General features: G+C 38.4%; 2 protein-coding genes across 2 annotated transcripts; one reads left to right on the top strand and one right to left on the bottom strand.

Annotated features, from left to right (window-relative positions):
• Positions 1-31445: 31445 nt before the first annotated feature.
• On the top strand, positions 31446-72745 carry PALMD (palmdelphin). Its single transcript, XM_070941193.1, has 8 exons — positions 31446-31648; positions 41829-41909; positions 54822-54952; positions 60640-60754; positions 61479-61512; positions 61599-61712; positions 64405-65463; positions 72440-72745. The coding sequence occupies exons 1-8, from the start codon at positions 31604-31606 to the stop codon at positions 72481-72483; spliced, it is 1623 nt and encodes a 540-aa protein (XP_070797294.1). The 5' UTR covers positions 31446-31603; the 3' UTR covers positions 72484-72745.
• Positions 72746-74485: 1740 nt separating this feature from the next.
• FRRS1 (ferric chelate reductase 1) lies at positions 74486-104844 on the bottom strand. Its single transcript, XM_070941194.1, has 16 exons — positions 104766-104844; positions 97177-97372; positions 95839-95975; positions 94439-94533; positions 92804-92951; positions 86571-86750; positions 85387-85488; positions 84158-84305; positions 82152-82268; positions 81571-81686; positions 80789-80875; positions 79655-79752; positions 79070-79128; positions 78273-78413; positions 76535-76596; positions 74486-76135 (listed from the first exon to the last, which is right to left on the bottom strand). Exons 2-16 carry the CDS (start codon positions 97370-97372, stop codon positions 76043-76045), a joined length of 1779 nt encoding a protein of 592 aa, XP_070797295.1. The 5' UTR covers positions 104766-104844; the 3' UTR covers positions 74486-76042.
• Between the last annotated feature and the right edge of the window lie 16044 nt (positions 104845-120888).

Here is a 120888-nt window from a genome sequence, read left to right on the forward strand (position 1 = left end):
ACATACTCACCTTCCAGGCTCTTCCCAGATTCTGGGTGAACAAATGGATTCTGATTGAGAGTTTTATTCTGACTGGTCTGAGCAGGAATAACCCTGAAATCCTATGCATGTTCATCAAAAAAAAATACCCTGAGTATCAAACTGGATTAATCAACTCCTTAATTGAGGATTAGGAGAAAACTTTTAAATCCAGCTAAACATTTTATAGCTTTCAGAAAACAATAGAACAGAAGGGTTGACAATGGATTCAAGATAAAAATATCATAAAAGGGGCAAAATATTTGTTATTTCCTTTGCTTGACAAGTGTCACCTAAAAACTCATGTTTTTACATTACATCTGGCCCTGGCAAATTCCAATGTGAATTTAGTTGATGCACACCTCTTCTACTAAAATTAAGATCAGAATGTTATTAAGTTGCTTATTTGATTAGAACTCTGCCTTTCAGCATATAAAGTACTCAAGACATAACTAAAATAAAAATAAAGGGAAAGTTTAAAAAACAACCACCAGGAAAATAAAAACAAATCTTTTTTTTCCCTTGCTGCAATTGTGCCAATATTGATTCTTAACATAATACTTTCAGTCAATGTAAATAATCAGAAATAAAATATGTACGTATTAATAATAATAATAATAATAATAATAATAATAATAATAATAATAATAATAATAATAATAATAATTTTATTTCTATACCGCCCTTCTCCCGAAGGACTCAGGGCGGTGTACAGCCAATTTAAAAACACAAGACACAACAATAATTAAAAATTAAAATAATTAAATAGATTTGGCTGATTTAAAACCCCAAAAATTAAAATACCCCAATTTAAAATTATTATATTGACAGCCCTGCCTGGCGGAACGACAGGGTCTTCAGTGCGCAGCGGAACACCCGGAGGTCGGAGATCTTACGTATTTCCGGGGGCAGTTCATTCCACAGGGTTGGGGCTCCCACAGAGAAGGCCCTCCCCCTGGGTGTCGCCAGCCGACATAACTTGGCTGATGGCACCCTGAGGAGACCCTCTCTGTGGGAACGGACTGGTCGGTGGGAGGCTTTTGGTGGCAGAAGACGGTCTCGAAGGTACCCGGGTCCTGTGCCATGGAGCGCTTTAAAGGTGGTAACCAACACCTTGAATCGCACCCGGAAGACCACTGGGAGCCAGTGCAGCTCGCGCAGGAGAGGTGTCACGCGGGCACAACGAGGTGCGCCCATAACCACCCGCGCGGCCGCATTCTGGACCAGCTGGAGCCTCCGAGTGCTCTTCAAGGGGAGCCCCATGTAGAGAGCATTACAATAGTCCAGCCGGGAGGTGACAAGGGCATGAGTGACCATGCCCAAGGCGTCCCGGTCCAGAAAGGGCTGCAACTGGCGGATCAGGCGAACCTGATAAAAGGCCCCCCTGGCCACGGCCGTCATATGCTCTTCTAAAGACAGATGTTTTAATTTAAAACATCTGAAAACTGCTTTCCATTTTGAAAAAGCTCTACATAAATTATGATAAATAGTATATGTGCAATAAATAAACTAGGATTCTTCTCATGGATAATGCATTAAATATTTAAGTTTGAATTTTTCTGTAGCCTTTTTAGAAAAAAGACACAGATTAATACAAAAATGACAAGAACAGATTTACAACAGATAAGCGCATATAAAAATAACATGAACTGGAAATAAACAGATTTTCCCAGTTCAAGGGCAATCTCTCTGTAAATATTTCTCAAAACAACAATACCCACAAGTGTTTGCTGTTCTGTTCCCGTATAAATGGAATCCTGGCACTGTCAGTTCTAATTTTTTCATCAAGTTCTTTCAAAAATGTTGGGATTACAGCTCCATAAACTCCAGGCCAATGGCTATGTTGGCTGAGGAATTCTGGGAACTGTAGTCCTAACACATCTGAAGGGCACTAGAATGAGGTTGATCCTAAACAGCAGGGGCGGGTTTCAAAACTCATCGCTACCAGTTCGCTCGTGGGCGTGGGCATGCGCATGCACAGAAGTGTCCGGGCGGGTGGGCAGAGCCTCCCGCCACCACTGCTACCAGTTCGCCCGATCCAGGGTGAACTGGTAGCAACCCACCACTGCTAAACAGCAGATGTATCTGTGGTAATTTCATTGCACTATATTAACCGTAACTTCTTTTTATGTTAAAACAATGGACAGTATTACATCTTCAACTATACATCCCCCCAAAATAGAAATGGTTAGTCAAGTATAATAAATGCAGTAATGACCTCAAAAGTCTGTAGAAAAAATACTGATCTGCTGCTTTCATGACTCATGGCATTTGGAGTCAGAGGTGCTCAGGTTTTACAAGTTACATCTTTAAGCGTTTCCTCCAGATAAATTAATCTCATGGAAACCGAACCACTGGATAATGCTTTTCCAGAATAAAATGTCTCTCTTTCATTCCACTTGCATGTAAACCAGTGAAAAGATTACAACAATCACAAGGCATTTTCAATGTCTTGATTTTAAAAGTTCGCTATACTCATCACAAGCAGTTATGTTTATTTTTCTATAAAGATGTCTGCTGCCCACAGAACTGCCAACTGCACAAAAGTCTCCATTCAGTAGAAAGTTTTCCATTTAGGGCGTGAACTGATGAAGTCAGCAATGGAGTCAAGGAAACACAATATTACAACAATTATTATGCAAGACAAATATGTGGAAAAAAGTCATGAGTGTATTATTGCCATTGTCTCCAAGGTTAAGAATTCGCATATTAACTATGAGGTGAGAAGCCTGCTTGGTAGCTAGTTCTAGATTTGTCAATATTATTTGCACATTGTGTCAATAAAATGCCAAGCATTTCACTTGCATGAATGGCTTTTAGCTTTAAAAAAGCCTGCTCAGTTCACAAGGTGTGTGTGTGTGTGTGTGTGTGTGTGTGTGTGTGTGTACACCCCTTCCACACACACATACAGCAAAACCCCCATTCTTCTTCTAAGCAGTTGTAAAGCAGCATTTAGAAAAGCAGAATTATCAGAAAGCTTTCTGACTGTCTCACCATTTGGTGATATTTCAATGAGTCAGAGATCATAATCCAGAACGCATCTAAAGTACATTTCAACATGGTCAGATACACATGGAAAGCTTACATAACTGAGGGTTGTTCTTATATAGTCAGCATTCAGTATAAGTCAGGCCTAGCACACATTCATGTAAATAGTTACATTAATCAAATAAATTTTGATGAAGTCTCTCTAGGCATGAACTATAGCCTTGTGAAATATATGCAATTCTCTGAAATGGCTTAATCTACAGGGGAGGTTTGAGCCAGCAAACTCTGCCATTGCAATAATATCAGCTCAGCTTTCTATTCATTGTCAGAAACCTGTATGTGGATGTATTGCATGCACTGGAAGATAAATAAAAGCCCCATTCAGAAGCAGAAATTACATTTTAATTTTCAAGAGGTATTCTTCATTTTCTTCTATAGCCTAGATCACACATTCCAAATTTAAAAAGGATTGGCAATGCAATTACATATCCTTCTCAGTTAAGGATTGAACCCCTTTCAATAAGAGGCCAAAAGAATCTGAGAAAGAGGAAATGTTTAATATTAATGTAAAAGGATAAAAATAGAGAAAATAATATTTCATAAAATCAGATGTTCCTGACATGGACAGCGCCATCCTACTAAATATAAGAACATTTGTTCTTCTATTCTATGGAAACTATTATAACTTCAAAGCTGAAAGTTACTTATGATGATATAAGAATATTAGAAGTCATTGAAAGCATCTTGTAATTCAGTTAACCCCTTCAATGACTCATCCATACATTCTGTTTGCCTTTGTTGGAAGAAATATCCGGTCCAGTTCCAAGCCAGGAGAAAGGTGTTGAAAATAAAATGGAGACTGACTGCAAGGAAAGAAGGTTTATTTGGTTTCCAGAAACTTCAGTGACAGCAGCAATGTTTTCGGGTGGCTGACAAAATGGCTGAGTGAGAGGATGGATCTTTATATGGTTCTGCGGTTTGTGATTGAGATGCTCCAGGGAGTTGTGCAATGTAGTGAGCCTTGTGTCTTTTACTATTTCAATGGTGGTGGGTTAATCCTATTATGTCTTAAAGGTCATGTCCTGTCCTTAGAACTTGGCCCAGTCTTTCTTAATAGATACAAAATCTGCATTCCTAAAGGTCAGCCTCTTCAAGTTTCTTTGTTTGAAACTGTTTTCCTATGGCAGGAAGATTGGGTCTGCTTTCTGCCTTTGTTAAGATTTTTCTCCATTTCCCCCTTGGGAAAATATTCTACCCTGCCTCTTTTTAATATTAAAAATAAAGAATATTTTAATCGGGGGGGGGTTCATACATCTTGGCACAGGAAGACCTATTTACAGATATCGGAAGATAATAAACAAATTTCTTCATCCTCAGTCTGTCTCAGTCCCATCCCAAAGAGTCTGTCTCCTGTATTTCACATGGCCATAGGCCATGCTTTTGCTCCTGTTCTACGCTTTGTCCTGGTTTGCTGGACTGATGAAACATAAAACTATTTGTTTGTTAACCAACCCACCGTGAAATTGTATTCATTGGAATTTTGTTTAGTTCTGTGCTGTGCTGCTTGTAGAGATGTTTCGTTTTGTTTTTAAATCACTACTATGGAAATGATCTCAGCATCAATGCCAGTGGTTGAAATGTGAGCAGATATTTCTTAAGCCAGAATCATTTCTTGCCAATATTAATTAGCATGGGTAGCAAGCAGTTTAAGCCGGTCTTGAAGAACTGCTGTAAATCAACCAGAAGTTATTTGGGAGTTATTTGTTTGTTTGATCTTCTTTTACTCGGTTTGCATCTCTGGCATAGAATTCCTAATATGGACACTTGGGCCTTCCTGTATAAAATGAGTTTCCAACAAACCTGCCACCTTTTTAAATTAATTCATCACAAATTGTGTAGTACCAGTTGTCTGAATGATGCATGTTACAGCTCAACAGAGAATTGGTTGTTCCTCTACTTTTGGGATGGGAATGCAGGTCCTTATTATGCTACCTTGAAAACTTTTCAGCAAACATGGTAGGTTGGAAGTTTGCAAGTAAAAAATGCATGAAAACAAATCGTATCCACAAAAACAGAATCTTCCCTGCAATCATATGTGAGTTATGCATCCTGACAAGATTTCTTGTAGACATACCTAGAGTCATTTTGTTCCAGGATTCATATATTGTTTCAAAAACATGCTAGCTCAGAATCAAACTGGGCCAGTTGTAAAGTTTTGATATCATAAAAAACAGAACTACCATTTTTATATCAAAATTATTTGCAAGTAAATCTGTTGATCTCTATGTTGCTCATTCCAGGCCTGTAATTTCTGTAATCTGCATACATGCATTTTGATTGTGGCAATTAGGAGAGAGGCCCTGTGCCAAACCTGGCTCTTTAAGAAGGAGGAGCTGCATTCACCATTCAACCCAGATGACAGAAAACATTTGTAAGAACACTGTTCTCATGAGATTATTATTATGGCTGGTCTGGTCCTACCAGTTCTTGCTTGCAGGCGAATGGTATTTCTTGCAGATATTCTAAGTTGCTATTTTGTCATGTCATTGTTTGTAGTCAGTCTGTGTGAAACGTCTTGCAGCAGCAAACTAGATGGTCCACTGTTTCTTCAGCTTCTTTGTAGAGCCTATTTGCTGTCTGTTGCTGTCTTTTCAATTGTGTCTTTGTATGCATTTGTTCTTAAGGCTTGGTCTTGTGCAGCCAGTCTTCAATTTTCTTGCTCTTAGCCATTGCCAGGTTTTGCTGCTATCTGCTTTGCCTGTTAGGGCTTCTTTTTTAAATGTACTGGCCATGTGATACTTTGCCTTGCTATTTCTCTTTTCTATTCATTTGGCCTTTTTTGTAGACCAGTTTGGTCTCTATACCATAGAGGCCAATGCAGATAACATCAAGACCTGGCAATGGCCAAGAGCAAGAAAATTGAAGAAAGACACAAATAGGCTAATGGTGTACTAGCTTCAGTGTATCTTCTTGACTGTCTTTTAGATATTCTTCCAATGTCATTTTTAATACTTCGACTATTAAGGTTCGTTACACAGTCAGTCAGGTGTTCAAACTGAATTTGGCGTTTTTATCCACCTAACCAGTCCTTCCCAACGATCTGGGTTAGCCAAATTTGATGATGTTAGCGGTATCATCGCAGGATGTAAACTATTCCAAGTAAAGCTGCCTTTTGCAATTGACTGATGGTGAATTTGTCAATGTCAATGGAGTTCAAGTTGTGCTTCAGTTGTTTTGGGATTGCACCCAAGGTAAGTTTCTATTACTATTGGTATTATAATTACAGCAATAGCATTAGCAGTTAGACTTATATACTGCTTCACAATTCTTTATAGCCCTCTCTAAGAGGTTTATAGAGTAGCATATTTTCTACAGGTTCAAAATTTGGTGAATAGCATTTTCAGTAGAAGAACATATTTGTAGCTCAGGGTTGAACTCTGGAGTTCTTACTGCTCTCTGAGCTTGCAGATGATTCATTACCCAACTATGTAATATCAATGATACCAAACTAGATAACATCACTGACTTTCACTGATGATGTTATCCAACTGGGTAAATGAAACATCTGCAAACAGACAACCAAGCTCGGAGAGCACCAAGAAATCCACAGAATAGTATTTTAAATGAGAACAAGGAAGAGCCTAGGGTAACAGTCCAGAGCTTTTATGCTTAATTGCAACTAACTATCTTATTATTTCGATCACAATGAATGTAACACATTTTTAAATACAGTATATCTTAGCTTGAATTTTAACATTTTCCTAATGCAAACAGAGCCTTAGGTATGTGATCCAAATAATAAGGCCTGAATCTGATATCGTACATCAAAGAATTTCTTTCATCATATGAACACTGAAAGCCATGGGTGGCTTCAGGTTGTTAGTGTAACTAGGATCATGAGGCATTATTATAACAGAAGATCACTATCAAACAACTCATCTTATCCTATTGAGAAATGCTGTCATGGTTTGGGAAAAACGCTTATCACGAAGAATAGAACAAATTAAACTGGATGAGCAGAAACATGTCCTATACAACTCTATATGAAATATAAGACCTTATAGAACACATATACCTCAACCTCTAGAATAAAACTTAACAACATTCCAAATGAATATTGGCTAACTATTCTTGGGTTGACTAAACATATCTACCCTACCAAGATATGTGCTTCTGATCAATTTATTAGTTTTTTTCCCTCCAGATGCAAAGAAAAATACTTTGACCAAGATGTGCTAAGAATTTTTTTTCCTCATGCTTTCTCTAGTTCTTCACAGAATTATAGTTCCCAGGATGTCTGCGGAATAAGAGTCCCCTTCAAAAGTCTTCAAATTCTAGGCACCTGCCATATAAAAGTCCAGACAGTGTAACCCTTTTGGTCATAAGACACTGGCTTCCCAAAGGCATATCTGCATGACAGCAACTATGTCAGCTTCGGCGATAGAAAGGATTGTGGTAAACAAGGCACACAGAGACCAACATGAAGACGTTAATATCCATAAAGTGGCATGCATAAAGGTTTCCTGCCAACATTTGGCTTAGCACATAAGTGACTGCTGGAAGTCAACATCATATGAGCAATATTGGCAAGAAGCAGGATTTTTCTGGACTGTTCAAACACCAATTTAAAAATGTTTGAACAAGGCTATAAAATTACAATTTAACCAGAACAGCTATATAAGGCTGACTTTCCCATAGGCCCTAAAATTATAGTTGTGTATGCTCAGGATTAAAGATATGTGGCTGAATGGGAGTTCAAACTACGACAAATATTCTCAAACCTTCCCCTTTAGTAATTTCTCGGCAAATAATTCTCTACATATCAAATCCACAGTTATTATAATGATTGTTTTAAGAATATTTTCTTAAAATATTCACAGGATATTTACCTACCATAGTTTTAATAGAATAGAATAGAATAGAATAGAATAGAATAGAATAGAATAGAATAGAATAGAATAGAATAGAATAGAACAGAACAGGGGTGGACAACTGTGGCCCTTTTACAACCTGTGGACTTCAACTCCCAGAATTCCTGAGACAGCCAAGCTGTCTTTATGACCACAGGTCATAAAGGGGCCATATTTGCCCACCCCTGGAATAGAATAGAATAGAATAGAATAGAATAGAATAGAATAGAATAGAATAGAATAGAATAGAATAGAATAGAATAGAATAGAATAGAATAGAATTCTTTATTGGCCAAGTGTAATTGGATACACAAGGAATTTGTCTTGGTGCATACGCTCTCAGTGTACATAAAAGAAAAGATACATTCGTCAAGAATCATAAGGTACAACACTTAATGATAGTCCTAGGGAACAAATAAGCAATCAAACCATATTAGGAAACATTCAGTATAAATCTTAAGGATACCAGCAACAAGGTTACATTCATACAGTCATAAATCAGAGAAGATGGGTGATAGGAACGATGAGAAGATTAATAGTAATGCAGACTTAATAACTAGTTTGACAGTGTTGAGGGAATTATTTGTTTAGCAGAGTGATGGCGTTCGGGAAATAACTGTTTTTGTCTCTAGTTGTTCTGGTGTGCAGTGCTCTTTAGCATCGTTTTGAGGGTAGGAGTTGAAACAGTTTATGAAACAATATATGTCTTTGTGTAACATTCTGATTACAATGCAATGCATCCAAAATGCAACATTCTCAAATATATCCTGAGAATAATAGAAAACAGAAGACTCCATTAATTGTTACTTTCCACCTTACTATGGAGCCCACTTTGGTGAATGTTGGCACTTTGATAGAAGGGAAATCTGTATGGATTTCTTTTATATCCCAGTTCAGGGTTTCATTCATTCTGAACAAAAAAAAATATGTTTAATTAATGCTTACAAAAATAAAAGCTTTTATTGTAATTTTCTCTGCAAGGTCAATCAGTCCAGAGATATATGACTGCACTGCCGTATTCTTATCAAAAATAAATAGGCACATGGTTGTCGATAAAGCAGGATTGTGGAACGGAACAACAGATACAGTGATTGGAGGATAACGGGAACTATAATTCAATAATGTTTGGAGGATTTCAGTTTCTTCACTCACCTGCAATAAACCAGTTTGTGCTTTCCAAAAAGATGTGGATGATGTATATTTTTAAATGGAGCAACTTTGAAATTCACTTACTATGTGCATATTATTTTTTTATCTCTTTCAGTGATGTCGTAGGTATGCAGCATTTTAATTCTATTTTTTATTATTATTATTATTCCAGTATCTTTTCTTTTCATTGGGGTACACTGCAGGGGTGGGTTCTAAAATTTTTTACTACCGGTTCTGTGGGCGTGGCTTATTTTGTGGGTATGGCTTGATGGTCATGTGACAATTCTTTAGAATTTAGCAGAGGTACTGGTCTACCAGGCTTTTAACTGCTTGCAGAGCTGTACCGGTCTACCCATTTATTATTGCAGGCACCGGTCTACCAACAAACTGCCTTTTACCACTGATCAGCTGTAGGACAGCCCTTTGAACCCCCGGGGCAAGATTTTAAACAGTTTTTCCTTATAGCCCATCAGCTGGGACTCAGGAGGCAGCAATAGATTGGGGGTGGGGCCAAATAAAAGGTAAGAATAACACGGGGGGGTGGAGGGGTGGGCGGGGGGGTGGGGGGCAGAACCGGTTCGGTGACAGCATATCGTCACCGCTACCGGCTCGGCCGAACCGGGCCAAACCGGGAGGAACCCACCACTGGTACACTGACTTTTTTCTATATTCTGGTGAAACTCTAAGAAAAGATGAAGAAGCAAAACAAATATTAACTGTTCAGAAGGAAATCTGAGCAATACTAGTCTTGCTTTGTTTTAAATATTGTTACATGAAGTTACAGGTAGTCCTTGTTTAGTGACTGCCACTTGAACTGGCAACTTGGTCTTTAAGTGAAGCAGTTGCTAAGTGACAAATCATGTGACAACAACTGTGCTTACAATTTTACTTCAGTTTTCCTTTGCTTTTTATCATCAGAAGGCTGAACCCCAAATAGCGAAATGAGCCCATACAGCCAGAAGATTTTGGAATTCCACTCACAAAGAAATCGAGTAAAAGGGCAAATGTTATAATCCCTTTTATTCCTTCTCCTGTCCTTTGGAATGGGATAACAGGAAGAAGAGAATTGTTGTTTGCATTTTTATATGCTGAGAAAAAGGGATTACAAGAGAGTAAGCAGGCACACAATGAGCCACACACATGCAAAGGAATGTGCTCCAGCTGTCTGTTTGTCTAGCCAACCTCTTAGGAGACAAACAAAAGACTTTAATGTGAAACTGATTCACGTTTCGTCCATTTTAAGAAGCAGCTGCAGGCTGTCTAAATTAAGGTCACAAAGTTGAGCTTGTTAATTTGTGGCTAACATTTTTTTAGGGAAAACCTGGGCTGGGCAGAAAAGCAGCCCAGGTAGAAATAGAGAAGACAAAAAAGGGTCAGGCACAGGACAACATATACTATTAACTGTAATGGTGAGCATCTATTTGAGAGATGCTACAAAGGTTATAAATGTGGATATTGGTCACAAAGTTACTTTTCATCAGTTTTGGCATTGCAAACGGTCACTGTCCTGAGAAGTCGCAAAACAAGGACTACCATGCATGAATAGCTAGAATTTGTGATCTACAGATAGCATTCTGAAATGGAATCTCTGATCTAAACAACATAAGAGATCAGGAGAATATTCTGTCTGGACCAGCTGTTCTACATGAACCTTCCTAAATGGTTCAAAGATGACAAAACAAATTTCCTTCTGTGGGGTAAATCTAAATGGATAAGGGGAGAAATACATTTATTTTGTTCAATGTATTTATCAAGGCTTTGCTTGTGCCACCACAATGCAAAGAAGCCACACATAACAATTCAATAAATCAAATATGGGCTCAATTTCCATAATTACTGTTTCAATTGCATTCAGTATTCTACCCTTCTTAGTTCCATGATTAAGCCAAATCCAGTGGTGGGTTTCAAAAATTTTTACTACCGGTTCTGTAGGCGTGGCTTGGTGGGTATGGCATGGCTTGGTGGGCGTGGCAGGGGAAGGATACTATAAAATCTCCATTCCCACCCCACTCCAGGGGTAGGTTACTGCAAAATCCCCATTTCTTCCTACTCAGCTGGGACTCGGGAGGCAGAGAATAGATGGGGGCGGGGCCAGTCAGAGGTGGTATTTACTGGTTCTCCGAACTATTCAAAATTTCCGCTACCAGTTTTCCAGAAACCCACCTCTGGCAAAATCCCAACATTCCAAATAGTACTGGGGACACTAAGAGAGAAAACATGATTATAGCCACCGAACGATCAAATCTTGTTGATGAAAAATATGAATTGCAGAAAGAATTAGACAATTACAGAAATAAAAAAGCAATTCTCTTATTGGGTTTGCAGTTGACCTAATCAGATGAGTTTCTAATCAAGAGATGGCATATCATTCATTTTAAACATTTTTAAATAGTTGTATTACCACAACTCTAACTTTAAATTCTACACTTGGCTCACCGATTTTGCAAAGAGTTCCATTAGTCACTAACACTATATCAGCTATTTGTTCATCATCAAACAAAGCAGTTTTAAAAATTTAAGAGCAGTATTTTTAGAGGAACATTTTTGCTTAAAGTATCTGCTCCGATATAATGAATACCCATGCCAAATGTTATAACATCTTATTATATTTATCCTCTCCCTTTCATCATAGAAACTAAATAAGTAAGTCTAATATGTAATTTATATGAGGTTATTCATTTTAATCAGCCTACTAGCCTGGAATGATAGATTCCATATATACAAGTATATACAGAGAGAAAGAGTTTGTCAGGAATTCCCTGCCTACAAAAACAATGATCATGATGGGGACTGGAGGCTAAAACATATAAAAAACAGTTGCTGGAATTGGGTATGACTAGTTTAATTAAAAGAAGGACTAGGTGTGACATGATAGCAGTGTTCCGATATCTCAGGGGTTTCCACAAAGAAGAGGGAGTCAAGGTATTCTCCAAAGCACCTAACGGCAGGACAAGAAGCAATGGGTGGAAACTAATCAAAGAGAGAAGCAATCTAGAACTAAGAAGAAATTTCCTGACAGTGAGAACAATTAACCAGTGAAACAACTTGCCTCCAGAAGTTGTGAATGCTCCAACACTGGAGGTTCTTAAGAAGAGCTTGGACAACCATTTGTCTGAAATGGTATAGGGTTTCCTGTCTGAGCAGGGGTTGGACTTGAAGACCTCCAAGGTCCCTTCCAGCTCTGTTATTCTATTCTATGATGAAGATGATCATCATCATCATGACTATGATGATGATTATCATGAGGATGGGGAAGAGGAGAGCAAAGTAGGGTAGTAGAGAATGTTGTGGTCCACCAGCAGCCTGCGGAGCTGGCAGCAGAGTCGGACAGTGAGGAGATTGGGAAGGAACATGGGCCACTCCTGGAATCTGGGGAAGGCTTGGATAAGGGCTCTGCGTCTGAGGCAGAGAAAGGGCCATCTGGGAGGTATGTGCTGCCTCCGGAGCCTCCAGAGTCAGACCTCAGGGAGGCAGAAGAACAGGGGGATCTTGTTCCCAATGCGTGCATGCGCAGAGCTGCCAGAAGACAAGAACAGTTAAAACAAAAGGGACAACTCAGGAGTAGGACTTGGAGATGATTAGCCCCTCCCATAAGACTTAAAAGAGGAGCAAAGGCACGTGAGCCTTTGCAGGAAGCAACTGCAATTCTGTTCAGTTTAAAGTCTGAAGCTCTGTTTGATTCTGGACTCCGTGTGGCTTTGCCAATTAGGTCTTTGGCAGTGTGTCAAGGGAGATAAAGGTGGGTGATTATCAGCCTTATCCCGAAGAACTCTTTACAACTATTTGGATCTCATCTGTGAATGAACAGAATTCACAGCTGTTGCAATAAAAGAGGTTTTTGGGACTACTTGTGTGTTTTATTGACTCAGGGAGCATAGGTCAGAATAGAGAATCTCTACTAAAGGTGGAGTTGAAGAGATAACTAATTTGTTTTCTGATAAAATTATTAAAAAATTATTTATGACTAATCATAATCACTCATTACATCTATTTTGAAGGAATGCACACAACTTTCCCCTAACTTTGCATATGGGCCCGCCAGCCAAGAACAAAACCATCCTTGACTTACAACTGTTCATTTGGTGACCATTCAAAATTACAACAGCACTGAAAAAAGTGACTTATGACCATTTTTCACAATTACAACCATTGCAGCATCCTCAAGGTGACGTGATTTCAGATGCTTGGCAACTGACTCCTATTTATGACAGTTGCAGTGTCCCAGGGTCATGTGACTGCCTTTTGCGAACGTCTTACAAGCAAAGTCAATAGGAAAGCCAGATTCACTTAACAACCACGTTACTAACTTTATAACTGCAGTGATCCACTTAACAACTGTGGCAGGAAAGGTTGTAAAATGAGGCAAAACTTAACCACATAAATTTTGGGCTCAATTCTGGTTGTAAGTCAAGGAGTACCTATACCCGTAATGGCGAACCTATGGCACACGTGCCACAGGTGGCACGCATAGCCATATCAGTGGACACGCGAGCTCAGCTCTGGCGCACATGCTTGCATCGGCCAGATGATTTTCAGGCCTTCTGGGCCCACCAGAAGTTGGCAAATGAGCCGTTTCTGGCCTCCGGGGGGGGGGGGGAGGCCATTTTCATCCTCCCCAGACTCCTAGAGAGGCTCTGGAGCCAGGTGAGAGAGAAAAACGGGCCTACTGGGCCATCGTGTGCCAGGAGTGTGGGGAAGGGCGGAGGGGAGCGCAGACATGCGGGGTGGGGGGGCGCATAAAATTATGGGTGTGGGCACGTGCACGCATGACCCCCCCATGCGCCCCCCTCCTGGCACGCGATGGCAAAAAGGTTAGCCATCATTGACCTATACCTACTCCTAATGCAAGGAGACGGGATGAGAAGTTGAGAAGAGAAGATGATATCCTACTCTGACACAAAGTAAGAGATCGTGTAACAGTAGTAGGAAACTGATGCCCTTCTCATCAGATGCCACCAAAATGGAAAAGTCAACAGAGTCGACTGGAATAGCAACCCACACAACCACAACTGAAGTAAAAACCCAAGATGTAGTCAGCTCAGAAGGAGGCTATCATGGGAAACCACTGGGATGATTACTGATTTTATTCTTCTAGCACAGGATGCCTTAAATTATAAGTGGAAGTGGTTTAAATATAAGCCTGCCTTAACAGCCTCTGCCATCAATGTGAGGTGTGTATGTCCAAAAACACATACCTAAAGGAAACACATTACAAAAGCCAGACATAATCCTTGTCTCTATTAGCAATTTTTAATGAAATCTGAACACTTTCCCCTTAATTAATAACCCTATTCTAATAGCCTTTTCTTGAGTAATTAGGGAAAATAATGACATCCAAGGGGAGTGCACACACACTTCTGATGAGACCACTGCAGAAAAGGCTTGTCTTAATTAATTTTTTTCACAGCAGCAAACTGATTTTTCTTTTTCACAATAAGGTGCAGGGATTTCAAACACTAAGTAGCTGTTTTCATCAAAGTAGACAGCTAGCAAGGAAGCTGGGAAGGCCTGATTAAAAGTAAACAGCTGGGAGGGGATTTGGAAACGCGTCATTAAAAGCCAAAAAAATGACTTTTAAAACTCTGTAGAGTAACTAAGGTGCTGCCCCTTTTATTTTTCTAAAACAAACAAATGATAGCAAAACAGCACAGAAATCTTTATGAACCATTGAGAAACGTCAAGAATTTTATGCAAGAGTCAGAATACCAAAAAACCACGATTTACCTGCACAAATAATATATACTTTGCCAAAACAGACCATTTTTAGGGCCGTAGCAATTAAGTGATACCAGAGGTTCTAAAACCTACGGCAATCTACTGAGATTTTGTCCTTGCAGGCAGAAATGTAGATCACAAGGATTAAAGTTAAAGAGACAGGTAGTTCATTTTAACAATGTATAGACCAAGCATTTTGCTGTTGTTTTATATTCTCTGGCACCCGACATTTCCTATCTGCATGTTGACCAAAGCAAGTTAACAAAAAGAGCAAAGGCCAAGGAGAATGTTTCAAGATAACGTTCTTATTTGCCTGGGCTATAATTGAACAAGGCTGGCCATTTAATTGCTCTTTTTCCTTTTTATTATGTGCTTGTAGTATCCATTCTTGCTTTGTGCTGTTTAGTTTTTGTTCTGTTGCAGTGTTATAGCTTTTGGGTGTGCCATTTTGACTTGGAAAGGCATATTTTCGGAGTTTCCCTTAAATCAAAAAGCAGAAAAACTGCCCCCTTCCTTTAAAAAAAGGTGAAATAAAAAAGCATCAGTGCTTATTTCAGTCTGATCTTCAGGGATCTGAAGGCTGAAAAAAGAAGGGATCGCTTTATAAAAAGGAGGAAATACAGGATTTGGAAAGTGTATACAGGTAGTCCACGAGTTACGACGGTTCATTTAGTGGCCATTCAAAGTTACAACATTGAAAAAAGTGACGTATGATCGTTTTTCACACTTAGGACTGTTGCAGCATCCCCATGGTCACATGATCAAAATTCAGATGGGAAAAAATTTGGGTTCAGAATGTTAAATTTACACAGTCGCAGAACCTGAGGGAAAATTTCTATAAAATGTTTTATAGATGGCATTTAGATCCCAAAAAGTTGTCATGTATGTACCCTAATGTTCAGCCAAAATGTTGGAGATGTGAATGTTTGGATGCTACGTATTATCATGTTTGGTGGACCTGTAGGAAAGTTAAGGCTTTTTGGATAAAAATTTGGTGGGTCATGCAGAATGTTTTGAAGAAAAAAATTCAATTTTCTCCACAACTGTTTTTATTGGGTATAGTTCAGGGTTTTACATCGGGTGAAACAAAATTGATATTGTATATGATAACAGCAGCAAGATTGTTGATAGGTAAATATTGGAAGAATGAAGCTTTGCCCACAATTGAGGAATGGACTTTGAAGATGGCCAGTTTTGCAGAGATGGCGAAGATTTCAGCATATTTAAAAGACTGTTCACAAGAGACTTATGAGTGGGAATGGAAAAGGTGGATAGAATATGTTCAGAACAAATATCAAACTAGAAAGTATCAAATAGCATTTATTTGAAAATAATGTACTAGAAATTTTTTAATGTAATGAGATAAAGAGAAAAATTATACAGGGGAGGGAGGGGTTTAAGTTTATATATAAGTGTTATATTAGGGTTCTTTATGAGTATGAGTATATTATAGGGAAGTCTGGGGGGAGGGGAGGGTTAGGGAGGGTTAGGGAGGTTGGGAAGTTTGGGGGGGGAGGTGGGGGGGGGAAAAAAGGGGTGAAAATGTAATTGTAAAACTTTTGCAATAAAAAAAAAAAAATTCAGATGCTTGGCAACTGACTCATATTTATGATGATTGCAGTGTCCCAAGGTCATGTGATCACCTTTTGTGACTTTCTGACAAGCAAAGTCAATGGGAAAACCAGATTCATTTAACAACATTATAATTGCAGTGATTCACTTAACAACTGTGGCAAGGAAGGTCATGAAATGGGGCAAAAAACTCACTTAACAAATGCCTCACTTAGCAACAGAACTTTTGGGCTCAATTGTTTCTAGCAACTGTAACTGATGATAGATAAAGTAGATGGGCCAGATAGTGTACAAAGTATAAATCCAAATTCAAAACAAAAAAATAAATAAATGTTGGGCTTGAATCTGCACAGATTAATCTTGAAGCTAGCTGCTAACAGCTATGCAAATTTAGTCAAACTAAGAAAGAAAATCAGCTATAATCGCGGTTGTCAGTTTCTCTCCTGATTGTAACTGCTTACAGATAAAGGACTCCGGACATCACCAGTGTAGTCTGAAGTATGGGGTACCAAAATAGCATAGAAGTAGGATGCTGGGGAATCCAGATTCAAAGCCACACTCAGTCATGGATGCTAATTAGATGAGTTCTCTCTTTAACCTTTTTGTTGGGGAGGGGAGAGAATTGAAAAATGGGAGTGTGATATGCATTCCCCATTAGGGTCCTGCAAGAAAGATAAGGTATAAATCTCACAAATTTATCTGCCATTCTCTTCATTTGTGGGATGGGGTTTTATTTTTCCCCCTCCTGGAAACCAACATGATGGGGAAAATGGTAGGAAAAGAGAAGGGGTGATAAATGGAGATCAATGTCATTTGAACCTTACATCAGTGGTGGGATTCAGCCAGTTTGCACCACTTCGAGAGAACCGGTTGTTAACTTTCTGAGCAGTCTGGCAAACTGGTTGTTGGAAGAAATCATTAGGTCAGAAAATCAGTTGTTAAATTACTTGAATCCCACCACTGCCTTACATGCAATTCTGTGAATGTGGCAAGTGAAAAGGTTGGCTTGACTCGGATCGTCCAAATTTTTTTCTGGTTATAAACAATATGAAGATGAGATAAATGTGAAGTTAACAGAGTTCAGGGAAAACAACGAACTTGGAGTAACAGTGTGATGGATCGGATCAAAACCAAACAGTGCACCATGTTTGATTCTATGGCTGAGCAGCGTTGCAGTCTCTGTTCTGAAAAAGTGCTTCAGGATACATGGATACAATCATGTATCTTTCTGCAACTAATTTAAAACAACTGCTTGTCTTGGGATCCCATGGCAGCTGTTGAGGGCATCTGTGTAATCTGAGAAGATGCAGCTGCTTTAAAGAGTTGCAGGCAGGTGCTAAGATTTTGACCCCCACCTCCTTTGCAATACTTTTTCCAAATGATTTCAAAAATGCCATAATAGCTACTACGTACCCTACGCTTTCACATGCCCCCTGCAGTGGGAGGCATTGAACTGTAGAAAAATCAGACTTTGCTGTGCCATTACATGTATAATCATGTTTCCCAGTTAAAAATGTTTTATCAAATACTGTTTTAATCTTTTGTACATTGCAAAAGATGTAATGGTTTCCTTTGGGACAAACCAGATTGCTGAAAAGCACCATCGCTGAATAGCTATACGTATGAAATAAATCATTCGTTCTGTTTTTCTACCTAGAATGCCCAAAGCAAATATCAAGATTCTTAGCATTACACTATTTTTTTCCCTTTACATTAAAGAAAAAAATCAAACAATAGGAAAATCCATACTAAATGTAATAACAGATACTGGGAGAACTATTCATCTTCTTTTAAATCATTTCCTTTCCATTTTCCCTCTTTTAATAAACTCATCTATATTCCAGAGCCTGCACAACACTCCTTTCATAATAGCGATCGGTGGGCATATGGTCTAGCATACATATTTTTTTCTTTGTCATCCAACTCCCTAGTGATTCTCAGTTTATTGTCATTGTGTTTGGGTATTTTGGAAACAGGAGGCAGAAGCAGATAATCCATAAATTTCCAAGCTGTGCACTATTATCTATTGATGCAATACCATGAGGAATTCACAAGACAGCCAATCAAAGAATAAGCTGATATCGAAACGATCCTGTTGGCAATGTGTGTGCCCTGTACAGCTTGTCCTCAAAATAAGATTATCTCATGGGTCATATGACTATCCACTGAGTCAATAGTCCACTAAGAACAGAAGGGTAGTAGTAAAGGATGCTAGGTTCTATAGTAGAATCTGGGCCCACTCACTGCTCATGTCTCTTACATATAGCATGTGAACTAGTATAGATCAGACTGGAGATGTGCCGAGACGTATACAATCCAGTCCATGACATTGTAAAAACTGAATATTACTCCATATCTATTAATTTATATGCGGGGGGTGGGGGAGAGACATGAGGAAATAACAGAATTCATGGGCACGTCAAATGAACTGAAATATCACCTACAATCACTCTTTGTATATTTAGAAGTTTAAAATTCTAACCAAAGAATCACCAGGATTGTCGCATTGTATACAATGTTCACCTCATGCCTCCAGATCAGAAGTGGGTTTCAGCAGGTTCTGACCAGTTCTGGAGAACCAGTAGCGGAAATTTTGAGTAGTTCAGAGAACCGGTAGTAAAAATTCTGTCTGGCCCCGCCCCCATCTATTCTCTGCCTCCCGAGTCCCAGCTGATCAGGAGGAAATGAGGATTTTGCACTAACCTTCCCCTGGAGTGGGGTGGGAATGGAGATTTTACAATATCCTTCCTCTGCCATGCCCACCCAAGCCATGCCATGCCACGCCCCCAAGCCACACCCACAGAACCGGTAGTAAAAAAAATTGAAACCTACCACTGCTCCAGATGTATAAGAATACAATCCCCAGTAGTTCCAGAAAACCTAGCAGTAGCTGTGCAAGCTGGGAAATGAAGTTCAAAACGTCTGGAAGCCACTAAGTTGCTATCACAGTCCATGAGAAACAGAAGAAATGGAGTGGACTTCACCTGATCTGGAGAAGCTAATCAGGATGGGATTTCATTTACACTTGTCTGACATCCCATAGTTATAAAACTAGAAAGGAAATCCCAGAATTGTAAACTAAACTGTTTTTTAAACACTAGAAGGCAATGACAATTATGTCATCATGGCTAGTCACAAATAATCAAGCTTGAAAGAGATTTTACCTTTATTACTAGCAACATGGAAAGGCAACACAAATATTATCTGCGATGAAAATAAATTAATGGATACTCATATCTACAGAATTCCTGCAAAGATGCTTCACCATCTCTTAAGAAGAAGGGGAAAAAAACCCTTATAGAGAGTCTATAATTTTATTCCTTTGGTGGTCAGGCTAATGTCCCAAAGCAGGATGTGAAAATAGCCTCCCTTACTCATAATCTCTACCAATATACTGGATAGTTTTCTTTAAGACTATCATAATAACAAAGTGGGATATAAATTCAGTTTTTGAAGGCCTTGCTACAGAACGCATATTTGTCTCAATTAAATAATTAACAGACTTTATAATGTGCATAAGGGCAGAGCTGATTCTGGTGAAGAGTTCGTACAAAACACTTCGGCTTTTCATGAGTTGCTTTTTAAAGTTTTCAGATTCAGTTCATGGTCAGTTCAATGGAACTTACAGAAACACTGTTAAATTGAATCAGGTTTTTTTTAAAAAAAATACATATACTTTACATTGTCAAAATAGTTTCATGGTGCAATATTTACAGTGTATCAAATGATGGAGATGCAGAGGGAGACAGAAAATACTTTTTAAAGAAGATGATAAAAGTGGGAAACAAACCCAGCTCATGTTTTTTGTTTACATAAGAGTGTTACATGCCAGCCATTTTTTTAAAAAGTGTATTGCAGTTTACAGAGAAAACTAGAACTCTATTAACAAGTCTTTTTTTTCAGTCTTAAAAGATTTAACAGGGTTGTTAGTGATAGAAATAGGAAGGGAGTTCCATTTCAAGGAACAGAGCAATGGAAAATTTTCTTCCAATGGTACAGGATGTAGAATTTCTTGTCCAAGGAAAAAAGAAAAACATTTGTTACTTGCTTGGATAAGATTATCTAAACAAACACCTGGGACAATGTTAAGAGAGCAGTGTAAGGTTTCCAAGTTATTTTTTTCTGATATTAGGGAGAAGGAAAAAGAAAAAAAGGAAGAAGCAAAATGGCCTTATAACAGTGACCCATTCACTATAGAGAGGTTATAGAGAGGGAGTGTAGGCTTAACCAGCCTCTGTTAAAATTAAGCTACAGGATACATAAGAGAAAAATGATAATTAGTGGGGATAAGGAAGAGAAAAGACATGGGGCAATAGATCTTCCTCCTCTAGGAATAACATTTAGGCAAATAAGACTAGAGCTAACTGATAAAGGAAAAAAAGAGGGGAGAGCAGCTAATTTAAAGGATTTAGTCAAGTGCCATTTGCTGGGTTTTGAAAGCAAAATTTTGACTTGCCCAACTGGATCTGTGGAGTAATAGATGACAGAATTGGGATTAGAATACAGCATTTGAACTACTGATTTTCTAGTTCTACACTTATGTCATCTTTTGTTGTTGTATGTTTTCTTTGAAATGTGCCTCCCTTGAGTACCCCTGGGTGTACAAAACAATTTTGGCACTCCCACAGTTAATCTAACTCAGGAGTACATAATCCATACTTACATAACCCATACTACAAACTGAAATTTTGAAAGAGAATGTAGAAAATTAATGTATATAACAACTGGAAAATAATTGTATAGTATTGACATTTTATTAAGTTGATTTTTGAGCAAATCAATTCAAGATGTGAATTTAATTTAATGAAATTGTTTTTGCCTTGGCACTTTTGGGGTTGGGCAGGGCACTCAAGGACCAAGCAGGGAAAAATGCATTCCTAGTCTAAACCAATTTTTGAAAAATCTAGAAATCAGATATTAATTCATGAGATGGTTTCCTGAGCAAATCAAAGTGTATTTATTTATTTGATTTGATTTGATTTATATGTCGCCCTATCTCCGTAGGACTCAGGGCGGCTCACAACAATAAAATATCCGAATAAAAACGTGTTAAAATACATGTTAACCCCCCCTCTCCAGGCTGAACAACCATGTCTTTAACTCGCGGCGGAAGGTGTGGAGGTCAGGGGCCAACTGGAGCACCAGAGGAAGTTGGTTCCAGAGGGTGGGAGCACCCACAGAGAAAGCTCTACCTCTAGGGGTCGCCAGTCGACACTGTCTAGCCTGAGTAGGCCCTCCCTGTGAGAACGCACCGGGCGATGGGGAGCTGTTGCTGGTTGCAGATGGTCCGACAAATATCCTGGGCTTAATTGCTTTTCTAAGAGACATAGATTCTAATAATGTGCATGTGGTTGAGTATGTATGTAACCATGCTAGCTTGCTTGTGATTTAATGGCATTATAGTTTATTTTTAAGTGCCCAACCTGATGTGAAGCCTTTAGCAAAGGAACATTATTGTTTTCACCCCATTAAAAGCCTGATTGCCATTTCCTGCTATGAAAAGTGCACAAGCAAGCCAGTTTGTCCTGTATGTGTGTGCATGTGTCCATGTGTGCATTTGTCTGGTGGGTCTCTTTTCTTGGCATTGGCATTTCTGTTGGCAATTCTCCCAGAAAATAAGATTGCTCCTCATCCGGTAATTAACACAATGCAACATTTTGACCAGGCTGGCATGATGTATTTCCTTTCTTTCTACCACAATAAACCATCATGGGAATTCAAACAGCCTAATACATACCACAGAAATATGTAGAAAGACCGCTTATAATCTCTGCAAGCGTTCAGGGTCAAATTAATAAGGAATTAACACAAACTTGTAAATCTGGTGTCCTCCAGATGTTTTAGAGATGACTTCAAGAATCCCCAACTAGTATAGCCAGAAACATATTGGCTAGAGGCTTCTTGCAGCTGTTGCCTCAATACATTTAGAAGGCACCATCTTGAGACAAGCTAATTTAAAATGTCTTGGTGACCAGGGCATGCATGCAATTTCTGGACCCCAATGTTCCTACAAGCCTGATGATCCTGCAAGCATTAACCTTGGAGTATAAATGTCTGCAATAAGTTAATGAGCACATTCAGCTGATCCTCCATGTTTACATGCCCACCCTGTGATCTGAAACTAGGCCTTCCTTCCTTACCTTTTAATCGATTTTGATATTTTTGTATCTGCATAAGGAACGTCATATCATATAAATATAATACTCCCTAGAACTCAAAGGAAAAGCAATATTAAAAAGCTAGAATAACATAAAAGCAGTCCAAAATAACTAGCCTTACTTTATTTTTACTGGGCCATGCTAAATACACAGTGAGAAAGAGCTGGAATGCATGAGGCAATATCCATCATATCTCTCTGTATCAACATACCCTAGGATAAAGAATACCTTGACTTGTAATTAAGAAACATCTAAAAAGCCACATGTTGTCCAGCCATGATTTATATTTATTTTCCTCTGGTTTAACTTTTACTCATTGATTTTCATTCTCCAGCCTGAAGTCTCTGATAAAGCTCCACCAGTACACATAATAACCATGTCAGCTCTCAGCCTGAAGCAGGCCAACTAAGTGTCCAGAACTGGCCCATAAAGAATTCCTATTGGCCTTAGCTTCTCTCTGCTGAATTCTGGACACAGTAACAGCAGGATAATGTTGGTTAATTAAAGGATGCATCAGTGCAGGGATCCAATTCTTATTTCAATAAATTATAGCATTTCAAATAAGCTTAGTGGAACAGCTGTTGAACCTTCTCTATGTGAAGTTATTGTGTAAGGCTACAGAAAGCATTCATAAGAAAACTGCTCTGAGATGATGATGATGATGATGATGATGATGATGATGATGATGATTATGGGTGGTCCCACCAGTTCTTGGGTATTTCTTGCAGATATTCCAATGTGCCATTGTTGCTATTTTGTCATGCCTTTGTTTATAGTCAATCTAATGTGGTCATCTTGCAGCAGCTATCTAGGTGGTCCACTGTTTCTTCAGCTTCTTTGCAGAGACGGGATTTGCGGTCTGTTGCTGTCTTCTCAATTGTGTCTTTGTATGCATTTGTTTTTAAGGCTTAGTCTTGTGCAGCCAGAATTCGCCCTTCTCTTTTTTTCAAATTTCCTGCCCTTAGCCATTGCCAAGTCTTGCTGTTATCTGCTTTGCCTACTATTTTTTTGTGTAGTGGCCATGTAATACTTTTCTTTGTCATGACTGTCTTCTATTCTTCGTTTCTTGTAGGTCAGTCTGATCTCTTTGATATTCAGTAGATCTTCACACTGTAGTCTCTTTGGTGCATCTTCTTCACCGTCCTTTCAGATATTTCATTTCAGATATTTCTTGAGATAGTTCTCATGAGATTATGATTGGGCAACCCATCAGCCAGGTAGTTAGACTAGATTTGGCCTTATTGAGTCCTTCCCAAGGACCTGGGATAGGCAGATGTTACTTCAGATATTTTGGAATTGCACCCAAGGCACTTTTATTATTGGCTTTCTTTTGCCACAATTGTTTTACTTCTATTTTTCAGGTCTTTGTATTTTCTTTAGTTTTCTATTCTGTTTATTTCTACCACTTTACCTCCCACAATGCTTTGAATTAAGCCTAATTTAGGCTTCTATTCTGCATAGAACAGTTATGACCCTCTCCTAAACGTTTTGCTTTGTTTTGTTAATTACTTCCAAGGTGCTTGAGGCACTGCAGCAGCTCTCTCCCTCACTTTTATCCCTGTTAGCAGTTAATCATCACAACAGTAAAATAATCCAAGAAATGGTAACCTGTACGAAGTTACTAAATGAGATTTTGGATCCAGGTCTCTCCTTTCCTAATCTGAAACCAGTGGTTCAAGAATAGTAGTGCATATACAACATACTCCCAAAGTCTTAACTACAACTCCCATTAGCCCTTATTACCAAGCATACTTATGTGACTTGAGGAATTTCTACATCAAACCATCTGGAACACGGCAAATGATCTCCCTTTATACTAGAATATTGTCACCAGAATGACCTCCTTTGAGTGAATGTAAACAAGAATTTTGCCCTGGTGGTTTTCAGTGTTATTTTTAGCAAAGAACTTAGCCATTAAATTGCTTTTGGGAACCCACTTTCCTGTTGCTAAATTCAAACTGTAACTTCTTTAACAACTTGTGTGGGCAACCTTGCTCCTAAAAGGGATAGATAGATCTTCCAAGGAGATGTAGCAAAGCTGTTGAAAGCAGATGGATATTTAAAAAAGAGAGAGAGGGAGAGAATGCAATTTTAGAAAGCAATGCCACTCTGGAAAACATAATATCCAGAAAAGTATTTAATCTGAAATAGATTTATACATCGAGTTAAATAAAAGATTGATACATATTTATACCCCGGGTTAAGTGAAATGAAGTTAAACATAATGCATAATGCTAAACCCCACTGACAAGCTTCAGTGGTGTGGCCAAGGAATGTTATTCTTTCTGAGAACATAAGAATGACAACAATGACATTCAAGAACTATGTATCCTCTCTGCCGTTGAACAATGATATATTTTAGAAAAATAATTTCAGAAATGCGAGGCATCTGCAAAATGATATATTTATTTAGTGGTGTCTTACATAAAGTTCTAACCTCCAACCCTTGGCAGGAATGCCATTGCATGAAAATTGTCTGACCAACTTTGTAGGAGCCATAGTTCTAGTGTTTCTCCATCCGATCTTGCTGAAAATACAGAGAAAATGTAGTAGAGTGATAAGCCTTCAGAGGAGGCTGTCAATGTTTTTTTTTTAATGAGTCACTACTTTCAGTTTTCTTTTTGCCTCCCAAACAGAAACTAGGCAGAGAACTCTTGCCTTCTCTCACCATGTATTAATCCAGAGAATATAGCATAGTGAAATATGCCTCCAATTTAAAATCCAGATCAGGGTGTGTTCTACCCTCTACCCTCAGGTAGAGCTATTGCAATTTGGTGAAGCACCATTTTAGAACACGTCAAAAGCTACGGATGAAGCAACAGCAGCTGATGCAGTTCCTCAACTGTACATTTATTTAAGATTGCCTTTTTGGAACAAAATCCTGAGAACAAAAGCGTATCTATATTTGTTTCCAGTTGTTGTTTTCATCATGCAAGGCTCATATGATATTTTTTAAATGCAAAAAATAATCATTCAATCTTCACAATCCCCAGTCAGTTCTTAATATAGTTATTTCAATATCCTCCGTGCAGGCACTTCCCATCCGGTTTGGAAGTGCACGCGTGCACATCACATGCACGTGTGGACCCTCTGTGCATGCGCAGAGGGTAAAAAACAGGTTACTTCCTGGTTAAAACTAAGAAGTAAGAACGACCGGGCAGGTGGGCTGAGCCTCGTACCACCATCGCTACCAGTTCTCCAAACCACCGGCCGCCATCGCTACCGATTCAGCCAAACCGGTCCAAACTGGGAGCATTTCACCCCTGCCTCCGTGGTAAAGCACTGGCAAACTGCTACATACATACCTTTACAATCCGTGGAATGAAATAAAGAGATCAAAGGGGAGGGTCTCCAGAAGCAAATCTTCATTAGGCCAGATGTTATGTCTCCAAGCCTTGTATTGCTACATCTGCATCCATCACACCCAGAACCAATATTTGCCTACAACCAGTTATTGCAAAAGTGGGTTAAAATGTAAGAGCAGATTGCTTACTTTTAATGGCATCAGTCATCTAAAAAAATAACCATAAAGGAATCTACTTTAATAAGATCTTGTGAAGAAAAAAAAACACCTTAATGCAGTGATACTTAAAAGCCTCAAGCATTGTGTCATTACTGTGCCAAACAATATGGAAGAAGTAGAAACATGGGTAAGAAAAGATGATAACAATCTTACTAAATGTTTAAAACTCTAAACTATACATTTATAATTATCAGAAATAAAGCGAAGGATAGAAGGGGCATCATGGAGGTGAGCCAACACTGAATTGCTATATAATCAACAATGCAGTCTCATAAAGGGAAAGTTGACACAAATAAATAATCTTCTTGCTAAACTTTAACAGGTCAGTCCACATTCTTTTGTGGGTGGTTGTTGCAAAAATTGAACCTTTATCTTAAATGTATTCAGAGAAAGTTTAGGGAAGACAAAACCGGAAGGTCCAAATGCTTTTAAAAGATTTGAAAGATAAAATGTCAGCTGTTTGGTTGGCACATTGTTCAATAAGCCACAAGTTTAGGCATCAAGTTACAGAGCAGACAAATGTGGCCTGTTATTGAAAAGTTCTTTGTAAGATATTACAAAAAGAATTTTAACTTAGGACATTGCATGATCTTTCTTTGGAGAAAAAAAATCATTTTGGAGAAATAACATTCTGTTGATTCTCTAAACCTTATTTAGAGGAAAAACAAAAAGCTGCAAGTTGTAAATTGATTTCATGTTTCAGTCAACATTTTGCAATTAAATCAGTCAAATTTTAAATTTATTCTAGAAAAATACTGGGTTTTGTAGACAGTCATGTTCTTTTGCATTAGAGTATATATCAATGATTTGGCAAGCAATAGGATGATAAAAATTGGAATTGCATATTTTTATATTAGAAATGATACTATAAATTTGGAAGGATACTATTAACCCACTAACGGCCTGAAGAATTTCTGTTTTATTACGTTTCCCCAAAACTAAAACTAATTAATTAATTGGCTTGATTTATATGCTGCCCTTTTCTGGAGACTCAGGGTGGTTTACAATGCGTTAAGCAATAGCCTTCATACTTTTGTATATACCTGCTTAGTAGGGCTTTCGGCCCCCCCCAGCGGTGTTCTTTTTATACAAAGTCAGCTTATTGCCCCCACAAACCGGGTCCTCATTTTACCTACCTCGAAAGGATGGAAGGCTGAGTCAACCTTGAGCCTGGTGAGATTTGAACTTGTAGTAATTGCAGGCAGCTGGTGTTACTTAACAGTGTTTTAGTCTGCTGTGCCACCAAGGCTCTTAATTTTTAATTTTTGCTCCAAAAGATGCATTAGGGCTTATTTTCTGGTTAGGTCTTATTTTGGGGGAAATACAGTACTAAATGCACCCATCTGGCTGACAATTTTAACTGGGGCTTATTTTGGGGGTAGGGCTTATATTACAAGCATCCTGAAAAATCATGCTTGTTAAATTATTTTCCAGTTGGGTTTTATTTTGGGGAAAACAGGGTACATACTGTGAGTCCCAATTGGACAATTAGAGATTTTGATATGGATATAGTACTTTATACATTTTTTCTTTATTAATTGCAAACATATTTTTTAATGTTAAATAAACTTTGTTAATTATTAATATATTGTAAACATATGTACAGAAGATTAGTTTTGATAAGTATAAATAACAATAAGTCAATTGTTATTTATGTTCCATATAAATTAATAAGTAATGCACTTTTTCCAAAAGACAAGTCACAAAAATAAAATTAAATATTCACACACATTTATATAATCTATGCAAATCTTTCCTGTATTGCCAGAAGATATTTTCTTGCAGATGCTTCCCCTGTTAGATGCCAACTTTTTATATATATATTCCTGAATTCACTTCCTGAATGGATACATTTTGTTCCACTGTAACAGGATTTAGACAATCTTTAAAGGCCTATTTCTTTCCCATAAATTCTATTTATTAGATGGCTATCACATTTATTTTACCATTATTTAAAATAAGTTCTTTATTTTATATATTTTCTTTATAGATATATGTCTCTTTATATATGTGTTTCCTTTAATTTTGTTAGCTGCCTGGAATGCTCAGCAGAGCTGTAAAGCAGGGAATAAATTAAATAAAGTAACATCTATAATGGATTAAAACTGTCCTAGCATAAGAACCAAATTAAGCACAATTGTAGAAGACAGCAGTGCTAGGAGGAGCTTACCTTTGAAGCTGAACACCCAAAAGATTGAAATAATTATAAAGATCATATGACATGAACTTGATCTACTCAGAAATCTGGGAAAGAAATGCACAAGGATGACATGGCATATTTGCTCCATATGGTTATAGCTACAATATAATTAGGTCATCCTGATTTCCAAAGTACAACATTTTCAGGAGATTCCTTTAAACTAGGATTTGGAAGTTCCGCTTAACAACTATAGCTGACAAGTCAGGTAGACACAGTAATGAGAAAATGTTTCCCTCTTCATTTCTCCTTAGAATTAAAAATATTCAAATATAAGATCCATATGCTACATTCACTGCACACTTTAAAGAAGAAAAAGAAGATACTGACCAGTTCCCACACCTTTGCATACTTGAGCAATTCATAAGGTAATGTTACCTAATACTGAAGCTATGAAACAATGCCTGATATCATATAACATCTTAAATAATTCACATTCCACTTTTGTCAGAGATTTGTAATAAAAGGTTCACAAAACAACCCCCTGCTTCGCAAGCATTGTGTGTGTATTTTTAGAATGCTTGCCCTTTTAACAAGAAAAAGAAAGAACTTGCTCTGTTTCTCAAACATATGTACAGCCTTGGTAGCACAGTGGATTAAAGGACTGTTATTAACATCTGCTGCTTGCAATTACTGCAAGTTCAAATCTCACCAGGCTCAAGGTTGACTCAGCCTTCCATCCTTTCAAAGGTAGGTAAAATGAGGACCCAGATTGTGGGGGCAATAAGCTGACTTTGTATAAATATACAAAAGTATGAAGGCTATTGCTTAACGCATTGTAAGCCGCCCTGAGTCTCCGGAAAAGGGTGGCATATAAATTAAAGCAAAAAAAAAAAAAACAACACACAGTTTAAAGCCACTTTTGACATTGCCATAAAGTTCACTCTTGTTTTGAGAGATTCAACATCCAATTCTAACTTTGAAAAAAAAAAAAACATCTGTGTCAACTGTCCAATTAGAAAACCTAAAACAAGTAAACACTCTCGGGAGAATTGAATTCCCAAAAGTAAAATTTTATTGGATACACCATGTTGGTACTAAAGAAATAAAACCGGCTCTGGTTTCCCCGTGTAAATGCTTAATATCTTTGGCATTGTATATGGTACCATATCACAATACATTGCACCAACAATATTTTCTATTTTTTGTTCACTTTTTAAAACCTCCCTTTCAGGCAGAGTTACCCAGTAATTTACAGAAAATGAAAATCTCCTAAGTCATCAATATCACCCTGAAGATCATTGGTTGCTTATTCTTCATATATGCTGTGAAGTTCGTTAAGAGAAATAATGCTTTTATGGTGGGCTGGCTGGGTATACTAAGTACCAGAAGGGGCTGGCTTATAGATCTCAGAAGTCAGACGAGCGCACCAGTTTTCCAAACTTGAACTTGTAGCACCATAAAACTGGAATTCTAGGAAATGATCACCCTTGAAAGCTGCCAGGTTCAGGGAGAGGGTACATAAAGCAGTATTTGGCTGCCACTTATGAACAGTAGCCAAACGGGAAATGGCCTTTCTTACCAGAAGAAGATGGCTGTGGTGGCAACAGTCTTAGGGAGTTCTGTTTAGAGGCACACAAAAAAAGTGTCCCAATCAACAACAAGAATAGTGCCCAATCCATACTGGCCATGCTTGGAGTGCACCATTTGAATAGTAGATAGAGCAATTAATGGAATTCTTGTTGCCTTTCACCAACTACGGTAAGTGCTGCCCTGCCTTAGTGTTGTTAGATTGACGCAACCTATCCATGCAGGTTCCTACAACTTATAAACTTGTCTGACCTTGACTATGTACTGTATCTGCCGTGGCCACACTTGTTGCTGCTCTGGACTTTGATTTCAGCTTAACCTGCTCTTCCAGTCATGTGCGTGCATAACGAGACCACCGCTTCTACCTGTTGGAGTTTCCTCTTTGACTGAGAATCATTAGCCGGGAAGGGGGTTGGTGGCGCTAATAGTAGCCATTCTTCCAAATGTCACCAGCCTGTTTAGCTTTAAAAGAAATAGTTTGTCAAATGGCCCTTTGAAAAGACTCAAAATTGGCAGATAGTTTGAGCAAATCACTTTCGTTCTTTTGTATTCCCCTTGGACATTTAAACTTGGCTTCCCGGCAAGGAAGATGGCACTCTTTTGGGGGGGGCTATTCTTTTTCATTCTCAGGAACTGCCAATGAGATAGTTAGACCGAGCCCTTGTGGTGGTATATAAATTTAATTAAATTTAGACAGTCCTTCCTCCTATTTTGAGGACAGAAGAACTAACTCTTTCTGGGTATACAGGTAGTCCTCAGTTTACGACCACAGTTGAACCCAAAATTCATGCTGCTAAGTGAGAAACCTGTTAAGCGAGTTTTGCCCCATTTTACAACTTTTCTTACCACATTTGTTAAGTGAATCACCGCAGTTGTTAAACTAGTAACACGGTTGTTAAGTGAATCTGGTTTCCCCATTGACTTTGCTTGACGGAAGGGTGCAACGGGTGATCGCATGACCCCGGGACACTGCAATCGTCATAAATGTGGGTCAGCTGTCAAGCATCCGAATGTAAATCACATGACCACGGGGATGCTGCAAAGTGTGAAAAATGGTCATAAGTCACTTTTTTTCAGTGCCGTTGTAACTTCAAACAGTCACTAAACAAACTGTTGTAAGTCAAGGACTACCTGTGTGTCCTGAGACCGTTATAGATAGAATTAAACAAGAGTTCTACTCAAGTCCAAGTTTCTCATTGATTTTTAGCATACTTTTTTCTCAGCCTGATAAATTCATTTTGACAACATGGGAACACTTCCACCTTGCAGAGACCCTGCTAGGCATCATTAAGATTAAGGTTTTTAAAAAAAAATCTTGCCGTCTGCTACAGAAATGATTGCTCTTCTTTTTTTCTGACCTCTCAAGCAGCATGAAAGGATAAGAAGGGGTTAAAAAGGCCCAAAGTTTTCTATTTTGCCCATTAAAACAAAAACTGAAAAGGAATTCCACAGGCAAATATGATTGGTGTTCTGATTGGGGGATAGGAAGAAAAGAAAATATTTGGGCACTCCAGAGTTAATCTGTGGCATGCAAAGTGTGTGTATTATTACAACAAAGAATTGGCAGCTGCCGCAGAAGGAAAAGGCTTATGTTCTGCCGTTCAAACTTGTCAGTCAACTGATGCCAGGGTTCTGGACGTCTGCCTCTTCAGCACACCCTGTTGCATATGTCTATGTGAGCAGTTTTGCTCTCTCTTCGGAGACACTCCAGCTAAGGCTCCTTCCTTCCTTGGTGGAATTAGAGCTCTGTCTTTCAAAGCATCTAACTGGAAAACTTCTTACACACGGGAGCCTGGTATTCCTTTGTAGCTTTCACAACCTGTGTGTTTGTTTCACTTCCAGAATGGAAGAAGAGGAACTGCTGAAGGAAAGATTTCAGGCCATCACAGTAAGTAAGAACATACATGTCTAAGAAAATTATACTTTCTCATTCTCAGTGCAGCTTGCAATGTAGTCTTCTACTCTCAGAAGCTCTTTGTTTTCTATTCTTATTTGACGTGACTGTGTAACCCAGCAGTTTGAAGATCAGCATAATTCTTTAGCCCAACTGCCTTTACAGTGGGCATCATCTGAGCTGACAGCTCCACAGCACCGAATGCAACAGATGCTCGAGTCACACTATGTTTTACGTCAGGCTTCTGCAATGCTGCCATTAGGTTTGAGTGACTCTTTGAAGAAACTTTGCATTTGAAGGACACCAGGACAGAAAACTAGAAAAGAGAAGGCATTCGACAGTTCCATAGCTTGAACGTAAATAACCAGGGAGGGAAGATTTCTGCCTAGCGGAAGGGGTACTTGTGGATAATTCTGGAAAACACCAAAGTAGTTGAGGTTGTGATTGTTTAAAGAACAGCGGAGGTGAAATTCAGGTCAATTCATACTATAGTCAGGAGGCTTTGAATTTGTTCCTTATGCAGGTGGGAAAATGTCCTCAACAGTGTTGTGTTAATCAGAAGAAGATACAGAGGTGAAGACAATATAATGTCAAAATGTATTGTCTTCCGGTGTCTGTTGACCTAAAATGACCTTCACACTCCTGTGCTTTGACAAGTAGGGTCTACAGACTTTGCCTGCTCTTTAAAGACATCATTGGTTAGATCTAAGGGAACAATTTTCAAATGTAGCAAATAAGAAAAAATAAGCTAACTTTTACCCTGTGCATATCTTTATCAATTGCTAGCCAATCTTAGATCAGCCATTCTTTCTCCATCTATGAATAAAAAATCTCTCATTGATCAATAGATGTAACTATTACCTGTCTACTAGCCAGGTGTCCCAATACAGAGACGTTTTTGTAGTTAGTGCTGAATAAAAATGTTCCAAATAACATTTGGAAAGCTTTAAAAAGAAAAGGAACACACCCGACTTTTCCCCATCTCCTTCCTAACTACCATGCCTTAAAAGGCTCAGTTAAAAATGAGCAATCAGGCAAATTATTATGAAGTATGCAGCCTAATAACTTTTACAAACTTTTTTACAAGCCTGCCATAGCCTCTTTTGGGCCAAAAGATTTTCCATATCCATGATAATAAAATAGTGTAAAAAATCATCTTTATCATAAAGTACATTTTGCCCCTAGAGGAATTGCATAATTGTATATATTCTAATTGTTATTTGTATGCCACCATCCATATTCAGTTCAAGGAGTTGCCAAAAGAAATTAAATTGTGAGAATATGTATTTATTTTATATTATGACAAATAGAAAGTCCACAGTTGGGCAAACTTTTCAAAGGAAAAGGTGAAATGTTTTGAAATGGCATTTCTAAAAAGATAGATACAAAGTATATATATAATATATATATATATATAATTCAAGGTTGACTCAGCCTTCCATCCTTTCGAGGTAGGTAAAATGAGGACCCAGATTGTGGGGGCAATAAACTGACTTTGTATAAAAAAGAACACCGCTTTGGGGGCCGAAAGCCCTACTAAGCAGGTATATACAAAAGTATGAAGGCTATTGCTTAATGCATTGTAAGCCGCCCATGTGTCTCCGGAGAAGGGCGGCATATAAATCGAACTAATAATAAATAAATAAATAAATAAATAAATAAATAAATAAATAAATAAATAAATAAATAAATAATACAAAGAAACTCTTCAGCCACCCTGGAAACCAATAAAAGGCATATTATTTGAAAAGCAAAAGCAAAAACAAGCCAATATCACTCAAAACCATTAAAGGAAAATCCAAAATTCCCTGTTTGCAAATATAAATGAAACCTCAGTTTAGGGGATTTTGATACAAGAGGCTCTGCACCCAGCAAAGCAAATTTCTTCTGCAGTTTGTCATTCTTACAATGATATCATTGCCCTTATAAGTGAACTTATAAGTTCACTTATAAATACCAACTCATTCTGATAACCCATTCATAGTGGTGGGTTGCCCCCGGTTCGGACCGGTTCGCAAGAACCGGTAGTAAAACCGGTGGGAGGCTCCGCCCACTGACCCCGACATCATCAGGAAGCGCGCGGCCCAGTTGCAAACTGGTAGTAAAAGTAAGTAGAACCCACCCAGGGGTTCGGGTTAGGGTGCGAACCTCGCCCTGTTGCAAACCGGTAGTAAAGATAAGTAGAACCCACCCAGGGGTGGGTTCTACTTACCTTTACTACCGGTCCGCAACAGGGCCGTGCATGCGCAGAAGCTTCCTGATGACGTCGGGGTCATTGGGCAGAGCTTCCCACCAGTTTTCCTACCGGTTTTTACGAACTGGTCCGAACCGGGGGCAACCCACCCCTGCCCATTCAGTTAGGCATTGGATTTTCTCAGGCTGTTTATGTGGCATCATCAGGAAGAAAGGAAAGTATGTAATTCAAAGACTGGCAAGCAAGATGTTCTTGAAATCTGGATTAACTGTACTATCTCAAACTGCTTAGCAGAGGTGTATATAGTAAACAAACTTTAAAAACAGTTTCACACATAGGCTCTCATTCTATTCTACCTCTGCCACCAAGAAACATTCTTCAGAGATTTATCATTAATTTAGGAATAGAACTCACCCACCTTCCAGCCCTTTGTAATTAAAGCTATTCCATCAATTTAATGAATTTTCCCTCTGGCCAGATTCTATCATGAGATAGAGAGAAACAACCAGTTGAAGCAGCAGATACAGGGGCTGCCTTTCTGCATTTTTCTGTCTTGGAGGACACACTTATAATGCCCTCTAACCAACATCTGCGCTTCATGGGTGATAAAGGATGCTATCCTTTCAGAAGCATCCACAAAGAGGGTGTAAAAAAAATAATAATCAAGATGCAGCAGACTGATCAACACATTATTCCTGCTCTAAATGTGCCAATGTTGGCACACATATACATGAGATATTAAATTTATACACCGCCCATCTCTTAGAGGTGGCTCATGCTACCAAAATCATCTTCTTGATTTTATTTCCCCTGCTCTGCCTAGACACCACTGTACCCTATCAACAATTTTAAGGTTGTTTAAAGCAATTAAAAGATTAAACTCCTAATCTTCTTGACTTCGGTATATTAAATAGCAAGGGTAGAATCATTTTATCCTGTGGTTTAGGCAGCAAATGTTGTTAAGTGTGTTAAATGTTGTTAATATATTTGTAAAACTATATATTTGTAAAAAAACAGAGAAGCATCTTTAGACTTTAGGAGATTCTTTTTTTCCCCTGAAATCAGAGTAAATGCATGCTTGACATATTCTGCATGTGGCAAAAAATATATAGAGAAAAAATAAATGCATGACAGAACCAAACCATTAACAGCAATTTTACTAGGAAATTTTTCATTTATTGTAACTAGGTATTTAAGATCTATCAAAAATAAAATGGAAAGACTTGTCTTGTAATGGAATTCTGAAGTTTTCAAAAGTAGATTCTTTCCATGGACATACAGTGACTTCCTCAGTCTATGCAGAGAATTCTGGGTGAGGTCGTTCAGATGAAAGCAGATGTCACTAAATCAATATAGTATATTTTTTCCAAGGTTCTTTGGAAATCACGAAAGGCTAGTCCTCGACTTACCACAATTGAGCCCAAAATTTATGTTGCTAAGCGAGACATTTGTTAAGTGAGTTTTGCCCCATTTTACGATCTTTCTTGCCACAGTTGTTAGTGAATGCAGTTACTTTAGTTACTTTAGTAACATGGTTGTTAAATGAATCTCGTTTCCCCATTGGCTTTGCTTGTCAGAAAGTCACAAAAGCTGATCACATTATCCTGAGACACTGTGATCATCATAAATATGAACCAATTGCCATTTTAATTTTGATCACATGACCATGGAGGTGCTGCAACATTCGTAAGTGTGAAAAATGGCCATAAGTCTTTTTTTTTCAGTGCCATTGCAACTTTGAATGGTCACTAAATGAACTATTGTAAATCAAAGACTACCTGTATAAAATGCCTGCTCCTTTACTTCTGTTTAAGACAGTTATTTTTTCCACCAAAACTTTTTCCCTCCATAGCACAGTCCCAGAAAGAACAATTTTTCTGCGCAATGAATATATTAGATATTCTGTAATGCCCCATTTCTTATCATCTATTTTCTGTAAAACTTTCATGATATCTCAGTAATATAATTCTAAAGATTTGAAACTGTTAGGTTTAATTATTTCTTAATTTAGTTAATCACATGTTATTTTTCTATCCATATGCTCCTCGCAAGCCAATTTACAGTACTTTTCAGTACAACATTAAACAATAAAAATAGCCAGTTAGTAAAATATGATATAAAACCAGATAGGAAAACAATAATAAAACTGCATAAAATATCACTGAAAGAGCCAGCAAACATTAATGATCACGTTCCAGTCAGAAAGGGAAGACTAGATTATGAAAGTATTGTTTCAACATTTCTGTTACAAGCAGGCAGCATGTACGAAAATCCTTAATGTTGGTGCCACCACTAAGAAGGTCCTGCCTTCTCCTGTTTTATCCATGCACAGAAAACAGGTAAATAAATAGAGTTCCTGGTTCGTAATATAAATTACTATAAAGAAAAGGAAAAGAATACAAGATTTAAATCAGGGGTCTCTAAACTTGGCAACTTTAAGACTTGTGGACTTCAACTCCCAGAATTCCTCAGCCAGCTTTGCTTTGCTGGCTGAGGAATTCTGGCAGTTGAAGTCCACAAGTCTTAAAGTTGCCAAGTTTGGAAACCCCTGATTTAAAACAATCAAGAGATAACAGACAAGATCATTAACAGCTTTAGCAAATGACAACTTAGCTCAATTGAAGATAAATTGGACAGCATTTTAAAGCATTCTGAGACTCCACCTTAATTAACTAACTCCCTATAACTGAATGTGGAAAAATTTCTTACAGTTTCTGTTATGTCCTTATAAGGACATCCGCCCTGATTGGCTGCTAGCCATCGGGCGGGAGATTTGAACCCCTGTCAAGGGGCGGTGCGTCTGCCGGGAGCGAATATAAGGAGAGCTCCGGCAGCGCGCCAGCAGTCTTGTCTTGCTACTTTTGTAACTAATAAAGTTATTAAATGTATCGAGCTGGTCACGTCTTCTGTTCCTGCGCCTGATCTAACACTGGCGACGAAGGACTAGAGAAGAGAACCTGAGAAAGACTCAAGGCACGATCGCCCACAGAGCTGAAGTCACCACACCACAGCGACTTCCAGAATGGCTACCCCGCAAGCCCCGATGACAGCGCTGAACCCGTTCGACCCATCCCGGGAGAAGTGGAGGTCATACATGGTCCGATTCCGACAGTTCCTGCGAGGTAATGGCTACCAGAACCTCGACGATGAGCGGAAAAGAGCCCTCTTCCTGGCTCATTGCGGATCGGACGTCCTAGAGATGGCGATTGACCTCGTGGCACCCAGGGACATTGAGGAGATGTCCTGGAACGACCTGCAGGAAGTCCTACAGGAGCACTATGCACCTACAGGCACCCCCATCGCAAACAGGTTCACCTTCCAGCAAAGAAACCAGCGGGAAGGTGAATCCATCAAGGAATTCGTGGCAGCGCTTCGCCAAATCGCTGCCAACTGCGAGTTCGACAACGTGGATAATGCCATCCGAGACCGCGTTGTTTTTGGAATGAGAGATGTGGGGCTACAGAAGAAATTCCTCAGCCGAAAGAGGATACCGCTCAAAGACGTCCTCGACGAGGCGACAGCAGCCGAAACATCCGAGCAAGCAGCCGCCGCGATGATAAAGGCAAGAGGGATCCATAAGATCCACAAGTCGGGCCTGACCTCATCAGACGAGGCAACCACTCAATCCGAGTCAGATGAGGAAATGGCCGTCCACAAGGTCTCCCGCCCCCCCAGGCGGGAAAACCCACAGCATGGCGACCGGGGAGAACGATGCGGCAGCTGCAGAGGCGACCACCCCAGGGCGACCTGCAGATGGAGGGACGCGACCTGCCGCCGATGCCTGAAGAGGGGGCACATCGCAGAGGCCTGCAGAGCCACCGATCCAGCCCCGGAACCGCCCAGACCACGATTCCGGGAGAATCGCAAAGACAACCAGAGGACATCCAAACGGTCCTCAAACCAGTCCCGGCGCGGGGAGGAGGACTATCCCCGAAATAGAACGGTGCACCAGACCACCATCACTCACACAAGCGACGAGGGGACCACCAAATTCCATGTGACGCTGCTGGCAGAGGGGTCACCGTGCAAGATGGAGGTAGACTCCGGATCCGCCTACTCCATCATGGACTGGCAGCACCTAAAGCAGTTGAAGCCATCCTACAAAAAGGCCCAGCTGAAAACCCCAAAGCCGAGGCTTGTGGACTTCAACGGAAACCCCATTGGAATCCTGGGCAGAGCCACCATCCACATCAAGTACAACGAGTTCAACGGAGAGCTGCCCATCACCATCGTGGAGCACAGCCGACCGAACCTGTTAGGTGTGGAGTGGTTTAAGCCGCTGGGGCTTTCCATCGAGGGCATCCACGAAATCCACAGGGATGAACTCGACACCATCATCGAAGAGTTCAAGGAAGTCTTCGATGGTAAGCTGGGGAAATTTGTGGGGAGGCCAAACTCTTTTAATCTGGATAAGGGAATCACCCCAATTAGGCTCAAGCCCCGCCGAGTTCCGTTTGCCCTGCGGCCTAAAGTAGACGAACAGCTGGATAAGCTGATCGCCCAGGGCGTCCTGGAACCGATCGATCATGCCTCATGGGAGACTCCCATTGTGACCCCACTGAAGCATGATGGATCTGTGCGCATCTGCGCCGACTACCGTTGTACCATCAACAAGGCGTTGGCACAGAGCGCATACCCAGTCCCAGTGGTGCAACATCTGCTGCATTCCCTGGGAACTGGCTCAATTTTTGCGAAACTGGACCTGGCCCAGGCTTACCAGCAACTGCCAGTAGATGAAAAAACGGCGGAGGCACAAACAATTGTCACGCACAGGGGGGCATTCAAATGCAACCGCCTCCAATTTGGAGTCAGCGCTGCCCCCGGCATTTTCCAATCAATGATGGAACGCCTTCTCCAAGGCGTTCCAGGGGTGGTGCCATACTTCGATGATGTGCTCATCTCCGGTGGCTCAAGAGCTCAACTCCTTGAGCGGCTCAGGCTTGTCCTGCAGCGATTCAAGGCCAAGGGCTTGAGGGTCAGACGGGACAAGTGCATCATAGGAGTACAGGAAGTCGAGTTCCTGGGCTATCTCATTGATAGCACTGGCATCCACCCCACCAAATCAAAAGTGGAAGCAATCCATGAAGCTCCAAGCCCAAAAAACAAAACGGAGCTTCAGGCTTTCCTTGGGTTGCTCAACTTCTACGCCATTTTCTTAAAACAGAAAGCCACAGTTGCTGAGCCACTCCACCGCCTGCTGGGGAAATCGGCTTCCTGGAAGTGGGGCCAGGAAGAGGAAGCAGCGTTCCGGGCCATCAAGGGACTATTGACGTCCAAAAGCGTCCTCATTCAATACAGTGAGACGCTGCCCATCAAGCTGACCTGTGATGCGTCGCCGTATGGGGTGGGGGCAGTCCTCAGCCACGAACTGCCCAACGGCACGGAAGCCCCCATCGCCTACTTCTCAAAGACCATGTCCGGCGCAGAACGGAACTACAGTCAGCTGGACAAAGAAGCCCTGGCCATCGTGGCTGGAGTGAAGCGCTTCCACGAATACCTCTACGGAAGACGCTTCACCATAGTCACCGACCACAAGCCACTCCTGGGACTCCTCGCAGGCGACCAACCCACCCCGACCTTCATGTCTCCACGGATGATGAGATGGGCCATCTTCCTAGCCGGCTACTCCTACCGGCTCGTGCACCAGCCAGGCACAGCCATAGGAAACGCCGACGCGCTCAGCAGATGCCCGTCGAAAAATCCAGTCGAAGACCCAGCCCCCACGCTCCACCTATTCCATATTGATGACGACGCCAGCTGTCCGGTGTCATCCGCAGATGTGGCCGCTGCGCCTGATCTAACAGTTTCCAAGATTCTGTATTTACCCTAGACTAGTTTGAAAGATATCTTATTGAAATCATAGATCGTTCTTGCTCCCTTGATTTTCTCCACCTGAGTGGAGCTTGACACATATTGCGGAGATGTTCATTAGATAAGCAGTACTTAAGGCATCAAGGAATTATTTATAAATGAAAATTAGTCCTTTGAGTGTGACCTATAAACCAAGGAAGCTGATGCACTCCTTGGTAGACACACCCAACAGAAATCTGCTCATTACTGTTTCCTTCAAAAACATCTCCACATAATGACCATTACAGTAATCTATGACCGAGAATAACTGGTCCATGGATATCAATAGGCCAGTTCAGTCTTAGCAAAGTTGGTAAATTCAATCAGCATGTTAATAAATTAAGTTGAAAGCACCTTTTGCCATCACACTTAGCTGAACATGCAGACCTGAGCCTGCTGTTCTAGGCCCATAGAAGGTCAAATATCCTCCAGTCAAATATAATTATCAACAGTTAACAGCTCATCTTTATCTGGATTCAGCTTTACTTTCTTTTTATTCAAATCACAAGATGGTCAGAGCACGAGTCTACCATAGCTATTCTAATTTCACAGCTGTAACATCTAGCTGCGGAAATGAATATCATCATGCTCAAGGTTCTCACAAAATGTAGAGGGAGGGGGTCTGGTCTTGGTTCCCTCATTTATTGGTTTAAGCTTTTTGGAACTTATTTTTAATCACACAGATACAAATTGTACTTATGGTAACTATTTTGTTTTTTTCTGAGTAACAGGATCCTATCAATCAATATTTTTCAACTTGAAAACACTTGGACTTTAACTTCCAGGATTCCCCAGCCAGCTTGCTGGGGAATTCTGTGAGTTGCAATCAATACAGTTTATCAAATTTAAGTTTATCAAATTTATATATCTCACTAGGAGTTGCTAAGATTGAGAAATAAAGCTATAGTTCATCTGCACATTTTACACCTTAATCTCTGCTGAATGTAGTGTCTTTTAGCAAATGAGTTAGTTTGCCGTCGGCAAAGACCAAACTGAAGCTATAAATAGGTTTTTAAAATGTGGTAGTCCATAGCTGTGATGAGGGAGACATAGCTAAGTACAGTAAAAAGGCTTTGGCCTAGTCTGTTTCCAACATTTTCATGCATTGAATGAAAAGAGACTTTCCATCCAAATATTTGAAATTTGTAATAAGCTTTCTTCACCTCCTTTTAAACTAACAGTCTAACAGTAACAGAATTGGAAGGGACCTTGGAGGTCATCTAATCCAACCCCCTGCTCACACAGACCTGTACTAGGGATTTGAACCGCTGAACTGCTGACCTTTCTGATCGGCAAGTTCGGTGTCTTAGCCACTGAGCCACCTAGTCAGGCAAACTCATCCGATACGCCTTTCCTCTCTGCCCCTCTCTGTTCCAAAGCTGACTTTGCAGTTCATACTGAGCAATCATCTAGTTTAGAATATATGAGCCCAGCAATTGTGGTTTGTAAACTGCTTATATGTGCAAACCAGACCACTATAGCTTCTTCCAAAAAAAACACCCCAAAGCAAACCACCATCAATTGCATTTCTTTGGGTTATGTGTTCTTTTTCACAGTTACCTCTTTCAACATGCCCTCCTTTGCCCTTCCTTTCCCAGGACAGTCTGATTGTCCTCTACAGGGTAATAACAATGCAGCCAACAACAGTGTTGGAGGCTCATTGGAGCAAAAGATTTTAGTTAGTGGTTACGTGGTTCTTAGGTTACAAGAAAGTCAACAAGTAAGTGCCTGAGGGCCTTCTATCTGCCCTGTTCTCCTGTGATAATGAGGCAATAAAGACAGCACTTCCAGGAATTTAAGCAACTGCCTGCAAATCTTTAGCACACTAAATAATTCCTAAAGATGAATGTAATTACCTTTAATCCCATCTGTTAATGAGCACTGCAGTTGCAGCCTATGAATGCACAAATATCTAGCACCTGCATAAAAACCTAGCAGGCTAGGAATCTTAAGCAGACTAGGCCCTGTTATTTTTGATACATCTAAAATGGCTGATTAGGAATTGCTTTGGTGTTGTTATTGCCGTCATTAAGCAGATCTAAGGCAGCCATGTCAATATAATATATGGACTTTTTTTAAAAAAAAAATAACATCATTATGTATACCATCTCCCACTTTTGCTATTTTCAGGACAAGAGGAAACTGCAAGAAGAAATAACTCAGAGACGCCTTAAAGTAGAAGAAGAAAAGCTAAAGCACCAGCATTTAAAGGTAAATGTTCTTTTCTTTTTTCTTTTTTTTTTCTTTAGAAATGTATGGCGTCCAAACAAGATTTTGTGATGGAGGAATAGCAGACAGAATACTGAAACTCTGTGGCAGCCTGCTCCATAGTGTCACTCTATATTCATTCAAAGTCCCATGCATAGTACAACCACTTGCTGTTCTCTTTCATAGATAAATAGGTAGTAGACTAGGTGTTATCTATTCATTTTTTTACTCCTGGGAGCTACATAGAGTCAATTTAAAGTTGTGGTTAAGGTAGTGGCCTAGAAACCAGGTGAGTGTTAAGTTTTAGTTCTGTCTTAGTTATGAAAGCAAAATAGTAGCTAATGCCCTTATTTATAAGAATACCTCTAGGCCCCAAACACATTCCAGAAGATTGATGGTTGGCTGTAGACTAGTATTTGGATTTTAAACTTGTTTATCTGCCAATCTCACAAGTAGACACCAATTTGTTAACATTCTAAATGTGTCCACCAGGCCAAGAAGTTGGGAGATGTTACTAATTCAGCTTTCCATGTCTAGAGAGAAAATCTAATCTACTGTATGCTTAGAATTATGCTGTATGAATATGCCTTACACGTTAGTCTTTTATTTCAGCCTATCATTCCAACACTGTATGTATTGAACTAACCCAATTTAAATAAATTGTATAATCAATACAGCTCAAGCTATAAATATCTACCAATAATTCATATTTCTTTAATGGTTACAGCTTAAATTCTATTTATGCATTTTGAACTTCAATAGTTAAAAAAAGCCAACTCCATTAAAATAAGCTTAGAGGATTTTAGGAGACACACAAATGATTGGCTTGTGCTGCTTGGTCATGTTATTTCAGATGAGATCATTGTCAGAAATAATTCCTGTATAAAGTATGGCTCTGCCTATGTGTATGTGTTTCCAACAGGGTGTGTTCACTCTAAAACTGGCACTTTGTTTAATATACCATAACACTGAGATCCAAGAAAGCTTCAGACCATGCTAAAATTCTCACACAGTAACTGATTTTATCTGGCAAAACTTTAGTCAATTATAATAATGGGTCGAATGAAAAGATGTTTTAACCCCGCTTCCCACACCTTGGGGAGTCATCTGCAAATTTTACACTGATGTTAAACCTGCCAAGTTGCTTGGAATGGAATCTCAATTACAGATGAATCAAACGACAAGCCTGACATAAATGAAAGGGAAGAGGAAAAAATGACGACATGCTCTCAGCTCGGCTTATCAAGGACAGCTTGACATTTCATAGCATATTCAAAACGGAACCAACCTAAACTCCCCACAATGCTTATTTATTAAAAAGCAGTCAAAAAAAACCATGCCAGAATCATAAATAGAGCCTTTCCCAGGGGACAAGAGAACAAATGAGAGTATTTGATTGTCAGACTCGGCTACAAAAATGTGAGAATTGTTAAAGTTGCAGAAATAATCTTTCTCAGCTTTTCCAGTCTACCCACACTGGAAAAATCTACAGCAACAAAGGAATGTTGCTAATGGATTTTGCTCGGATTGCTCAGCCTGTCCCATCACACAAGTGTTTTGGGGATCAAATTGCTAATGTTCCAGGGCTCTTTTCAGTTGTTGACTGCCACTAGTCTTCACTACACTAAGAGGCACACATCAAAGCAGCAATCTCTCCTCCCAATCTATACATAGTTACTGAACTAGCTTATGGTAGGGTTCATCTGGTTTTGCTTGGCTGTATAAATTGTACTATTTTTTATTATTATTATTACGTTCATCTGTATCCCGCCTACTAGAACATCTCTAGGCAGCATAGCAGTAATTGTGGGTTGTTCTGTGAACCATGGATGAAGAAACTATGGCATAGCATGAAATATATGTACAGGCAGTCCTCATTTAATGACATTGAGAATAGAAACTCCATTGTTAAGCAATACACTCATAAGTTTTAAAAAAAAAAACCATGTGACTGTGCCACTTAGCTGTGACAGTTTCAGCAGTTGGTCATGGATAGCAATAGCACTTAGACTTATATACCGCCTCACAGTGCTTTACAGCCCTCTCTAAGCAGTTTACAGAGTCAGCATATTGCCCCCAACAATCTGGGTCCTCATTTTACCGATCTTGGAAGGATGGAAGGCTGAGTCAACCTTGAGCCTGGTGAGATTCGAACTGCCAAATTGCAGTCAGTCAGCCTGCAATTGAAGTAGCCTGCAGAACTGCATTCTAACCACTGTGCCACTGCGGCTCTTAATGCCATAGTTAAGCAAGGACCATGTGGTTAAGTGAGGACATCCTGCCAGCTTCCCCATTGACTTGTGGGAAGGTTACAAATCATTAACAGATTACATGACTTCAGGATGCTGCAAGAGCCATAAGTACAAGATCTTCTTATAATGACCTCTTATTCAGCACCATCTTAAGTTTGAACAGTAGCTGAATAAGTGGTTGTTAATCAAGGACCACATGTGAATGGATAGATGCATGCATGCATGCATGCATATTCTCCCAATGTGATCCAGAACCTTGACTGAACCTTCCAACTAATTAATTTAGAGCTGGAACTCAAGGGTCAGTTTCAGATATTCATAAGCATGGCTTGATCCAGAAAAGAAAGCCTACAGCCAGCGTCAGATTATGAAATCAGCTCCACAGGAAACTCCTTTTGAGATAGATATGATTAGCTGCAATTACAGAATCTTGCAATTCTGTCTCTGTGCTGTACCTCCTTATGTCAGGGTTCCAAGTAACACTCCCAACCACCCAAAGGAAAGTCGAAGTTCCTTACCCCGCACCCACATGTCTATCACATGGTCCAATCAATCCACTGTCCCAACTGGAGATGCCTCCCAGTCATACCACTCCAGGTGCAGGCTGAACATCCTTGACTCTCAGAGAAAAGAATGTTGTCATGGCTAAATAACTCTGTCAACTCCATACAACCCCCCTCCCACTTTCCCACAGCACTAAGTGTGGCAGCTCTGAAGATCCAAAAGAAAAGATGCCCTCCAGGGCTGTCACCTTATTGTTCAGTGAATTAGGGAGGCAACATCCATTTCTGAATGTTATCTTACTGTTCTGGGCTTAAAAATGCTTCAGTCCCTTCTGCTTAGGCAACAGTTTCTGCATATCCCCATTAAAATCTTCTTCTTTACTCTACAATTTCTCCCTTCCCAAACCAGGTCATGAAATACATAGAGACATAGCAGTACATCTAAAAGGGACTTCCATGTCATTTCATTAAGGTCCACTTAATGAAATTCTACAAGACAGGGAAGTCTTTTTTAGAGAAAAAGAACAATCAATTACCTACTCTCTGGGAAATCCTTTTACCCTATTGAAAACCACCCTCTGGATTTGTTTGAGTCTGTCCTTTTTGAACTGTAGTACTCAGGACTGAACATAGATCTCCAAATATAGATTCTATCATAAACTGATGTTAACCTTTATTAGATGTTTTTAATCCCTCCTTTCATAAGTAACTCAAGGTGGCGAAAATACCCAATACTCCTTTTTCCTCCTATTGTCTCAATAACAACTGGCCTAAAGTCACCTAGCCAGATTTCATGCCTAAGGTGGGACTAGAACTCACAGTCTCCTGGTTTCTAGCCTGGTGCATTAACTATAGTATTAGCCCAAATTGGCATCATTATCATAGTAATCAAGCTTAAGTATACTGGAGATTTCCTATATAATTTGTGGTTTACTATTAGGTCTGGATATGTTTCTTTATTTACTATACTCATTATAAATATTTCAAATTTCATCATTTCTGCCAGAAACCCTGATTATATTAATTCTAATGTTTAAACAAAGGTTACATCTTGTTCTTACTATCATAATTTAGTAACAGTATGCTCTATATTAAATAGAATTATGGCATTACTTTTAATATAAATCTTAACATTCTATATTATTATCACAGTCATAATTTCCAGTTTTATCCAATTCAACAGGATTTAAAATATTATTGATAATAACAATTATATGTTTATTGTGCAGAGTTTTAGATTCTATTATACCGTTTCAAGAAAATGTAATTAAAGAACAGTCAGACATTTCTTTGTAAAAGACATAATTAAAAAACCGATGAATCACTGAGAGAATCGGAGTTTAATTGAACAGCTGTTCTAATAAAGAAAGGTCAGATCTACTCTTGGTTACAAGCTGAAAAACCCGAAACAATGTCGCTTTGGCTCTCTCCTGCCAATATTGCCATCTTACAGCTAGGTTCCTGATTGCTGTTTTGAAGATATGTCTGAAGTACATGAAATTGTTGTCCACTTTTCAGATTAATCTCCCTAGTGCCATAGTGAATGCAGCATCAATTTGGGAGATGTCAGCTGTAGGTCAGCCTATATAAAAGCAATTTATTCTCCTTTAATCATGTCTGTCGATGTAAGCGAAGAGCAGGCAGAACTGGGGAACGGACTTACTGTAAACATCTCATCACTTTATAGTCATTGCATTCCCACAAGCAGGCCAAGTCCAACTCCTCCTGAATTCTGGTGCCCTTTTCTGGTGCCAGTTTACTGTTGAACTTTAGTTGACAAGATTCTTGTGTATAGGCTTGAATAAATCGTCTATGCTGCAACCTTATGAATGATCCTGATTCTTTATATCTGACGTGGTATACTTTGTAGATCAGTGGTGGGTTTCAAAAATTTTTACTACCGGTTCTGTGGGTGTGGCTTGGTGGGCGTGGCAAGGAAAGGATACTGTAAAATCTCCATTCTCACCCCACTCCAGGGAAAGGTTACTGCAAAATCCCCATTTCCTCCTGATCAGCTGGGATTTGGGAGGCAGAGAATAGATGGGGGCAGGGCCAGTCAGAATTTTTACTACCGGTTCTCCAAACTACTCAAAATGTCTACTATCGGGTCTCCAGAACTGGTCAGAACCTGCTGAAACCCACTTCCGTTGTAGATATGGGGAACTGGGAGGAATAACAAATTTTGACTTAGCAATAGCATTTAGGCTTCTATACTGTCCCATACTGCTTTACAGCTTTTTCTGGGTGGTTTACAATATAAGCATTATTTGCATATTGCCCCCAACAATCCGGGTCCTCATTTTACCAATGTCAGAAAGATGGAAGGCTCCTTCAGTCAATCTTGTAGCCCTCTCAGAATCAAACTCCAGGCTGTAGGCACAGTTTGCCTACAATACTACATTCTATCCACTGTGCCACTAGGGCTCCTTAAAATGTTCCTGTGGGGTGGGGGGAAGCATTTGGATACCGCTGAAGAAACAAATCAACTTTGGTGGTTTCCCTTACAAGATTATTTTCATGAAAGAGATTATCTTTTGTGAAAAGATTGTCTGACATCTTTCAATGTAAGCAGGAAGCAATATTTTCAGACTAGTTCTTGAGTTCTCCATCTCGGATTAGGCAATTGCGTAGGATGTTTTAGGATTCACCCTGGAAGGCTATCTTCTCCCAATCAGAAAATAGAAGAATAAATGGAATTGTAGTTGCTATACAACCACAGAATTCATTTCTTAACCCCTTCAGGACAGTTCAGATGCTTGGATGTTTAGTTGCCTAACAAACGTGTGTGTGTGTGTGTGTGTGTGTGTGTGTGTGTGTGTGTTTTTAAAAAAATAACAACAGGAAACTCCTCAAATCTAAAGCTTTGGCAGGAATGGAGGAGAACAAAACAAGACCACAAGGATGTTACAATAGTTATTGTAGTACTCTATTCAGAGGCACATGCTTTCAAGAAAATATGGGTGTGCATCAGATTCAGAAAAATCCATAACCTAAACATCTTGATTGAAGCAAATTCAAGAGCTATCCAAATTCAGTTCCTCTGAATTGGAGAAGAGCTTTATTGATCTAGAGTAGCCAAAATCAAGACTCTAATAGCACCTTTTAGTCCTAACAAAAGGCATAAGTTAAAAGGCTTCACTTCACTTCAGATGCATAATGTAACTAAACTGAACTAGGATTAAAATTGGGTTGAGGGAAAGACATGGTGATTATTCAGAGGCAGGTAACATGTGGAAATGATTACAAACAATTTATCAATTAACAATTGTAATATGTAATCTTTTAAAAACCCATTGTGTCTATTGAGACTTTCTAAGATACATTTCTATGTATGCAAGTTCCACAGTTTCTTGTTAATTGTGTTGTTAAAGTTCCTTTTTCCCCAAAAAACAGCTATGGAATGCCCTAGCAGGTTACAATAATTTGCTATTACTTTATCTTCTTTTGAGTTCTGTTGTCAAATTTTGTGAGCATTACTCTTGTTACACAAATTTGGCTTATTTATTTAATGTAGATCCAGAGAAGCATTACTAGCTTATAATGACATATATCCACATTAGACACACTTTCACCCACTCTTTCTCTAATCTCATATGAAAGTGGTTGAGACCTGTGATGGTGTTGTTGACTTAAAGAGGGTGATGTGTAAACATGAGTTTGTTAAAGGGCCTGATTTCCAAGTTGGTATCACTGTCCTGTTAATTCTTGATACTTATGAGAATCTGCTTCAGTGTTCTTAGGTTATGTGCAAATACTCCTGCCACCCAATACTTGAGAAAATACAGAGTCATTTGTCTAATATGGGATGTAGCTTTTAAATTATACATTTCAGTGATTTGAGCTGTGTGCTGTACAGTAGATGACAACCAAATGTGTTTTGTTTTGTTTTGTAATCTGTCTTTAACAAGTTCTCTTGAATATCAGCTGGACTATATTGATTTGCCCATTGATCTCATTTGGTGGATTGTTCATAGCTTGGGCTAATTCCATTTTTTTGGCCATCTCTTCAAGTGGGTCAGAACAAATGTACGGTAGTTATAATTTAGAGCCTGGCTACAAATAATAGATTGTGGTGTGTTCTGGATGGAAGCTAGAAGCATGTAAGATTCATATGATCTTTCCTGCATAATGTGGCCTTAAGATGTCCATTGTGAATTGTACCATGACATGAAGGAATGGATTTATTAGAGACTGAGCTTGCTGACAGATTTGATGATTCATTTTCATGGGTCCATATGAAATGTCAATAATAAATCTCAAGTAAAAGACTTGAGACTTGAAATTCTAGGTCACCCACAAAGATGCTGGCATATTGTGCCACGTGTACCACTGATCTGAAAATATGTTGCAAACAAGAACAAAGCAATTGTTTCCCATTGCTTTTATTAGTGTGATGTCAGAACTATGATGCTAATGTGATGAGAAAAAAGAAAGGATCAAAGGAGATTATGTGAAGAAGAGACCCACCCAATGAGGCTTGCATTTCCTGTATGGATGGGAATGACCAATCAGTTGTTACAGGAAAGGTTAGCTCCACTAGCTTTCCATAACCTCAGTTGCCCTTTGGTTAAAAGCAAAACTTTCTAAGCTAAAGGAGATTTCACAGGACTGAGGAAAAGACACTTGCAAAATAAAAACGTATCAATTATGTAACTTATTTTATTTATAACTACTTAAGTCCCTGTTTCATTAAAGAAATCCCTGAGCAGATACAATAAAACAAAGCAATAAAGAACACTAAATTTAGAAGTTAGAACTGTGCAAAATGATAAAAATTAAAGACCAAGAGGCTTCCGGTTTGGCTTCCATCGCCGCCACATGGTCCTTTGAGACCGCCAGCCCCGTCCCCCTTAAAGAGCCGCCTTTACATCTGAAAGGCGGCTCGAAAAACTCAATTTCCTCAAGGAAATGTGAGACAGAGCTGGCAAGGGCAGGTAGAGCCCTCTGCGAAGTCCCCAGAGTTTTTGTTTTACTCTTGGGGACGAAGCAAGATGAGGCTCCCTCTTTTCCTCGCCGCTGCTCCGGGCTTCGGGTGAACTCTGCTTTTTGCAGAGTCAGGCGACAGGACCAAGCCATTCAATGAAAATTAACAGATTGTTCAAACAAAGAGGATGAGATCTGGACTTTGGACCCTAAATCGCAAGTATTTCTAACAATTTTATAAGCGAAGGAAAAAAAGTTTAAAATGGCGACTGGCTGAGGCTTGAGAAGAAGAAAGCTGAAAGCGAAAGTCCTTCCGCCTGAATAGTTTAACAAGCTACAAAGTAGCAGAAAGAATAGCGCTGGCTAGAATTGAAAAGAAAAATTTCTACTTTATGTTTCTTTCTTCTTGGAGATTTGATATTGATATTGTTTGGAGAGAAGTCTTTTTCTTTAAAAAGAGTTTGTCTGTGTGACAGGATGGCGTTAAAACTAACAAAGCCAGACAAACAAGCAGCGGGGGGGGGGTTCCCCCATGTACAAACCACATGAACAAGTTTTGAATTTGCAGACTCAGAAGAATGGTTTTAACCTAAAAGAATTTGTTTTGGAGGAGATGGCAAGACATGATGAGATTGTGAACCAGAATCTTGAAAAATTCAGGCAGGAAATTAAAGAGTTGGTACAACAAAAATATGCCAATTTGAAACAACAGTTTGTTACAGCTTTGAAAACTTTTTCAGAAGTAGTTACAAAGATGGACAAAGATATTAACTTAGAACTAGAGAAAGTTGATCATAAGATTTATAATTTGGACAATAAAATACAAAGAATTGAAAATGATTTGATGAATATTCAAGGCATGAGCTCAGAAGTAAAGTTAAAAAAGGAAGCTGATCACGAGACTTACAATGCAGATAATATAGAACAAAGGATTGAAAAATGATGCAATACAGGTCCATGGAATTTGCAGTCAGAATGAGGGGATTACAGGAAAATAATAGAGATAATTTGAGAAAGATAGCTGCTGAAGTTCTGGCTGTAATTTTAAAGGTTCATCCTGAAGAGGTATCTTGTAAGATTGACAAGGCCTACAGAGTAAACTCTTGGATTGCAAAGCAAAGGCAGTTGCCTAGAGATGTGGTGATTTACTTTACAGATAAAGGAATAAGAAATGATATTGTGCAAAAACCTTTTAACTCTACTTTAAAACTGAATGGAAGAAAGATTTGGATATATAAAGAGCTGCCGCCCAAGATGTTAAAAGATAGAAAGCAATTTGGATTTTTGGTGACTGAGCTAAAGAAACAAAACATCCCATTTAGGTGGGATGCTCCAGTTGGTATAATATTGAGATATCAAGGAGAAAGATATCAATTAAATACTGTTGAAAAAGCGGAAGAATTTTACTACAAGGTTCTTAAAATGGATTTAACATCTCCATGTATGCCATCTTTGTTAGGAACACAGGAGGGGAATAAAGAAATGCAAAATGAACAAGAGACTGAAACCCAGGCTAAGCAGATGGAGATGGAGATAATGGAAAAACAACAAGTTACAGAGGCTCCTTTGGACGAGCCGATTTGGATTCTCCTTTAAAGGTTATAGCTGGATTATTTACAAATACAAGAGAGGCGGCTTTGGATTTTAATGCAATGTCTCATCAAGTTGCAGACCAGCATGGAAATCAATCAGTTGATATACAAGTTATAGAAAGGCATCCAGGATGGAGATCTAAACCACAAAAAGCTAAAAAAAGAAGAAGCAGGTCCTACAAAACTAAAAAATTTTAAACTAAATAACAGTCTAATGCCAGTTACTTAAGAGACGATTAAATTGAAAATATAGCTGAGGTAAATTATTGACTTGTACAATTTTGAGAAGAATGACAGATCTCTGCAGTGCTGTGCCTTAGGGATGTGGAAGAAGGCCTCTAACTGAGTGGACTGGAACTTTCTATATTGTATTCTTTGTAAAACGGATTACATATATGCTGAGCTATAAGCCACGAGAATTATGGTGGGGCATGCAGAAGATCTGGTTGTTACCCCAACTTGGTGGTTGGAATTAATAATCTAGATGAAAGACATTACAGAAGATATTATATGGATTACAAATTTAAAGTCATTTGAGGATTCTGTTTATATATGGAAATATTTTTTTAGTGGTGTGGTGTGGGCAGAAGAATGGAGATATTAAAATATCATGTATGGTAGACCTGTAGCAAATTGGGTGGAGATAGGTCAGGCTACTGATTGTTAAGCTTAGTAAAAGGGATGTTATGTTTAGATATAAATATATGTAAAAAATTTGAATTAAGAGATATATGTATGGGGGTGGAGGAAATGGGTAGCTTAGGAATTGAATAAATGCTAAACTAGGAATTATTATAAAATTTTATAGCTGAAGATTGTTTTGAAATGTATAACATAAGGGGGATATAATAACAATGTTAGAAAGAAATGGTCAGTATGTGGGGGTGGTGTAAAAGGATGGTAAAGTATTATTTAACTTGATATTAATGATTTTGTTTTGAAGAAGCCATGGGGGGAGGGGAGGGGGAAGGGAGGTTAGGGAGGAGGGGGAGGAGGGGCGGGAAAAGGGGGGAAAACTTGTATTTGAAAAAACTTTTTCAATTAAAAAAAAAAAAATTAAAGACCAAGACAATAACAGAAGCATACTAACTGACGTAGCAGCTTAACTTTATCCTAAGGTTTGGTAAAGAAGAAGATACCTTAATTTTGCAAGTTAACTGGATTTAATATCTATCATAAATGAAGTCAAAATCAATATTAAAAAGGCCCTCTTTGAATTGCTGCATAGCAAATGTTTGCTAAACACAAAACTTCAAGGAGATGTTGTATACTTCTTAATTGCCAGGTAGGTTTACAATATAATCTTTAGTTTTTAAAAAATCCCAGGTCACTGATCAAAAGGCAAAGTTATAGAAGATTGGTCTTATTTGGGGGATTTTCTTTGTTTATTGGTCCTTAATCTGTCACAGAATCTCATTAAGTTCTCGGGGAACCTTGGAGTTCCACAGAACACTTTGAGAAGCCTTAATCCGTTCCACCATACGAGTTATGAACCTATAAAAGTATAAGGCTCCATTTGTTGCACCTCTTCATCCTATCACTTTTTTCCAACCAAAAATAACATCTTCCCCACCAAAGCTAAAATAGCTGATCAGTCATAAAAGAATTCAGCAGGAGGTAGAATCTCAAAAGAGGCGTTCTAAGATATTTTTGCTTTAAACATTTCTTCAAAATATAATACAGAACACTAGAAACACGGCTATCCCCAGGCAAGATTTATTTCAATTTATGGAATGATGGGTTGCTGAAGAATTATTACAGGAATTCTTTGCTTCTGGCTACTTGAGGGACTGCACATATCCCATGCATGCGTGAAGTCTTAATGGCAGGAGTTCATGCTACTAGCAACAGCAATAACAGTGAAGTGGAATGTGATCTATACAAGGCAAGTGTAGCCTTCTGCCATTCATGTCATTCCGAAAGTCTTAGCTTATCACTTGGTATTAGTATCTTCTCTTTGGTGTAATATACCGCAAGATATTTAAGAAGGCACTGCATAACATACAGAGTTCACACTTACATGTTTCTCATCTGCTTCCATGTATACATGAGAATTCACCTACACATGAATGAAACAATATGTAGATTGTTTTTTATCTCTAACCCAAGCACAATACATTTCCCGTTGAGCCAGTTCAAGGGAATGATTGATGAAAGGAATGGGACATATATCATGTGTGTTTTGTCTATCTTTAGACACCTTGCTCTTTCCCATTGCTTTTCTGATTTGTATTTTCCCATCCTCCACTTCTTTCGGATTAATTTTGCTGCTGTTCTCATCACTCAGCTGTTGGCATAATTATTTTCAGATCATGCAGATGTAGTATTCCTGAAGTGCTCATGATTACAAGATAAGGAACATAAAACGGTCTCCCTCCCTCTGCTATTGTCTCCTCTTTGATCCTTACAAATGCACAGATCAGCATGATGCAAGAGGAGAGGGAACCTGTGATTCCCTATAGTTGATGACTTGTAGCTCCTAGCATCTCCCAGCATTAGCTGTGCTGGCTGAGTCCTCTGAAATCTATAGTTCAGCAAGATCTGAAAATCCAGAGTTTCCTACTCTGCAGGTTGCTTCATTGTACTTAGTGGAGTTGATTGAGCTATTTATATCAGAATTCATTTTTTAAAAATGTCTGGCATTCTTTGGCCACGCTCCATTCTCAAACTAAACAAAATAATCTGGTTTTTTTCCAGAAACTTCACATGGCAGTTTGCTTATAACCATCACACCAAAATGGTAGGAAATTACAGGTAGTCCTCGACTTACACAATGGAGCCCAAAATTTCTGTTGCTAAGAAAGACATTTTTTAAAGTAAGTTTTGCCCCATTTTCTTGCCCCAGTTGTGAATCACTGCAGTTGTTAAATTAGTAACATGGCTTTTAAGTGAATCTGGCTTCCTCATTGACTGTACTTGTCAGAAGGTTGCAAAAGGTGATCACATGACCCTGGAACACTGCAATGGTCATAAGTGTGAAAAACATTTCATAAGTCACTTTTTTCAGTGATGTTGTAACTTTGGTCACTAAATAAACTGTTGTAAATCGAGGACTACTGTGTACAAATGAAATAAGATTATGCCTGTCCAGCTGTTCCTGCCTCCCATAGAATAAGAAGGGGCAAGATGCTGAGCTTGTCAATCAAAAGGTCAGCAGTTCAGTGGTTTGAATCCCTAATGCCGTGTAACAGGGTGAGCTCCCGTTAGTTGTCCCAGCTTCTGCCAATCTAACAGTTCGAAAGCAGATAAAAAATGCAAGTAGAAAAAATAGGGACCACCTTTGGTGGGAAGGTAACAGCATTCCATGTGCCTTTGGTGTTTAGTCATGCTGGCCACATGACCACAGAAACGTCTTCGGATAGCGCTGGCTCTTTGGCTTTGAAACGGAGATGAGCACCGGCCCCTAGAGTCGGGAACGACTAGCACATATGTGCGAGGGGAATCTTTACCTTTGCCTTTAAGGAAAGAAGGCAACAAGTTAGTTCATGGAACCTTAGCAACTTCATTGATAATGATAACAAACAATAACATTCATTTGCTTATTCTTCAGGACAGAACTGACATCTAGCTATGACGGCAGAATGTCCTAGAAGTGTGATAGACAGATGAAATTCTTAATCAGTGTTTTTAAATATATATCTGTAGAAAAAAGCTTTGCGTGAGAAATGGCTCTGGGATGGATTAAGCACTCTTTCTCCAGAAGAACAGAAAGAAATGCAAAACCAACATCGGGAAGATCAACACCGAATTAAGAAACTGGAACAAAATATTTTCAGGTACAACATACATTTTCTTCCTTATTAATGTAGGAATATAAGCCCTTGGGATCAGAACAATGTTTTTTTTTTCTTAATAGGAGGATTAATATTTATGTATGGAGCCATAGTGTTAATAACAACACTAACTTTATAGTTAAGATATCTAACATGAAACAGAGCAGAATATAAAAAGTACTAACTTTATTACACCAGGCAATGCAGAAAAAAATAAAGAGTAAATGTTAAGCACTGGTCAATTATTGACAAAGTATTAAAACTTCTATCATTCCTAATAATTTATTCGCTTCATCATTAATGATTACATACTCAATATTGGAAGTAGTGACCCTTTGAGAGCTGTATGCAACGAAATTGCATTTTAATGTATGCCGATTAGTGTACATTCGAAGTGCCAATAAAGTTATTCTAAGTCTGAGTCTGATTTGATAGCTACCATAAAAAAAATCTGATAGTAACAAAACAGCAAAAACTTTATAAAATTAGATCTGCTAAGGCTAAGTCCAGATCAAAATGAGCTACCACATAAATATTACAAACCGATAGAATATGTTGCCTTGATACTACAGGGAGTCTTTGAGTTATGACCACAATGGAGCCCAAAATTTATGTAACTAAGTGGAACATTTAAGTGAGTTTGTCCCATTGATACGACTTTTCTTGCCACATTTGTTAAGTGAATCACTGCAGTTGTTAAATTAGTAACATTGTTGTTAAGTGAATCTGGTTTCCCCATTGACTTTGCTTGCCAGAAGGTCACAAAAGGTGATCACATGACCCCAGGATACTGCAACCGTCGTAAATGTAAATCAATTGTCAAGAATCCAAATGACCATGGGGATTTTTCATAAGTGTGAAAAATCACTTTTTTCAGTGCCATTGTAAGTTCGAACAGTCACTAAGTGAGCTGTTGTAAGTCAAGGACTACCTATATTGCAATGGCCAAATCTTTGTGTGACAAATATACTATCAGCCTAGGTGATGGTAAGCCATTTGATCTAATTTTGCTAAAAGTGATCCAGTATTTATTATAGCTAAGAAAAGTGATCCAGTATTTATTATAGCTAAAGGCCACCTGGAATTAAAACTGGTGTCACATTTCCATAACAAGTTCTCTATTGTCTTTTGAATAAAGATACCCTATAACCTTTGGTGTTTAATGTAAAAGGAAGGAAATTTATAACCCCTTTCGGGAAAAAATAGTCCACTTTCAAACCAACATGGGAAGTTCTCTTAATCATGTAATTCTAAAGCAGGTGAAACTATCATTCAAAAGTTCAAGCACTAACCTGCTTCTATTTTTTAAAACATATTATTTGGAGCCATATTTTACTGCAAGACATCCAGTCTTGAGTTTTAGAGAGAATTTCCAGTCTTGAGAGTAGTATTATTTGAAATCACTTAAGGAACCTGCAGGAATTTTTCCTGAAGATAAGTTTTAGCTTTAAAAGCTGCCTTGATTTAAATTGGAATTGGAATTGCCTAACATTAAAAAACCTGAATTATAGCTGAAACAAACTTCCCACCACCAAGGTAGAAAAAGCAAAACAGAACAGAGCAAATAGGTTCAATGTTCTGGAGTGCAAAGCTATGGTAGCAAAACCTAATCATGACTGTTAGAACAGTCTTCCCAATAATTATAAAATTTCTAATCTGTTCTGCTGGCTGGAATAGATATCCCATCTATAAACAGTTTTTTTCGCTCCAAAGCCAGGATCATGAATTTTCCTTAATTTTTTTTTTTTTCCTTTCAGAAATCAGAAAATGTAGCTACAAAGCTCCTCAGCCCTAACCTAGTTTATGGTAATAGCACATTATCTCTGTTTAGCAACACACAAATTTTTTTCTGCTACCCAAATTTGATGAGTCCTCTCCTGCTTGAAATAAAAAATCTTTTACTTTAAATTATAGTTTTTATAATCTACAGCCACTGGCCAATCTGGGTTACACTAATGGAATTAATGTCAAACAGATCTTGGATATCCCAGATAGTATGTTCCCTGCTTAAAGTTCTGGCTAATGTCTTTATAATAATATTAAAATGATATATTATTCTCTCCTTTTCCCAGGCTAGCTCCAGGAAGACCCATTGTTCTTAGGGAACTGATAGCTACCTTGTTTCCCCCAAAATAAGACATCCCCTGATAATAAGCCCAATTGGTTTTCTACGGTGCTTAGCATGCTAAAAGGAGACTGTCCAGAATATAAAATGGAAAAATTTCTTTCCATCACCTTGGTCCATTTCAGAAAAAATCCCTCAGTAATTCAGATCCTTAGAAGGTAATAATGGGACGTGGGCTGAGATTTTGTTTAGCAGATTTCTGCATTTTTAAGCTCACATTTTGAGATCATAGCCCTAACATAAGCTCCTTCCACACATCTTTTTTTTTTTACTAATTTTTTAAATTTTAAAAAATGTATAATGCCGCCCATCTTTCATAGTCTGGGCAGCTTCCAATCAAAAATTTAACAAATATTAAAAATTGTAAAATACAACCAGTTAAAACTTACAAAATTAAAACAAGAAAAATCTGAGGCAGATCCATGTTAACATGCCATCATCTCCTAAAGCTTGGGGGTGGGGGGAGGACATGTCTTTAGATCCTTACCCATCCTATCTGATCTGTGAGATGAGTTAGATGTCCTTCAGAAAAGGTGATCCAGCAAATAACCTGGCCCTACTTTAAAGGGTTAGAGTTAGACCAACACCTTGAATTGCACCCATAAAGAAACTGAGAACCTGTGCAACTTGCGCAACAGAAGTTTTGCGCAGGCAAACCTAGGGTCCCCATTACTGTGCGCACTGCTGCTGTCTGGATCACTTGAAGTTTCTGGGTGATTTTCCAGGGCAGCCCCATGTAGCGTGCATTGCAGTAATCTACCACCTTTGCCTTCTGAATTGCCACCGGTATTTTTCACCACGCTCTGGAGTTCTCATTATTGCCAATAATCTTCTGCCCTTTGCTTAAGCCTATATTATTTTAACCTGTAACTAAAATAATATTTCAAAAAGCTGACAGGTGCCCTGCCCTTTTCTTGGCTCTTGTGTTGACTTTATCCATGTTGGTGGGAGAGGGGAGTGGTGCAGAGAAGGACAAAGCCAACCCAGCCCTCTCCAGGGGCTCTGCAAAGCTGCTGCTTTTGTTGCAAGGAGACCTCAGCAAGCCTCCGCCTGCCTTTGCTTCAGAAAGTGAGGAGAATCCCAGCTGCCAAGAGTTCCTGAAAGTGGGAAACCGCCTATGTTGCAGCTAATGAGGGGACACAAAGCAGAATCACATTCTCTGTGTTTCCTTTGGGCCGGTGGCTATACCAATCTTGTTTAAATGATTCAACATGCAGCAATAACGGCAACCAAAGAAGCATTATTGGGGTCATAGCTATCAACAAAGCAGGGTTGGTCTGGCACAGCTTCTCCATATGGAACAGGTGCTGGATTTGGGCAATCCAAGTAATAAAGAGTTTCATCTGTTTCCCCAACTCTTTCTCGGTCAAAAGTTTTCTACCATTTGAGAATATGAAAATTGTATTGTTAAAAAATCGAAGCTCACCTGTCAAACTTTCTCCTCAATCAAAGGAAAAAATAGAAGATCTGTGTTTTGATCAAGTATATGATCAAGGCCCTGGTAGTACAGTGGTCTAAAGCACCCTGTTATTAAGACCAGCTGCCTGCAATTACTGCAGGTTCGAATCTCGCCAGGCTCAAGGTTGACTCAGCCTTCCATCCTTTCTAAGGTAGATAAATTGAGGACCCAGTTTGTGGGGGCAATAAGCTGACTTTGTATAAATATACAAAAGGATGAAGGCTATTGCTTAGCGCATTGTAAGCCGCCCTGAGTCTCCGGAGAAGGGCGGTATATAAATCAAATTAAAAAAAAAAAAAAGGCCAGTGGTGGCTAACCTCTTTCCCGTCGTGTGCCGAAAGCGTGTGCACAGACCAGTGGTGAAATCCAAATTTTTTTACTACCGGTTCTGTGGGCGTGACTTGGGTGTGGCGTGGCTTGGTGGGCGTGGCTTGGTGGGCGTGGCAGGGGAAGGATACTGCAAAATTTCTATTCCCACCCCACTCTGGGGCCAGCCAGAGGTGATATTTGCCAGTTCTCCGAACTGCTCAAAATTTCCACTACCAGTTCTCCAAACTGCTCAAAATTTCTGTTACCGGTTTTCCAGAACCTGTCAGAACCTGCTGGATTTCACCCCTGGCGTGCATGCACAATGGCACGCACATATGCTGGCACCCATAATGCAAAGCGCCCACCCACGCATGCACGTATGACCTGCCCACACTCCCCTGCCCCCACCCCATGCATGCACCCCCTGTTTTGGGCCTAGTAGGCCTCCCTGCAACCTCCTGGGCCCAAAAACGGGCCGTAGGGGGGTGCTGCACCCCCCGCACACTCCCTCCCATGCCATGCACATGCACTGGGAGCTGAGCTGGGCAACAACTTGTGTGCTCATAGAAAGGGTTCTGCGTGCCACCTGTGGCACGCATGCCATAGGTTCGCCATCACGGGCCTAGGCTATACTTCCCAAATCCATTGTGGTCTTCAGTTCCCCTAGAAATACAGATAATCCTCGACTTACAACAGTTCATTTAGTGACCATTTGAAGTTACAACAGTAACTGTTGTAATAGTGACTTATGAATATTTTTCACACTTATGACATTTGCAGCATCCCCCATGTGATTTACATTCAGATGTTTGACAACTGGTTCATTTTTATCACGGTTGCAGTGTCCTAGGGTCATGTGATCACCTTTTCAAATCTTCTGACAAGCAAAGTCAATGGGGAAGCCAGATTCACTTAATAACCATGTTGCTAACGTCACAACTGCAGTGATTCACTTAAGAAACATGGCAGGAAAAGTTGTAAAATGGGGCAAACTTGCTTAACAAGTGTTCCACTTAGCAACATAAATTTTGGGCTCAATTGTGGTCGTAACTCGAGGATTACCTGTATTCAGTGCAGGTTCTGCCACCAAAAGGTTTCCTGTTCCTGATCTAACCAAATAAGTTTTGAATCGACTTCACTGTTGCTCTATAGGACAGAGTCCACCTAGCCATTCTGCGGATATTTGCTGCTTCCTGTAGCAAATGTTGGCAGATGAGATGGAGGGATAGTGATAGTAGCCTACCACCACTTTTTCTCCAAGCTCTGTTTCCCATTAAGCATGGCATGATGATGTCCTGTTAAAATTTGAAGTGCTAGCTCAGCTAGATATAGCAATAGCACTTAGACTTATATACCGCTTCTTAGTGCTTTACAGCCCTCTCTAATCAGTTTATAGCATATTGCCCACAACAATCTGGGTCCTCATTTTACCAACCTCAGAAAGATAGAAGGCTGAGTTAACCTTGCGGGATTGAACTGCCTGCAGTTGGCAGAATTAACCTGCAATACTTCATTCTGACCATTGTACCAGCATGGCTCTTCATATTGTATATGGATATTGTACATGGATATTATACACGGAAGCAGGCAATGAATTATCTTGGGGCAATTCTAATTCTGGAACAGACTTTTTCAAACTGGTATCCTCGATCTGAGTTGGGAGTGCAGTTCCCACCATTTCCAAACCTTCAAATTCTAGGAGCTGAACTCCAACAAGTGCCAAATTGAGAAAAATGGTTCTCTGTCATGTACTCATTACTGTTAATCTGTGGTCTATCTAATATCACATCTCTGCAGGCTTGAGCAAGAAATTGAGGATCTCGAGAAAAAAGAATTGACAATCTCGGTAAAAGAAAAAGCCATTTTGAAGAAGCTTAAATCTGTTGAAAGGACCACAGAAGATATTATAAAGGTCAGCATCTAATTTTAAAATCCTGTTGCCACTGATACAGTCAACTGATCTGTCAGAAATAACAAATGGACCTTAAGGTAGGCACGGGGATGAAAGCAAGGAAATATTCAAGGCTACAATCTGATGCACAGCACTAGAAATTAATAATACCAAAAAACTTACAAAAGTGAAGCTCAGGATCAGATACTGTACACAAAGTAAATGTCAGGATCAATCCAGTTATATTATTACCAAGCCTGGATTTTTAGCACTGCCAAATTTGTTCCATGTTATAGAAAATTTTCCCTAAATTTCTATTTTAACCCTGTAGCAGCCTATAATTCTACTTTGTTTTATACGCTGAAGTATGAAATTATTTTATGTTAACTAATAACTGTATCTATATCAGGGGTGGGTTCTACTTAGCTTTACTACCAGTTCGCATAGTAAAAGTCTCGCTCATTTTTCAGCCTTCCTCCCCCTTCCTCAGTTCCTGTCAAAGCATGAGCCTTGGGCACCAAAATATTGCTCCTCCCTGTTTTATAGAAATTAATTTTCAACCCCAATTACTTTTAAAGCCAAGATATTATGCATATTTACTGAAAAATGTGCCATGGGATGTACTCCTGAATCACCACATGGAATTGGTTATATTGGCTAACCTAAAAGAAAGTAATAATCAATTGTATTGTATTCTTTAAATGATGGGAACCATCACTGAATTCTTTGTTACTTTTTTTTTTAGTCTGTGAAAGTGGAAAGAGTAGCGACTACAGAAGGTATGTTTCTCTCAAGTATAATTTTTCAAATTATTTTATGCAAAAGCAGACTGATCTATGTATTAATTAAAAATCCCTTTTTATAGAGCCAGCTGACTATATATATGCCAACATACCAGACCTTCCAAAACCTTTCAAACCTTCTGCACTTAAAAAAACAGGCCATCTACAAACAGATGATGAAGAAGAAAATCGAAAAGGTACAGATTAATAGTCAAATTCAAGGAAAAACTATATGTACGGTCTTACAGTTTGAAAACAACCTCAGTTCATAAAAATAGCACATATGGTTGTTGCTGGTTGTTATTTCCTAAATTTGTAAGAAATTGCATCTGACCAACGTTTTCTAACTCGGTGCCCTCTAGATGCATTCCATTCCATGTAATCACATTAACAGAATTTATGACTTGGGAGGGCTTAAATTGTTGAATTTCCACATGTGGATTCTGCTTCACTGTGAAACAAGTTCACATTTCCCAAAAATGTATTTAATGTTGGAGAGCTGAGACTTGTTCCCATCTCACATATGATAAAGCTGGTGGTAACTAGTTCTACTTTAGAAAAAGAACAGGGATGAAACTAAGACATTTTGCATCAATTTGTCTCTTCAGCACAAAGAGCTGTCATGAAAAGCATTAAGCTATGAAATTTCTCTTTATTTTTTTGTGAGTGAAGTGAGGAAGGGGATTTTTGTTGCTGTAGGAATGGCAGCAGATCAGGCCAAGGCAGATGTTCTCTTCTTGTTTTTTAGTTTTCATATTGGAAGAAATTAAAACGATTGCAGGCTGTTTTCCAACCACTTTTGGGGGTTGATATCTGAGTGTGATTCTCTAGTCCTCTGTTATCTCTATTATTGATTTTGCCAACCTGATATCTTCCAGATATAGCACTTAGCAATAGCCCTTAGACTTATATACCACTTCACAGTGCTTTATAGCCCTCTCTAAGCAATTTACAGAGTCAGCATATTGCCCCCAACAATCTGGGTCCTCATATGTTGGAGTACAACTTCCAGAAGACCAACCAGCATGAATTAAAATTCTGAGTGTTGTAATCCAGCACATCTGGAAGACATTCACTTGAGAAAATCAGGAATACATTAGTTAGTGATAGTTGCAGAAGCTTCAGATTGAATCCAAGTTTTAGCAAGAGATGGGCCCACTAAATTACTGGATCTTGCAACAACAACAAAAAAGTTTTCTATTTCCTGGCAATTAAATGGATCACAAATGATTTATAGTATTGTGGATAAACAGATGTACTGGTAATTTTTTGGGATGTTAACTTGCATAGATTTCTTTGCAAAGCTTACGTTCTCATTGAAATTGCTTCCAAACTCATCCCACTCACCCCCATCATTTTAAATTTGATCATCAATAACACAGAACCACAACAGGGAGGTGAGAACTACAACTCCTCAGGAGAGGCGACAAAAGCAAATAAGTCATATATGTCATCTCATTATTGGCAACATGATAGTGATTGGTCATTTGTGAAAATTATGCTGTTTGCATGTTTACATTATCATACAATGTCATCATGGCTTCTGTCAGATGCCCATACGTATAGGCTCAGTTTTATTACAATAAAATTGAGCATATACAAAGTCATACTGTATTATACAGGGATTTCTGCAGTGCAGCCAAAGCCATCTGCACCACCTTATTCTAATCTTTACTGGATAGTGGCCAGGTAAGAACAGCAGGGCAATTGTAGAAAAGATACTTTAAAAATAAGGAGGAAATTATATTTACTTCCTCAATGTCCTCTTAGTTGAAATCAAATTTTGAATTAAAGCTAAATCAGACTTAAATAAAGCGGAGTTGTGTGACATAAACTAGAAGAAGCAGGTAGATTGGTTGGAAGTACTCAATCTTTCCCTACTGTTGACACCTCTCCACTTCCTAGCAATTTTTTGTCCCAAAATACTGTAATTTAATTCTTGCTTCCTATGTGGAGAAAAAGAAGTGTAAGTGAAAAGCTAACTGGGGTAGGGGAAATTCCCCATGCACAAGGCTTTAAATTATTCAGCCTACTGGCTGGCACACAGATCTACTGCTATCTCATAGATTTTTATTATAGATTTTTAAGTTGTTTATTTGTAATGCAATATGCACCTGGAGGAGCAGTGAGGGACACTGTTGGCAACAGAGCTTTCCCAGAGAGAGGCCGGGATCAAGACACTTTGCAATCCTGAGCTGGATAGGGAATGGAGAAGACGTTCAGTTTAGCCACAGTCTAGAACCGTGATGGTGAACCTATGGCACGCATGCCACAGATGGCACGCAGAGCCATATCGTTGGGCACATGAGCATTGCCCTAGCTCAGCTCCAGTGCACATGGCTGTTTCCTGCATCTGAAGGGCCTGGGGTGGGGGGGTGGGGAAGGCCCGTTTTTCTTTCTCACCTGGCTCCAGATCCTCTCTATGCATCTGGGGAGGGCAAAAACAGCCTTCCAGAGGGCCTCTGACGGGGTGGGGAAGGCTGTTTTCGCCCTCCCCAGATGCATAGAGAGGATCTGGAGCCAGGTGAGAAAGAAAAACAGATCTACTGGGCCATCACGTGCCAGGAGTGGGGGGGGGAGGGGGTCGCATGCAGGGCACGGCGCATAGAATTATGGGTTGGGCACGCATGCGCACGAACCACCTCCGCCCTCCCTTCCTGGCACGCGATGGCAAAAAGGTTAGCCATCACTGGCCTAGAATCTCTCAGTATATGTCTATACCTTTTATTTGGAAAGTTATAGCTTTAGTTTTGCAAGATTCTGTCCATTAGGTATAAGCAAAAAAAGAATTAAAATGGATTGGATATCACTGTGTCCTCTCTGGGCTTATATCTGACAATATCATTAGCTAATTACCTTTTAAAAGGTTGCTTGCTTCTTTCCCTACAGCATTGTTTGCTATGGAAATTAAAGTAAAAAAAGACATGAAGACTGGGGAGAGTACAGTTTTGTCAACAATACCCCTTCCTTCCGAAGAATTTAAAGGAGCAGGAGTCAAAGTGTATGACGATGGCAGAAAGTCTGTCTATGCAGTGTGTGCCAATGGGAGTGTAAAGAATGATGATGTGGATGATCTTGCTCCGGTTGAAGTGGAGGATATGTTACGACAAGCTACTGAGAAACAATCCAAGTCTCCCACTGAATATCATGAGCCAGTATATGCCAACCAGTTTTGCAGACCCAGAACTCCTCAGAAGAATAAATTCATCCAAGAAGCAAATGATGGAAAAGATAACATCCAGAATAAGAACAGCCACCTTGACAATTTTTCTAATGAACTTGTTGATAAGGATAAATGGCATGATATTAAAAAAGACGGTCTAGATACTTCAAAGAGCTGCCAGCAGAACTCTCACTGTCCAGTTAGTCAACAATTAGGAAGGCCCTTACAGGTTAGTCCTCAAAATAAGCTAGTATCTTCTGCCCAAAGAGAAGCTACACAAGAAACTCCTCAGCCATATCAAAACATGAAGGAATACCAAGATAAGAATATCAGAAACTCTTCTCCGGCAACACTAGAGAGTGAAGATAATTATAGCGTGGTCCAAGCTATGCCATGTTATGTGGATGATACAGAAGAACCGGTTACAATGATTTTCATGGGATACCAACATGTGGACGATGAAGAACTAAATAAAAAAATCTGCGGATATGATGGGATTATCCATGCGGAACTTGTTGTCATCAGCGATGACAGTGAAGATGAAGGGAAAAAAATTGAGACACCTCTTTATCATCCAGTGGGTCCTTATAGTCAGGTCTATCAGCCATCCAATCAGGCATGTGCAGTTTCACAGACTAAAACTTCTGGAGACAACATAAACAAGCCACTTTACAAAAATTCCATGTCATTGAAAGAACAAGAAGAAAGTTTGAGCTGTTCTACCTTTAATGGTCAACTCGATGGCCACTTAGCAAATGATGGAACAGAAGAACCTTCCTTAACAGGTAAAAAAACAGGCAAGTCACAGCATTGTTGTGCTCTCATTTAGCAGATTCAATACTCAGATTACTCTCTTCCCCTTCTTGTTTTTCATTTTAATTCTAATTCATCTGCAACCTCTAACCAATTTCCTCCTGCTTTTCTAAATTCTAGTGCACCCTTCCACACATTCTTCTGATGTATTGAATTCCCAGTTTCCACAATCCCTTGCTGACATTTTCAAAGGTTGAGTTGAGTTGAACATACTATGTTGATTATACATCATAGAAAATGAAGTCCAATACATCTAGAGGGCTGCAGATTGAGGAAGCTTGTTTGAGTGCTTCATTTAGTTTTTAATAATGTGCAATCATAGCACTTTGAAAGATCTAAGTGGTCAGGACAGTAAGTTTGTTTAATATTACTAAAATCAGATCAGAATAATAATGCAAATCAGATATTTAACTTTCTAATTTAAGCATGTTTTGAAAATAGTATTAAGAATTCTCATTGCACCTATGCAATATATGGCAAATCAAATCAAATTGCATTTTGATGATTAAATAATACCCGTTCTTTCCATTTTTGGAATTTACTCATATGTCCTGCCTTAATCATTATTGGATAGTGCCCGTTTCACTTGATAGGACTTAATTCAACTTTTAATATATAATTTTACCCTGTTTTAACAGAGAATGTCTGTTTTAATAGTCAAAAATAACAGAAATCCATTTCTGTCTGTACATTAATCTCAGACTGTGTATCTACCTTTAATAAAAGCTTTTCTAATCTTTTGCATGAAATCATCTCACTATTAATCTTTTGCATTCAAAATGTTTTACAGATCTTAATAGCTTTAAAATCAAGTGGCTTCAGAGTTCATATTTTTATTCTGCATCCATGCAAGCACAACTAATAGTAGTTTTCTTAGGCAAGCACAAAACAGATAGCACAATCTACATACAATCAAGCCTTTTGTCCATGCAAGCCTATATTTTGTTTAAGATGAAATGTTTGCTTTTCATCTAAGAGGCTCTAAATTGGTCTTTTAATCCTATTTAGTGGACAAAACAAAGAAAGGATGCCGTATCTTCCCTTTATTCATTATTGCTTAAGTACTGAACAGGAAGTGATGTTGAGAAATAACAGCATCGCTAGAATGTCTAGGGGACAATGACTTCTTTGGCAGATGTCTAGAGATCCCAACTGCTGATACAGATCTCAGACTTATGATGTGGTTGGAATAGAAAAAGAAGCGCAAGTGAAAGCAACAGCTGAAGTTTCTTTCATCAGGCAGCAAAAAAATTACATTTGCTAGCAATAAATCACATGTGTCCTATTTATTCTTGAACTTTCAAGAAGAATTTTATAGAAGAAAAAATTATGTTGATGAACTAGTACAAGTTCTCGCCTCATTCAGTGCTTGGAGGTTGCAACCATCTCTTTGCAGACAAGATTCATATACGCAAACACACACACTTTACAAAAATATATTGAGAAATGAAGGCCAAATCTTTCCTGCTTTATAACAATCATATCCTGATTAGTGTGTCCTGGGATTTAGAATAGATATGAAGAATATAAAGCTTTCCACAAATCCAACTGATTCTTGTTTCTAGTTTGCCAGTCTCTCAAATATTGATATTAGTCTTAAAACCTCTTTACTCGCTCTTAGTAGAAGCACAGAATCCTGCTTTGTGGACTTGGACTTAGACCAATGGCTATAGAACCCTTAAGTCACTCTGTTTCCTGCAGAACAAGTAGAGGAAGTATTGTTGCAACATAGGCAGCACTGCAGATGGTAGATCATAAGCTTTCACAATACTGTACTATGATCCAGTTAGCATAGCATTTGGGCCAAGGTATACTTCAACCTGGACTGGCCTTGAAGGTGCTGCACTGTTGATTATAATTCTTTTACCTGGAAGCTGTCAGAGAAGTTTGGAAGCGGATATTCAGGACCAATTCCTAACTCTCATTATCTGAGCGTGAGTTATTCATGGCAGGCAGAGTTCCCCTACACATTGGTCCAATGTGGCATTCCTTCTCAGTGTGCCTGACTCACAGAGCTTGACAGTAGCCTGCAATTTATAGCTTGATGTCACATGTTAAAATGCCAGTTCAATAGCAGCGGGCTGATAGAAGAGAAAGCAATGTCTGCTTATTAAAGGAACAGCTGGTATATTCTTATACAAGCTTCACATTCTTGAGTGATGAGAGATTGCAAAATTAATGGCTGTCCAAGTCTGGTTTCCTTTGGGTAGGGAAAAAAAATCTTGGAGATTTAAACATTTGAAATGAACATACTGGTGCCCGAGATCACATTTCTTGCATATTTATCAATCAAATTTATACACCACCCACCTCACCTAAGTGATTCTGAGTGGTTTACAAAGAACATTGTAAAATAATAGTTAAGGATGAAATTAAAAACGAAGGTAAGATTTACAAGTTAAAGGTAAAAAATAAGAGTTAAGAAATTAAAACTAAAAGGGATATAGTTCAACAGTGTTTTCCATAAGTTAAACCTAAGATCCTTTAAATAGTGGGGGTACTGGATTAAACCATCTTGATGATGGAGCAGAGGGGAAAGTAAATTTATCTTCCTCAAAATCATTGAAAAAGATACTTTATTGCATGATTATCCTGAGTATTCTTGGAATTTCCCTGCAGGGCAATCTAGCAGCAGATTTGGTGATTGCTGAGAGATTCAAGAGATAAAAGAAGGAAATACCACTTCACACAGTGTAAAATTTAACTGAAACTGAATTGCCATCCATTTGCTTTTTAAAAAAAGATTAGAAGTGACTCTCCTGAGCTTAGTTTCAAGTGATTTCACAGCTAGATTCAGAAGTTCTCCTGGCAATATTATGGGAATAATTTGACATTGTCTTCTATTGGGATATTTGATTTTCCTTTCTGACCTACAAACCTGGGGATTCTTTGTAGTGATCTGACTGTGCTTACCTTTTTTTTTTTTTTTTAGAGAGGGGTATCAGGCAGTGGGTGTTAGTCATGATTGCTATGTAGTCCAGGATAAAATTCAGCATGCCTTGGGACACCCATTGTAGGAAATATCAACCAAGCTGAGAAACAAACATTCTTGGGTAAACCTGTAATGCATACTCATCTTCAAGCCGATTCAAACCAAAATATATTTGTGTCCAGACCTCAAGTCAAATCTCTCTCATCTTTCTAAGGCCTGTCTGAAGTAAAACAAATTCAGGATTATTTCAGGGCTATTTGTATGCATTTTGTGTATATATTTTTCTACCACTCAAGCATCGTTTTCACAGGTTTCTCTGTTTTTGTGCATACTTCTCTAATAATCTGGTCGGAACAGATGTTCTAATTCTGGGAAATTTCTGGAACAGTTAACTACAGTGCGCACACAAAACTATGAATGATACTTAGGAAATCTAGATTCTCTGTATGTTGTGGGAGCAATTTCAGCTTGCTGTCTGTTTTGATGGGCCAAATTTCCCATCTGTTCCTAGGAAAAGGATTGGACAGCGATGGTGAAACTTTTTGGCGTATGTGCCTAAAAGTTGCAAAATGCTCAATTCTGCTAGTCTCTCACTCTTTCTGTCCCCTCTCTCACACACACACAGACACACACCTGAACAAAAGAGAAACCATTGTCCCTGTCCTAGGCCACCTTGAACAGTGGCACTTGATGGCAATGGCAAGGCTTGGCCCTGAAGTAGAGGTCCAAGCTTACTTCAGCCCTAGCGCCACAACTGCCACTTGAATGGGTCCCCTTGCACCATTCCCCAAGGCACACAAACCTTGGGGAATGGTGCAATGGCCCCTGTGGCTCAATGTTCCTCAGGATCTGCCATCTTACCTTCAGGTGATGTTCTGTTTTTCTGTTAGGCCCCTGCAGCCTACCTGAAGCTGCTCCAGGTCACACAACTCCTTTGTTCTTGAAGCAACTTCAGAGAATGCTCTTCCACAGCCTCTGCACTTTCCAAAAGCGGCAAAAGCACACATGCACACACACACACACTCTAATGTGATTTTCAGAGGCCATATGAGAACACAACCCATTCTCATTCAGCCTCCACAGCCTTTGAAAATCACCCAATAACAAGGCATACTTTCAAGAATAGTTGTCAAGTGTTGAATGCTGGCATGTCACCCAAAATGTTGTAGTGTGTCCCCTTTAACACACAAGGTCATAGGTTGGCTATCACAAGGCTAGGACTTAAGTCTGTGAGGAATAGTATAAGAACTAATGACAGAGTACTTGCTCTGGAATCTTTGATTCCATGGTTATGGACTTCCCAAGTATTTATTTATTTATTTATTATATTTCTATACCGCCTTTCTCCCGTAGGACTCAAGGCAGCGTACAGCCAAGAAAAATATAGACACACAAACATCATAAAATTGCTAATTAAAATTATTACTTAGTTTGGCCAATTAAATAAAACCCAGAATTAGATAACATTTTAAAAAATCATTCACATGTTCATATGTTTAGCCCCGCCTGTTGGAACATCAGGGTCTTGAGGGCACGGCAGAAAGCACGGAGATCATGGATATTCCGTATCTCCGGGGGCAGTTCATTCCAAAGGGTTGGAGCCCTCACAGAGAAGGCCCTCCCCCTGGGAGTCGCCAGTCGGCATAATTTGACTGACGGTACCCTGAGTAGTCCTCTGTGAGAACGAACTGGTCGGTGGGAGGCTATTGGTGGCAAAAGACAGTCTTGTAGGTACCCAAGTCCTAAGCCATGGAGCGCTTTAAAGGTGATGACTAACACCTTGAATCGCACCCGGAAGACCACCGGGTATTGAAGGACAGAATCTATAAAACATTTCTAAGATGCAGTTGTTAGGTTTTTTTTGTTTTTCCTGCTTAACATATGGAATGTTGTAATGCTGTTAAAACAAGCCAACATTCAATGAGTATCCTAATTTTGTCCATGAGGAGTATACTTTGCTTTGCTAATTGATTTAGTCAGCGCTTTCTCTTTATCCACGATTTCCTTAATGTTACAGAGGCATTGCCGTACCAGTCTGAGCTTGTAGTATGGAACTGAAATAAGCCCATCAGCTGTAGACAAGACCCACATAGCATTTGCTATCTACTATTGAAGCAATTTGATTGCCCTTGCTTTGGTCCCCTCCTCCATAGCTTTTCCCACACATTGTCCCTCTGCCATAACACATACTGAATAATCAGAGAATGCAGGGAAATGAGTAATTTTCCAAAACAATCTCATAATTATACTGCTTGTTCTAAAAGGAAAACAAAGCCAGGAAGAGTAAGGTAGCAATGCACAAAGGGTTGTTTGTGAAGTAAGTAACGTTCTTTTCTTGGAATATTTTCAGGAAAGTTCCTTTGTCTAAAACCACTGAAATCAATTGCAGTCTTTTTATTGGAAAAGATAAAATAGTTTACATTGTAGAAAGCCAAAGCCTAAAAGGCACTAAGGAATAAAATAAAATATTCCGCACTAAAACTCAGTGTATAAGAAAGGACCTGTATTTTTGGTGTAAGAACAAAAGGAAAGCAACTCTAGACTGGAAGAAAGCCTCTTCACTTTATAATTGTTTCACATCTTGAAGTAGAAATGATAGGCTTAAAATCCTCAGCATTCATATTAAGAAAGTTGTATTTAAAATATAATTCAGATTTCAGACCAGGCATCTTTGTACCCTATGACTATCATTACGTGTTATACCTTACGATTCTTGATGAATGTATCTTTTCTTTTATGTACACTGAGAGCATATGCACCGAGACAAATTCCTTGTGTGTCCAATCACACTTGGCCAATACAAAATTCTAATTAATTCTAATTCTAATCTAGATGAAATGTGAATCACTAAATACTTTATGGTAGTATTTTGCAAACTTGGCAACTTTAAAATACGTGAACTTTAACTCCCAGAATTTGTTAGCCAACATACAGGTAGTCCTCAATTTACAAGAGTTCATTTAGTGAAGTTGCAATGCCATTGAAAAAAGTGACTTATCATTTTTCACCTTTAGACCATTGCAGCATCCCCATGGTCACGTGATCAAAATTCAGATGCTTGGTAATTGGCTTGGTTGCAGTGTTCCAGGGTCATGTGATCATTTTTTGCAACCTTCTGACAAAGTCAATGGGGAAGCCAGATGCACTTAACATCCATATTACTAACTTAACAACTGCAATGATTTCACTTAACAACTGAGTGGTCAATGCCTGGAATGCATTACCTGACTCTGGTTTCTTCCCCAAACCCCCAAAACTTTAACCTTAGACTGTCTACAGTTGACCTTACCCCATTCCTAAGAGGTCTGTAAGGGGCGTGCATAAGTGCACCAGCATGCCTACTGTCCCTGTTCTAATGTCCCCATTTATTCGTATCCACTCCATGTATTCATAGTCATGTTTATACTTATATCTGTTATCTTATACATGCCTGACAAAATAAATAAAAAATAAAAACTGTGGCAAGAAAGATCATAAAATGGAGCAACATTCACTTAACTATCTTGCTCAGGAATGGAAATTTGGGGCTCTATTGTAGTTATAAGTCGAGGACTAACTGTATTTCTAAACTTATAGTGGCACGCTTAAGCCTTGAAAAGTGGACTGATGTTTTAGAAAGGTAAATACTGTAAGAAAACTTAATTCTATTATAGATATTAGTGCAAGTGAACAAACTAATCCTTACATTGGTATTTTATATTCATTACGGACAGAAATCTAGACTTGTAATGAAAAGCCAAATTATTTAGGTAAATAGTAGACTGGAATGCAGATTCAGTTGTCACTATAATACCCTTGACAAAAGTTTGAAAATCATTCTTTATTTCTCATATGGCTATGCTGTAAACTGATAGTATATTTATTAATTTCTGGTCTTCTTTTACACTAACTTAACAGTACTTTCTTGGACTAATCCTGTGAGGTAAGTATGGTACTCTCTAACTAATTAATACAATAATTTTACAATATCATATCAATATATAATATTTTGCTTTTGCTTTTTTTTTTTTTTACAGCTCTGAGAATGAGAATGGCAAAACTGGGGAAAAAAGTGATTTAAACAGCTGCAGTGATATAATACTAAAAGTCTGGCAGTTTAACAAAAGCGAAAGAAGAATTTTCTGTGTTTTGGACCTGGGTAGCTTTTACTTACTCAACTATACATCCATAATAATGGCACTTTACAGGAAAATGAATGTTTGCCAGTCCTGATATATGGATACTCTGATCCATAAATGAATATTGTTAAAACAGTGTGTTCCTCAAGGAATTATTAGTGGCATTTGTTAGGAATTTGTCAGCCTTGTTATATAAGAGCTGAAGTATTCAGTGTCATAAATACGAATGCATCTAGGGTTTTGTTGAAGGAGTCTTGTCCATCATCTTCTCTGACTATACCTAAACATGAATATAAGATATGAACTGATTTTCCAATTCCTACTGAACTCTATTCCATTTCAGCAGTGTTTTTTCAAATTTGGCAAAAGCACTCTCCATGTGCATGTTTGATATTAGAAGCTGATGACCATGAGCATAGACAGCAGAAGCTGTCATTTACCAGCAATTCACTTGTAAAGAATAAAAACTTTATTATGGCTGGTGGATAAAGCCATTAAAGGACCCCTAATATTATCCATAGTAATGTATCCTGTAGAGGCAGCCATATCTCATTTTCCTTTGAACATTGGAAAATGCCCCATTGTTTGGGAAATGGGAGCCATTCTATCCTTCATGTCATTTGCTTTCTATATTCCTATCTGTATTTATTGCTCATCTTTGGAATTTAGCCAGTAAGGAATCCTTGTCCCAACAGTTTTTTGTTTCCTCTAGCCCTCTGATAAAAAGTTTGCTTTTGAGCTGGAGTGTACATACCTCTCCCAGTTTTTGTACCAAATCTTGCATTTATCATCACAGTATCTCAATACTGAGATACTTGCCATTACACAGAAACTGGGTTATAAAAAAATCACTCTGGTCGTTAGTAGCTACTTACTTGCTTCTGAATGCAGCTTGGCCCAGAAATCGGAATTTTCTATTATGGTATATGCAAGGCTTTCTTGTTTGGTTGAGTCTGTATGTTTGGAGACAGTATTTCATATTTGTGTTCTGAAAAATATTCAGTATGTAATTCAGATGTTTTGTTCATATTATGTATTTTTAAAACATATTTCTCTTGGAAAGATTAGACTACTATGGACAACTTCAACATGACTAGCTATAGCTATAAACCTAATCAATAGCACCACACAGTGTCTCAATTGTGGAAATGTTATTTCAGTGTATTTAAGAGTCTAATCTAAAAATATTTCAGAAAGCACTATGCACGTTCCCTAGAAATGAGAGAGACCAGTAAAAAGGCCAAAATGGAATTAAAATGCACCTATCCAATGGGAAATATATGAATACTACATTATACATGAGACTATTTTCTTTCCCAAAAGACAACTTGGTCAAAGGCTATTTAAAATACACAACTACAAATTATATTTTGAATATTTTCTATGTTATACCTATATATTTGTGATGAAAAATATGAGGAAGAGGAAAATAATTTTCTTTTTCCAGAATCTACCTATTCTGACTTAGTGGATTTTATTTCAGGTTGATCCTGTTCACCTTATAGCTAGATCTCTCTTTACCGTTTTGGATTTGGAAGTGGAAGACAGTTGCAGTTTTTAAAAACTGATCACAAACTCTTCTGCCCACCTGTTAAAAAGAGCTCAGAAAGACTAAGACAGAAAAGTAACAATATTACTGCCAAAAATGCTTGGAAATAACTCAGCCAGTGAGCTTCATTTTCTACTTTTTAAAAAAAAAAATTCTTGGCAGCTTCTCAAAAATTCTAGTTGTGTACACAGGAGTATATTGCGAATCATTCACAAGACTGCTTGTAATTTTCTAATGGAAGCTGTGACCACCTTACTAATAATTTCTAATCTAAAGGTTTGAACCAGCAATATTTCAAAATAACTACAAAGGTCTTAGACGGGACTTCATGTCTTAAAAGAATTAGCAAGGTTTTCTTCCCATTTCTAGACATCACAATTCTCACAGATTCAGTATTATTTTAATGTTATCTTTTTATTAAGTTTTCAGACATTGATTCATAGGTGAGGGATACAGATGTTGCCTAGAGAAAAATCTCTAGCAAAATTACATTAGATAAATACTAAGTCATAGAAATTTGAGAAGATTCAACACTCTTAACATAACAGGTGAAAAAACTCTTTAATGGAAAATACATTTGCAGCAAATAGTAATATGACTAGCAGCTATATATTTCGTTAAACATTGCTTAGAAGTTAGAAATTCCCTTCAAAAACTGGGACAAGAACTTTACAAAATTAAAAATATTAAATCTTTGGTGTGCAATATCTATAAAACTACAGTGTTGCTGGTCACGGACATCATTTTTATGGAGCATAAGTAATGGAAATAGTCTGACACCAAAGAGACTTGAGTTGAAAGATTTTTTTTTTACTGGACTCTCTTTAGGATCAGAGTCAAAAAGTCAATGTAAGTCAATGTAGTGACTTACATTGCCATTTAACAATGTGGATTGGAATTTTACACTAATATTTTTAGCCTATTTCCATATGCAGCTCCATCTAATTCCCGGCTTTTCCAAACCCAGCAGCATCACCTACATACATTGGACTTCTTCTCTAGAGGTTCTTCTAACCGTGTAGAACACACACACGGGTCTGTAACAAAAGGGTCACCAATAGATGAATACATCATCCATTAGAGATCATCCTAACTTTAGCAACAATATATTACTCATCATTCATTAAATACATGCTAAAGAGGACAATCTGTATAGTACCTAGTTACTTTCAAGAGAAAGAGGTAGTCTACAAACATATTCAAGTGTTTAGAAGTGACAAGAAACAACGTTCAAACAATTGTCATCACTCTTGGAATAATATGTGCACATCTCAATCTAAAAATCTGTAATAAATACTTCAAAAGAGTATTCTCATACAAATATCTTGAATTCACAAAAAGGAGCTTCTGGTAAAAATGTCTGTACTTGGAAATGGGCTTCATAATACTGAAATAGTGATTGTGTGTGGGAGGGAAGACAAAATGTATGAAACATGAGGCACATATGCAGCAGCATCTTTGGGGTAGGTGGGGATGATGAACTATATTTTGTATATATGCGCTCAACATTCAAAAGAGGTGGATCTTTCATCATTATACCCTATCTTCCGATTTTGACATGCTGTGGGCCACATGGTTGTCAAATATCACATTTTACCACAAGAAAACAATACTGTGTGTGAAATATCAGCCACATCTGACAGGTATGTCCTGGAACTTGAAGAGCAATGGTCCATTGGCTCAAAATAAGATCCTCCCCTAGTTTTCACGTAATAGATAAAGCTACAGAATATAAATATACAAAATATGAAGCAAGTAGTTAACTCAGGAAGAAGCCCAAGACAGATTCTTATCAAGACCAACAAAGTTTGCTCTTCAATGGCTGTGTGGTGAAGAGTTGTTCTCACAATCTTGAATTGAAGATAAATTTCGTTGACAGCTATGAAATCCAGTAAGAAGTTATTTTGAACTGTAATGACAAACTCTCTAGAATAGTCAAGGCTTTTATGGAATCATACTTGCACAACTGCTGTTATGAAGGTGACAAGAAATGCTATGTTGCCACAAATGTAGATAAACAGCACTGCTTTTTTAAATGTATGGCCCTGGGGAAAGAAAAAGGGGAAAAGAAAAATTGAAGCTGTTTACTAATTTATGAAATGATTAAACCACATCAGAAAAAGGCAGGTCTATAATTATTCTTGATGGTAGAGGTAGAAATGAAAGAGATAGTATTAGGAAGTTAATCTGTGGAAAAACAATACTAGCATTTCAAGGATGATAAAATTAACAGATTCGTCTGTTAATGAAAAATCATCTGAAAATGAAAAATACTAGCCTAGTCATGACCCCCCGAGGCTTCCCTTTCCTAAGGAGAAAAAAAATATTCATATGCTCTAACCCTATTGTCTTAAAATAGTATAGATCTTAGAAGGTGTTTCATGTTTAAAAAAAGCAGATTGTCTTTCCATTCTCTCCACCATCTGACAAAAGGCCACACTTACCTGGGCTTCTGCAGAAGATAAGGATTGCAATATTTGTACCCTGTCATCTTCCAACACCTCAACTGTAAAAGAGAAGTATAATTAAAGTTATTCTGCAGGAAAGCATTCTTCTTTTCTCTCACTTACATAGGTAAAGGTAAAGATTCCCCGTGCACATATGTGCTAGTCATTCCTGACTCTAGGGAGCAGTCCTCATCTCCGTTTCAAAGCCGAAGAGCCAGCGCTGTCCGAAGACGTCTCCATGGTCATGTGGCCAGCATGACTAAACGCCAAAGGCGCACAGAATGCCATTACCTTCCCACCAAAGGTGGTCCCTATTTTTCTACTTGCATTTTTTACGTGCTTTCAAACTGTTAGGTTGGCAGAAGCTGGGCCAAGTAACGGAAGCTCACCCCGTTACGCGGCACTAGGGATTCGAACCGCTAACTGCCGACCTTTCAATCGACAAGCTCAGCATCCCTGTATGTGAGCCATCGCGTCCCTCACATACATACTATCACCTTAAATCAGTGTTTCTCAATCTTGGGAACTTTAAGATGCATGGAATTCAACTCTCGGAATTCCCCAGCCAAAATAAAAAATATTTTATACAAAAAGATAATACTGTACATACAAACTACAACATACTAGGTTCAGTGTAATACGACCACCCATCCATTCACAGTACAATAAAGGTCTATTTAACAGGTTATGTTTGAAATTCATTATGTTTTTATAGAGGATATTGTTTTTTTCCCTTTGTGTCGCATTTTATGTTTCACATTGGATGGCACCCAGGAGGTCAAACATAGACCTTTAGAGACAAATATAATTATTACAATTCTGCCTCTTTTTTTCTATATAGCTCTTTTTCTTTATTCCAATTTGCAATAGCTGCCCTTCAAAATACACATAAGGCATTGGGGCGGAGGGGAATCCTTCCTGCCATTTGTTGCATTACAAAAATAAAATACCGGCCATAATGGCTGCGGATGCCTTCATCTGAAAAATGGCATAGTGCCTCATATATAAGTCTCTATATGCATATGTATACACACAGAGGTAAGAGTGGCTATAGGAGAAAGAATACTTGTGGGCTTAACTGCAACTTAAAACCTGTCCTTTCTTAGCACGTCAATCAAAGGCATTTTTATTGGCATTCTTTGAATGTCAGTACAGTGCTATTTTCTATAGTAGCTAGCTGTCCAAATGACCCAGCATTATAGTTTTCTAGCAGGAGGGGTGAATTGGGATTTCTCTTTCACCTCCTCACCTGAAAATACTATTTGGATTCCAAAATGCTATTTTTCTCTGTTAACAGAAGCCAAACAATGAAATTCTCTTGATCTATCTGAACAGCAACAGGACAAAGTGGTGGAATTTCCTCAAGTTTTATATCATGATTATGACGTTTCGTGGCATCGCAAGTTTCTAATTGAGAACAGATTTTTGTTCACATGCACAGAGTTTTGCACAGCAAAACCTCACCTTGCTAAAATTAACAATTAAGTACTTTTAAGAAATAGTAAATATAAGTCTTTGTGTTACAAGGCAACCAAACTCAATGATTAAAATATTGAGCTGCCTATTCTTTCTATGACTTGTATAGGAATGTGTCACAGGGAAAAGTATATGAAGTAATCATGAATAGCAAAAGCCAAGATCTTCCAGAAAGCCACCTCCGCCTTGCCAACCTCCCCCCCGTCCCAAAAACCACAAAAAAAAATTCTTTTGTAATTTGATTATTCTCTGTGCAAACCTTTGCGGATGAGGCAGTAGCCATGTAGTTCCAGAAGCACATCAATCCCAACATGCCAAGCTACAAATCCAATCATTGCATAAGTATCCCATGGAGGAAGGTTGAGAGCTGGCAAGTCCATTCCCAGGAACATTGTTACCACTAGTTAAGAACAAGACCAAATTTTAGACTCCCTTTTTGAGCCATTCAAAAAGTACTGTGGACCAAAACATTTTTTGAAATCTTTTGTAGAGAGGGAATTAGGGAGCACTGGGGGCATACTTGCTTGTTTCCCTGGGGGAACTTTACATCCTCTCCACTTCAATTGGCTGTGCCAGAGAACCCCAACATTTTTTACCACCTACCCCACATAAAATCTCAGGAGCTTTTGTGGGCATTCTCACAAACTGGCTCCCACCATCCCATTTAGCCTGCGAGGATGCTCGGCTTCTCTCTTTGTTTGAGGCACTTCAGGAGGTTTACTTATTTGAGTTGTACCCTAATTTCTGGTCAGACACCGAGTTCTAGTCCTCTGCAGTTTTTATTTTCTAAGAATATCTTTAAAGTATATGTGAGGCCCAGAAGCATTGTTGTAAATAAAGATTATGCCTGGCAGCTTTATTTAGCAGGCTGCTCCCTGAACTCCCTGAATTCTGAGATTATGCTGAATGGAGAGTAGTCAGAGAGTGGTCCAACACATCTGGAAAGCAACAAACTGCATTAGAGGAATTTCAAGCAGTCAGCAGAGAGCAGAAAAGTGGCTTTTCCTCTTAAGTGACATGCAGCTGTACATTTAAGAGGTAAAACAGGAAACTCACCAGCTAATATTCTAGCAGTTGTGCCAGCGCTCCAATGTAACCAGCCGAAAATCTGCCTTCTGTCCCCAGAAAGGAAAGAAGTAGTCATTTCTCATTTCAAGGAAAGGAAAGGAAAGGAAAGGAAAGGAAAGGAAAGGAAAGGAAAGGAAAGGGAAGGGAAGGGAAGGGAAGGGAAGGGAAGGGAAGGGAGGGGAGGGGAGGGGAGGGGAGGGGAGGGGAGGGGAGGGGAGGGGAGGGGAAAGGACAAATGTATTATACATTTTCATTTAAACATTTATAGAAACTGGAAAAATTAGAGTCTGCAGAAGATCTTTGGAGATTTGCTTGGAGATTTGCAGGGGCTAATTTCTTAAGATAAAAGACACAGAATAAGGTACTTCCACATGTGTTAAATAAAGTTCCTATAATTCCCAACCTGCAGGTCCAAACTGGCCAACATCAATACTTGGTTGATAATTTTAGAAGCTACAGTTTGGCATCTAAAGGATACTAAATTAAAGGATGATTTAAAAATTCCAATAACCTACTAACAATTTTGTTAAGAAACATTTGAGCAATTAAGAGTACAGTACAAAATCAGAATACCTTGGTGCTTGTGGAGGGGGTCTGAACGCTGCCATAAGAGGCTGAAAAAGTGCCAGAGCCATCACAGTGCAGCCAAAATAGGGGTGAAAACCTGCTTGCTATATTAAAAAGAATGTTAGTTATAATTAGGCTTCTAATGTATTTTGTTTATTTAAAAGATTTACTGCATATAGCTGTCCTATATGTTACAGAGCATAATTCTGGAAAGCTTACAAATAATAATAAAACTAAAAAACATAAAACCAGCATAAACACCCCACAAAACAACCCTTGGTCTTCAAAGATTTAGGGAGGATCAAGAAAGTAGGGACCAGCTAGATCCCAAGGATGCTCCAAACTTGGCAAGCAGCACAATCATTTTCTTTTTTTTTTTTTTTTTTTTTGCAATATATCACAACAGTAAACTTTGGATATGATAATTTATAAAGGACAATTTCCCGTGTATAGAATCCGAGGGATAAGGTTATAATAAAATCTCTTTTGAAATTGGGAGTTAGCTTTTCTGTATTATAAAAAAATAAAGCACAAATATAACATTACAAACAAATCCTTGATAGTGAACGCTGGAGAAATATGGAAACTTTTCAAAAGTCTACAGTCCTTGAAACACCACAAGGCTGGTGTTTTGAATCTTCTAGGGTAGATCATGTATCAGCTTGATTTGACACTAATTCTACTTGGTTTATACATAACTGCTTCCCTATACAAAACACAATTGTAAAAGATAGTTTTGTTTTGCCAGAATATGAGCTATAAAATTCAGATATTTTTCTGTTTCATTCTCTAACCTTAACTACATTAGTACTATTCTGACCTAATTCTCAGAGTACTTATCATAACTGCATTCTAGTCAAAATTATATTTTTCTTGCTTTTGTGAAAGATGATGGTCCTTTGAAGCAAATTGCAAGTGAACATTAAAGCCTACAAAGTACTTATATTGCCATATACCTTCATTGTAGCCGAATCCTTTGGCACATGATTTAATTTTGCTCACTCATATATTGTATACACCCAGAGAGAGAAAAAGATGATGTCATTATAGAATACAGGGGATAACAAGCCCTTGAAATAAGATTTAAATGATTCTTGTTAGATTTTAAGCAGTTAAATCCATATTAATCTCATCACTTACTTTATTCCAACCTCCTCGATATATAAAAGGAAGAGCAAAAGATATGCTTGTGAGCAATATTGTTATTATCATCAAGGAACGATGGATCTAGAAAAAGTTATATTCAAAAACATAACATTAAGAGATGCTAAAGAGCAGCCTATTACACATATTACCAAGAACGTTTGGCAGAAAATTAATCGATTAAGAATAGAACGAACAAGTAAACTCTTGTATAAAGCCTTTTGTAAGGCTGTAAAAATTTGGCTATGTACTCAGACCTGGGCCTTGGAATGTGTTGAGGGCCCCATTTCCTAGATTTACTTTTAGTTGGTTACAGTGGTGAAATCCAATTTTTTTACTACTGGTTCTGTGGACGTGGCTTGGTGGGCGTGGTGTGGCTTGGTGGGCATGGCTTGGTGGGCATGGCAGGGGAAGGATACTGCAAAATTTCCATTCCCACCCCACTCTGGGGCCAGCCAGAGGTGGTATTAGTTGGTTCTCCGAACTACTCAAAATTTCCGCTACCGGTTCTGCAGAACCTGTCAGAACCTGCTGGATTTCACCCCTGGTTGGTTATTTATCTCAGCAGCTGAATGCATTTATTTTTGGCTGTTTTTATTGTTTTTAGTTGTTTTAACTGTTTTATAGTTTTAGAATTGTAAGTCACCAGAATCATTTGGCTGAGATAGGCAGCTTAGAAATTGCATGGATAAATGAATAAAAATAAATAATAGTAAAACATTGCTAAACGTATTTTGTATACACCAAAAAGACACTCCACAATTCATTTTTTTCCCCACCTGAAACCAAATCTCTTCTCCAAATAGTAGAGTATTAGACCAGACAGATTTGAAAAACCGGGCAACGATCACCCCTATGCTAACTGTAGTTATCCATCCAACAAACATTAGTGCACCTGAAAGAAAAAAATACAAGACACTTGCTAATGACTTGAGTTGCAGTGCTAAGAAGCCCTAGCTCTTAAAAATAAGTTTCCATTTTATTTCAGAGACAGAGAAGAGCAAAAGACTGTACTCAAGCCATTTTAGCTGCCTTCTTCCCTTATTAATTCTATTGCAAGCTAATCTTTGCACTGTATTTTGTTGGCAGAGTTTGAATACCCACAAGATGTCCAAATGGCCAAAAAGGTATTGCCATAGTATTTTGCCAAGTTTCTCTGCAATGTTTTCTGGAGCAAAACACCTTTCTTTGGAACTGAAGACAAAATAAAATAATCAAATCTTGTGAGCTATCCGACTTGTTAGGCAATAACAATTGGACCTCTTCATACAATCCAACCCCGAGCCATCGCACCACAAGAGCCCTATTTAGTACATATGCATTTTATAATGTTTCACAAAATTGTAAAAATTAAACTTGCCATGGATTTTGATCAGGAATGGAGAGCGGGATCCTCCAATGTCTTTTAATGGACCTAGAATGTTGTATTTTCCATTTGTAATCAGAGGTTGTTGTTGGTGTTTGTAGATTTCACCTTCTGTATGGGGGAGGAGGGGGAGAATAATAGATAATGCACTACCAGCAAAGGAAGAGTAAATAACATTATCTCCACGGGTGAAGACTTCAGAACAGAGATTCTGTTTGCTTCAGAGACTGGTTTCTCAGTCTATGCAGTTCCAGTTTGCTACCCAAGATTAACCCCTCAAATGCTTCTTGGTGAGAATTAGCATTTCAGTGCATTCCATATGTTGATATTATATTGATCCTTTGCCGTAGAAAAATTAACAACAGTATGCAATCATCAGTATGCTGTTTATTTCTGCTGCGAGCCATTTAGATGGTGCTATGAACTAGGTGGTCCTGTCTCAATGTCTGAAGGGTGTAGACCAACCTAGTGGCTTTGGGTTTTGGGGACCCCTGATTCTGGGAAGTTTCCATCTCTTGTTCTGGATGGGGTTACACAAGCACAAGCAGAACCTGTGCACAATTTGGGGGTCCTTCTGGCTCCTACTGTATTCAAGGGATAAGTGGCAGTTGTGGCCAGGAACAGCTTTGTATAACTGTGTGTTGCATGCCAGTAGCCAGTAGCAGGTAAACTGTGTGTTGCATGCCAGTAGCCAGTAGCAGGTAAAACCTGGGAGGCCCTGCTCACAATTCCTCACACAATCACACATCCCATGTGGACAACTCAATGCAGTCTACAGGAGGCTGCCCTTGAAAAGTATTGGAAACTTCAGCTAGTGCAGAATGCAGCTTTGTAGATGGTTATTGTGCACTCCTCATTCAGCACAAGTTATACCTCTACTCTGCAAGTTGCATTGGTTACTGATTTGCTTCTGGATTCAATTCAAGGTGCTGGTGATGACCCTTTATAGTGCAGGTTACTTGAAGGACCACCTCTCTCCGACTACATCTGTCTACATCTAATAAAATTTATTATTTTATTAATAAAATAATAAACGCTCTACGTTGCACCTTCTAGGGATGCCACCTGGTGGGGCCCAAGAAAAGATATTTTCTGTTGTGTTCCCTCCTTTGGAACATTATCCCCCTAGATTAGCGCCGATCCTACTGGCATTGCATAGGGCCTTAGAGACTTAATTTTGCTATCAGTGTGGGGAACTGGGTGTGGATAGTGCCTGTACAGTGGCTATGTTGATTATTGTTGATGGGTTTTGCTGTCACTTGACTATGCACTGTGTTATTACATGGTGTTTATATTGCTCTTACCACTTAAGGGTTTTTTTGTATTGTTTGGGGTTTTTTATATTGCTTTTAATTACTCTGAGCCATCCAGAGTACTCTATTTGAAATGAATGGCTATACGAATTGAAATAATAAATAAATATAATTGTGACATCAGAATCTCCTTTGTGGCTAAGATTTACATTCCAAATGTGTTAATTTATAACTCTCAGCTTAATCTGACAGTATAATAAAAATGCTGTTTGGGAATGATGAGAGTCATAGACCACCTCTGGAAAGCAGCAATCCAGATTAAACTGCTTGGGCATTTCTTAAAAAATTAGTATGAAGTCTTGTATGAAATTTCCATTGCTATTCATATTGTGAATCTGCAATAGAAAGATCACATTCAACCTCAGGTACCAATAGAAATAAGGAGGAGAAAAAATTTATTTAGTTTCATATTGACAGCAGCTGCAAGCACGGTACAACTCTACAAAGTACAAATCCAATATGTTAAAGACTCAAGGAAGAGAAAGGTTGCCATATCTGTACCTATTATTAATTCCACAACCCCATTAAGATTAATCAAGAATCAAGAATTATTTTTCCTTCTCCAACCCAAACATTAGCTGGCAACAGGCGAAGACCAAGTAATGCTTGGAATTCAGCATGAAAAATATGCCTGGTGTGAAACTTAATGTTCAGGCAGATTTTTTTTCCTACAGTCAAACTTTTTACCTGTGCTGATTTCACCATCAGCCAGAAATATGTAATAGTTTGCATCCAGATTATATCTTCCTGTAGAAGCTGGAAGGCGAATTCTTCTTCTGAAAGAACACTGGATAAGGCCATCAGCCAGTCTCCAAGATATATTCTGCAAAGCACTCTAAGAAACAGGCAATGCAGATTTAACTTTTGTATCTCAAAAGATAAAACATCACATATATTGTGACTACTTCTGTCAAAAGCTTATCAGGTACTTATCATTATCAAAGAAGGAACATACCAAACCCGAACAGGTTTAATTAGCTGAATTTTACAAAGCAGATAAGAAATATTTAGCTAGACAAGTCATGGCTACTTCCCATTTTAAGTTTAGTGACCTTCTCAAATGTCTTCAGAACCATCCTGCTGGCTTATAAAAACTTCAATGCTTGTGAAAACTAAAAGGCCAACATATAACTAGACTGATCATTTTTTGGCAGCCAATTTGGGGCTTGCTAACCCTATCGATCACGTAATTAAACAAAAACTGGATCCTTCAAATGAACCTCAATATTGAATCATTCAAAGGACACTTGAAACCTTAAAGTACAGTTCTCTTAACTCCATTATCATGTAGCATCTTTACTGGTTTTCGACAATACCAGTAAAAACAGATATATGCTGAACTTGTCAGGAAGGAGGCAATGGTTTCTCTAATATTTATTGTTGCAAAATGAAGCCAGTTAAATGCAAACACCTTGATCCAACTTGGGACCTAAAATGTTGATAGTGCATGTAATTTTCCTCTGAGACATACTAATCCGTGCGTAGAGTAACAACCACCATATCTACATTCTGTAGAAACAGTTGAAGAAAGGCCATATATATTGCTTTGTTCAGCAACATAATAATTACATAGAACAACTGTATACAGACATATTAAGTTTAGAATTCTCCATTACATAGTACTGTTCAAAATGCATAAAAATAACTCTGCAGAGGAGAGCCAGAGACAAGATAAAGTTTTCTAAAGTGCAACCCCTTTAAACAGCTTCTTTTAACTTTTGCAGTTGTTTTCCATGACGTAAGTCGATTTTATACAGAAGTCTGGATTCCGTATGACAAAATGGGACAAAATCACAGGTCTCCATGGATTTTGTTAGCAAGACAACTTATCTTAACCTATTTGTTTGTACTATGCAAGGTATTTTGTAACAAGAGCATTCAGAGTTCAACCCTGTAATGACATGAAATTACAGTACCTTCGAGTCAAATTCTGGATAAGATCGCCCAACCAGCAAAGCTGTCCTGATGTCAGCACAATAAACTTCACTAATGCAGAGATATGCATCATCACCACCACCCTGGAAATAGCAAGAGATTATTAAACTCTTTTTCCACTTTAGTTCGCAAGTCTACATGGCCCATATTCAAATTTAGAGTAGGTTAATAATTAAATGCAGCCTCCCCAAATGGTATCCTCTAAACATGTTACATTAGGCATGCACTTAACATGCTAGCTGTGGTTTAGTCATTTCATAAATTGGTAATTTTCATTTTTTTTATTTTTCTTTCTTTCTACCCAGGGCCATACATTTTTTTTTTAAGTGCTGCTTATCACTTGCTGCAATATAGCACTTCTTGTGACCTTTATAACTGCATTGTGCAAGTATGATTCTAAAAAAGGTTTGGGTTTTGAGAACCATGAAAATTGTACATTAATCTACAAGCATTACTAATTGTAAATTAATCTGGAAAGTATCAGGTTGTAGAAGGATGAACTAGAGATACATCTCATTGATGTTTTATTTAGTAGACCCAAGGCTATGAGAATCATTACATTCCACCTCAAAGGACAAATACCGGTGACTGAAAAATCTGGTAAACATAATAATGCAGGGTTTCATTAAAATAGTTTAGGGACAAATTCATAAGAAATGAGCCCTAAATAATACCATTGGCCCAATAAAAAAGAGAGTATGTCAGAAATTATGCAACATTTATCCTATTACAGAGGGTTAAGGGTTTTCTCAGACCTTGGATGTTAATACATGACCTCCCATAATTGCCTGGGAATTCCTTCTGCCCCTATATTTTCAAATATCTTAATCTCATTGCAAGATTTCTACCAATAAGAATGGTAGAATCTGAGATTTCATGATTGCACAAGATTTTGACCATTGTTAATGTGCTTATTTAACTTGGACAGAATGTAGCTAGAATAGATGCTGTGCTAACCTTTTTTTTAAACTACAAGCTATGTCAGAAAAACATTACCATCATGGGCGGTTTAATAAACAAATTCATATAGGAAACGTTTTTATGAACACCACCCTTTTGCTCATGTATACTATAGAAATTACCCAAATTAAAACCATAATAAACAACCATAGGAATAGCCTCAAAAGATGCTGCCATTTTCCCAGGTGTCAGAGGACTTACTAACCATCCATTGATCATGAGATAATGCAAAGGCAATATAGCCTTCACTGGGACCGCTCATTTCAATCCATACTGAGTCATAATCTTGTTTGAAGGAGAGAAAGAAGCAATTGTTGGCTTTAGGGTCACAGTGTGTTGGATTTCTCACACAAAACTTGCGATCTCCACAGTCTGAAGCGTTGAACTAAGGAGACAAAAAGCAAAGTTGTATTGCTCCACATACCAGTGCTTGAGAAATGTGGCATTTCCAGAGCATCAGTAACTCAGTTATAGGGTTTAAGGGAAATACATTAAATATAGAGTTTAAGGGAAATACAAGAGAAATACATTTCCCACAACCACAATGTTCTATTTACCGATTAAAAATTGTGCCCCAAAATACTTTTGTGGCTCTCGGCACAAGAACCATTTTATAGATGAGAAATAGCAGGCAAACACAAATGCCTAACTAGTCACATGATACTAGAATTTTGTTAAGGGTAATGTAAAATAAAATCAAGAAAAGAACTGGTGGCTTAGGGATACAGTTAAAAGGCGAAAGATTTATACGATCTGAAGAGAAACCAGAGTATGAGTTGATAGAGAAAAGAAACAAAAAGTGAAGCTTGAGGAGTATGAAGTTCAATCTAATAATCAATTAATAATGATTATATAGAATCGATTATTCCTACTTGTAGTATCAACTGCAATTGAGTAAGGATATAAGAATATGTAAATAATAAGTAAATAATAGGTATATATGATTATAAATAATTGTGTATGACTATATGTAATATCTTTCAAACCAAATATAATGCAAGGAAGCAATACCATGTAAATAATAATAAGTAAATAACATGTATATATGTATTAACACAGCGGAACCGGAAATGTTCGAATTGTATTATTATATTTTACAATAAAAAACTTTTTTAAAAAAAAAAAAGAGATACAGTTGTCAATGGTGTTCTTACAACTATTAGAAAGATTTAAAGTCTATGGTTTTGTAAGACTGAATTTGAAATAGAATTGTATGCAGATGATGAACATGTAATTGCTAAAAGGTATAAAGTTTTGTTGAAATTTGAAATAAGAACAAGTGAAAATGTATGATACAGTGAGCTAAAAATTTGGTTCTACATTTATTTATATTTCATGCTTCCAGATGGCCCATCTTCCTCAAGGAAGAGCAGTGTACTGAACAGTGTACAGTATAATCAACATATAAAACAGCATATAAAATTAACAATAAAACATTAAGATTAATTTAGGATTATAAATTTTAAATTTTAAAAATTGTAAGATTATAACATTATAATTTTTTTTTTCAAAGAAAGAAAAATAAGAATTCCAAGATGGTCATTTAACGTTGGTAATAAGGCGGGGAGAAGGCTCTCATGGCACTAGTCAGCCCCAAAGTTACATGGATCTTTGTGGCCCCTCTATCAAGGCCAGGACAGTGTGGGCCCATCTCACCCCTGGAGGAAGGATGTTCCATAATGTGGAGGCAGTGGCAGAGAAGGCTCACTTCCTAGACCCTGCCAGTCAAAATTCTTCGACTGACAGGATCTGCAGCATATGATTGAGTAGGTTGGGCTGATGTGATGGGGCATAGCTGGCCCCACAGGAAGCCTGGCCATGTGCCATGTAGAGCTTTATAGGTTATGGCCAATACTGGACCCAGTGCATTTTGTGAACCAAGGCTGTTGTGCATCTAAGAGGACCCTCAAGTTATGCACTGGGTCTTTCAGGGGTAGTGCGACTCCATTCAAGACCAAAAGTGATAAACTCCCAGATACAGGGGCCCCACTCACAGCCACTCTGCCTTACCATGGTTCAGTTGAAGTGTCTTATTCCCCATCCAGACCCCCATAGCCACCAGACACCATGAAAGTATGTCCACTGCATCACACACTTCACCCAGGATGGAGATATATAGCTGGATGTCATCAGCATATTCGTGACACCTTGTCCCTTGGTAAAGGATGATCTTACCCAGCAGTTTCATGTGCACGTTAAAAAGGAGCGGAGAAAACACTGAGCTCTACAGTGCCCCACAAAGGAGGGGCCATTTTAAAAAAAGCTAGAAAATTTCAAATACACAGACGGATTCAGTAGGTTTTAAAAATTAATATACAATGGAAACCAGAAGTTTTTCTTTTAGGATTGAAGGACAAATCCCAATAAGGATTTTGTTCTCATACATGAGAATTGCTGCAAGATTATTGTATGTACAAAGATGGAAAGGCTCAGCATTATCCCACAAGAGAGGAATGGTTGGTAAAGATGATGGAACTTCTTGAGATGGCTAAATTGACTCAAATATGAAACAAGAAAAAGCTATCTATTTATTGCTAGCTGGAAACCCCTTATGGACTTTTTTGCATAAAACAGAAAAAAAAAGCTTAGTGTTTATGGTTTTAATGAATTAAATTATAGAAAGAAGAGAGTTATGTTGAAACCATAGAAGTAAATTTGTAATTGTACTGGTAACATTTATTATATTTACATATTGTAATAATATATTATATTAGTACTTATAATTGGAAAGTATTACTTTATATCTTTTTTCTTTTCTGTTTTTGTTTTTGTTTTTTTCTTTTGTTGTACTTTTAGCTTTATTTCTTTTTCCCCGTATTTTACATTAATTTGTATTAGTTTTTAATCTTTCTTTTCAAAAACATAATATAATTATGTTAATATAAAATTATATTTTGAAAAATAAGTTTATCTATTTATATGTTATTTAATCAGTTTTGTTTTGTTGTTTCGGTTCATTTCTTTTCATATTAAAGTATTTTTAAAGAGTTCATTTTTCTGGCAATTATTATGCTCTAAGCCTCAAATCCACAATTCTGTTTAAGCCAGATACTTGACATCACAGCAATGGAAGTCTATAATTTGGGATGCACACTACAATTACAGCCCTATCCTAGACAGACACTTAATTGTACAATACAGATATAGATATTCGTTCTGTAGAACAATTAAAGGCTTTTTAATCCAATGCAAAGTGCTCTAGTAATTACTAACTCTTTGCAGGTTAAAAATGCACAGGGCCCCCTTCTTTTTTTAAAGATGACAGAATTTTGTTCATTTTGCAAAAAGCCTAAAAATTATTTTTTCAAAAAAAAAAAAATCCCACCACTTTATTTAGACAGCCATGACAGTCATCTTGCCATATAAATTTAGACAGACAGACAGATTTAATATCTAGGAAGTGTGCTCAGGATTACCCACACATTAATCACTTCCCATTTAAACCAAGACATTTGAATCACTCTATATGGACATATGGTTGAAAACTCCAACGGGTCAAGTATGTAGCAGTGTGTACAGTTCTGAATGCTCTATATTTTGCCCGTGTTACACCACTGCTGTGTGAGAGCTGCATTGGCTTCTAGTTTATTTTGGGGTGCAATATAAGGTGATTGTTTTCACCTTTAAAACCCTGCATGGTACAGACCATGTTATTTAAGATATTTCCTCTTCTCAATGACATCTAACCATCCCTCCATATTGGGTAAGGATGGTTGTGCCCCAGTTCCCCTCTTTTAAATGTTGCCACTCGGTGGCACCTAAAAAGCCAGCTCTTTCTGTAGTCACACTTTGTATTTCGGACAGTCTCCCCTTGAGTTATGGAAGATCCCTACCATCTCTGCCTTCCAGAAGGTCGTTAAGATCTGCCTTTTTTCTCTCAGGTGTTGAGCTAGGATGGGAAATGAGCTCAACATTTCTCTTCTGGAAATGCAGTGTTAGAGTGCCTGATGATAGGTTAGAGCAGTGGTTCTCAACCTTCCTAATGCTGCGACTCTTTAATACAGTTCCTCATGTTGTGGTGACCTCCAACCATAAAATTATTCCTAAAACCATTGAAAATATGTGTCTTCCGATGGTCTTAGGCGACCCCTGTGAAAGGGTCATTCGATCCCCAAAGGGGTCATGACCCACAGGTTGAGAACCACTGGGTTAGAGTCTTAATTTTGTTGTATTTTTTGTTATTTGTATATGTGGCTGTTACTTACCTAGGGCTTGTTTTATACAATGTGAGCAGCCATATCAATGTTTAAGTAAATAAAGCAACCGAATATAAAGGAAACTCTAGCATTTTTAAATGTATAACTAACAAATAAATGATAAACCTAGAAGTATAAGAGGTAAATAACTGCCCCAATCATTTTATCTATATTATGATGTCACTGCTGGAAAGTACCTATTAAGTACAATTGTTGATAGTCCACTAAAATGCTACTGGATATGGCCAGGGGTGGGCTTCAAAAATTTTAGCAAGGGGTTCTCTGCCCGGTTGCTGGGTGGGCGTGGCCATGGTGGGCGTGGCTTAGCCGACCTCCTGCACTGGGGGAGTTTGCTCTCCAGGGGCTCCGGAGGCTTTCCTCGAGCCTCTGGGAGGGCGAAAACGGCCTCCCCAGGATCCGGAGGCCCTCTGGAGGCCGGAAACGGGGCAATTTCCAGCCTTCCTGAACTTCCAGTTTTTGCCCTCCCCGAGCCTCCGTGCGCGCCCTGACTTACCTACATCCAAAATGGGCTGCATAGGGACTCCTGGGAAGGGTGGGGTGGGCGGGGCCAGCCAGGAGTGGGATTTGGGAGTTCTCTGAACTGCACAGAATCTTAGCTAGAGGTTCTTCCGAACCTCTGTGAACCCCCAGCAGCCCACCCCTGGATATGGTCAACAATAGGCATCAAATCAAGTTTGATTATTTGCAATTCAAAGTAATACGTCATTTGAGCAAAATCTCTTCAATCAAAACCTTAAGGTATGTTTAATAAAGGATATTTATTTTATTTTTTTAATGACTTCAGACTTACTTGTAGGAGAGATGGAAACAGTCAGACCTCCCTTGGCAGGGAAGTTTATAGCCTTGGAGCAGCATCTCAAGTTCCTGTCATATTGATCTCTTATTACGGCAGGAAAGAGAAAAGATTCTTCCCCAAAGCCATGAATTCCAGTCAGTCCCATCTGGAAACATGTCACTTTTCAAAGAACGTGTTTGCATATGACATGTGCCATTATAGGCTCTAGACAGCACTTTGAATTTTGTCCAGAAACAGATCAATGGCCACATCAATGAACTTTCCAACTTTCTAAAAGAAGCCGCATATAGAATGCACTATAGTAATACAGTAATTCAAGCGGGATATAATTAAGGCACGCGTTGCTATGGCCAGATCCAATATCACCAAGCATGCATGCAGTTACACATTAGATTTAGCATGCAAGTATACTTCTAGCTGTCACTGAAACCTAAGCAAAGTCAGGCCTAAACAAGGAATGCTCAAAAATGCAGATCTGAGCCTTTAAGGACTTTGTAACCTTGGCTAGATTGAATATGCTGATCTGCATTTTTCCATTAACTTATTTATTGGGCTTATGTGCTGCTCCAGGTACAGATGACTGAGTGTAGATACAGTACCCAACATTTGTAAATCAAGTGAAACATAAAAATTGCAATATCTAATAAAAAAGCAAAATCATCAATAAAACATCTAAACATCCAAAGCTCTAGACAGTCTCTCGTAATTTTATTCATTTACTTATATTTAAAAAATTGTATGCTGCATTTCAAAAGAGTTTGGTCAATATAAAATCATAATTAAAATACTGAGATAGGATCCCCAAACATCACCCCTCAAAGCCATTTTTCCAGGAAGGGCATATAATTTACCAAGATACCCTAAATATTGTACGCCTCCTAACCAATCTGAATCTTGACCCAAAAGGTCTCCATTCCTAAAATTTTGGAGCCAAGATAAAAATTATACCTTCCAACCAGTAATTGTTATGTTTGTAACTGCTACAAAGAAGTTTGGAGAAGTCATTTTTAAAGATTTTTTTCCATGCTTTTTTGTTATTCATTTTCATTTTTACAAAAAAATATAATATTTTATAGTCTTTTTCCATTTCTTCTTCTATGTTTCAGTAGCTTTTAAACTTTTTTGTAAAATCTTCTTTTAATAAAAAACATATTTATTAAAAAAAGATAAATACAACCCATACAAACAAAAGCTCTTTTGGGGTGCTCCATAATTTTTAAAACTGGGAAGTGGTTCCGAGAAAAGCAATTTTTAAGAAACACTGATCTAGAGAATGCATATGATAACTGAAATAAGGTTTTGCACAAATATTTATTCATGAAATGTATAGACCGCCTCAATACATTAGTAATAGGTTTTTCTGCTATGTGTAGGAAAATGCAGCAATAAACAATAACAAAAATCAATTAACTCATTACTACTTACTGGTTGGCTTAGGGAAGAGATAGGCAAGGATGTTGGAATCGTCCTATTAGTAGACATTATTGTTGTCAAAGGAAGTATAGTAGGTTGAGAAATCTTAGGACCAGGAATTTTTACCCAGTAGATACTGAATTTTTGTACAACTGTGACTCTGTGAAGAGACAAAGCCTGTTAGTTAACATTTGAACTGTAAAGATACCCTAACACAGATGTACAATAGCTTTTTTTAAAAATGATCCCGTCAAACTTCCATCTAAATTAACTCAGAAAATCCAGCATTCATTCCTTTAAGAAGGCTACCCATTCCAGAGTAATTTAAAAGTTGATTCCTAATTATAAAGTGATAGGACAAACAACCATATCCAATGACTACAGAGGCAAAAGTCCCAATGATTCATACAGATATCAATCATAACAAAGGAAGAGACCATATCCAATCTTTGTGGCATTTATTCTGCAGATCTTTTGAGTTTCTTAATTGTATTGCAGGTGATCAGTCTAGGTACAGAGAAGCTAAACTAATGAAAAGAAAATTTTCCGGATGTCTACATTATACCATTCTTCAGACTAAATAGAAGCTCTGAGACAGCTCCTAATTACCTAGAGCAGTGGTTCTCTACCTGTGGTCTGTGGACTCTGGGAGCTGTGATGTCAGAATACAGAATAACAAAGTAGGAAGAGACCTTGCAGGTCTTCTAGTCCAAACACCTGCTCAGGCAGGACCATCTATACCATTTCAGACAAATGGTAGTCCAATCTCCTCTTAAGAACCTCCAGTGTTGGAGCATTCTCAACTTCTGGAGGCAAGTTGTTCCACTGATTAATTGTTCTAGGTCAGGAAATTTCTCCTTAGTTCTAGGTTGCTTCTCTCCTTGCTTAGTTTCCATCCATTGCTTCTTATCCTGCCTTCGGGTGCTTTGGAGAATAGCTTGACACCCTCTTCTTTGTGGCAACCCCTTAGATATTGGAACACTGCTTTCATGTCACCCCTAGTCCTTCTTTTCATTAAACTAGACATACCCCTAATCATCTTTGTTGCTCTTCTACTGCACTCTTTCTAGAATCTCAACCATTTTTTTTACATCGTGGCAACCAAAGGGGGCTGCAGTATTCCAAGTGTGGTGGTCTTACCAGGGCATTATAAAGTGGTATTAACACTTTATGTGATCTTGATTCTATCCCTCTGTTAACGCAGCCTAGAACTGTGTTGGCTTTTTTGGCAGCTGCAGCACACTGCTGGCTCATATTTAAGTGATGTCAACACAGGGGGTCTGCAAAGGCTTGAAGAAATGTTATGATTTAAATCTTGAGTTAGGTCTTGGGCGGGTCTGTGGCCATGGTCCATGCCCACAAAAGGTATTAAGGGGGTCCATGGCGAAGAAAAGTTTGAGAACCACTGACCTAAGAGGGTTCAACCTTGGTTCAAGTTGAGCTGAAGCTCTTGTCTGCTGCTTTGTACAAATAAGACAGAGATTACTTGTAACACTGATAGGTGAAAACTGAAGGATCATGTAGAACTTTGTCAACATGACATTCAATTCAGAGATTTGTATATCTTTCATATTCTACAGGCCATACATATTATTGAAAGGAATACCTCAGAACATCCAAACAGGAAAATTATTTTAATACACTTACAGGAATTGTATGTTCTTTGGTGCATCTCTAGGAGCAATCCAATAAGCATCCATATGGTCTTTCTTAGATTTACTGGTGTGACTAACAGCTGAGTTCTACAAAATACAGAAGCCCCATTTTAGCATTATATAATGGCTGAATTCATACAAGGCACTTTATCAAGTCACTGTATTAACAATGGCTTTTTGAATAAACCACAACCACTTGAGTGCCAACAATGCATCAAGTCAGAAAGCAAAATATATAATGACTTAGTAAAATGTATGAACCAACTCAATAATTTGATTTATAGACCATACTAAATTCCAATCTAACAATTCATGATAACTGGTTCACAAATACCAAGCCGTACAAAAACTATGATTTGGTTCAACATACCATACTGATTAAGATATAACTGATTAGTTTAGCTTAGTATGTTATATGAATGCAACTTTACAGTAAAAAAAAAGTTTATTGTTTAGCATTATACATAAACCCAATTGTGACAGGCACATCTTAAAACAGACAGCTGTTAACAGAAATCTAACAAACCACTTTATGATTTAGTGTGATGTAAATCCAATTATTGTGGTGACAAACAACTTAACTGGAATAACTAGGGTTAATGTATGAGCAATTCCATATGAAAGGCAATCAGAGTTCATACATCATAAACCATTTAAGGCAATGAATTTATGCACCAGGAGTTTTATTCTGCCTAAAAATGGATTATGTTCTCAGATGATTTACCTCAGCTTTTAATTTTAAAGATTTAAGTGGCTTACTGGTATTAGATATTTTAATATTTCATTTTAATGGTTCTTTTATTTGAAGGTGCTTTTACTATTTTATTATATTTTCATATTATAGCCTCTAGCCTACATATTCTCAGGTAAGCCATCCCTACAAAGAGTTGTGTTACTCAGAGAAAGTAGCAAATCATGTTTCATTTTAATATCAGCATACCACCTGTTTAAATTTTCAGCAACTTGAGGATTCATTTCTGTTATTATCTGAATCCACAAGAAACTCATCAATATTATCCAATCTGCACATTGCTCTAGAATTTGAATATGTCCATCAGAAAAATATTCTGAAAAGTTAACAGATAAAAAGCATACAAGGAAGGATATACCAAAAACATGGCAATGTAGTGTGCTAACAGTTACTAATTTATTCTGCATCGGATAACCAGCAGAGGGAACTCTAATATTTAAACATAATCTATAAAGGAAAAATAGTCTGTAAAGGAAAAAGTATTATTAAAGCATCCTTAGTGTTGACTAATTCCAATACAAAACTGATGCAAAAATAAAACAGTCATTTAAAGCAACAGTGTTAAGAGGTCTTCCTACATTATTTATTGCTCAAAACTAGTCAAAATTGACTGGCAGAAGCCATTTTCAAGATTTTCTTACCTTTAAGTGTCCACATCTAAGGAGCTGAGATCGTCTCCGATCAGCTAATGCAAAAGAACCAATAGGCAGGTCTTCCAAGCGGTCAGCATTACGAGCTTGTAGCAAAAAGCCTTCAAATGTAGGCCCAGAAAAACTAACTAAAATCAAGAATTTGAGAAAAGGAATGGAGATGAATCTCAGTTTATTCTGGCAAAAGGAGCAGGTTTCAAATCCAGCATTTTGTAAACTTGCCAATTGCCAGGTGTGTGTCGACTTCTACTCCCAGAATTCTCTTCAATGGCTAAGCTGGTTATAAGAATTATAATGCAACTAGAATACATTTAAAATACAATGTACCTTGTCATTGGTACCTGGAACGATGTTACCTTTATGTTTACCACATTATTTGAATGTTACACACTCTTTTTTTAAAAAACAAAATCAAACCAGATACTATAATCTAAAACAAACTTCAGTTATAGAACCTGAGTTAAGATACACAAGATGGCAGCTGCCTAGAATGGTACATGGTAATTTAGAAAACACTCTTGAAAAACTTATGTTGCTAGGATAATAAAAGTGGCATAGTTGCCCTAGGCTTCTTCTGGAAACAACCCAACTTTAAGAGTGGAAAAACCAGTAGAGCTTATTATAAATGTTGTTTATAGTTTATACTCGCACATTAGGAATGAAACATTATGAACTCAAACTGGGCCCAACATTCCAACCCACTAGGGAAAGCTAACCTATAACCAGCATTTCAACCACATCTCTGAAGGAAGATGTGGGGGGGAAATGGCCAAATTTGAATGGCTGCCCATCCCACCAAGAAAGAAGTGATCTGCATGCAGCATGCAGTACAATTAAAAAAGTTACTATATAAATGTTCATATTTAAAAAGTACATTTAGTCCACGGCTTACAACCAAAATTGAGCCCAAAATTTCTGTTGCTAACTGAGACATTTGTTAAGTGAATTTTGCCCCATTTTACGACTTGCTTGCCACCATTGTTAAATGAATCACTGAAGTTGTTAAGTTAGGAACATGGCTGTTAAGTGAATATTGGCTTCCCTAGTGAAGGTCAGGTGGTCACAAAAGGAGATCACATGACCCAGGGACACTGCAATTGTCATAAACATGAGTCGCTTGGCAAGCATCTGAATTTTGAGCAAGTGACCATGGGGATGCTGCAATAGTCATAAGTGTGAAAAATGGTTATAAGCCACTTTTCAATGCCATTGTAACTTTGAACGGCCACTAAACTAAAATGTATGTTGAGGACTACCTGTATATAACAAGCACAAAAACATGAGAAGATGGTGTTAGCACCATAAGAGAGCCCTGGCAAAAATCAATACCTTTCACACGATCTCCTGGTTTAAATTCTGTCACGTTCACTTCAATGGTGTGCTTGGGAAATTTCTGGGGTGACCCTCCATGAAAAGGCAACATAGAGTCACAGGATTCGGATACTTTTCCATTTGGGTAACCAGCTGATTGATCCAAAAGGCACACAAGCAGCCAAGCAATGAAAGTCATTCTGGAAGATTTCATCTACCAAAACAAATTAACAGTGAACATCATAGAACTTCTGTCTTGCAGTAACCTTGGTCTTTTAAAGTTTAACCCCAATCTCTTTCCTTTTTCTTAAGTGAATCAGAACAATCATTTTGATTCATCTCCAGAATTAAAGGGCCAGGGGTTATTTTGAACTTGGACCAAACATGTATATTTTATCTGAATACAAACTAATGAAACCTATTGTACTGCATACATGAACAGGTTTTGCAGGCCCCTACTAGTGTAAAACCCTGTAATTCTCTGTAGGCCCAGATAAGATGAGCAAGTAGTCACCTGCTCAAAGTCAAAGAATAAGAGATGATTTCTAAGATGATAATTTCTGCCAGGAACAGACTTTTACTATAGTATACTAACATATATAGGTAGTCCTTCACTTATGACTGTGATTAAGCCCACAATTTTAGTTCTATGTTGTGATTATCATAAAACAAATGATCATGTGACTGCACACGATTTTACAACATTTTTTGAGGTGGTCGTTAAGCAAATGCAGCAGTTGTTAAATGAACATAGTGGTCATTAAACAAGCCCATTATTTGTCATGGGGCTTTTTTTTCCTGGAAACTGGAAGTAAATGCCAGTTTCCGGAAAAAAGTTGTAAATTGCAATCACATGATTGTGGGATGCTGCAAACGGCCATAAATGTGGGTCAATTACCAAGAACCCAAAATGCAGTCATGTGACCACAAAGAGACCCTGGACATTGGAACTTCAAATCCAGGTCATAAATAGCTTTTTTAGGGTCCACCATAACTTTGGTCACTAAGCAACCACTTGTAAATCAAGGACCACCAAAGGTTACTTTTCTGCTCTTGCTATCTTCTGGCCAAGGAAGACTATAGTATTCTACTTTTCAGAAGGAAGAGAGGCATTATGTTAACTAGAATCCCGATGGATAAATTGGGCCAAGAGACAGTCACTGGACTAAGATTCCCGAGTAACCTTCATGGCCCATTGGATTTTTGTACTAAATTCTTTCCAGTTGGTTTCACAATGGTCCCTTAATTCAGCGTGCTCAGTTTCTTCCTTCACTCCCCATGTTGCAAGATATTTATTTATTCATTTCTTTGCTTTAATTTTTTTAAATTTAGACAACCTGGCTCCCGATTACTCTGGATGGCTTACATTTAAACATAAAATAGAGAGCAAGAATCATGCACATGCAGGGAAAAAATGCAAATCATACCAAAGAGACAACTTATAGGGCCTTTAAACCCAACCTGCCCTAATGTTTGGGATTACACCAAGTTTTCAAGGGCTTTCGGAATATCATCAGGGTAGAAACAGATGGGTCTCTGTGGTGATGTTGTAACAAACAAGTCAGTCTTCTTTGATCCCCATGGATGACACTGTTCAATCATAGGGACTTGGGAGAGCACTCTCTGATCTTTCTGGATTAATAGCCCACAAGCCACTACTTATCTCCATTTTAAAATTTGGGACTAGATATATTGTGACTTCATTCTCTTTGGGCCCTCCATAATCATTTCTTTCAATGTTGTAATTATCGCCAGTGAGCAATATTAAAATCCTACAGGTATGTTCTTTCAACCTCAGTTTTGAATACTCTACCCCAATCTTATATTCTTAACTATCATCCAAGACAGAATAGCCATACTGTCTGAGGGAGTTAAATGCTAACTGCAGTTTAAACAAATACTTCCATTCATGTTTTAATATAAAGTCAATCATCATTATTCCAACTAGTGAGAAATGCTGACACAACTGAAACATACATTTAGAATGTAATAATCCTTGGCGTTTGGGATTTTTTAACTGTAGATGTTTTTCAAGAAATAAAGATTCAATGAAGAATGACACCTGAGTTTTGGCATTAATTTAGTTGACATTCTGCTTTAAAATTGAATAGACTGTTTTATTGTGTATTTTACATATTTGTAAAATACAAATACAATGCAGATTACATTCCTTAAATTTCTAAATAACTTTTCTCCCCATTTTCACTATAAATTAAACAAACAAATATTACCTAAAGCAGTTAACAACAAGACCTGGTAACGGCTAAGAGCAGAAAAGTTGAAGAGTCGGAGGAGCTAATTCTGGCTGCACAAGACCAAACTGTAAGAACAAATGCATACAAGGCCACAATTGAGATGACAGCAAAAGACAACAAATGCTGCCTCTACAAAGAAGCTGAAGAAACAGTAGATCGCCAGGTTAACTGCTGCAAGAAGAACACACAGACTGACTACAAACAACAGCACAACAAAGTAAGAACAATGGTGCATTGGAATTGGAATATCTGCAAGAAATACCACTTCCTCCAAACAATAATTGATGGGACTACAATATAGACAAAATAATAGAAAATGAAGAGACTAAAGTGCTCTGAGACTTTAGAATTCTGACAGGCAAGGACCTGCAACAACATATCCCAGGCTTAACAATTGCTGATAAAAAATATTTTTTAAAAACTCTTTCTGGATATTGGATGTGGCAGTTCCTGGGGACAGCAGAAGAGAAGAGAAAGAAGTGGAGAGAACTAGAAAATACAAAAACCTGCAAATAGAAGCAGAATGACTATGGTAAAAGAAAGCAAAGACGGTACCCATATTAATAGGTCTTGAATGCAATCGAGAAACATCGGAAGCATCACTTGAACATCATCTGTATTGACAAATTCATTCATCAGTCAATTGCAAAAGGCAACTTTACTTGGACTACCTTACATCCTGCAACAATACCTTTAATATCATTAAACAACAACATCCCAGGTCCTTTCTACAATTCATTTGCATACCTTCCATTGTACTTTGTTATGTCTTAATTTTATATGATACCCACAAAGCTTACTTAAAAGGGATACAATTAGTATATAGGCACATATATACTTAAAGGTAATTAGTATATAGGCACATATATACTAATAGGCAATTAGTATATAGGTACATATATACTAATAGGCAATTAGTATATAGGCACATATGTATTTATTTGATTTTTAGCCCACCTTTATTACTTTATAAGCAACTCAAGGCTGCCAACATATATAATACTCCTTTCTCCATCTATTGTCATAAGATTATTTATATTTCACATTTCTAGACCATCCATCTCTTTCAAGGAGATGCCGGTAACACTCATTCTTTGAATTCAAATGCAAATAATCAAAGTTCATTTCATGTTTGAGCTCCTTACAAATACAAAAATCCTTGAAGAGATTAATGAACTTCAAAAATTTTCCTCAAAAAAAGGAGTCAGCACTGTGAGTCACTGATTTGTGATCAAACATCAGTGTGGAAGAACTGAGTTACTTGAAAGAAGTGCTAGGAATTTCCCAGTGAAGGCAGTTAGCTGGTTTTGAAGAAAAACTCTTAAGCGTCAACCCCACTCAGTTGGGCTAGAAGCATAAATGGGCTAGAACAGTGACGGCGAATCTTTTTGGCAGTGAGTGACCAAACCAGAATGCACGTCCGTGCGCCAGAGCCCCAGAAACCTGAAGACTAGCTGGCCGGCGCGCGCAAACCCAAAGACCAGGTGGCCGGCATGCGTGCCCAGAGAGAGGGCTCTGCATGCCACTTCTGGCACGTGTGCCATAGGGTCACCATCACAGGGATAGAGTAATAAAAGCTTGTCAGTGTGATTGTGCTGTACATCTCCTACCAGAGAATGAGACAGGTATTTATCTGAATTACTTCTGAATGTTTCTCTCGTCTTAAAAAATATTTCAGCCCTTTTTGCCTAAGTAACAATTCCTGCATATTTCAAGTCCTCTTCCTTACTCTCACAGATAGTATAGGTTTAGGTAAGCCTAACAGTTTAGAGATGGGGGGGGAGCACAGTAATACTAGGTTTAAATGCATCTTAAACTGTTTAATATTACAGAGTGGTTGGTTTGGTTTGATCTGAGCGTAGCATGTCACGTGATCCTAGCCATAAACCATATTTTAAACCTTGGCAAGATATGTAACTCTAGACTAAGACTGGAGATACAGTTAGACATTTCTAACTGTATTTTATTTGAAAATATTTCTATAACTCTTAGTCTCCAAAAGCAGATCCCAAACAGATTTGACCACATTCTTCATAATTGGAAAAGACTAAATCCTAAGAAACGTATATTAAAAACAAAACCATAGGGACATATATGCTATTTATCAGTTGCTGCCAGTTATACTTAATTACATATGTGTTATTAGAGGAAACGTGTAGCAAAACATAAGCTTAACTACCACTTTGAGTTACAGAAAACTTAATCAGTTATGAACTTCATTTGATCTATGAATATTTTCTGAGGTATAGCAAGTTCAAATTTATAGTCTAGGAAGGGTTCCATCATGTCACCCACTCATATGTCATCAGGAGAAGAAATGACGATAAGCAACTTGAAGGCAAGGACTGCATCATTTTTCAACATTTCTTTTGACAGCCTGCCAAATAAAATCCTGTCTTCTGTAAAGGAGAATATATAACCACTGTAAGAAAACTACTGTCATATCGTATTGAAGGAACTTGCAAAGGAAGCCATTTTCCCTCCATTTCTTGAATCATTCATTAGTAATATATTAACTCTACTTGAAATAATGACTACCATCACATCATCATACACCAATGAGGATATTAATGAAATGAAGGCTAAACAAAGAAGCATATATATATATATATATATATATATATATATATATATATATATATATAGAGAGAGAGAGAGAGAGAGAGAGAGAGAGAGAGAGAGAGAGAGGGGGGGGGAGAGAGAGGGGGGGGAAAGAGAGAGAGAGGGAAAGAGAACTTGAAGAGCAGAGTAAGAAGCAAGGAGGTAAATTCCCTCGATAGAAAAAGCAAGTGCACTTCTTGGACAACTACTCAAAAGAGCCATCTCTAATATTAAAGAAGCTACAATGGTTTTGTAACTTGATGAAATGGACTACTTTTTAGAATCCAGTTATAGTATAGACAGATCTGTTGTCCAAAAGTTAATTTCCGCATATTGAAATCACTTAACATGGCTATTTTATTTTCTACATACAATAGAAAACAAAACAGAGAATGAGGGTTTTGTGAGGGAATAACATTACAATCTCTTGATTTAGCTTCTTAAGAAGGAATATGGAAGAAATTGTCATAAAAGAGCAGTTAAACTAGGCTTCAGTAATGGTAAATATTAGGCATGGAGGACCAAGGAACCTCATCATCTCTCTGCCAAACTTATCTCACAGAAACATTGTGGATGAAAATGGAATGCTAGAATTACTGAAGAATAGGTAGGATATAAATTTAATGAATAAATGTTAAACATAATTACGAAGAAATAAAATGAATAAAGTATAGTAGCTAGTGAAAAATGATCAGAATTTAATATGAAGGATCAATTTTTACTAAAAATAAAATATAGTTATGCTATTATCCACATTAGACATTTTAATATTATTATTTGCAGAGTAAGGTCAGAGAAAGAACAGGATTCAGGAATCGTTCAACTTTCCAATGAACCCCTGATCATAAAGAAAACTGTGTATTATTTTTTTTTTTAAAAAAAAGAAAGGTAACATATTAAGGTTGATAATGTTGTCCTTCATTGGCCATTGAGAAAATTAGACTACTAGGTTATTGCTATATCAACATGACCCATTTGGACTTTGCAAACAGAGCTCCATATACAAGGCTGAGTCAGAAAAGAAGGGTCTGATAACTGATAACATTTGAGAAACACAGATTAAATACAGCTGAGCTTCTAAAGGAGAAAAGCCAAGCTTCACTGGGCAAAAAAGTATTTGTTCTGAAGTACACCCAAGGGTATACACTCAGTGGGACAGCTCTGCCAGTTTGCGTTCAAATGAAATCTTCCAAAATATGATTTATTAAATGACCTTTAGGTCACAACATCAATGAAAGACAAGATTATCAAGGAATGTCTACTCTGCTGATCTCTTCATCCCCTTAATTTATCTACTTTCCTCCAAGGAGTCCTATGGCAGTATAGGCATCTCCATCACATTTTTATCCATAAATAATCTATAGTAAAAAAAAAATTAGTCCAAAGGATACTAGGTTTCAAAAATGCTTATTAAGTTTCTTAGGGATGGATTTGGCCATCTAAGCATGAGGGAGAAATAAATAAATGAAGTTCAGTTATATTTTGTAATTAAATTTTGGAAGCAGATTATTTTAATTATTGCTTTTTGTGATTCATATTTCTATGATGTGCTAAAAGAATTTATATTTAGGAAGCTTCCTATATTTCAGCTTCTTTTATAGGAGGTTTGGAAATTGCCATTCTATGGTTGAGTACACATCAGTCTGAAATCCAAAAAAGTAAACATATATATTTAGGAAATATATATATTTAACAGATTTGTTTTAGCATTCTAAAGTTAGTTATGCAGTTTGGACTAGCAGAGATTGACCATCAAATGGCATACTTTCAAAGATGCTTTCAATATCAATTAAATCAGGATGAATAGTAATGATGGATTGAAACCCTCCCAAATCTATTCCCTAAGCATAATTAAAATGGTTTGCAAAGGTTACAACACAAATACTATATACCTCATATCCAGCAGCATCTCTCATGTCACTAAAACTTATATTTATCTAGAATATAACATAGCAGGATTGTCTAGGAATTATTTGAAAGCTTAAGAACATACTAATTTTTTGTATTTCTACTAGCAGTAAGTAGTGCTATCATAAAGCATCTTGTTAAACATACATGAAGAGGCCAATTCAAAAACAAAAGTTATATGAAATTTATCAGAGTGGGTTTTCCACAATATTAGCCTTCTGCGCCACTTTTTCTTTTTGCACACTCCATTAATATTACAGAATATATTTCTCTCTCTAAAAGAGAGACACGTTTCTCTCTAAAAGAAAATATTTGCTGGCTGACAGTGCTCCAGACAATACTGAGATTTCATTTCTCAATGTTGATGAATAAAAGAAGTTTCTCTGAAGGCACGTTCGCCACTGCCAACCTACGTAAAATGAAGAGGAAAGTGTTGCATGCAAGGCTTACTCTCGGTTTACAAAATAGCAGAGTGCTTCCAAAAGGCCCAGCCAGGGTTTAACAAAAACCCCTAACATTTCTTCATTTATACTTCGCTTTCAGTGGGGCCTTTTTAAAACCAGGTCACCAGCAACTCCTCTTTAAACTATTCCTAGTAACTTACTTGGGTAGCTTTACTACATACCAAAAGCAATGGCAATGAACTACTAGATACAATCTAATGAAAGCTTCCCAACAGCAAGTCCTTTTCGCAGCAAGCCCAGCTTCCCATAAACTTGCTCGCACCCGTTGCCTTACATTAACTGGAAGCTTGTATGTTGTAGTACAGACTGTATCTCAGTCTAAACCATCCTTTACCTAACCTCTCTGAATGCCCAGATGCTCAAAACACCCGTTTCTTACCTTGTCAAACACCGCACAAACTTAAGCACCCAAACTTTTGCCCGACAACAGCAGAGAGGAATGAAGACTTCCTACACACAGCTATACGTTAACGCTATCAAGCACGCAGGCAAACATGCTTATCTATAGGCTCTTATAGCCGAGACTCTTCCTGTATCGCATCCCAGAAGGGGCGGAGCCGAGAACACGGGCGAAAAAGCCCAAACGTACCTTTGGGACAAGGTGAAGAGAGAAACTTTCACGCCGTGGGAAAAATGCAGGAGAATGACCTTCTTGTCCAACCTCTAAAAACTTGTTCGATCGCCTGGATATTTGACGGCGAGTCTTCTGGAGTTCAGCCTGTCTAAAAGAAGGTAGAATGCCTATGGAAACAACGGCTAAGGTTCGGCAAAACGTCGAACTCATAAAGTGGTTGCAGGATTATGTCTTAGTGTGGGAACCCAGCTACCACACCGCTAAATGAAACACACAGCTATGCTCAATTAAGATTTACACCCAGCTGGCTGAACAAGAAAGCGCGTCTGATTAGAGTAGTAAAACACCAATCTTCGCTTACTCAAGAGAAAACACTGAACTCTCTGGATCTTCCTTCTAAATAAGATCGGGTTCCCACGTTAGATTTTAGACACTGCCTCTCTTTTGCTGAAAAGTCTAATGGGAGGATGCTAAAAACAAAAAGGAACATGTCCGAGCAGATACCTACTTAACCTTGGATTATGTTGAGAGGGAATGATATGGAGATGGTTAAACAGATGGGCAGGTGACTAACAAATAGAGTTGTGACTATGTCCCTGACTTCAAAGAGATTGCTATAGAAAATTTACGGCAATACTTTGGATCTCAAGAAGAACAAATCATTCTGTACTAAATGAAGTAAAATCAGGATGCTCACCAGAAATGCTAATTGTGAGCCAAATTGATGCATGATGGGAAAGTATCAATTTTTCTTCATTCAGCCTTTCCGATGATTAAACCACAATATGGTACAAACCAAGATGTAAGCCAACATTTACAAATCAGATTGGTTAGAGTGAGACAATTACATTTGAACTTTTACTAGTTCCATTAACTGGTCAGAGTCTGGTTTCTTTGCTTTGGGACAGTCACTCACTCACTCACTCAGTTCCAACCCACCTCTTGAGTTGTTGTGGGGAAAATATAAAAGGGAAAGAGCGTTATGTTTGTCTGCCACCTTGAGTTACTTATAAAGTAATAAAAATGAAATAAAAATCTAATAAATATGTTTTACATCAGTCAGAATGTCCAATCAGCCAACTGATTACATAAAGCCAATATTTGACTATAAGTGAGGTTCACACAATCCACCTAGCTAAGTCTAAGTAAAAAAAAACCCATCCATGTAGCATCAGATGCAGGAAGCAGAAATAAATATGTGGTGACCATCCAGCAAAGTCAGTTTTACAGTGCCATTTTTAAGTCAGTTGTGTTTTGTGACAACACAAACAGGATAGAGAATAGTTTAGTATCTCTCCACTATCTTTTTGTGCCCATTTAACCACCACCTCACACACCCATATATATTAGAGTAAGAAAAAGTACAACTAGAACAGCCCCATTTATGGATTCACTAAGCTCCGTTCTCTAATAACTGGCAAATCTTTCATAGTTCTTATGTGTGTTTATCTTTAACCAACAATACTCTAGGCATCTCTTGAGTCACTCCATCTCTCTCAGTTCCTCCGATAACCCTAGGAAAAAACAAAATCCAAGGTTAAGAGAGGGGGCACAATCCTATCCAGGACCTCATTTACTATCCTACTCCAGGTGGGGTCTAGGTTCTTGGCAGGACTACGCAGCAGATTCTCGGTTATAGCCCACAGCCAGCTCCCTCTGAAACCCATCAGGGTCCATCAGTTGCCAGGGATGAACTGATCTAATAAGTTCCAGAGGGATACAGCCTTAGAGAAATTCATAGTTATCAGACTGTAAGCTGACCATGACAGTGGGACCAAAGATAGGCCCACCAATTCCACATCATAAAGGCACAGTTCCAACAAGAACACCAAATTGAGTGTGTGACCAATATTCCTAGTTGGGTCCTGGATATCTTAGGACGGGCCCATGGATGTCATTCCATGAACTCCTGAGCTATCTCTGACTCCAACTCCCACGGAAGGCAGGTTGAAGCCCCCCAGAATCATAAGACTGGGAAACTCCACTCCCATCCCTGCAGCTTGGTTCAGGAGCTTTGGGCAGGGAAACTGCTAGGTAGCAGTGAGACCAATACAATAGCAGCAATCCTTAGGGACCACTCTAAGAAAAAAAGTCTAACAATGGGCATTTGTGAAGCTGTGCCCCTGGTAACAGTCAGAGACTCGCGGATAGCAACAGTCACATTACCTCCCCTGCCCTGCAGTCTAGGCTGGTGCACACACCTGATACCTGACTAGACATATTTCTGAGAGAGGAAATCTTCCCTCTGGTCCCAGCCTCTGTGATGCATGCCAAGTCAGCCTTCTTCGTGATGATCCAATCAATAATGAGAGGTGCCTTATTGCAGACCAAACTGGGTTTAAGAGCAACAGCCTAAGATCTGAGCCACTATTGATCTACTGATCAGGGAAAGAGGTTTAGCTCAGGAACGCACAACTAATACAAAACAGTGAGCCCCTCTCCCTTATTACATGAACTTGAGGATAACCCTGTCCATTTAAAACAGTGACATAATTCACTGATACTGAATAACAATTAATGGAGGAGAAGTTGCAGACTGGGTACCATGTAATTTCTACCTGACCATTTTTTCAATTATGTCATCCAGAAGCCCAGAACTTAATTACAATTCATGACTTTACTTATTCATTGTACTAATCTTATCTAATTATCTCTGGGCATAATGAGACAACTTGGTATATAAAGAACTGTAATTATTCTTTGTAGTAATTTATTTCATTATTATACAGATGGGTGGGGGAAACTATTCCAAAATTCATAAATCAAATAATCTTTTGAAAAGCAATCGACCTTTGCCAAGCTGATGAACTGAACATTCTGGGATCTGGAATCACAGCTTGATCAAGCTTTCAGTTATTGACCTTCTATTACAGATTGATTGTTCATAATTAAGTTTGATCATGTTTGGAACAGATTCTTGCTCCAATAATGATCATTTGACATGGAGACGCAATCTCCCAAACATCTCTTTAAGGACATAGTTATATTATCAACCAGTTGTTGTAAAGTGACCTGATTCAAGTTAAATGGAATCTGCAGGGAGAAAAAATGGCTATAGTCTAGCTTCATTCAATAAATGGACAGGAAATACATTACAGGTAGTCCTTGACTTACAACAGTTCGCTAAGTGACCATTCAAAGTAACAACAGGACTGAAAAAAGTGGCTTATAACCATTTTTCACACTTATGACCATTGCAGCATTCCCATGGTCACGTTACTTACATTTGGATGCTTGACAACTTGTTCATATTTATGACGGTTGCAGTGTCCCAGGGTCATGTAACCATCTTTTGCGACCTTCTAACAAGCAAACTCAATGGGGAAGGCAGATTCACTTAACAACCGTGTTACTAATTTAGCATCTGCAGTGAATCACTTAACAAATGTGGCAAGAAAAGTCATAAAATGGGACAAAACTCACTTAACAAATTTATTACAAATAAAATAAAATGCTAACATTTATATACTATATTAGTGTTTATTCTTGTAGAAAGTAATGAGATCTTCTGTCTTCCTCTTACAAATAAGATTATATTTTTAAGAAATCTTTGTTGCCTTTAATATTGTGTAATTTCTGTAGAACTGTGTCTAATACAAAACCTGAAAGAAAATGCTATAGTATGTGATTGCTATAAAAATGTAGCATAAAGTATTTTCATTTCAGAAGTATTACAGCATCCTGTTAATTGATCTAAAAATAATACCAAGAGTAGCAAGCTTAGGTGAGGAAAAAAGAGAGATAGGAATGCAAACATAATTTAATTAAAGTAGGTTTTCATTTAATATTTTTTTTAAACGTTCAGAATGGTAACAATATAACTAGTGCATATAAAAGATTTTTTTTCCTGATGATGGGACAGAGCTGTGAACTCCATGGTTTCCTCAAGTGTCAACTTAAACAGACAATTAACTTGTGTGAACAATGTATGTTTTAAAATATAATCAGCGTTAACCATTTTTGAGATAGTTACAATTATATTGCAATTTATAAAGTAGGAGAGAACATAGGCATTTACAGTATCTTCTTTTATAGTAAGATGTTTGTTTATTTATTTATTTATTTATTTATTTATTTTATTTGTCAAGAACCTATTTGGTAATAAGTATAAGCATGGATTGGATACATAAAATAGGTACAAATAGAAGAAACATTAGGGCAGGGATGGTAGGCACGCTGGTGCTCTTATGCACGCCCCTTACAGACCTCTTAGGAATGGGGTGAGGTCAACAGTAGACAGTCTTAGGTTAAAATTTTGAGGGTTTTGGGATGAAACCACAGAGTCAGGTAGTGTATTCCAGGCATTGACCACTCTGTTGCTGAAGTCATATTTTCTACAATCGAGTTTGATGCAGTTTACCTTAAGTTTGTATCTATTGTGTACTTGTGTATTGTTGTGATTGAAGCTGAAGTAGTCATTGACAGGTAGGACATTGTAACAGATGATTTTATGAGCTATGCTTAGGTCATAATGAAGGCAGCGTAGTTCTAAGTTTTCTAAGCCCAGAATTTCAAGTCTGGTGGCATAAGGTATTTTGTTGCGAGCAGAGAAGTGGAGGACTCTTCTTGTGAAATATTTCTGGACATGTCCAATTGTATTAATGTCGGATATGCAGTGTGGGTTCCAGACAGATGAGCTGTATTCAAGAATTGGTCTAGCAAATGTTTTGTATGCTCTGGTTAGTAGTGTAACAGAATAAAAAAATAAACTGATTAAAAATGTCTATGCTAAGCTTAAAAATAATAAATATCTATTCCTAATTATCATATACTTGATTAATATAAGTAGGGCTGGGCAGTACTGTGGATTCATTTTCAGAAATGTGCTTTAGAGAATCCAGGAATTATGAATTTGATATTTAATCCATCATTATTGATAAGTAATTTGCTTAACAGTCTCTGGCTTAAACCACTAGGTTAAAAAAAAAAACATTGCAAATGTGTTTGGGATCTTCAAGAAAAAAAATCAGTGAATGTTTAAGGGCTGCTTCCAGGCCAATGATTCTCTCTTTTAATTCCTTTCTCATTTTTGGATGAGCTTACTGTCACTTCCAGTTGTTTATAGGTTTGCTTTTATGTTTTTCTATGGAAAGACCACAAGATGGCACTATATGTAAGAATTCGTTTTCTCTCTCTCTCTCTCTCTCTCTCTCTCTCTCTCTCTCTCTCTCTCTCTCTTGCCAGTCTGAATACAACTATAAATCACATTGAACAATAATTGCCTGCTTCACAACACTGAGAAACATGTGGCTAAAACTGACAGCTTTTCAAAGTTGTTTGTATTTAACACCAGCATAACAGACTGCATAGACACACATATTGTCTTACCATGGTGAGATCTTTTCCACTGAAATTGTTGTCATTTATATGCAAATATGTTACCACCTTCTCTTGCGATATTTCTTACTTGTGGCAGAAGTACGGTGGCTTTTGAAGACAATTCGTATCTATCCCATTGTTAGCTGATCATCTTTTTAAGCCAACTGCTTAATTGCTTGCAACACACTAAACCAGGAATTAAACATGCAGAGTGAGTTTGCATAATGCACTGAGCAACATTCATTAGCAAATTATGATGCAATCCCAATGGGTTTTGAAGCAGCTCAGCCTTCCAGAGAGATATGCAAACACTGGACCAACAATCTGACCAATTGCATTTTCTTCTGCAAAATTATAAAAAGCATCCAACTGTAAATAGAAATGGTATTTTATTGCACAATGTCAAGAGGATGTAGAAAAATAACTGACACGCAATTTAGATAAATGCATTAATATTAAAATGCTAAAATGGTAACCCCAGTTATTTGGATATTTGGAATGTGATCATTCTGAAGAATTTATGTCACTTTTTTCTGCTTATTACCCGGTTTTCTTGCAAGTCCTACTGTTAGAGGAGTCAAGGGAGGGAATGATACAGTGATACAGATTTTACATGCCATGAATTCTACTTCAAAATTATAGTTCTATCATTTTAAAAAAATTAAAATTTCACATACTAGTTAACTAGTACATTATTGCTTGCCTAAAATTGTGAGGGGAATTCCCTCACTGATTTTGCTTGTTGGAAGCTGGCCGGGAAGTTTGAAAATGGTAAATCACGTGACTCCATCACACTGCAATTGTGTTTCCCCTTAAGAGCACCAGCAGAGTTAGTTTTCAAGTGGCTACAAACTGACATGTTTTAAAATCATTTGGTTGTTGGCAAAGGTAGGGGATGAGATCACCCAGGCATTCTATATCTTCTAAGGCTGAGCCAGATATTCACTCCCTCTTCACTGTTCTTCAGGCCTAATCAGCTTTGGGCAATAGAAGAATCTCGCTCCTCAATTGTTGGGCAGTTATTGGCTAGTAACGTTCTGGAAGATGGTTAATCATAGCTACCTAATGTATTTGGAGAACCATCACATCCCCAAAGTGCTCATCTGAAAAATGGCAAGACTTACCCTACTTTTCAGAGTATAAGATGCACTTTTTCCCCCCACTAAAAGAGGGTGGAAATGTTGGTGCAAAAATGGGGGTGTTTTTGCACTCCCCAGCCCCCAGGAGCACTCCACAGGCCTCCCAAACCCTCTGTAGGCCCCATTATTGCAAAAAAAAATGGGCCCATTTTTGTGAAAAAACAGGCCCCTTTTTGGCCTCCCAAACCCTGGTGTCGCATTTTTGCCCTCCCCAGCCCCCAGGAGCACTCTGCAGGCCTCCCAAACCCTCTGCAGGCCACGTTTTTGTGAAAAACGGGCCCATATTTCGCAAAAACCCTCTGTGCATCCTGTTTTTGCAAAATATGGGCCAGTTTTTCACAAAATCTTGGTGTGTCTTATACTCCGGTATGTCTTATAGTCCAAAGAATACGGTAAGTCTATTATTTATTCATTCGTTTGTTCATTCATTTGTTCATTCAATTTCTATAGCTGGCCAACTGAACCAAGTGACTCTGAGCAGCTTACAATTCTAAAATTATAAGACAGTTAAAATAATGAAAAAGAATAGACAATAAAAACATCCAGAAAATAAATACAAACTGCAGCCAAGATAATTTTTTTTGGAATTTTTTTTTATTTATAAACAAAAAAAACAAAAAAATCCATCTTCCATAACAATTGCAAACAGTGTGTCGGTTGGTTACAAATCCCTTGTGCCTCGGCCCCATATTCATATTTTACTAATTATCTAATTTCTCATATCATCAGCAGCCAAGATAATTAATCAACGAACCATAAAGTCAAGAAACAGGGCCCTTAACATATTCTGACCCATAGGCCAAGGTACATAGCAAAGTTTTTAAAGCCTTATCTTTCAAAACATACCCGCCAGCTCCCAGATCATGCTCCCCATCAATTACATACATCTAACTTCTTTCAAAATGCACAAACTCCTAATCCAAATTTATAGCTGATAAATGTGGCTAGAAGTTGACTAGCTGGCTCTGAAAGATGGCTAGACCTGCCTGCGTTTATTCCGTTCTGCTTTCTATAGGCAAAGGCTGGTTTAAATGGGCAAACCTCACTTCCTTGCCTGCACAAAGACAAGGATCAACTACAGGAATTACTCAATTTATGGCCATAATTGGACGAGAATTTCTGTTCTTAAGCAGGGAGGTTTTAAAGTTAATTTAATGATTTTTTGCTATATCTGTTAAGCAAATCACTGCAGCTGCTAAGTCAATCATGCAGTGATTAAGGCAATCCAACTTCCCCCATTGACTGCTTGTAAGAAGCCTGCTGGGAAATTGCAAATGGCGGTCACACGACCTCAAGGCACTGCAACCATTGTAACTGGTTACAATGCCAGTTGTCATACATGCCAGTGGTCAAGCGTCTGATTTTTGATCACATGACTGTGGGGATGCTGCACTATTCCTAAGTTTGAGGACTGACTACAGGTAGTCCTCGACTTATGACCACAACTGAGCCCAAAGTTTCTGTTGTTAAGTGAAACATTTGTTAAGTGAGTTTTGCTCCATTTTACAACCTTTCTTGTCACAGTTATAAAGTGAATCACTGCAATTGTGAAGTTAGTAACACCGTTGGCTTCCCCACTGACTTTGCTTGTCAGAAGGTCGCAGAAAGTAATCACATGACCCTGGGACACTGTCACTGTTAAAATATGAGTATGTTGCCAAGTATCTGAATTTTGATCACATGACCACCAGGATGTGGCAATGGTCATAAGTGTGAAAAACAATCATAAGTCACTTTTTACAGTGCCATTGTAACTTCAAATGTTCACTAAATGAATTGTTGTAAGTTGAGGAATACCTGTATAAGTCACTTTTTTCAGTGCCACTGTAACTTTGAACAGTGATTAAACAAATGGTTATAAGCTGAGGACTACCTATAATAAACAGGCTTGCACAGGTATGTATCTTTGGAAAAGTACTAAATCTGTGTTTCAAAAATGCAATTGCTCTATAAGGTCTGCACACCTGAAGTTATCACTATTCATCAGCAAGCCTGAGATAGGATATGGCTTAGAAGTAATAACAGCACATTTTAGGCTGGTATATATTTGCACAGGTTTAGGGACAGATGGAAAGCAATTTAACCATGGAGAAAAGCTCTTAAAACTGTACTTGACAAGTATGTTGAATCCTTGCCAAGGTTGAAGTCTCTTGAAGAGCCATGTTACAGTTGTCCTTGCAGCTGCTGTCCCATGGCCCAGAAGGCAGGAGCTGGCAAGCAGCTGGACATTTGACTGTGTCACTTATCTGTCATTTCTTTCTGGTCAATGCCAGAGATTGAGTCCATAGAAAAGACAAGTTCAAGAGGGACTCGCAAAGGAGATCCTGCCAAGGGTTTCTCAGCACCTGGAATGAGAACTGAACTAGCAAATTATGAAATACACAAAGACACTGTAAAGACAGATATGTACTAATAGGTTAATGAGACATAGTTAAAGATTTATTATATATATATATATATGTATATGTGTATATGTTTATATTTATATGTATATATGTTTACGTGGGAGAAGACCCGAATAACCAAAGACCTACATATATATGTATATATATATTTATATATATGTGTATATGTGTATATGTGTGTGTGAGTGTGTGTGTGTATTTAAATTCTTAAATCTAAACAAAGATTTAGCCTTCAACAACTGCACTTTACAGACACTTCTGCAATTGGTGCCTTCCAGGTTAGGCCTAGCTTCCAGCATTTTTTCAACCGCAAGAACCTTGGTGTGTGTATTATAGAAATTGTGACTCAACAAGCCTAAAAAGTTGAGGTTTAGGGGTGTACAAAGCATTTTGAATCTGAGGCACCTTTGCCATAGGGCAAAATGAGATTTTAAAATCATTTAGGAAATGTTTCAAGCTTGAGACAGAAAATTTCCCATTCCAAACCAAAATTAAAATATTAATTTTGAAATTAATATTTCAAAACCATGCGCATTCAAAACATTTTGCACAGCATTATAAACTATGATACACAGTTCATAGTTCACAGGTCTTTGCTGCAAAGACTCATTGTAGCAACGATCAGTCTCTGAATTATATTCAGAGAAAGAATGAGCTAAATATTTTTTCTTGGCCCATCCTCATTTTCTAACCATCCTGTTCTTTTAGCTAAAATTCAATAATTTTAATCAACTGGAAAAAAATTGGTACTCTAATAGACATTCTTTATTATAATTCTTATAATTGTGCAGAAGTAAAATCGCACCAAGGTGGGATCAAAATTCCTGGTTCTCTAAGTATTTCAGTTTAATTCAATTCAAACCTTTATTGTCAGAGAACAACATGTGTACAATAAGATTGGCTGAGTCTCCCTTTGTGCACACACCCCCAACCCAATACAACTCACAGTAAAAGACAGTGAAAGAAAAAATCCCTAACCCAGTGAATCCTACTAACAAACACACAATCCTACTGCACCATGTCAACTTATTGCACATCGTGCCGGCCCCGCAAGCCAATCGTACTATGTTGTTGTAAAGTTATTTTCCATTCAGAAGCCTGACAGCCTAAATCTGAAAACTCTGAGAAATTTAATATGCCACATTTTCTTTAGGAGTAAATTGGTCTTGTCTTATAAAGATACTCACTTTGTATTAGAGGAATTTTGTTTGATGTCAGTAAACATGCAGGGCCAATTAAAATGCTATCTTACTTTCAGTGTTCTGGATTCGCTGTCATCTTCATGCCACCATATGACATTCCTGAAAATCCAGCTCATTCCTGTAATCTGAGAGAGTGTGTTTTTTACAGTTGTGACCATTGAAAATAGCCTGACCTTCAATTGCTGCTGGTCTGACCTTTTCTGAGGCCCATAGTTAAATATATTTCTGTAAGCTGCTGGCCTGTTTGTCTTACAGTGGTGGCGAAAATATTAGGAACCAAAGATGCAAAACTCAGAAATTAAGCAAAGTGCAAGGCCCATGTCCTGAGACAGTAACTACTGCAGCAATTTTAAATTAACATGGTAAAAATAAGGGGTTTTTAGGCGTCCCGCAGTCCATTCATTTCAGTTAAGTAAAAATCTAATTCTCAGAAATGCTTTAAATTTGCTGGCTGACTATTCTGAATAAATACTGAAGGGAAACAATAATAAGGATATAATAAATAATACTAGGATATAATATACTGGTATACTAGATTCTGTAACCATTAGGTTCCTGTAATACATATATGCCTTTGTATTTGTATCACATATAGTATGCCTTTATATTTGTATCTCCTGTAACAAACATATTCTGTTATTAGGCCTGTAATGTATCTGGTATTTGTCAAACATATGTCCCTGCCATTTGACCTGAACCCATATCAATCTTCTCCCTGTTTTTTTCTTGTGCCATCTAAGAGCATGGTACGTATCTCCAAGGGATAATTTACACCTCAGTCCTAATTTATGTTGATCTGGATAGACTAAGGTGACCAGATTTTAACATTGGTAAAGAGGGACATTGTGGGCGTGGCTTATTTTGTGGGCGTGGCTAGCTGGTCATGTGACTGGGTGGGCGTGGCTAGCTGGTCATGTGACCGGGTGGCCATGGCTATGTGTATAGGGTAAGGTGAACAGATTTTAACATTGGTAAGAAGGACACCATTGTCGGCGTGGCTTATTGTGTGGGCGTGGCTTGGAGGCCATGTGACTGGGTGGGCGTGGCTAGCTGGTCATGTGACCGGGTGGCCATGGCTATGTGTATAGGGACTACTCAGAGGGCTGAAAAGTCATTTCTGACAGGTCCTCACACTTTTGACTGGTCCTCACACTTATGACCATCCTCACATTTATGCCCGTGCAGCATTCTTAACAACCATGTCACTCATTTCACAACTGCTTCTCTTCACCATGGTGACAAGATAGGGCAAAAACGTAAAATGTGAGGACAGTCGTAAGTTCGAGGACTGGTCAAAAGTGCGAGGACCAGTCAAAAATAACTTTTTCAGCCCTCCGAGTAGTCCATATGCACAAAAGGACTAACCAGAGGGCTGAAAAAAGTCATTTCTGACAGGTCCTCACACTTTTGACTGGTCCTCACACTTATGACCATCCTCATATTTATGCCCGTGCAGCATTCTTAACAACCATGTCACTCATTTCACAACTGCTTCTCTTCACCATGATGACAAGATAGGGCAAAAATTTAAAATGTGAGGACAGTCGTAAGTGCGAGGACTGGTCAAAAGTGCGAGGACCAGTCAAAAATAACTTTTTCAGCCCTCTGAGTAGTCCATATGCACAAAAGGACTAACCAGAGGGCTGAAAAAAGTCATTTCTGACAGGTCCTCGCACTTTTGACTGGTCCTCACACTTATGACCATCCTCACATTTATGCCCATGCAGCATTCTTAACAACCATGTTACTCATTTCACAACTGCTTCTCTTCACCATGATGACAAGATAGGGCAAAAATGTAAAATGTGAGGACAGTCGTAAGTTCGAGGACTGGTCAAAAGTGTGAGGACCAGTCAAAAATAACTTTTTCAGCCCTCTGAGTAGTCCATATGCATTAAAGGATACAGCAATAGAGAGGGATGAAGGAAGGGAAATTAGAGTAGGAGTGAGGGTAAGAGAGGGAGGAAGAGAGGAGGAGAAGGAGAAAGGAAGAGGAAGTAGGGAGGAGAAAAAGAGGGTGGGGGAAGAGAAAGTAAGAAGGAAAGAAAAGAGAGAGGTGGTAGGTTTGAGGAGAAAGACTGCTGTACAATAAAAAAGATGAAAGGGAAGAAAGCCAACCCCAAGCAAATATAAAGATATTAAGATAAAGAATGAATTGTTAAACTTTAAAGAATAAAAGAGAACAAATATGAATAAATAGCAATAATTAGAAACACACATACAAACATACAATGTATTTTCTTTGAACAGAATATTTGGCTGGTTCACAAATTTAAACAGCGTTTAGTCATTTCAATTAAATTTACAATTTCTATATTTCCTTTTTGCCATATTTATTCCTCATCTATTTTTTTAAAAAAACAATATTACCCTTCATCCTCATCTCTAATCTTAATCAAATTCAATTTTTCCCTTCTATTCTATATTATACCCCTTCCCATTGTCATCTATTTTTATATCCATCCTCACATTGGTTAATTATGTAATTATGTAATACAGTTGTTTAATACAAATTCAACATTTTAATATAAATCAATTAGTTATATAACTATCTTTTTGTATATTAATCAATATGAACATGAATATTCCAATTATTTCCATGCAATCCAATTTCTTACAAATCAATTAATTATATTTACCAATAATAATAAACCAAATAATTTCCCCCATATATTCCTCCAAACCACAACTTAATTGCTGGGTCGCCCGCCCCTCGCCCTGCCCCGCCTCCCATCCGCGCGGCATTAGCCTACCCTAGCCCAGGGCTGGGCAATTGTGGCTCTTTTACAACCTGTGGACTTCAACTCCCGTCGAGCCCATTCTGGGGAATTGTGGAGAATTCTGGGAGTTGAAGTCCACAAGTCTTAAAGCTGCCAAGGTGGGAGACATCAAGCATGAGGCTGGCCAAGTATCCTCCTTGAGAGACAACAGTTGAACATCAGGAGAGCTGTAAGAGGGCAGGGCTACATTTGGAAATTTTCGCATTTTTGCAGGTGGTGCATTACGATCTGGTGTCTGCAATGGAGAGCAAAATCCGGCTTCTTCTCTCCGCTGTAAGGGCGGCATCAGGATTCCACCTTGGTATATTTGCAGCGCAAGGCAGCCCTCCTCTCCTGTCGCTTGGGACTCGGAGCGGTAAACAGCGTCTGGTTCGGGGAGCAGCCGGATTTTGCTCTCCATTGCTCTCTCGGCCCCCTGCAAGCTCTCGTCTCTCGAGGAGCGCTCCCTGAAATGGCGCGGGAAACTTTGGTTGGGCTTCTCGAGAGATGAGAGCTTGCAGGGGGCCGAGAGAGCAATGGAGAGCAAAATCTGGCTGCTCCCCGAACCAGACGCTGTTTACCGCTCCGAGTCCCAAGCGACAGGAGAGGAGGGCTGCCTTGCGCTGCAAATATACCAAGGTTTTTTTTTTTAACACTGATCAGCTGTAGGTTGGCCCTTTGAAGCCCCGCGGCAAGAGTTCAAACAGTTTTTTTTCCCTCTAGCCATCAGCGGGGACTCGGGAGGCAGAATGAAAAATCGGGACTTTTTTAAAACGCCGCGGGACGCGGGACAAATTGCTCAAAAGCGGGACTGTCCCGCCAAAAGCGGGACGTCTGGTCACCTTAGGATAGACTCCTACTTTCCAGGGCCAGGGGGCCAAAGTGGCCAATTGAGTAAACAAAGAAATGCTCAAGATGACTAATTGGGAAATTTCTATTCCCCCTTGCAGGGCAACAAGGAATGCACGGGCCTGGATTGGGAGGCCAAGTTGGGTACTAAGCTGACGTCTCTGAGGGTATAAAAGGACACCATACCTTCCCCAAAGTGTGGCTATCTTCTCGCATGCATTGTATCTGTATGTTCTGGATATAGTTCCACCCAGTATTTTGTTTTTGGCCATAAATAAAATTTGGTGGGTTTTTTTTGCAAGCCTCGTCTTGAGTCTCTCTCTTTGGCATTCTGGTGACTCAAGTGTATTTTGGGACCTTACAATACCTTCAATTCTGTCTTAAATTGTTTTCTACTTTTCCTCCAGGAGCAAAAGCTGCCATACAAGGCCTTCCCAAGTCTCCCTTTCATTCTTACAGAAATCCTGTGGGTTAGGCTGATGTTGAGGAAAAAAATGATTAATCAAAATGGATGTATGTGGTTATGGCTAGAAAGCAGGGGACTGAATTCTAGTCCTGCCTTAGGCATAAAAGCTGTCTGGGTGACTTTGGGCTAGGCCAACTCACCCTATGGGGTTGTTGTTATGTGGAAAATAGGAGACAGAAAGAGTATTAGGTATGTTTTTGAGTTATTTGTAAAAATAAGAAAGGGGGAATATAAATAAATAAAATAAACCCAGTTGTTAAATATTTTAAATAGCACACTATGCTGTACCTGCACTATGAAGTAAACCAATATTGTAGTTCAGGATTTGTAGGCCAGCCAGGTTCTCTTTCATGATATCCCATTCTTTCTCTCCTGCCTCCCCCCACCCCCAATCCTCTAATATTCTCTGGACACATTTGATACTTGCGATACACACAGTTCTTTAGGCTGTTATGGTTCCCCGATTTTAAAAATTAGTGTCCTCAATCAATCCCTGCATTTGCCCAAAGTTTTTCAAACCTTTCCAGACCATGGAACCAGCTGATTAAAAAAAAAACCAATCAAAAGGCAAATCTCTAGTGATAAGAAAATTGGCTATGTTCCGGTTAACATTTTCTTTTGCATTCTGTCTTTAATGGTGTTCCCAAGATTTTTAGAATGGGTGTTTATAAATTACTGGTAACACAGCACTTCTGTTTTTCACATTAAAAATAATTTGATTGTGTATTTGTGATGAGATTTTCTCTACATTCTCCTAAGTATGAGCTGGGGAATTCTGGGAATTGAAGTCCACACTTCTTAAAGTTTCCATATTTGAGAAACATGGTTTTACATCATGCCTGATGCTCAGAGCTAATTTCCCTTCTGATGAGCAGATGAGAGTAGCCCCTGTTAGAAACTGTGTGATTCTTATTGCAATTATTCTAAGGTGCTGTATGCGATCAATACATAGCCATAAGTCTGGCTTTTGTCATGCATGTTAATTAAGCCTCTATTTTTGAGGTGCATTCTTTGTTAAATTACCTTCATCTAGCGTATCTTAATTTCTTGTCAACTTTGTAGACTATCATCTAAATAAATAAAACTAGTATTCTTTGGAAGGAGTTCACCCTTACATTGCTGCACACATAATTTAAAAATCTCTAATAAATGACTAAATAATCAGAACAGAATACATCCTGCTCACATTGAAGTTATGTGCAACTGAACACCAGAAGTTTTAAAGAAATGTTAACCAAACTTAGCCGAGAATTTACACCCTTTGACAACGATGTACCCAAATTTCTTTTCTCAGCGCACCAGTTTTATAGTACTATTAGCTGCTGGAGGGACAGGTTTATCAGGAAAACTCAATGTCCTGGTTTTATTAACACCCTACTGACAGGGCTCATGCCGTGTTAACTTTATAAATTAACATGATAAACCACAATGGCTATGTTTCAGGGGTGAAATCCAGCAGGTTCTGACAGGTTCTGGAGAACCGGTAGCAGAAATTTTGAGCAGTTCGGATAACCAGCAAATACCACCTCTGGCTGGCCCGAGTGGGGTGGGAATGGAGATTTTGCAATATCCTTCCCCTGCCATGCCCACCAAGCCACGCCCACAGAACCGGTGGGGAAAAATTTTGGATTTCACCCCTGCTATGTTTCATAGGACAAGCTGAGCCCAAAACAACGTGATGCCTTAGCCCAAGCACTGAAGTCACTAGCGTCATGGGCAACTTGTGATCCTCTCAATGTTTACAAACTACAACTCCCGGCATTCCTGCCGAGGAGTCACTCTTATCTAT

Source organism: Pituophis catenifer, unplaced genomic scaffold (assembly GCF_029215685.1).
Source record: "Pituophis catenifer annectens isolate HBS135680 unplaced genomic scaffold, rPitCat1.0.hap2 SCAF_3, whole genome shotgun sequence".
Lineage (NCBI taxonomy): Eukaryota > Metazoa > Chordata > Lepidosauria > Squamata > Colubridae > Pituophis > Pituophis catenifer.

Coding starts and splice junctions, on each gene's coding strand:
- PALMD (XM_070941193.1), top strand. CDS start 31,604: ATGGAAGAAGAGGAACTGCTGAAGGAAAGATTTCAGGCCATCACA. Junction 60,755..61,478: donor CCACAGAAGATATTATAAAG/GTCAGCATCTAA, acceptor TTTTTTTTTTAG/TCTGTGAAAGTGGAAAGAGT. Junction 61,513..61,598: donor AAGAGTAGCGACTACAGAAG/GTATGTTTCTCT, acceptor CCCTTTTTATAG/AGCCAGCTGACTATATATAT.
- FRRS1 (XM_070941194.1), bottom strand. CDS start 97,372: ATGAAATCTTCCAGAATGACTTTCATTGCTTGGCTGCTTGTGTGCCTT. Junction 86,751..92,803: donor TCTCTTCCCTAAGCCAACCA/GTAAGTAGTAAT, acceptor TTGTCTCCTTAG/TTCAACGCTTCAGACTGTGG. Junction 76,136..76,534: donor TATCTTCTGCAGAAGCCCAG/GTAAGTGTGGCC, acceptor TTCTTTCCCCAG/GGCCATACATTTAAAAAAGC.